The sequence below is a fragment of the Heterocephalus glaber genome, unplaced genomic scaffold (genome assembly GCF_053883595.1).
Source record: "Heterocephalus glaber isolate CG9 unplaced genomic scaffold, H.glaber_assembly_v1.0 deba00000896, whole genome shotgun sequence".
NCBI classification, from domain to species: domain Eukaryota; kingdom Metazoa; phylum Chordata; class Mammalia; order Rodentia; family Bathyergidae; genus Heterocephalus; species Heterocephalus glaber.
In genome coordinates, this window is record NW_028258170.1 from 8,889,805 (window position 1) to 9,033,983 (window position 144,179).

Here is a 144,179-nt window from a genome sequence, read left to right on the forward strand (position 1 = left end):
CCATTGTTGTTGAATAGGACCTCTTTAATCTTACCAGCGTGCACTCCAATTTATAATCTTTCTTTCTAAGCCTCCTGGGTGGCTTGGATGACAGACATGTGAAGCCGTGCCGAGTTCAATGTTCCTTAAAAATTTCATGGACCACTTGTAAACATAATAGGAATGAAAGTAATGAGGAACTTTTCATGAATGCCATTATATTTGCTTATTTGGCAACTTATTTGAGCCTCTAAGATTCCCCTTTTTCTTGTAACAAATTTAAAATGTCCATATCAAACGGTAGTTTTTATACTTTTTCCTTCTTCTAAAATACCCTTGATCAGCCTGGTATAGTGGTTTGCATCAGAAATCCCACCAGCCAGGAAGCAGTTGCAATGGATCCTCAGTTCATGACCAGCTCAGGCAAAATAGAAAGACCCTCCATCCAAAAATAAGTGGTCATGGTCTTTAGAGTTATTGAACAGTCTTCATTTAGGGTTTCACTATCTTTACTTTCTACTTGTTGGTCCCTATCTGTTCATCCTTCCCAAGAGTGTGATTACTATTGCATTAATGATTGACTATTTTTCTTGATGAAGTTTTCCTAAATGGATTTACTTAAAACTGAATATTGAACTCAATAGTTTTATTAAAAATTTGACACTTGATACTTACATTATCATCTAAGTATATACATTGGTACCCTTATTTAATGATGTGACTTTGATACACATACTTCGTTAATAATATATTTTGCATGTAAACACATGGAGAAGGTCAGGGAATGATCCTCACTGGTAGAGTGCATGCTTCATAGGAATGACTTCCTGGAATCCATCTCCTGCACCGACCACATAAAAGAAAATACTAGATTTGTGACATTGTCCCTTCTGGGAAATTTCCAAAATTTCTCTGTTACAACCTATATAATATTTATACTCAAGAACTGAAGGAAGATCTCTTGTTGCATTAGTTTATTTTGTAAACATTAGCTGTGTTGAAATAAGCATTTATTCTGTTTTGTAAGCATTCTAAGTGTCTGAATACCAAGGCCACAAGAAACGAATAATTTGTAAATTGTGTTTCAGAACCCTGCATTATTATTTCCAACTCCAACACTGTTCTGTTCTTCACCTTCTCTCCTCTAACTCACCCTCTCTCTTGCCTTTATTCCTTGCCTGATTGTAGCTCGTTATGCTGATAATGGCTATCTATATTTCTGAGGATTCTCCTGAGTTAGGTGTTTTCTTCCAGCCCAATTTAGTAAGGTGCAATTAACTTTACCTTGCTGTTTACTTATTTAGAAATATACATAAAATATCTGCACTCAATTTAGAAAACTTTCATTCCCTCCTAAAAGAATTGTTTTCTTTAACCTGTGCTTCACTTTTGGGAAGCTTGGTATAGCACTAATAAACTGTTCATCAGTGTAGAAACTGCCCACCACTGAACATTTTTCAATTTTTGCCATTTCATGAGGTGAGTAATTCAACTCTTGCCTCTGTTCCTGTTTTTTAAGCATATTTCCAGGATTTTTCCTTGAATTAATTATCATTTCTTTTGACGATTGTCTAAAATGCTATCCCACAGGTACCTTAAATTAGCCATTCAGCAATTGATGGACATTTGAGTTGGTACTACTTGTTAGCTTTGATGAACAATAAGCTATAAACCTTCATGTGCAAACTTAGTATTCAATTATTTCTCCATATATTTTGTACAAATAGGAGAAGAATTGATGGGTATCATGTGAGTTTTTATGGATTGTACATGAAATGTACCATTTGAAACACATGTTGAAATCTAATCCCCAGGAAGATACTAAAGGGGTGGAAATTATCTGTGCATAGCTGGTGCATTTAAGAGATCATTAGAAGTAGATATGTTAGATTGATAAGCTTCTATGTTATTGACTACTCAAAAAGAAAAAAGCAGGACCACAATGCACAAGACCACACACACTCTCTCTCCCCCTTAATATGCGATGCTGTGTATGATCTCAGAACTGCATAGCAAGAAGGCTGTCACTACATAAAATTTTTCTCCCCTGCTATAAAAAGGACCCAAAGTACACCTCTTGTCTTTCTGCCTTATTGAGTGTGAAGTACTGTGTTCAGACTTAGGAATGAACTGACTGTAACTGTGTTTTTTATTTTTCCAGAAATTGGCAGAGTTTTCCAAAATGACTTGCTTTTTCACATTTGCAATAAGAGTTCGTGAGTGTTCTCCATAGCCTCACCAAAACTTATTACTTATCCTGTCTCTGTCCCTAAATGTAGTCTTACTTCTTTCTTTCTTTCTTTCTTTCTTTCTTTCTTTCTTTCTTTCTTTGGTATGGGGGATTGAACTCAGGTCCTTGCACTTACACAGCAGGCAGCCAAACCACTGAGCTAAATCCTCGGCCTTACTTGTTTCTTATTCTCACCTGATGTCTACTAATAGATATGGTCCTAAGAGCTTCAAACACATGAGTTCTTACTTCCCAAGGATCTCAGAGATATTAGCCTGATTTGAAAGATAAGGGAACAAACATGAGATACATATGATGTAGATTCATTAACTGCCCTCCTCTTAAAGGAAATGGGTACAAATTAACTTATAATTAATTAGAGCTTAGGGAATCAGAAGCTGTGTTTCTAACTCTGATGGGTTGGAGATGCCAGGCCAGACCATTCCATAAACAGGGGGCTTCATAGGTGGGAATATGGGTCAAATTTGAATGAGCATAAATATCACGTGCTTCGAGGTAGAAATAGAGTGTTTATAGATCATGAGGAAGAAAGACCAGTGACAAGGAAATGAGAGATCTCGTGAGTTTGGCCTGTCATGACTCTAGGTCAGGCTTTATTATGAGAATGAACATAATAAAGACTGCAGTATTCTTTGGGGGAGGGGTAATCGGGGATTTAACTTGAATTTACCAGGCAGGTGTGGTGCCACTGAGTGAAATCTCCAGCCCAAGACTGCAGTATTCTAATATTATGGTTTCTGCCTAGAAAATTTTGAGGCCTAGCACTGCAGCTTAGCTGCAGAAAACTTTCCAAATATATGCAAGCACCTGGATTAGATGCCATTGCCAGAAAGAAAGAAAAAGAAAGAAAGAAAGAAAGAAAGAAAGAAAGAAAGAAAGAAAGAAAGAAAGAGCAGCCAGATGTGGTGATGCATACCTCTACTCCCAGCACACAAGAGGCTGAGGCAAGAGAATCACCATGGGTTTAAGGACCATCTGGGCTACATAGAGAGTTCAAAGTCAGCCTTAACTACAAAGTGAGACCATGTCTCTAAGAACCAAAAGAAAAAAGAAAGACTATAAAAAGAAAAGAAAAATAATTGTGCTGAACTTAAATTGCATTATCTAAAATTGGAAGTACAGAATTGTGTGGCAGAGGAAAGCTGACCCTCTTCACAAGCAGGAAACAGTAACAAAAGCAGGGTTATGAATGGTACCTACTGTGTTAGAGTACAACCCGAGTGGCCTCCTTCCTCCAGCATTTCTGTGAATTACTAGACTGAGGAGGTCAGAAAGTGCATGGCAATGTTAAACTCACAACAACCAAACAGCTTGAAACCAAGTCTTTAATACATGACCTTTAGAAGATATTTTATATTCAAATTGATATCGGAGAAATACAACTCCTGCCCTGATACTTGTCAAACGCACCAAGTTTGTGGGCTCACAACATTGAGGAATGAAGTTTCAAACCAAAGGCAGAAGTTAGAAGAGTTTCACTGGAAATATGGAGAGAGTAGCTCTCAGACTTTCAGGCCCCCAGTGAGGTGGCCATGGAGTCCCATTGTCAGGGGTGATTTATACAGCAAAGTCACAACGTGGGTACAACGTGGGTCAAACTACAATCAACCTATAGCAGCTTAGCTAATATTGGTCCAACAGGGAAACAAGTCATGTAGTAAGGGTACAGAACACAGACATTTTGCAGAAGGAGCCGGTCTAGTTGCTCTGGTCACCCACCAGAGCTCCCAATTTCTTCATTTACAGAAAAATCATGTTCCATTTGGGGGCATGCATTCATTTTATTGCCTGAAAATGAATAGATGGAGAGAGGTTGTGTGAAAACCTTGACAATGAAGCGTGGTGCCTCATTCCCAAATACTGACTTCTCAAATAGCCTGCTGTCCCTCTATTTCATTGTGGCCTGGCCTGGCCTGGACTCAGGATGTTTTCTGACATCAGGGATTGATTCTTCCCTAGCATATTGGCCCCGGAACCTTCTGAACACATTTGTGACCCATTTTCGGGAAGAGTGCACGGAGTCTTTTGTCGTTTTTTTGTTTTTGTTTTTGTTTTGTACTGGGGATAGAACTCCGGACCTCGAGAGGCAGGCGAGGTCCCACTGAGACAAATCCCCGGCCCTTCCACCGAGTCTTAAGAAAACAGGAGCAGCACTGAAAAACCTGGGGTAGAGCCCTTAAACCCAAGTATCTTTCAGGTGAGGTGAGATCAACAGCCTGGAAGACAGCCTGGCCCTGAAGTCTCCGAGCTGCAACCTTTCATTTGGGATCCACTCTTGCAGACAAGGATTCCTTTTTCTCCTCATTTTTGGCTCAGAGGGAAGACAATAGAGCAGGAGCCAATCAGTGATGAAAGGGCGGGCTGTGTGAACTGTCCAATCAAGTGGGCCAAGGTAGGAGGGTTCTTCCGGAATCGTGGCGCCAAAGTGCAGTTTCTGAGCACTAGTCCGCTGGCGGAGTGCTTCCGCACCGCCTTCTGTGGCCTCTACTGGCCGCGGCCCGGCATAGGCGTGACCCTGGGAGACCCAGAAGCTACGCAATGGTAACGCTGGGGGATCGGAGCCCTGTAGTTGGGTGGAATTGGAATGAAATCTGGTTACAGTGGTCAGAACCAGCTCTGGTGGCTAGAGCCTCCGTGCTAAGCGTCAAGCTCTGAGGTCCTCCTGGGCTGGCAACGAGGATCATCCTCTGTCCCTCTTGACACTTGCTGGGGCGAGGCTAGTTCCGGGTCCCCGGAACCTTGTCCCCACTGGGACACCGCCAGCGCACAGTGGCATCTTGGGAAACCCCCTGCTGCCCTCGCATCTCCACTAGTCTGGGGGAAGGAAGGGGCTTGGGGAGACCCTGACTCAGAGGTGGGTTGAACCTGGGTGCAGCTGTGGTGAGCTAGGCCCTAGTCTCATTCCTGCCAGCGGCAGATCTGGAGGATCTGAAGTTTATAAATGTCTGTGATGCAGGGTCTCATAGCCACAACTCCTCTCCTCAAATATATATACTGAATTTCCAATACGTCCTCACATTTCCAAACTCAGTTGTAGGTAGTGACAAAGGTCCTGAGAATTCAAAGAAGTGTGGTGAGGTGCCTCAGTGGTGGAACACCTGCCAAACACCCGGTGCACTCCTGGGTTCCATAAAGAGCAATGCAAAAGAAATTTGTACTCTTATTTATTTAGGTGACACCCCTACTCGCAGTCAGACTGTTTAAGGGAGGACTGCCGTATGCCATAGAGTTTAGGATTTTGAGAAAAATGGAAGGGATGTAAAAGTATTAGCAAGGCCAAAGGAATGTGTACCTGCTGAGGTCGATTTCCAGCAGGGGCTGCCTGTTAAGCCCATGCTGAGAATCGCCTTGAGTTGGAGCATTTGCATGGACATATATATGTGATGTGTGTGTGAGAGTGGAGAGGGACAGGGGTGTCATCTCTGAACTAATGGCGTTAGAGCTTGGCCTGATTGTAGACACTGTTTAAATACTGAAATGCTTTCTGAGGCAGACTTTAAAAGGAGTACTAGAGTAGAATAGAAGCCCCAAGTAGAAGCTGTTCAGGGATCTCAGTCATTAGGCATAAAGGGTTTTCTGTTTAGGGTGGATCAAAAGTGGAAGAGAATGGCGTGACGAAGGGTGCCAATAGTAGCACCTGCACCATAGATCTTCTCTGAAAGTCACATTGTTCTTAGGGAAAGCATGAAGGAAGAATTGTGTACCATCACCTGCTTTGCAAGTGCAAGGTCCGGAGTTCCATCCCTGGTACCAAAAAAAGAATTGTGTGCTTGCTTGGTCTGTGATTTGGCCAAAAGTCACAGGCTTGAAGAAAGGGGAGGGGGGACTTAATAATAAATAAATTTGTCTTTTGTCACTGATCAGTTCACCTAATCATTTCTGAGGCAAAATGGAAAATTAGGAAACTGCCTGGCCTTGGTGTAGGTTTTAAAATAGTGTGGACACGGTAACTGAAGTAGAATGAAGAGGAGTTTCTCCAGGATACAGAAGATTTCAAATGTGCTTGATATTTTTATTGTACAGGAACTGAACTCTAGAATTTTGCTCTGAGCTACCTACCCCGAATTAAAAAATTTTATTTTTAATTTTTGAGATAAAGTCTTGCTAACTTGCCCAGGGTGCTGTGATCTTTTGATAGTGTTTGATCCTCATTGACTGTTGGGATGACACATATGTGCCCCTGTGCCTGTTTCAGATTGGTGTCCTTTATTTACTATGATTCACCAAGATTTCAGTGCTTGAGTATAGTAAAAATCAGCAAGGCATGGTGGTTCACTTTTACTCTCAGACACTTGGGAAACTGAGACAGGATTATTACAATACTAAGCCTGGCCTGGACAATTGAGCAAGACCTTCTTTCAATATGAAATATAAATTCTGTGATTTATCTCCACTGAACAGTAACTCATTTAACATGCCCTAGGCCCTGTGATAAATCTCCAGTACTAAAATATATAAAAGAAAAATTATTCAGTGGAAATCTTATTTTGAGTTGTTTATTCTTCTTGCATATATGGTATAATACTTGCTCCTGGTGGTGGACAGCAGTAATGAATCACTCCTCTGCCAGCAGCTGGCCACCAAGGGTGAACAAGCAGTGATTTACAGTGCACTGTATTCAATAAAACACACGAGATAATTTAATATTTTATTATGGATTTTGTATTGTGTTACATATATTTCTCCAAACACAGATCAAGCAAGTATGTTGAGCAGGTTTTAAGAATCCAAGGCTTAGCAGTAATGTTTTCTTGACCAGGCATATTCTGTACATTTTCAACACATTTGCTTTTCAACTTCCTTTGGGTTGATCATGGTATTTTTCCTTTCTAACTCAAGTAGTGTGTCTACTTAAACTCTTCAAAAAGTCCTCTGATGAACACGATACTCATCAGATTGTTTTCTTTCTTGAGAGATGTATTAACCAGGTTCCTTAGAGCATCTAAATCAAGAGCAAAATATGAGTAGTTGGAAAAGGGAACACTACTCTGGATTTGGGGGTTTTTTCTTTGCTTTGTTTTGGTTTAGTTGTTTTTATTATTAATATTATAAAGAGGTGCCCCACTCTGATCATACTGTCTGGCTTGCATCACCATAACAAGGGGATAGGATAGAGATTTAGTGATCAGACACAGGCCTGAGAAGTTTGAACACAAGCCACCAAGCATGTGCAAGGCTGAAGAGCTTCCATTCCTAGTTCTAATTTATGCTGATTTTGGAAACCCTTCTAACTGCTTTAACCTTGGGTAACCATCTGCTGTTCTATGCCAGTTTGCAGACTCAATGTAATCCCACTTCCATTTCCATGACATTAAAGAGCTGAAGGCATGTCTGTCCAGGGCTCTTTCCCCTTTGCAGTGATTTGTATGTCTCTGGGAAAAGAAAAGACCATGGGCCTTTGTTATTTGTTCCATAAGTTACAATTGACTGCAATCCCTGAATCCCCCTAGGTTTTCTTGGCTTGCCCACACACTGAGGACAAACTTTCCATGTTGGTATCTTGGAGATGCTAGGGGAATGGCCTATGACATAGCTGAGATAAAGCACAGAGCTCCAATTCAAAGCAACTTTTAGCCTGTCTACATCTCCCTGTGCTGTCATCACAGAGTGAAGCAGTGGATCCTGTTCTGGCTTTTCACACTGGTGACATCTGAAGTGTAGTGCATGTGGTGGGGACAAGGAGAGAGTATGCAAGGACAGAAGGAGTACTTTGCAGAGGGTCACTGAGCGTGGGTTTGTGGTGCAGAGCTAGAAATTTGTCAGGTCTTGGGGTCTTTGCCCATTCTCATACCTTGTCATTCAGGAGCTGATGTGTCCACTGCACCTGTGGTGATTATGTACATCAGAAAACGTGTGAATGTGTCTCGACTTTTTTCATATAATTATGACATAGAGCATAAGGAAGATTTAGTAGCACCTGAAAAATGTCCCATAACGAACAGGATACCTCTTATTAGAAGGAAATCTTGACCCAAAATATCACTAGTGCTGTGCTTGACAAACCTGAACTTTTTGTAAATGTCTACTTTTAAAAAAAGATTTATTTCTTGTTTTATACATAGTATAATTATAGCGAATATCTATTGTGTGAGTATTTTTTTCAGCTTTTATTTTTATTTATTAATTTTGAGGAGGTTTTATACACTAAGAAAACCAGCCAAATGGATTTACAAATAAAAATAATAAATCTATTACAAAATAGTTTTACAAATCTATTTTCCCCAGTTGGTCAATTTTTCTTTTGATTCTGCTTATGGTATTTTTTTTTTTTTTTTGCTTAAATTCTTTTATTGGTACATTTTAGGTATACACTACGTTTACATTTATCATTGTGTGAGTGTTTTTAAGTGCATTAGAATCAACAGAGCAGACGGGAGCATGAAAGTGGGTTGCTGTGAGGCTCGTGAGGTTTTTTATACAGTAAAATTGCATTGTGTGATAGTATTTTATACAGTAAAACAATTTTACAGATTACCTCTGGTCAATCTAAACCAACCTATTGGGTTACAAGTACAGTTGCCTAGTTAATATTGATCTAATGCTGAAACAAGGCATGTGACAAGGATTCATCTGCAGGAATCACTAACTTAAGTTTATCAGTAACTATTACTACAAAAAAGAACAAAGACATTCCTGGAAGGAGTAGGAGTAAGTGTCAGGGTTTTCTGGTCACCCATCTCCTTTTTTGTTCCATTATTTGGGCTTACCTGACCAGATGGTACTAGTTACATACAATATAGCTTTAAACTGTTATTTATCTGTGGTGAGGCCTGTGGGACAAGCCATCATGTCTCCATCTTGTGGCCTGGTGTCTTTCAGCTCAGGCCTCAGCTGCAGACCCAGTTCACCTCATCTTGGAAGTGGCTCTATCTTGGGCTTGGTCTCTTTCTAACTGCCTATCAGTAATTACCCATCTGCACATAAACATTCACGTACAAATTGTTGTGTGGACTTATGTCTTCATAACTTCTTTATATAACAAATACAGTGAGTGATTAATGACCAATATGGAAACAATTATGGTTATACAAGGATTGTTCCCTTCAAAACTGGTGATAAAATCTAATTCCCAGTGGTATGGATGAATGGTGACTAACCAGTGGTATATACTAATAAGTGAAAACATCTGAGTATATATGGACAGTTGGGTTACTTAGGAGGCAGTTAGAAAGTAGATAAATTGAGAAGGAAAATGAGAAGAAGTGAATGTAAACAGGAGTGAAATTAGGGTCAGCATCAATGCAATGACTCAGTGCTGCAAATGTTTTGTTCTTAAAGTATGATGGGAAACACCCGCGTGAGACAGTGGAGGAGAGGCCTGGTGAGTTTGACCTAACTGGCTGTCATGGTTCTGTAAGACAAAGTAAAGGTCTTTTCTTTATAATTTACAGAGTCTGAACACTTGTGCTTAGAAAAAGAAACAGAACGTGCAATCAAGTTTTTGTTAGCAGACAAGACACAAAGAGTGTCTTGTTTTAATATTAAGATGCAGAGGACTGTAGTATTGATCATGCCCAATGCAGGCTGAAGAGTTAACCCCACAATTGGCTTGTTTATAGAAGTGAGTCTGGCTGAAGCCTACATGCCAAGATCAGAGTAACTCACACCCAAATTCCATTCCCACAACTAAAACCTTCAGACTAGAAGGACAGTGTTTCAATTACAGTGATATATTTGGTCTATTCTGTTCCTAAGTTGAGAATGCTTTGTTCTGTCCTTTCTGAGCCTTGTTTACATTAATTTCCATAGAAACCACTCATCACTTTTATCCCAGTGGATTGTCAATAAAAGTCAGTGCCTGGGACTGTCCAGCGCCTTTGTTGGTTGCCCCAGCATTGGTTGTCCTGGCACCCCACTTTCTCACTCTTAGTTCTGTCTCTTAGTGTTTTTTCTCAGGCCTGTGTCACACACTGGGCAGATGGGTACTGGAACCTGACTACAGGGGTCTCTGGAATTAAGATGTTTAGCATCAAAAAAATCGAGCTGAGTGCTGGTGAAGTAATTACTTTGCAGCGTCCTTGCCTAGCATATGTAAGGATCTGAGTTCAGGAACTGAAACTGTACAGAAATGAAATCAGAATCTCAAATAGAGATTCCCATGTGCACTGAAGAATTATTCTCAGTAGACATGGTGTGAGAACAACATACATCCACTTCAATGGATCGCTTAGTGAGTTTTCAATTGCTGTGTAGGCTAGCTGACACACTTTAAAAAGAGGAAAGATTTATTGTGGATTAATTTTGGAGATTGCAGCCCTTGGTCAACCTGTTTCATTGCTCATTAGTCTTGTAGTAAAGCAGAAACATCATTACGGAGGGGCATGGTGAGGAACTCTGGTCATTCTAATTTCACCCACAGAGGAGACAGATAGAGGGTGGGGAGTATGTCAGGAGGAATGGAATGTATCATTCTAGAGCATTCTCCCAGGGATCTTGTCCTTCTAAAACATCAAGAAGTTAAACTCCTGGACAGGTCAAAATTTGCCTGTTACCCAGCAGCCCAAAACAACAAATCGCCTTGTAACAAAGCCTACAAAACATGGCATTTTGAAGATCTTTTAGTCCACAACAGTATGTTAATGCATAAGAATAGTGTGGTTATTATAAAACAATATTATTTAGTCTCAAAAAGGATACACTGCCTTACATAACAACATGAATTACCTAGAGTCTGTTAGGAAAATATTTAGAAGAGTTTCTTCAGCTCTCGAAATTCTGCCTATTTTACCTATTTTTTTCACTTTTGCCAAGTCTATGTACTGTCTACTCTAAAGATTTTGGTATTCTATCCATTTTATGCAAATGGATATTTGAACACTGTTACTAACACTGTTACTATGTCTGTTGTGTTGACGTGGCATTTCTCAATCTGAAAATGTAGCAGTCAAAACCACAATCCTTTTCATGGAGGAAGAATATCCCTTTTCTTGTGCAGCATGTATTTTTAGATATTCATCAATTGATGGACACATGAAATGTTTCTGCCTGAGCATAATCCCAGTAACCTTCCTCCTCCAGTACATCAATAAAGTAATCTACTGAAAAGATGGGAATCTGCACTGTGCACTTAACCTCTAAACAACCAAGCAGCTTGCAGCCAAGACTGCATCATGGCATTTAGAGGACTTTTTCCTTTGAATCCATAACAGTGTTGAAATGCATAGAGATGGTGAGTTTTACTCCCACAACAGAGTATTATTTAGTCTCAACAAGAATTTCCTGCAATTTTTAACAACATGGATTAATTTGGAGTTCATTAAGAAAAATATTCTACACCTAGAAAAGTTACATTGTACTTAGGGTCCAGAATCCTCAACCTAACAGAAGCAGAGAGTTTAATGATATTTGAAATGTGTGGGTATTTAAAAATTGAGAAAAGTTAGTGAAAAGGTACAGTGTTTCTGAGGTATAGTGCAGCCAGCTTCTGGAGATCTAGTCACACAGGAAATGATATAGTATCTCATAGAATACTGACATTGTGAAGGGAGTATTTTCTAGCATACTCACCACATACTCAAAAGGTAACTGTGTTAGGTCATATGCTAACTAGGTAGGATTTGGGAATCATTTTGCAATATACAGACATTTGGACATATTGTATACTTTTATTATTACTACACATTTAGCATACAGGCAGTTTGCAAATCACCTTGTGTAGTGGATACATGTACACAATACAACTTGATTCTTTTTTAATCCCCTTCCCTCCCACATGCCTCTATCCTCCTCTAAATCCCCTTTCCCTGTTTTTATTCATGTTGATATTATTAATCTTATTTCATGTTTATGACAGTGTTTACATTCATTGAAGTTACTAGGTCCTTTTACATGGTATATCTTTGTTCTATTTATTTTATCTTTCCCTCTCCTCTTACCCTTAGTATCCAGGGCCACTTTCCATCTGCAAGAAATCTATCCTCTTGTCTCCTTCTATCCATCCTTTATTGTGCTTTTTATTGTACTTTGCCTGACTCAAATGAGAGATATTATGTGGTATTTAAGCTTGTGTGTCTGATTTATTTCACTCAATTGTGTCACTCTGAGGACTACATATGATGTACATTTTATAATTTCCAATACACTTGTTTATACCTGATACATAATTGTGTGGCATATTATTGTATTTTAACCTAGGGTTGTACTCTGTGGTACAATGTCTTAGTAACCCCATTCGATTTTTGTTTAATTTTCCAGCATATACCATGATGTTATGTGCAAGTCAAGACAATTTTATATGTTCCATCTTAATCTTTACATATTACTTTTTAGTCTTCTCTTTTGTGTTTTTGTGTTTTGGTACCAGGGATTGAACTCAGGACCTTGTACTTGCGAAGCAGGCCATGAGTCTTCTCTTTTGTCTGTATCCACTGACAGACTGTTATGACTTTTGTTCTCTAGATTTTATTTTAATGGATTACATTAATTATTCAATAATTCCTTTTAATCTGTATTATCTATATTCTACATAATGAGCAGTGAAATTTCATATTTGTTGAGTGATTTCCATTTTTATTTTAGGGTTGTTTCTCTAAATTTGTAATATTGTGACCTTTCTTCTTTTCTAATATGTATATTCATTGTTTTTAATTTCTTTTGAAGCACCAGTTTCTGGGTCCCTGAAATGACAATGTGTTGTGTATTCATTTTCATACTTATATAATCCTTAATATTTAATCAAGCCTTGCATATGAAACATATGTCTTAAAAATTCATGATTTAATCTCCAATTCTTAGGAATATTTTAAGTATGTTTCTGCTGTTGGTGTCAAATTTTATTTCAATAGATGTGAGAGCCTGCTTTGCACAATTTCCATTACTTTGAACACGTTGTTTCCTGGTTTTCTTCTTTTTTTGTGTTTTTTTTTTTACTTTTATTGGGATATGTTTACAGTACATAATGACTATATTCATTATAGAGAGTTGGTACATGGCCCCAACATATTTCAATTATTTTCCCCTTAGAAATTAAGTTCTGTGTTGTTGCTCTGAACATGGTTTATTTGGCAAATATTTCTTGTGATTTTGAGGAGACTTTGTACTATGTAGTTATTAAAGCATTATGCAATATCCAGTCAATCCCCATGAAGCATCATGTTGTTAATTTTAACTCTTCTGTTACAGATTTTTCCTCTTTCTTCAACTATCCATTGCTGATGGAGTTGTTTTGATGTCTTCAGACATAGTTGTGAATCATTGATATTTCTCTTCACATACATGTTTTGCCTCATCTAATTTGATGCTCTATTTCATAGACTATGTATCAAGGACTGTTCCTTTTAGAGAACTGCCTTTTATATCATTATCTGATCACTATTCATTATTGATTTTGAGGTACAGTTGAATAATGTCAAATTAAAATAGCTTCTGCAGATTTTGTTGAATCATTGGTAGACTAGCGTTTCTTTTTGCATAGCTTTCTATGTAATTTATCCTCATCAATGTCAACATAACAACCAGTCCTGTCCAGGTGGGCACAGCATTGGGCCCATAACCCAGATATGTAGTCATTGATCAGGTCTGATGTCTGTTCTCTCTTTCTCTGATAGTCTACACTATCCTCCTGATGGGCAATACAGAGTTTGACCACTGCTTGTTGTGGGTCTGGGGCTCTCCTGTTTGCTCCTGTGCTGCTTTGCTTATTGCTGCCCACCCACTGTGTGAAGGATGTCTCATCTTCATATATGAATGCAGACAGATATAAATTAATGTGTACTTGTTTAATGGTAATTTAGAGTTTAAATATTTTGCAATAAATTTTATTTTCAAAATTGTTAGTGAGATTTAATGCTAATAACAATGTAAATATCCTGAGAATATTCAGAAAGTTTCTTCACTGGGCCTTGGGCAGTGGATGGGACCATCCAGGTGATGGATACCCTAGCTGATTCAAACATCTTGCCCCTTGGATGACCACTCTCCCTCACTTGGTGACTTTTCCTTAGTTTACCACATGAGACTTTCTCTGAACCATGTACTTTTAGTTTCCTCCCTTGGAATTTTCAGTAAGTGAGTATTATAGAAATTGCAAAGAGAACTATTTTCTGAGGGTTTTTTTTTCTCTCTTGCTATTGCTCACAACTGCTAATATGTGAATCAAGAGCCAAGTGATTTCTCATCCATTCCATTGGCCATATGATTCAGGGTATTTCAAGTTTACTTGAATCACATCTGTCTCCAGGAAAAATTGCACAGTGTATTCGCTGGACAATGGGGAGAACTTACTTGTCTGTATGTTCTGGTAATTGCTAAAGTAAAGAAAATGAGTGTAGAGTGTAAATTGACTCTCCATTCTTGCAAAAGTCGACATCCGTATTGTGTTCTTACCCGTTTCCATTTTCTTTGGTCATTTTCTCAAAAAAAAGTTTGACTATTGTTATTTATTCAGTGTTTTCTCTTGAGCTAGATATGTTGTAATCATTTTTTTAGATTTATATTTATTAATCTTTACTCCCTATACAAAATCTTTATTCTATGTACATAGCCAGTATTTTCTTGTCTTTTTTGTACCCCAGGATTTTCATGTATTTCAATTTATCCTTCTAATTCTGATGGAAACTTGATTTTCTTCTGAGGAAAACTTTTTTTCTTTCACATTTAAAAAGTTATTTCAGGCCTGGGGATTTAGCTCAGTGGTTCTGCCACCTGCCTTGCAACCGCAAGGACCCGAGTTCAATACCCGGTACCAAAAAAAAAGATATTTCATTATAAATTCTCAAGGCATTCAAGGTTACCTTTCAATTTTAATATGTAACTTAATTATTGCATGTAGAAGAGTATACAATCCAGGTTTCCAAATACACACCTGTTTCTCCCTGAACATAAAGGAAACAGATTGTGATTTCTTCCAGAGCGGTATACCACCAGCTCTATCAAGAATATTCCACATACTTGTGGGCCCACTAAAGTCTATCTTCTGTTCCTGAGATCCATTTGTCATTTTCTCTACTAATGGTACAGTCTCATGAAAGGAGGAATTTGAATGTCTTTCATTATGTACATTATGGAAGCTTCTCGCTTCTTGCTTAGATGGTATTGAATGTTGTTAGAATTTTATCATATTATATAGCTGTAATTTTTTACCAAATTATGTATTTGTATTGTGTTTGTTTTATGCATATGGTGCCATAATAAGTGGCACAATTTTTTGGAAGTTTTCCTTTTTTGTGGAGAATTTGAGGTAGGATCCCACTTTGTATTTCAGACTGGTCTTGAACTTACTATGTAGCTGAAGCTGACCTCAAACTCATGGCAGTCCTCCTTGTCAGCCTCCCAAGTGCTGGGATTACAGGCATGTACCACCACACTTGGCTGAAATTTTCCTTTTTTTAATTGTTTTATTTCTTTTGGTTTTTTGAGACACAGTCTCACTATGTCATTCAGGGTGGCCTTGAATTCACTATGTAACCCAGGCTGGTCTTGGCAATCCAGGCAGTCCTCTTGCCACAGCCTCCCAAGTGCTGGGATTACAGGTGTGCACCACCATGCCCGGCTGTGAAATTTTCTTTTTGTGCCTAATTACTCTGTGCTATATTGGTTTTCAATGCATATGATACATTTTATTCATCTTCCACTCATACTCCCCTAGAATTTCTTCTATCTGAGAGCAAGGTGACCACTTGGTGACACTGAGCTATAATTTGCCAGCCTTTCCCTGTTTTCATTGTTTATAGACTTGTTCCAATAAAACTTTCCATTAACATTTTAATTATTATTCATATACCATATTTGATGTTCAGTTATGCTTTTTTCTCTATGAAACCAAATTCAAGTTTCAAAATGCTGGGCTGGGGCTGTAGCTCAGCAGCGCCATGCCTGCCTGTCAAGTGCAAGGTTGCCTGAGTTTGATTCCTGGTACTGAAAAGAAAAATTTTCTTTCAAAATGCTGCTTACATGCAATCAAAGAAAGAAGGACTCAGTGTCATAAATGAAGAGATACTACCTATGGTCTACCAAAGCCAGTCATTAGATATTCATCTGACCCAGTGTTTTGTGGATGGTGATCTTGTAGGCTCCTCTATGAGCTCTGCTTTTGCAGCAGTGCACAGGTACCCTTGCAGTGACCCAGCTAAAGAACCAGTGCACCTGTTCTGCTGTTGCATTAGCAGTAAGTGGTAATCTAGAATCAGAATTGCTGTCTGAAAAAAATGTGCTTACACATGGAATTGATGACCAAGACTTGGAATTAATATTTGGAGGATTCAGCCTTCATTCAGCTTTTTTGTTTTCTTTTGTTTTATTGATACGAGGTCTAACTATGTAGTTCAGGCTGGCCTTGAACTCACTGTGGAGCCCACACTGTTCTTGAATTCATGACTCCTGAGTGCTAGGATTACTGATCTGCACCACCACACCTGGCTCACAATTTAACTTTTTATGAGAGGAATTGAGATATCTCAGGCTGTGAGTCTCAATCTTCCCTTGAGAAATAATATATGTGGTCATTTAGGAGGCAGTGACCTTTGAGGATGTGGCCATGAACTTCACCATGGAGGAGTGGGCTTTGCTGAATCCATCCCAAAAGAAGCTCTACAGAGATGTGATGGGGGAAACCTTCAGTAACTTGGCTTTTATAGGTAAGGATGACATCTCGTTCTCATTTATACAATCAGAGAATATTGTTTGTTGCTCATCAGTGCTGTTTCATTAAAAAGAATGTGAAAACATTTTGAAGAATATCTCAGGCCTGGTTACATTATACCATGAATCTAATTGGAATCTATTAATATTTATGTAATAATATAGTGTCTTCTTAAATTTGTATGCCTACAATTCAGGAAAAGCCTGGGATAACCAGGAAGTTGAAGAAGAATACAAAAATTACTGGAGAAATCTAAGGTAATTTGCACTCACAAGGAAAATGAATGTTCCTCAAGAGTCAGGGTGTGAGCAGAAACATGACAGTCAGGGAAATGAGGCCAAGTTCAATTTAATGTCACAAATATTCGCCAAAGATGTATACAGTTTGAGTATGTATAATCTGACAATTGAATTATGAAAATATGTGAAGTTGCATTTAGGTATTGTAGATAGGTGTATATACTTTGTCAAAACTTTGAGTTTTCTTCAGGATATGTTTTGGTATATATATATGAATATAAGACATTCAGTATCTAAAAATTGCTAACCTGGAAGCAGTATTCATAGTAGAAATCAATGCTAGTGTTGTAATAGGTGTTTTCAAGTCATTCTCCAGAGAATTGAGTCCATTCATCATTTAAAATTCTTACAAGACACCCTCCAACATTACTGGTGGAATGTTAAGGACAGCCACTATGATAATCAGATCACAGATGTCTCGAAAAGTAAAAATAGAAGTTCTATTTAACCAGGCATATTTCTAATGAGTATATTCTCAAAAGGGTTAATATTATACAATATATGCATACCCACACTCAAAGCCAGTCAGTGTATAACAGCTAAGCCCTGGAATCAGCGTACATGTCTATCACTGGATGCACAGATAAAGAAAATTGTTGATAGGCTCAGCATGATGTGCATTCTTGTAAACCCAGCACCCTGGGAAGCAGATTCTGCAGGATGGCAAGTGAAAGCTCAGACGGAGCAACTTAATCCTCAATGAGAGTCTCTCAAAATAAGAAATAAAAAGACTGGAGGTTTTGTGCTAATACCTGGGTTTAGTTCCCAGCATTGAGAAGAAAAAGAAAATGTGCTGTGTAATCAGTCAAAAAGATGAGTAATATCATGTCATTTGCCAAAAGAAATAAGTGGGTCTTCATCACATAATATTAAGTGAAATAGCTCAGGCATAAAATATGAAATGCCACATGGTTTCTCTTATATGAGAAACTAAAAAATATAAAGTAAGCAGTGAAATAAAGGAGAGGTGATGGAAAAAGGAAAAACTGACATTTGGAGATGGGAAAGACAAACGGTAAAGAGAGAAGGGGAGAGTGATGGGGAAAAGGTATCAAAATGATCAGTATGTGATACACATAAGTAAGTCAAATATTATGTATTGCAAAATAAACCAACTTAAAAATTCCTGAATGAATACCACCCCTTTGGGAACGACTGTTTTGAAGGTATCCTCTAAGGCATTCAGGTAATTCATTGTCAAAATTTCTTAGCAGGCATCAAAACAGAACTTGTTCTGGTAAATCAATAATTTGGAGACCCATTTTATTGTGACTTGTTTTCTTTACAGAAATAAAGAGGTAGTGAAATCCTATCAATATAAAGCTTGGAATCAACATGAAGAAATATTCCTTGGCACTCCAGATGCTAATGTGGATGTGAAGCAAGGTGGTTTAATGGCTGAAAGCCTTGCTTGTAGGAAGGCTCTGATTGGACATTTCTCACCAACTGTGCCTATCATAGCTTACACTGCACTGAAGCCATGTAAATATTTGGGATCTAAAGAGAAGGTGTATAAATATAATCAACATGGAAGAAACTCCAGTGATTTCCAGTCCTTTCAGAAGCATGCAAGGTCAAAGGATGGAGAGAAACCCTGTGAATGTGATCAATGTGGGAAATCCTACTCTGATCTTAGTGAAAGAACTCAAGTTAGAGAGAAGGGCTTTGTATGTAAGAAAAATTTGAAACCCTCTAGCACACCCAGTGACGTTCAGATCCATGAAAGAATTTACAATGGGGAGAAACCCTATGTATGTAAGCAATGTGGGAAAGCTTTTAGCACATGTGGTGCTTGTCAAAAACATGAAAGAATTCACAGTGGGGAGAAACCCTATGTATGTAAGCAATGTGGGAAAGCTTTTAGGACACGTGGTGTTTGTCGAAGACATGAAAGAATTCACACTGGGGAGAAACCCTATGTATGTAAGCAATGTGGGAAAGCATTCAGTACACACAGTTATTGTAGAATACATGAAAGAATTCACACTGGGGAGAAACCCTATGTATGTAAGCAATGTGGGAAAGCTTTCAGCACACCTGGTGCTCGTCAAAGCCATGAAAGAATTCACAGTGGGGAGAAACCCTTTGTATGTAAGCAATGTGGGAAAGCTTTTAGCAAACACGGTGCTTGTCAAAGCCATGAAAGAATTCACACTGGGGAGAAACCCTATGTATGTAACCAATGTGGGAAAGCTTTCAGCACACACAGTGCTTGTCAAAGCCATGAAAGAATTCACACTGGGGAGAAACCCTATGTATGTAACCAATGTGGGAAAGCTTTTAGCACATATGGTGCTTGTCAAAGACATGAAAGAATTCACACTGGGGAGAAACCCTATGTATGTAAGCAATGTGGGAAAGCTTTTAGCACATGTGGTGCTTGTCAAAAACATGAAAGAATTCACAGTGGGGAGAAACCCTATGTATGTAAGCAATGTGGGAAAGCTTTTAGGACACGTGGTGTTTGTCGAAGACATGAAAGAATTCACACTGGGGAGAAACCCTATGTATGTAAGCAATGTGGGAAAGCATTCAGGACACACAGTTATTATAGAATACATGAAAGAATTCACACTGGGGAGAAACCCTATTTATGTAAGCAATGTGGGAAAGCTTTCAGCACACCTGGTGCTCGTCAAAGCCATGAAAGAATTCACACTGGGGAGAAACCCTATGTATGTAAGCAATGTGGGAAAGCTTTTAGCACACGTGGTGCTTGTCAAAGACATGAAAGAATTCACACTGGGGAGAAACCCTATGTATGTAAGCAATGTGGGAAAGCTTTTAGCACACATGGTGCTTGTCAAAGACATGAAAGAATTCACACTGGGGAGAAACCCTATGTATGTAAGCAATGTGGGAAAGCTTTTAGCACACGTGGTGCTTGTCAAAAACATGAAAGAATTCACAGTGGGGAGAAACCCTTTGTATGTAAGCAATGTGCAAAAGCTTTTAGCACACATGGTGCTTGTCAAAGACATGAAAGAATTCACACTGGGGAGAAACCCTATGTTTGTAAGCAATGTGGGAAAACTTTCAGCAGAAGCAGTCATTGTCGAAGTCATGAAAGGACTCACAATGGCAAGAAACCCTATTTATGTAAGCAATGTGGGAAAGCTTTCAGCACACCTGGTGCTCGTCAAAGCCATGAAAGAATTCACAGTGGGAAGAAACCCTATGTATGTAAGCAATGTGGGAAGGCATTCAGTATACACAGCTATTGTAAAATACATGAAAGAGTTCACACTGGGGAGAAACCCTATGTGTGTAAGCAATGTGGAACAGCTTTTGCCACACATGGATCTTGTCAAAGACATGAAAGGACTCATCCTAGTTGAGGAACCCTGGTGCTTGTCAGATACATGAAAGAATTCTCACAGAGAAATTCTATGCAAGCAAGGTGGGAATGGTTACATAGCAAACATTGTCAAAGATGAAAAATGTCACATTGGGGAGAAACCCTATGTATATAAGCAATATGGAAAGCTTTCATTATGTGAATACTGTCAAATACATGAAAGCTAACACAGGAGAAATCCTATGTAAGCAATGTGGGACAGCTTTCAGCATGCACAGTGAATGCAAAATACATGAAAGAGCTCACGGTATTAATCCTGTGTATGTAAACTGTGTAAAACAGCACAGATGATTGTCACGTATATGAAAGAACTCACAAGGTAGAAACATATGTGTAAGTAATGCAGAAAAGATGTCAGTCCATACACATTTTTAAATACATGAAAGATATCTCATTGGTGAGAAACTTTATTTATGTAAGCCTAGTTTGAAAATCCTGTGAAAATTTGTCATGTATGGAGACCTGTAGAAATAATTAATACATTAAGTTTGATGTTGATATTTCTTCACAAGTTTTCCAGAAAATACAAATCCCAAGTGGAGATGTCCAAATGGACATACATTTTGTGGTTTTCAGTAAATCATTTATACATATCTAGACTATGTAATGTTTAATGTAAAAATACTGAGTTGACATAATTTTGTTTTCTTTGTGCCTAATCTATAGTGTCTTAATTAAACATGGTGAATTGAAATATACTTTTTACTTTCAAGTAGGGTTAGTGTCTATATACTTGTCTTGTCTTTAAAATTGGGAGGTATAGGGTACTAAAGTTAATTTTTTAAATTGGTCTTGTTAATGGGGATTTTGTTACTACATTTGTTTTACATTTTTGGTGCATATGCTCCATTTTCTGTGTAACAAAAGATGTTTTTTAATTTGATGATATAGTTTATATAATATAGTTTATATTAAGTTTATAGTTTATATGATATAGTTTATATTAAGATATATTTTTTCAGAGACTTGGGAGCATATGTTTTTTACAAAGTTGAGTTGTTTTCACACAACTTGTAGAGAACCAAATGTTATGTTTTTATGTCATGACAAGATACCTGCTTATATTCCAACATCATTATATATCATGTATATAATTTTGCTTATTTTTCTTTCATATTATCATATACATTTTTTCTTACCATCAAAATTTTCTTTTCATGTTTATATTGCAATGACTTTGAATTTGGTGTTAATTTTTCCACCACATGTACCAAAAATAAACCATACTGCTGTGAGTTTCTGGTTGCCACAGACCAGCAGCACCATGATTTATCTCCAGAAGGGAATCATGAATTATGGTAATGTCTCCAGAAAGTGTAAATGATGGTCAGATTGACCAGTAGCAACACTTTCAAAGGAATTTTTGTCAGCTGTGGAGGAGCTGTTTGGGGGAGAGTGGTTGCTATTGAATGTCCCAGTCAAATGCCTGTATTCTGTTCCCTGATGCTATCTTTGGTAATCGTTGCTTTTACCTAATAAGCTGAAATAATGACTTGAAGGAAATCTTAACTCATGTGAGGTATCAGTCAGTTTAGTAAAAAATGAATTTACTAAATTGTAATTCAGATTGTGTTCTGTTTTACCAAGTTTTGAGATAAATTGATACAATGCCATCTGTCATTGTTCATAAGGACCACTGTCTGATGTTTGCGGTATGTGATGATTGCCTTCAAACACACTGGGGCAAGGTGTATGCATAAGTCCCAGTTGGTCTCCTTTGACCTGTATTTTTACTATCTTTTTAATGTATATATAATTTGTAAAATGTTTTACACAATGTTCTCAAATTCAAAAGCCAATCATAGGTTTCTGATACAAACCTGTGGTATCTTGATAACATAAGTGAGCATTGCATTAAATATCCATAGTGCAGTGAGTTTAGCTTGCCTTAGCCTTAATTATGCTTAGACACGTAAATTACCAGTGGTATAATACCATCTCAAATTACATCTATTTTGTATCTGAAATATCTGATATCATTCATGGAATATAATACACTGCAGAGTACAATGTCAGTCTTTCCACCCTACAACATGTTGCCAGCTTCACTGCACCATATTTTTGCCTCTTACCATCACCAGGAAGACATGCAGTATGTATTGCTACCCAGCTAGTGATAGAATATTGAAACTACAAGGCATTTTATCCTGAGCACATTTACTTTCGCATTAGTTTACTATGAAAAAAATCTTGCTGGCCCTGCTGATGCATGCTTATAATCCTAGCAACTCGGGAGACAGAAATGGGAGGAAAAAAGGTGAGTCCAGCCTGCTCAAGTTAGTGAGTTCTGCAGATGTAGCCCAGTGCTTTAGTACTCCTAGGTTTACCCCCCGTATCAAAATTTTTTTAATACTAACAATTATACATCAATGTTTGTCCTTTCCTCATGGCCACTTAATCGTTTTCCCTGAACATCACTTGGACAGTGCATTTGTTTATGCACTGACTATCCTGACCATCGCTCAGCCAGGTTTCATTTTAACTAGCTGATTCTTTGTATTGAATAAATTTGACAAAATCATTTTTTATTTCCTGTTATAAAAATGAACTAATACGCAATTTTTCTTCATCTTGAACTTAAACAATTGGACTGGGAAGTGGTTCATGTATAAAGGTCTGAGCCAAATGTGATTACTTCAGTCCCAGCATGAAGAGAGGTTGAGATAGGATGATCATGGGTTTGAAGCTAACTTTGGGAAACACTTAACTAGCCTTAGCAAACTATGAAATACTTGTCTTTATGCCTACATTTGAAGTTTAAGGAAAGAAACAAATTTAGGTCAAGAATATAAATATAGGATAGAGTAAAAAAAAAAAATCACTATTGCAAATCATGATTTTGTTGCTCAGGAAATATTCTTTTCATGGAAATATTTGCACAGCAATCATATATGTCTGTATCAGAGTAAAACATAAACAATGAAACATAAATGAGCCAGGCATTCCATGTTCTGAATATAGAGACAAAGTTTGTTTTCTCAATGATGTTGTTGGTATTTTGGGTAGGAAATAAGGTAGGATGACACAACAAACAAAAAGGATTATATAAAGTTTTAAGACTTCTGCACAGACGTGGAAGAGAAAAAAAAAAGCATGAAGAAATAACCTACTGAGTGGGAAAAATTTTGCTTGAAACTCCTCAGAGAACTAATATCTGAATAAAGACAGGCAAGTGAAATGAATACACATTTCTTAGAATAAGTACCAATTGCCAGTAAATCCCTGAAAAAATGTTAAGCATTTTTTCCCAATAGAGAGATGCAAATTTGAACATCATCTCATTCCAGAAAGATCACATCACCAAGAACTCAAAAAAAAATGTTCATGGGGCTGCAGGAGAAAAATAAGCAACATCATTGGTGGCAATGTAATAGTGCAAGCACTATGGAAGTTGGTGTACAAAGTATTCAAAAAACTGAAAATAGCAGTTCTGTTCAGTGTAGTGCTTCCTTTTGTGGAAGGAAAATGAGTGAAGACATGATATTTCAGTGATCCATGGGTACTCCTGTGCAGGGGACCATAACATCGATCATGCCCAAGGCAGGCTGTAAAGAGTTAACCCCACAATTAGCTTGTTTATAAAAGTGAGTCTGGCCTAAGCCTACATGCCAAGGTCAGAGTAACTCACACCCAAATTCCATTCCCACAACTAAAACCTTCAGACTAGAAGGACAATGTTCTAATTACAATCATATATTTGGTCGATTCTGTTCCTAATTTGAGAATGGTTTGTCTTGTCCTTTCTGAGCCTTGTTTACATTAATTTCCATAGAAACCACACGTTACCTTTATCCCAATGGATTGCCAGTAAAAGTTAGTGCCTGGGACTGTCCAGCACCTTTGTTGGTTGCCCCAGCATTGGTTGTCCTGGCACCCCACTTTCTCTCTCTTAGTTCTGTCTCTTGGTGTATTTTTTTCTCAGGCCTATGTCGTATAGCGGGCAGGTGGGGAGTGGAACCTGACTACAGGGGTCTCCGGCACTTCTGCTTACAGTAGCAACACTCACTTTTTCTGTTGTGCAGCAGCAGTGAGCCCTGGTCTGTCAGCAACCAGATAACAAGGGTCAGCATGTACCGTTCAATGTACTCCATTTAATAAATTGTATGTGATTTTTTATATTTCATTATGAGATAGGCTTAATATTAGATTATTCTTCCTGACTACAGGTCAATATAAGCATGATAAGCATGTTAATATAGCAAGGGCATCACTATTATGTTCATTAGATTTGGTATATTAAATGTGTATTCAGTATATTTATTTCAGCCTTTCGGGTTGCTCAAATATTTCCACTTTGTACCTCAAGGAACCTCTGTAATCACTTCACCTTTATTGAGGCAGTGATGCACATAACACCAAGCTCATTACATTCTTTCCTGGGTTCATTGCTGTTAGTGTACTGCAGCGAGCCATGTATACACATGTATATGAACTTCTTTTTCTCCTTTTCTCATGGAAGATTTTTTAAATGTCTGTGTAATCAGAGGCTGAATACTCCTACAGTGGGTGCCTAAGAGGTTAAACCTGGGGAACTACTGCTGCTCAAATGAAGTTAGAAGCTTAAGAACAAGAAGAAACAATAAAGCAACCACAGCCATGGGGGAAGGCATTGAAGCCCCACAAGGAACCTCTAATGAAGGTCTGTGTTCTGAGGCTGAGCACTGGAGCCTGATGTTCTTGGATGATGACAGCACCAAACATCACACCTGTTTAAGACAGTTCAAGTATGCAGAAGCTTCTCTTCCACTTTTTTTTTTTTTTTTTGGTCCACCGATTCCCAGTTCTCTTAGGTGACACCCATTTTTTTCATGACATTTACTTCCTACTCAGATCAATGACCCACATATAAATTATTTTATCTAGAAGACACACACAGACACAGGTTTTATGGCATGTCCCCATCAAGTCATGCTGATGACATGACTAACAGTCCAAAAGCAAAAAATCTTAAAATTTCTAATGTGTCTGTAGTGTATAATTTTTACATTTGTTGTCAGAAAGTTGCACGTGTATACAGCACATTTGAACTCTTTGTTTTACCTTCCCATCCCCTTTTTTCCTCTTCCAACATTTCTTCATTCTGTTTTCATTTGTAAAATATCTTTCATTTTCCAGACACTGATCTTTTAATTTTTCTTATAAAAGTAAAATTTAAACAATATTAGTAAAGTCAATAGTAAAGTCAGTCACCTATAAATAGCAGACTCCTGAATATACAAGTGTATAAGGAGTTCATCATCTTTCCTATGTTTCTAAAGAAAATCTACAGAATTCGATTCCAGTAAAGAGAATCCCAAGTGATGCATATGAGGCCACACTGGGACCCCAGAAATGGAGAGCCAGAAGTGTGCAGCACAAGCCTGTGATGATCACAAGCACGTGAGTTCAATAGATGCAAAGTGAAGCATCAGATTCATCTACCTAAAACTTTGATACAGAGCTGCCTGGGTTTGGGGGCACAAGCTTTACACCTGTATGTCCAATAGGTGTGTCCAGGGGTGGGGCAGCAGCTAAGGTAATCGTAGTCCCACTTTACCTACAATTCAGTAGGGCCTAATAATACTCATAATACTAAAATTTTTGAAAATTAAAAATGACAAGGTTCAAATCATGCCATTCTCAGTAGCATGATTAAATCTCATGCCACTATGATCCATCATTTATCTCAATTTAACTCATCATATAGCTATTGTGTGATGTCATACCATAACAAGAAGGGTGAGTACAATAACAGGCAACAATCAGAAAAAGCACATTCACAAGGCACTGGTTACACCATGGTTTTAAATAACCATTTCAGTATTAAACAATATGCATCTAATTTATCAATTACAATTTTTCATAGGTGTATGTGAATATAAAATGCTAAATGTATGTACGTACGTGCATCTTTTATTACTATCTATGGTTGGAAACATGTTGGACACATTGAATCAATTCTCCATCAGATAAGAGGGCTCTACTCTAGTTCTTATTTCAATAGAGAGGTACACAACACCTATCAGTCTGGCTTGTCACAACAGGTAAAAAGACTAGACAGAAGTTGTCTGGAAGAGACACATGACTGATTAACTTGACAAATGACAGACAGCATGCACATTGCCCAAAAACAACCACTCTGCCACTCCCATGTCTAAATCACAGCCTCTTGAAAACTTTCTATCTTTTGCCCCAGGGCAGTACCTTGGTTTCACATGGGATGTGATTGAACCTCAGAAGGAATAAACCTGGAGCAGGTATAAATTTGTGGAAGGAAAATGCATTTGTAGGAAGTTTAGGATTTACTCTAGAAAAGACTGGGTGAGCAGTAGTGGAGGTGAGACAGAGGGACAGTTTCAAATGGCAAAGAGAACACAAACATCCCCAGGCAGACAGCACCAGGAGACATCACCTGGGACCTTGAGAGAACAAACTACTGAGGCTGAAGGAATGGGAGAGTTTGTGTTTGATAAGTTGTATCCAAACCAGTTTGATTACATATAAGTATTTGTTGGTAGACTTCTTTGTATTCTCAAAGGTATTTCTATTTTTCCATTTTTAAAGCCACTTAAAGTATCTCCGGATTTCCTTTTTCTGCTTTATCAGGTAACATAATATGAATCGTGAACTGTCACAAAGTGATGTTCAAAGACTTGGATTCAACATTCTTTTATCTATAAATGTTGTTGTGATGTAGATGAATCATAACTTCAAGATGAGACCAAACTTGAGCCTGCAGAGAAAGAGCAATGAATTTCCCTCGGTGCCTTCTGGGCAGCAGTCTTCCCTATAGGTGGCCTCCAGCTGGAGAGAACCCCAGCAGAACAAGTGTGCCGACTGAAAAGCTACAAAGTGGTGGAAGGGTAGAGATTCACACGCAGAAGCCACAGCCATTGAGTGCTTATCTCCTTTCTGAGGTTTTGACCCTATATTCCTTGGGAATTTCTACACACAGTTTTGATTTTTGCATGCATAGATTTAATGGCATCAATCTGTAATTTGTATATATAAAAATTTTTGGTCAGGCTCAGAGATAGATTCCTTTAGGTAGCTTCTAGGAGGAAAGGGTGATAGATTTGACACTTTCAATGAGAATCTTAAAGTGATTCCAGGTAAAGGTGCTCCTCTAGTAAATATTAGGGTGGAGAAAGTTGAATTTTCAGACTGAGAAAAGGGAACAGCAGGCTGTGGTCAGCTCCCAGAGTTAATATTTTTATTTGGTGCTGCCTCAACACCAGGATCTGATTCACTGTGGTGCCACACCATTTCAGCAGTCAGCCTCACCCTGAACATTGAAAAGATATTTAACTGTCTGAATGTGGGTTTTCCCTTTGACCATGGGTGAAACAGGTGGCTTTTCTTCACTCTTGATTGTACTATAGAATCTGGCTGCCAAATAAGTGTAGAACATGTGTTACTTAATAATTCTACTCCCTCGTTTTCATGTTTTCCTTTCCTCTTAGTAAAATGGGTCAAAGCCGGGTTTGATTGTACACTCCTATAATCTCAGCACTCTGGGAAGCTGACACCAGTGAATTGCAAGTGTACAAGTTTCAGGCCATGCTGGGAAACTTAGCAATATACCAAAATACTGTCTCAAAGAAGCTGGGGATGTGGCTAAGTACAAATGCCCTGGATCCAGGCCCAATCCTGAAAAAGTGAAAAATCCCTAGTTGACTAAAAAAGTGTGAGAAAGTCTTGGCAATTAATCCAACTCCCTCATCCACACTGCTTGAGGGTGACATCCCACACTCTGTCCTCTGCTAGAAGACCTGATCTGCTCTAGGCAGCCCTCCCGTGACTTCTGTTGTCTCCACAGGACACACTCTAGAAACCTGAGCACATTTATTGCTCTATTTCCAGGAGCGAGAAACAGGAAAGGCCACTAAATATACTTAGAAAGCAGGTGCCTGCTCTGAAAAGCCAAGAGCAAGTTCATCTTAAAAGCAATCATCCTCAGGTGGACCATTTCTGCACCCCAGGAGGGCGCTGGGCACAGAAGGGTCTTGGATGGAATCTGTCACTTTGCTCATCACAGCCAGATATGGGATCGTCTCTTGTCCTTCAGATCTCAGAGGGTGATTTTTTATTTTTTTATTTTTTTGGTACCAGGGATTGAACTCAGGTCCTTGCACCTGCACAGCAGGTGGTGAATCCATTGAGCTAAATCTCTGGCATCAGAGGGTGAATTTTTGAGCACCAGCCATTGAGAGATGCAGGTTGGCTCTATGAGCTATGCATAGGAGAGAAAGAGAGGGAGATCAGGCTGATTCATAATGTGGAGTCTTCCTTTATTTTCTGTTGCCATGCTTTAAACCCAGTATCACCTGCTGAGAAATGGCACAAGAGTCCCAGACTCCCTTGCTATGTGACTTCCTTGAGATACAGGAATTGTGTAGACACAGAAACACCCTAGAAACCAGAAATGTAAGTGTGGGGCTGGATGCTTTGAGGTGGATACAGATGGATTAGTTTCGATCTGCTGAACCCAGGGCCTCCCATGAAATCTTTGAGGTCTGTGACCTGCCTTTTCAATTTCTCTACCCTCATGCTCCTCTGGGCTGTGGCATGGGCCTAAGCCTGCAGTGGGGACCCCAGCATCCTGTCCCATTTCTGCTTCAACTTCAGTCTCATACAAAGCTCTACCTTGGCAGTGATACACCTGCAGCTCTGTGTCTTCCTACCCTCTGTGGTGATTTCAGGAGGTCATGGAGAATCCCCAGGCTCATGCAGGGTTTGTGCATGGGAAAAGATACAGTTCCTGTGTCCCCAATCCCTCCTTTGTCTCAAGGGAAGTCCTGAGTGCCCTGAATTTTTTAGATATTTGGGAAGCAGAATGTCAAGTCCATGACCTGTGTTCAGATCCAAGGGCTTCTGAAGGCCAGCACCATGTCCCTGTTTTCCAGGTCATGGCCACATTACTGAAGCCCTTGCAAAGGGGCATACACAAGTAAATGTGGCTGGGGTTCCAGAAGGGGTGATCTGCTGCTGTCTCTGGTGTGATAGTTATCATCTTTGGACTGTTTGTTGACATTGCTTTAAAAATTTGATGCTTATTGAGCTAGGACATGAATTTACTTGAAAGGAATATTGAAATAGGGGGAAAGCCCCAAGTGTAAGTTCTGCAAACATCTCAATTATTACACACAAAAAGGGAGAAGAGTAGAAGCTGAGATACAGGAGATGATGAAAGGTGGCAAATTCGGCTCCTGGACCAGGAACGGTCTTCCCATCAGGCCTGCCTGGTCTTAGAATGACAATAAGGTAGGGATCATGAGCTGACTCATGTAGTGGGCACCTCTGCCCAGTCTACTAGCAGCCTATAAGTGGCACAGGTTTCTTGCTTCCCCATAATTCATCTGTATTATATTAGGAGTCTGAATGAAGCCTATGTGTCTCATATGGGCATGTCAGATGGCCGTGGTGGGCAAGCATAGCTCCCCTGCCAATGGCTGCAGTAGAGGGCTAAGTCCTGTTCTGTGACACTGCAGGGCCTTGTTGAGATAACTTCCAGCCAAAGTTGTAATGACTCCAACTAAATTCCTTTCCCTGAATTATGGCCTCCCTCACTGACCTGATGGGTTTGCTAGTTAATTATGACCCAGTCCTGATCTTCACTTGTTCCTGCCCCCTTTTTATGGCCCTGCTTGTGATAACCGCTATCACCAGATACCTCACACTCTATTGCCAGATGTCTCACATCTACCCTGCCTTATTTCTTCTCATGCTTGCAAGCAATGGATACTGGAGGTCTTTGGTGCCTTTTGTCTTTTTTGTCCAGAGAAGCTCAGGGCATCCCAGATCCTGCTTTCTATTCAAATCTTGTTTCTGTGTCTTTTGTTCTCTTTTTCACCTACATCATATTGCCATGTAGGAAATTGGGATAGACTCAGGGTGGGAGTGGCCCAAAGACCACAGTCCTGGAGGAAGAAGAGAAACTTATGGGCACTTTGTTAATCACTGTTTTGATCTGGTAATCACTTTTTCTAACCATGTTGAAGCCACATAATGAAAATTTGGGGAGTGAGTGTGTGTGTGTCTGTGTTGATAGAATATTTGGGTGTGTATGTTCATCTAAGTCTAATGGGAAAATTTTTGTTTGCCTTGTGTTATTTTTCCAGACCAAAAAGTGACTGGCTGTGCAGTTCTGTAGTCCTCGCTGTGTAGACTATTGAATGACAATATTAAGCTAATTGACAGTTATTTTTCTATGTATATCATTTCTAAATATTTTTATTGGTTCACATATGTTTTACAAAAACTAAGTTTCATTTTGGCATGTTGAAACACACAAATAATATACTTTGTTTATATACATTATCCTTGCCTTTCACTCTCGTTTTCCCCAGTCTTCTTTCTTTTCTCAAACAGACTTGTTGCTAGACTGAGTCTGAGAAGAACTTAACCAATCTTAAACATGGATTGGAGTTTCTCTGACTCCCTCTACACAGAAAGAATTTTCAGGATACATCAGTAAGAGGCACAGAAAAGGCTAGCTATAAAGTTATTAGTACATAATCAAGAGTGAAGCGTAGGCTCTCAGGAGAGAAAGATATGCTACACTTCGAAACTGGGAATTGTTATATATTTTTAGCAGTGAAAAATCTGTGAAATTTGACAATTTATAGTGTCCTTTTCTTTTGGTAGGTGGGGGAGCATGGCACACCCATACATGATAATGGTCTATTCAAAGCATAATGGCTGATTTACAGGTTTAAAAATGTGGTTTATTCTCAGGTAAAAGGGAATTGTCCAGAATTATTGTGTTTCTCAAGAAGAGAAAATAATTTAAACAGGGCTTGTGTCACGAAGCTGCATTTTTCATTTTTAAAATTATATTTTTTACTTGTCTCCTTTTAACATGTCTTTATTTCTTCTACCATATCCCCCAAAGACTTTGATTCCTTATTTTTAGATGGTGTAGAAGGCCAGCTGATCTGTCTTCCATAACTGCTTCAGGCTGAGGAAGGACATTTATCCTGTCTAGCCAGTGTTCAAAATTCTCAACCTGAGGGATGTAATGAGACCAAGATGGATTTTGTTTGATGAACCATGCTTCTTTGCTAGTCTGGCAATGGCCCAAGAATATTAGCAAGTTATCGACACTTAAGCTTTGTTTATTAACCATGTTTAATAGCAGGAGTCAGAAATTATAATTAGGATATCAATGAACAATGGTTCTAAAAACATGATAGAAGTTAGTAGCATTTGCCATTTATCTCTATTTTGGTATGTTTATCCACACAGAACAGCTGAAGTTTAAGTGCATATATAGACTTTTTCCTGTTTTGTTTATAAGAAACTTAAAGTCCTCATATTTTAATCATAACAGTGGCAATAAATAGCTATCTCTTTTTTTATAACCACTGGGTCTTTCCAGACCATATGGTTTTCCTTGGAATCATGGCAGTTGTTTCTCACTTTAGTGAACCTCCTTTTAGTGCATTGTAAAATATTTGAATTCTGCCCTCCGGGGTCCAACAATCCCTGTTCAGGAGGTTGGGTGATTCATTAGAGTAGAGTAGTAGAATACTTGGGGGGGAGGGGGGCTATCATGTCCTGGGTCCTGGCTGAACTTGGAGTGCAAGGGTCAAAATGTTGGCTGTCCTGTTAGCCCAGTTACTTTGGGATGTTCTAAGTATTGTATTTTAGAGAAATTTTATATTTGGGTAACATAAATGTATTTATTTAATATGCCAAAAAGTTAGCAATAATAAGCATTACAAGTATATAGAAATCTTTTTCATAGAGTAACTTAGATTTTACTCTCACAGTGAAATTGATATTCTTTAAACAGGTGTACACAGTATAACCTCACTGACAATAATCATAGGATATCTTAGAGGTTTAAGAAATAGTGTTAATTACCACAAATAAAATTATTACCCAATATACAAATGTATCTCATATAATAAAACACTTGTTTAGTGAAATACAATAGAAGTACTTTGTTTTAAATGGCAGGACCAAATTTAAAGAAATGCCAAAAAATATGATCATTTTGTATGTCTAATGTCTAGATGTAATGTATGTTATGTAAAAGAGAACACTTATTACTTACTTTGAATATAAAGTTAACTTTAAAGCTTGTACCACAACATATTTTTTTCCTCAAATGTATATGCACATGTCCTAGATATACAATATGTCATAAACTAGATAATACTTGTACATTTCACCAGTCATAACTGATTATTAAAATATTTTACCATCAATGATTAAATAATCTTTAACACTTAACCATAATGTTAGGTGAAATAAATCAGACTCTCAAGTGTAAATATCACATGGTTTCTCATTTATGAGAAGCCCAAAATATAAATAAAGTGAAAAATAAAAGATAAACTAATAAATAGCAAGACAGATCTTTAGGATATGGGAAGAAAACCAAGAGATGAAGGGATCAGGAGGAAGAGTAGGGGGAAAAGATAAAAAAGAAATAAAGAAGAGTCATGTACATGTTACAACTTCTCATGATGAATATAATCTTTATGTACTATAAACATGCTCAAAATTTTAAAATTTAACTCTTAAAATTCAGTATTTTTAAAGTAACCAAAAAGCTGGAAAACAGAGGAAATTATCCTAGTAAAATATAAAACATTTTTATCTAAATTTTGTAAATTTAACCAAGACTATGTTAATATATTAAGAAAACCTTATTGCTTTGGACATAGAACCCTTAACCTTTCATTATTGCCAACACATGCACATATAAATATGTGTAATTTCTAATACATATTATTTGTATAATTTTTAATAACATGTTGGGTGGTGCTCAATTAGACTCGGGTAAAATATGAGAAGGCACTCATCAGTGAAGAAAACTGAAGCAAGTTAGTTTAGGCAGCTGCTTTTATAGCCATGGGGTGGGGGGTTCAGTAATTTATCAGGCCCAATTGCTTCCACTGAGGGCAAAAAATATTTAATTACTTTTTTTTTTGGTACTGGGGATCGAACTCAGATCCTTGGGCTTGTGAGGCAGGTGGTGGAAACACTGAGCTAAATTCCAGGCATAATTACTTTAATGTAAAATTTAAGGTGAAAAATTAGACTCATCCAAGTTAAGGAAGCAATCTTAAAACATATTAATAATTTATAACTACACATATGTATTAAGCCAAATATATTACCTATTTTATGTCTTAAAAAGCCAAGAATACTTGAATTTATGTTTAGTAATGGATGATTTAAATGTTGTAATGCACAATATATAAACATTAGACGTTTATATATTTTCTCATTTAATCATTTTAACAATTACTTGAGATGACTCATGAGAATCAAAGTATAGCATTATACTCATATATATCATATCATAATTATATACATAAAATCATTAACCAAGGAAAAATATATAGTTATTGTCCACTGAAAACAATGGATGTTACATTCACGTAAATAATTTTTAAGACAAATATTATCTTGTTTGACTAACAACCTGGATGGAAAAATGAAACCCTCTTTAAAAACAATTTTGCTCATACCAATCAATTAAAATTAGGTCACTGTTAAGCTATGTGATTAAAAAAATTGGGATTAGACAAGAGGAGGCTTCTGGGTTGCCTTAACACCTTCACCAACACACAGGAAGTGAGCTGCTCCCAGCGCACAAGAGGAGGCTTCTGGGCCACCGTACCACACCCACCAGCACACAGGAGGTGAGCCACTCCCAGCACACAAGAGGAGGCTTCCAGGCCACTGTATCAACCCCGCCAGCACACAGTAGGTGAGCCATGTGGGTGTCAGCAGGACTTCCCCGACAGAAATGAGAAGACACATAAACAAGTCTCAAAACCAGACTTCCAGATCACCTAAAGCAACCCCAAAGGGAAACAAGATGGAACACTTTGATACTCAACCGCCTGGACTCCCTGAACTGGAAACAAAAGATCTGGGAAAAAATGAAATCAGAAATAATTTCTCAGGTAACAGCAGAGATTGTAGTCATAGTGCAAGACATGATTAATAAATCTAGAGAGGAGCTGAGGAACATGATGGAATCCCAACATAGGAAACAAATGGAATCCATAAAACACGCAAATAGATTTCCAGGAGATTAAAAACTCCATTGAAAGTCTACACAGCAGAATGAGCCAATGTGAGGACAGAATTTCAGCTATAGAAGATGAGATTGCAATTAGTGGCCAGGAAAAGAAAAATTGCTTTAAAATTGTAAGGGAACATGAGAAATCAATCCAGCAGCTGCTAGATGATGCAAAGAAGAATAACAAGACTAATTAGAGACAATGAAGAAACAGGAGAGAGTGCAGATGACACACAAAAAAAACTGTTCACAGAAGTGATGGCAGAAAACTTCCCAAGGAGGGGAAAAGAACTTGACATACAGATAAGTGAAGAAGATAGGACTCCAACTAGCCTTGATAAAAAAAAAATTGACACATAGGCATATAATTGTAAAGATTCCAGAAACCCAACAGAAGAACAAAGTTCTACAAACAGTTAGAGAAAAGAAACAAATCACATACAAAGGAAAGCCCATCAGATTCACAGCAGACTTCTCAATGCAAACCCTCAAGGCAAGAAGAGCTTGGAGTGAGATATTTCAAGCCCTAAAAGAAAACAAGCCCCAACCCAGATTGATGTACCCTGCAAAACTATCTTTCAAAATTGATGGAAAAATAAGATACTTTCATGATAAAGAGCACCTCAGGAACTTCATGAATACCAAATCTGCACTCCAAAAAATTTTAGACAATGCCCTAGGAAAAGACAATGAGGATCACAACCCCAGGAAACCCAGCAGAATGAATCCATTGGGCATGACAAATTAAATGCAAAGGGGAAGAATCCAACAAAAAGAAAAAATCATGACAATGATTAAGTCAATATGTATGAGTTATAACCATCAATGTTAATGCTCTCAACTCACCAATCAAAAGAAATAGACTGGTAGAATGGGTCAAGAAGCAAGATCCAACAATATGCTGCATACAAGAAACACATTTAATCCAAAAAGAAACTCATAGTCTGAACGTTAAAGGGTGGAAAACAATATTCCATGTGACTGGACCCCCCCCCTCAAAAAAAGAGCAGGAGTAGCTATCCTCTTTGCAGATCAAGTGGATTTCACACAAAAATCTGAAACACTCTGGACCCAAGAATTTAAGATAAGGGATACTCAACTTGTATGTACAAATCTATTGTGAACATGTGTTTTCATTCCTCTCAAGTAAAAACTTAAGAACAGGACTGTTGATTCTTAACAGTAATACAAGAAATTTCTATATTGTTTTCCAAAATGGTTTTATCATTTTACATTCACATTAGCAGTATTAGAAAGTTCTACCTGGTTCACACCTAAGCTGACATTTGTTCTTTTAAAACTTTTTAACTTCATCTCCCTAATGAGTATATAATTCAATCTTGTTACCCCAACCCTAAACCTAACACTAAACCCTAACAGAGCAGAAATGGTCTCCTCCTTGAAATGGAACAGCATTCCAATGCCTAAGACTAACCATAACCCTGATCATCATGTTCATACTCAAATAATCAGGTACTTGAATTCCAAAACGATTTTTAACCCTAACCATAAGACTAAACATAATACCCACACTTCAATAGTCAGGTACCTGAATTCCAACACTCTCTGTAACCCCTAAAATAACAGGAACCCAAAAACTACCATTCATACCCACACTCAAAAACTCAGGGACATGAATTTGAATCAAAACCCTCACAATACACCAAGCCCTAACCCTAACTATTCCCATGGACCAATACAGAAGTGCTTGAATTCCTACATGCTCCCTAAACCTAACCCTAAATCTAACCCTAACCCTAACCACGAAAACCACCCTCCAGTTCACTGGTACTTAAATTCCAAGTGTACCACTTACCTCAAACTTAACCTAACCCTAACATTACTCTTCATAACCATACTGAAAAGGTCTCCTCCTTAAAATCCAACAGGATGAGGATGCTGTACCAAGGTTGCAAGTTGCGCGGAGCACGCCGAGTCAGCCTGCTGCAGACAGGCAGGTCTGCAGATGCCATACCAAGGTTGCGAGTCATGTGGAACATGCCGAATCAGCCTGCACCCTGGCAGCAATCCACTGGACAGCCCGCCCCCCCCACTCCTCTGACCTCTTCTCTGTACAGCCACCTGGTTCCACACTACAAAGACGCAGAGGACACCGGACCACCAGACCACTGTACTGGGTAAGTTGCAGTCATCTTCACCTCCCATCAGGACTGGGACTATCTTCAGGGGAAGGGCAGCTGGAATCTGCAATACAACTCTGCAGAGTTCAACCCTACAGGAGAACAGGGAGCTCAACTTGGGACTTGCAGCCAGAAATCTGCCTGAATCTCACAGGTCTGCAACTAGCTTGCTGAGACTCATTGACTTATATCTGCACACTGGTACCCACGTTGTCTATTGTGACAGCAGAGACATACCCTGAAAGAGGCCCTTCATCTTCACTGCTATTTTTTATTCCCCAAATTAGTATTATTAGTTTGTTTTTTTCTCTTTTCTTTTCTTCTCTTTTGCTGCTCTTTTCTTTAATATTTTTTCCTACTCTTTGCAAATATTTGTTCTTCTCTCCTTTTTTTCTTTTCTTTTCTTCTTTCTTTTCTCTTTCCTTTCTCTCTCTCTCTTACACTCGCTTGCTCTCCCACATTGTTCATCTTCCCTTTTTGTCCTGTTTTTGTCCTCATTCAGAGTTCTTTATTTTCCTGTTATTCTCTTTTTCCTTCTTACCTGTGTCCTCTGGCCACACTGCTAACCTTCCCTTATCCTTCTTCCCATCTGTCCCTCCCTCCCCAACCCCATCTAACTCCCCATCCCAAAGGGTAAAGTTGTTATATTGAAGAGTTTATTCACTATATGTTGGGTTGTTCTTTGATTTAATTCACACAGCTAAAGGTGATAGATTAATAACTACCACAAAATGTCTTTTTCTAAGATGTACTTGTTGCAATGGTGTTGCTGATTGTATCACTTGGGCTAAGGTGTTGTTATTGATCTAGTCAATGAACCTTCCTAGTATAAGGAAAATGAGATAGGCTTAGAATCATTAGAGACTCAAAACTTAAAGACCAGCTATATCTGGAAGACACCTCTGAGAAGCAATCATTCCATAAGGGTTCTAATTACAAGGAACAAAGATACCTACAATAACCAATTTCAAACTATCAACCCAGGAGTTAAACCAAGGACAGTACCAAAATCAAAAATGAGAAGACATTTAAGCAAGGCACAAACTCAGACTTCCACTCCACCAAGGGTAAATCCTGGGGGAAATGAGATGGAAAAGTCCCATAACCAACCACCTGGATACCCTGAACTGATAGCACAGGAAGTAACAAAACAGATGAATGAAGCTCTAGAAAAATTCCAAGCAGAAACAATCTCCCAGATATCTACAGAGATGGTGAGTAGAGTGAAAGACATGATTAGAGGATCTAGAACAGAAACAGATAAAAAAATAGATGAGCTCAGAAACATGCTGGAATCCATGAATACCCAGCATAAGAAAGAAATGGAAACCATGATTGCCCAACATAAGAAAGAAATGGAATCCATGAAACAGATTCAAACAGATATTCAGGAGATCAAAAACTCCAATGAAAGTATCCACAGCAGATTAAGGGAATGTGAAGATAGAATATCAGATAGAAGACAGGATCGTGGTTAGAGACCATGAAAATAGAGATTTCTTAAAAATATCAAGGGACCATGAAAAATCAATCCAATAACTGCTAGACGATGCAAAGAAGAATAACTTAAGACTGATAGGAGTCCATGAAAAAACAGGAGAAAGCACAATTGACATAAAAAAAATGTTCACAGAAATAATAGTGGAAAACTTCCCAGATAGAGGTAGAGAATTGGACATACAGATAAGTGAAGCATATAGAAGTCCAACCAGCCGTGATTTTAAAAATCTACATCTAGACATATAATAGTCAAGATCCCAGAAACCCAACAGAAAAACAAAATCCTACAAGCAGTTAGAGAAAAGAAACAAATCACTCACAAAGGAAAGCCCATCAGAATCACAGCAGACTTCTCAACACAAACCCTCAAATCAAGGAGAGCCTGGAGTGAAGTATTTCAAGCCCTAAAAGAAAATAACTTCCAACCTAGACTGTTGTATCCTGCAAAATTATCTTTCAAAATTGATGGGGAAATTAGATACTTCCACAACAAAGAACACCTGAGAAATTTCAGGAACACCAAACCAGCACTACAAGCAATCCTAAACAATATCCTAGAAAAAAGGAATGAAGACCACAAGTCCATGAGGCCCAGCAGAGGGAAGCCACCGGGCAAGGTAAGACACTAAAGGGAAAGGAGGAAAAATAAGAAATAAAAGAGCCAACAAAAGTAAAATATCATGACATGCCACAGACCAGCTGCAGTCGATATAGGGTAGGAAGGGGAGATGTCCTGGGACGGCGATGAGAAAGAACCTCCACAAGCAATGTCCAGGTTCCCTCTGAGAAGCCTCAGGGTCTACTTTATTTTTACATCTTTAAGCAATAGCTGGGAGGCATTGGTTGGAACATGTTTACATTTTAAGCTGCATTAGCAATTTCTATTGAAGTAAAGATTATTTTTTGCTAGACAAAGTACAATTCCTCTAAGCTGTTTCATTTCATTGAACATCATGAATACATACTTAAAAATTACAATTGTCCCCTTATTTACCCACACCTAAATAGAACAGAAAGTAACTTAATCAAAATCTTTATATCAGCGGGGGTTCAAGTGAGATTTAATCAACTAAGTGTCAAACTTGTGGTCGCCAGCTGGCCCTTGAGAAACTGCACAATGGTTAATATAGTTGCTATTAGCTCTCTATTTTTCTTTACCTCTATTCATCTTAACTAAATGTCATTTGGGTTCCTAGTCCATGAGCAGCAGATATTTACAGCACTTTGAGAAATATTGAGTAACTTGTCTCCTTAATGCATTTACCTGTCTTAACTTTCTTTCTTTTTCCCATTTTCCACTATTTCTTTCATCCAAAGTCTGTCCTTCCAATCTTTTCGTAAGACCCCTTTAGTAAATAGAATGTCAACAATAAGAGGGGGAGTTATAGTAGTGGGGAAACAGAGGGGGTTTTAGGAGAGGTTTCTTTAGAAGTGGATGTGGCAATAGAACTAAGAGTAACTGGAATTTGGGGCTTGTGAGCCAGATCAGATTTCAATATATCATTTCCAATTTGTCTCATGGAGAGTTTGTTGTTAGTCACAAACACAGTGACTCCTGTGATCAGAGTAACAATTATAAACATTATGGCTGGAAAAAATAAAACATGAGGGTACGGTGCATTCCACCCTTTCTTTCCTCCAGCTGGAACTTTTACAAGCAGCAATGGAGGTCTGTTGGGCTTCACCAATGACAAGGATAAATCAATATGTATCAATTATAACCATCAGTGTTAATGGCCTCAATTCACCAATCAAAAGAAATAGACTGGCAGAATGGATTAAAAAGGAAAATGCAACAATATGCTGTATACAAGAAACACACCTAACTCAAAAAGAAATTCATAGACTGAAAGTAAAAGGATGGAAAACAGTTCTCCATGCCACAGGAACCCAGAAGAAAGCAAGGGTAGCAATCTTATTCGCAGACAAAGTAGATTTCAAACCAAAACTGATTAAGAGAGACGAAGATGGTCACTACATCCTTGTGAAGGGAACAATTCAAGAGGAAGAGATGACAATCCTAAATATATACCCACCAAATAAGAATGCTCCCAACTATACAAAACAAATATTAATGGACATGAGAAACCAAATAAACACTAACACAATTGTAGTGGGAGACCTCAATACCCCACTATCACAAATAGATAGATCATCTAAACAAAAAGTAAACAAAGAAATTCTATAACTGAACCAAGCTATTGAACAAATGGACTTAATAGATATTTACAGAGGGTTCCTCCCCACAAAATCAGAATACACATTCTTTTCAGCTGCACATGGGTTATTCTCCAGCATAGACCACATGATAGCTCATAGGACATGTCTAAGTAAATGTAAAAGAATAGAAGTTACCCCCTGTATATTATCAGACCATAGTGCAATAAAATTGAAGATCAATAACATAAGAAACACAAAACCCCAACAAACACATGGAAACTGAATAACACCCTCTTGAACAATCAATGGGTCACAAAAGTAATTAAAGAAGAAATTAAACAGTTTCTACAAGTAAATGAAAATGCCAGTACAAGATACAGGAATCTATGGGACACAGTGAAAGCAGTTCTACATGGGAAATTCATAGCAGTGAATGCCTATATTAGGAAAACAGAGAGAACTCAGATAAATAACCTAATGCAGAACCTCAAGCTCCTAGAAAAAGAAGAGCATGATGAATCCAAAGCTTGTACAAGAGAGGAAATTATGAAGATCAGGGCAGAAATCAATGCAATGGAGACTAAGAGAACAATACAAAAAAATCAATGAATTAAAGAGTTGATTTTTAAAAGAATAAATAAAATCAATAAACCTTTAGCCAACCTTATCAAAAAAAGGAAATAAAAGGCACAAATACAGGCAATTAAGAATGAAAAAGGGGAAGTCACAACAGATCCAACAGAAATCCAGAGGATCATCAATACCTACATCGAGAAACTCTACTCCAAAAAAATGGAAAACACAGAAGAAATGAACAGATTCCTAGATACACATGAATTGCCCAAGTTAAATGAAGAAGATATAGAAATTCTAAACACCCCAATTACAATGAGGGAGATTGGAAATGCAATAAAATATTTACCAACAAAGAAAAGCCCAGGTCCAGAAGGCTTCACTGCTGAATTTTACAAGACATTTAAAGAAGAACTAACACCATTACTCTTTAAACTCATCAAGGAAATTGAAAGGGAAGCAATACTTCCAAATTCATTCCTGGAAGGAAGTGTTACTTTGATTCCAAAACCAGGGAAAGACCCAATCCAAAAAGAAAACTACAGGCCAATCTCCCTAATGAACATAGATGCAAAAATCCTTAACAATGGCAAACAGAATATAGAGTGTCATCGAGAAGATCATACACCCTGGCCAAGTTGGATTTATCCCAGGGATACAAGGATTGTTCAACATTCATAAATCAATAAATGTTTTTAAGGATTTTTGCATCTATGTTCATTAGTGAAATTGGCCTATAGTTCTCCTTTTTGGTTGGGTTTTTCTCTGCTTTGGGGATCAAAGTGATGCTTGCTTCCAGGAATGAACTTAGGAGTATTGCTTCTCTTTCAATTTCATTGAAGAGTTTAAACAGTAGTGGCAGTAGTTCCTCTCTAAATGTCTTGTAGAATTCAGCAGTGAAGCCATCAGGGCCCGGGCTTTTCTTAGTTGATAAGTTTTTAATTACATTTTCAATTTCATTGGTTGATATTGGGTTGTTCAGAATTTTAAGGTCTTCTTTGTTCAACTTTGGTAATTCACATGTATCTAGGAATCTGTCCATTTCTTCTGTGTTGTCCATCTTATTGGCGTATAGGTTCTGGAAGTAGGTATTGATGATCCTCTGGATTTCTGCTGGGTCTGTTGTCATTTCACCCTTTTCATTCCTAATTGCATGGATTTGGGCCTTTCCTTTCCTTTTTCTGATAAGGTTGGCTAAGGGTTTGTCAATTTTGTTGATTCTTTCAAAGAACCAGCTCTCGGCTTCATTGATTTTTTTGTAACGTTCTCTTAGTCTCCATTGCATTGATTTCTCCTCTGATCCATAAATCAATAAATGTAATACACCATATTAACAGAGTCAAGGACAAAAACCATATGATCATCTCAATAGATGCAGAAAAAGCATGTGACAAAATGCAGCACCCATTCATGATAAAAACCCTACAGAAAACTGGAATAGAAGGTCTTTACCTTTACCTGATTAAGGCTATCTGTGAAAAACCAACAGCCAACATCATACTAAATGGTCAAAAACTGAAAACTTTCATGCTAAAATCAGGAACAAGACAAGGATGCCCACTATCACCACTCCTGTTCACTGTAGTTCTGGAAACATTAGCCACAGCAATTAGAAAAGAGAAAGAAATAAAAGGAATAAAGGTAGGAAAAGAAGAAATTAAACTGTCATTATTTGCTGATGATATGATACTTTGCATAGAAGACCCAAAAAACTCCACCAGAAGACCTCTAGACTTAATTGACAGATTCAGTAGAGTAGCTGGATACAAGGTCAACACTCAAAAAACAACAGCCTTCTTGTACACAGATAACAGACTCCCTGAGAGAAATTAGGGAATCAATTCCTTTTATAATAGCATCCAAAAAAATGAAATATCTAGGAATCAATCTAACAAAGGAAGCAAAAGACCTCTACACTGAAAACTACAGCACTCTGAAAACAGAGATCGAAGAGGATACAAGAAAATTGAAAGACATCCCTTGCTCCTGGGTAGGAAGAATCAATATAGTGAAAATGGCCATACTTCCAAAACTACTATATAGATTCAATGCAATGCCAATTGAAATTCCAACAATATACTTCACATAAATAGAGAAAGCAATCCAAAAATTCATTTGGAGCCAGAAGAGACCTAGAATAGCTAAAGCAATTCTAAGCAACAGAGACATGGCTGGGGGTATCACAATCCCCAACTTGAAACTATACTACAAAGCTACTGTGATAAAATCAGCATGGTACTAGTAAAGGAACAGACCTGAGGATCAGTGGAATAGATTAGAAGATGCAGAAACACCTCCAGACATGCTCAGCCACCTCATCTTTGACAAAGGAGCCAATGACCCTCACTGGAGGAAAGATAGTCTCTTTAATAAATGGTGTTGGAAAAACCGGATTTCAACCTGCCAAAGATTAAAACTAGACCCACACCTATCACCATGCACTAAACTAAGATCGAAGTGGATTAAAGATATAAATATTAAGAGAGGAACACTAAACTTGCCGAAAGATAAGTTAGGTAGAACTCTTGATGACATTGGCATAGGAAAAGACTTAATGAACAAAACCTCAGCAGCACGGGAACTAGCAGAAAGAATCAACAATTGAGATCTCATCTTATTAAAAAGCTTCTGCACTGCAAAAGAAACCACCAACAGAGCTAACAGACAACCTACAATATGGGAAAAAGTTTTTAGCAGCTGTACCTCAGACAAAGTACTACTATCTACAATATATAAAGAATTGAAAAAAATCAGATCCCCCAAATTCAAAGACCCAATTCAAAAATGGGCATCTGAAATGATTAGACATTTCTCAGACAAAGAAGTAAAAGCAGCAAACAAATATATGAAAAGATGTTCAACATCACTGGTCATTCGAGAGATGCAGATGAAAACAACACTGAGATTCCACATCGCCCCATAAAGAATGGCTGCTATCAAGAAATCGACAAATAGGGCCAGGGATTTAGCTCAGTCATTTCGCCTCCTGCTGCTCAAGGGCAAAGGCCTGAGTTCGATCCCCGGTACCAAAAGAAATCAACAAATAACAAATGCTGGTGGGGGTGTGGGGAGAAAGGAACCCTTCTCCCTTGTTGGTGGGAGTGCAGACTGGTGCAACCACTGTGGAAGTCAGTATAGAGATACCTCAAAGAACTAGGACTAGAGGTCCCATTTGATCCAGCTATTCCCCTGTTGGGTATCTTCCCCAAAGAATTAAAAGAATCATACCACAGTGATATATGTGTACCCATGTTCATAGTGGCACAGTTTGTAATAGCTAAAGCTTGGAAGCAGCCCAAGTGCCCATCAACTGGAAACTGGATAAAGAACATTTTTTTTTTATAAAATGGAGTACTATTCAGCCATAAAGAATGAAAAACTAGAGTCATTTATAGCTAAATGGATGCATATGGAGGCCATACTCTTAAGTGAAATAAATAGGATACACATGTGTAAATACCAAATAGTTTCTCTAGTGTGAGAAACTGATAGTGTAAGCAAAGGTTAGAATGAATAATTGATAATTTGAAATAGGAAAAATGGTCCAAAGATGAAGGAGTGAAGGGAGGGGAAGGGGAAAGGAAAAGAGGGAAAGGAAAAACTATGAGAGAAATAAATGGAAATGAAATCTATGTAAATAGGGAAGGGCTGAGGGGGTGAAGGGCGCACAGGTAATGGGGAAAAAAATAAGAACCAAGATATATCATATACAGGTATGAACACCTAATGATAAATGTACACGAATTGTATACCTAAAATGTACCAATAAAAGAGCTAGAACAAAAAAATCCAAGAGGATGCCAATGCCCAACACTAATCCTAACCATGACCATCATGTCCAAACTCAATCAGGCACTTGAATTCCAGCACTATACTTAACCCTAACCCTAACATGAACCTCAATTCCAACACTCTCTGTAACCCTTAAAATAACACAAACCCAAAAAGTAAGAGTCTTACCCATATTCCAAAACTCAAGTGCATGAATTTGGAATGAAAAAGCTAACCCTAAAGCTAACCCTAATTCTAATCTTAATACCCACAGTCCCATACAAAGGTACCTGAAATCCTACACAACCCCTAGTGCTAACCCTAAATCTAATCCTCAACTGAACCATCCAACCCATACTCCAATACACAAATACTTAAATTCCAAGCCTATCACTTACTGCAACCCTGACCCTCAACCTAACCCTAACCCTAACACTTCAGGTCATCACCATGCTCAAATCTTCACATACTTGAAATCCAAAAGGATACCAATGCTTAACACTAACACTAACCCTGACCATCATGCTTATGCTGAAATCATCAGGTACTATTCTTAACCCTAACTCTAATACTAAACTTAATACCCACACTACAATATTCAGGTACCTGAATTCCAACACTCTCTTTAACCCTTAAAATAACATGAATCCACTGGGGATTTAGCTCAGTGGTTCTGCTGCCTGCCTTGCAAGTGCAAGGTCCCGAGTTCAATCCCTGATACCAATAAATAAATAAATAAATAAATAAATAAATAACACGAACCCAAAAACTAACACTAATACCCATACTCCAAAACTCAGGTACATGAATTTGAAATGAAAACCTAACAGTAAACCTAACGCTAACCGTAACCATTATAACCAAAGTCCAATAAACAAGTACTTGAAATCCTACACTATCCCTAACATCAAGTCTAAATGTCATCCTAACCCTAACAATCAAACCCACACTCCAATACACTGATACTTAAATTCCAAGCCTATCACTTACCCCAACCCTAACCTTAAACCTAACCATAACCCTTACACTTCAGGTCATGGCCATGCTCAAATGGTGATGTACTTGAAATGCAAAAGGACACCAATGCCTAACACTAACACTAACCCTGACTATCACGCTCACACTCAAATCATCACGTACTTGAATTCCAACACAATTCTTAACCCTAAGCCCAACAGTAACCATAATACCCACACTTCAATAGCCAGGTACCTAAATTCAAAAGCTCTCTATAACTCTTAAAATAACACTAACCCAGAAACTGACATTCATACCCACACCCCAAAACTCAGGTCCATGAATTTCACCTGAAAGTCTAACCATAAATCGAACTCTAACCCTAGCCATTATACCCATGGTCTAACACACACTTAATTGAAATGCCATGTTATTTCTAAGATGAACCCCAAATCTACCCCTGAACCTAACCATCAAACCTATAATCCAATACACAGGAGCTTACACCCAAATCTATCACTTACCCTAACCCTAAACCTAACACTAACCCTAACCATGCAGAAATGGTCTCCTCCTTGAAATGGAACAGCATACCCATGCCTAACACTAACTCTAACCCTGACCATCATTCTCACACTCAAATAATCAGGTACTTGAATTCCAAAACGATTCTTAACCCTAACCTAAGACTAACCGTCATACCCACACTTCAGTAGTCAGGTAAATGAATTCAAACACTCTCTGTAACCCTTAAAATAACAGGAACCCCAAAACTAATACTCAAACCCACACTCAGAAACTCAGGGGCATGAATTTGAACCACAACTCCCACAATACACCAAACCCTAACCCTAACTATTCTACCCAAGGACCAATACAGAAGTGCTTGAATTACTATATGATCCCTAAATCTAACCCTTACCCTAACCACAAAAACCACCCTCCAGTTCACTGGTACTTAAATTCCAAGTGTATCACTTACCCCAAACTTTAACCCTAATACTACCCTTCATAACCATACTGAAATGGTCTCCTCCTTGAAATCCAACAGGTTGCCAATGCCTAACACTAAGCCTAACCATGGCCATCATGTCAAAACTCAATCAGGCCCTTGAATTCCAGCACTATTCTTAACCCTAACCCTATCACTAACCATAACACCAACACAACAATAGTCAGGTACCTGAATTCCAACATTCTCTGTGTCCCTTAAAATAACATGAACCATAAAACTAACATTCATACCCACACTCCAAAACTCAGGTAAATGAATTTTGACTGAAAACCTAAACCTAAACTGAGCCCTAATGCTAACCATTATACCCAAGCCCCAACATGAGTACTTGAAATCCTACACTATTCCTAACATGAACCTTAAATCTAAGCCTAACCCTAACCATCAAACCCATCATGCTCATACTGAAACCCCATCATGCTCACACTGAAATCATCAGGTACTTGGATTCAAACCCTATTCTTAACCCTAACCACAACAATAAATTTAATACCTATGCTCCAATAGTCAGGTACCTGAATTCCAACACTCTCTGTAACCAGTAACATAACATGAACCCAAAAACTAACACTCATACCCACACTCCAAATCTCAGATACATGAATTTGGAATGAAAACCTAACCCTAAATGTAACCCTAATCCTAAACTTTATACCCATGGTCCAATACAAAGGTACCTGAAATCCTACACAATCCCTATCGCTTATCCTAAATCTAACCCTCAACCTAACCATGCAACCCTCACTCCAATGCACAGATACTTAAATTCTAAGCCTATCACTTACCCCAACCCTAACCCTCAACCTAATCCTAACCCCAACTCTTCAGGTCATCACCATGCTCACATGTTCACATACTTGAAATGGAAAAGGATACCAACGCCTAACACTAAAACTGACCATTATGCTCACACTCAAATCATCAGGTACTTGAATTTCAACAAGATCCTTAACCCTAACACTAACACTAAACTTAATACCCACACTCCAATAGTCAGGTACCTGAATTTCAACACTCTCTGTAACACTTAAAATAACATGAACCCAAAAACTAACATTCATCCCCACACTCCAAAACTCAGATACATGAATTTGGACCAAAAACCTAACACTAAAAATAACCCTAACCCTAACCATTATACCCAAAGTCCAATAAACAAGTACTTGTAATCCTAACCCTAACAATCCAACCCACACTCCAATACATGGATGTTTATATTCTAAGCCTATCACTTACCCAAACCCCCACCCTAAAACTAACCCTAACCCTAACACTTCAGGTCATCCCATGCTCAAATGCTCACGTACTTGAAATCCAAAAGGACACCAATGCCTAACACTAACACTAACCCTAACCCTGACCATCATGCTCACACTCAAATAATCAGGTACTTGAATGCTAACCTTATTCTTAACCCTAGTCCTAACACTAACCTTAATACCCACACACCAATAATCAGATACCTAAATTCCAGTGCTATCTGTACCCCTGAAAATGACAAGACCCCAAAATCTAAAATTCATACCCACACTCCAAAGTTCAGGTACATGAATTTGGACAGAAAACCTAGTGCTAACCCTAAACATTATACGCACAGTCCAATACAAAGATACATGAAATACTACATGATCCCTAACCCTAACCATAATACTAACCATCAAACCCACACTCCAATACACAGTTACTTAAATTTCAAACCTATCTCTTACCCCAACTCCCACCCTAACCCTAACACTACCCTTCAAATACCCACTGAAATGGTTGGTGTATGCCTTGAAATACAACAGGATACCAATGCCTAACACTAACACTAACACTAACATTGAATATGATTCTCACCCTCAAGTAATCAGGGAGTTGTATTCCAAAACTGTTCTTAACCCTTACCAAAACACTAACCTTAATATCCACACTCCAGTAGTCAGGTACCTGAATTCCAACACTCTCTGTAAACTTTAAAATAACAGGAACCCAAAAGCTAACATTCATACCCACACTCCAAACTTAGGTATATGAATTTGACCAAAAACCTAACCATAAACCTAACCCTAATGCTAACCATTATACCCACGGCCCAATACACCAATCGTAATATATCCCTATTCTGAACCCTAAATCTAAGCCTAACCCTAACCATCAAACCCACACTCTAATACACAGGTACTGAAATTCCAAGCCTATCACTTACCCCAAAACTAACCCTAAACGTTCCCCTAATGCTAACCTAACATATGTTTCATCTCCACTCTGAAATGCTCATGTACTTCTAATCAAAAAAAATATCAATGCCTAACACTAACACTGACGCTGACCACTATGCTCACACTAAAATAATCAGGCACTTGAATTCCAACACTATTCTTAACCCTAGCCCTAACACTAACCATAATACCCACACTGGAATTGTCAGGAACCTGAATTTCAACACTCTCTGTAACCCTTAAAATAACACAAACCCCAAAACAAACAGTCATACCCACAGTCCAAAACACAGGTATGTGAATTTAAACTGAAAACCTAACCCTAACACTAACCATTATACCAAGGGTCCAATACACATGTACTTTTTTTTTTTAATTCTTTTATTGGTACATTGTAGGTATGCAACACAATTACATTTCTCATTGGGAATTGTACCTTTATATAATGCATCTTGGTTCTTATTTTTTCCCCATTCCTAGCCCTCCCTTCACGCCCTCCACCCTTCCCTATTTACAAAGACTTTATTTCCAATTTTTCCATTTCTCATCATTTTTTCCTTTCCCTTCTTTCCTTTCCCCTGTGCCTCCCACTACCCCTGCCTCTTTGGACATTTTATTCCTATTTTACATTATCGATTATTCATTCTAATCATTGGTACATTTTAGGTATACAATATAATGACATTCATCAGTGGAAATTTGCACCTTTACATAGTCTCTCTTGGTTCTTGTTTTTCACCCATACCCAGCCCTCCCTTCAACCCCTCCAGCCCTCCCTATTTACAAAACTTTTGTTCCTATTTTTCCATTTTCTCATATTAATCCCATTCCCTTCTATCCTTTCCCCTAGCCCTCCCACTTCCTTCCCCTTTGCCCCTTTTCTTCCTATTTCACATGACCTATTATACATTCAGTCCTTATTTACACTTTCAGTTTCTCACACCAGAGAAACTATTTGGTATTTACACATCTGTGTCCTATTTATTTCACTTAAGAGTATTGCCTCAATGTGCATCTACTTATCTATAAGTGTCTCTAATTTCTCATTTTTTATGGCTGAGTAGTACTTCATTTTATTTAAAAAACCACATTTTCTTTATCCAGTCTCCAGTTGATGGGCATTTGGGCTGTTTCCAAGTTTTAGCTATTACAAACTGTGCTGCTATGAACATGGGTGCACATATATCACTGTGGTATGATTCTTTTAATTCTTTGGGGAAGATCCCCAGCAGTGGAATAGCAGGGTCAAATGGGACTTCCAGTCCTAGTTCATTGAGGTATCTCCATACTGATTTCCACGGTGCTTGCACCAGTCTACACTCCCACCAGCAGTGGAGCAGGGTTCCTCTTTCCCCACAGTCCCATCAGCATTTGTTATTGGTTGATTTCATGATAGCAGCCATGCTTTCTGGAGTGAAGTGGAATCTCAGCATTGTTGTCATTTGCCTCTCTCGAATGACCAGTGACATTGAACATTTTTTCATGTACTTATTTGCTATCTCTACTTCTTTGTGTGAGAAATGTCTGTTCATTTCAGATGCCCATTTTTGGATTGGGTCTTTACATTTGGGAGGTCTGACCTTTCAAAATTCTTTATAGATTCGAGATAGTAGACCTTTGACTGAGGAAGAGCAGGTGAAGATTTTTTCCCACATTGTGGATTGTCTCTTCACACTGCTGGTGGTTTCTCTTGCTGTGCAGAAGCTTTTTAATAAGAAGAGATCCCATTTGTTGATTGTGCTAGTTCACGGGCAACTGACGTTTTGTTCATAAAATCTTTTCCTACACCGATGTCTTCAAGGGTTCTACCTAACCTCTGTTCCAACTGGTTCAGAGTTTCTATTTTAATATTTAGGTCTTTAATCCATTTTGATTTTAGTTTAGTGCATGGTGAGAGATACAGGTCTAGTTTTAATCTTTGGCAAGTTGAAGCCCAATGTTTCCAGCGCCATTGATTAAAGAGGCTATCTTTCCTCCAGTGAGGGTGTTTGGCTCCTTTGTCGAAGATGAGATGGCTGAGTGTGTCTGGTGTTGTTTCTGCATCTTCTAATCTGTTCCACTGGTCCTCAAGTCTGTTTCTTTGCCAGTACCATGCTGTTTTTATCACAGTAGTTTTGTAGTATAGTTGCAGGTTGGGGATTGTGATACCCCCTGCCATGTCTCTGTTACCTAGAATTGCTTTTGCTATTCTGGGTCTCTTCTTGCTCCAAATGAATTTTTGGATCTTTTTCTCGAGGTCTATGAAGTATGCTGCTGGGATCTCAACTGGAATTGCATTAAATCTATATAGCAGTTTGGGAAGTATGGCCATTTTCACTATATTAATCCTTCCTACCCAGGAGCATGGGATGTCTGTCCATTTTCTGAAATCATCTTCAATCTCTCTTTTCAGAGTGCCATAGTTTTCAGAGAAGAGGTCTTTGATTTCTTTCGTTAGGATGATTCCTAGGTATTTCAGTTTTTTGGATGCTATTGTGAAAGGAATTATTTGCCCTATTTCTCTCTCAGTGAGTCTGTCATTGGTGTAGAGGAAAGCTATTGAGTTTTGTGTGTTGACCTTGTAACCAGCTACTTGACTGAATTTGGTTATTAAGTCTAGAAGACTTTTGGTGGAGTTCTTGGGGTCTTCTATATAGAGTATCATGTCATCTGCAAATACTGACAATTTGACTTCTTCATTACCTATCTTTATTGCTTTTATTTCTTTCTCTTGTCTAATTGCTGTGGCTAACGTTTCCAGAACTATATTGAACAAGAGTGGTGATAGTGGACATCCTTGTCTTGTTCCTGATTTGAGTGTGAAGGATTTCAGTTTTTGACCATTTGGTATGATATTGGCTGTTGGTTTTTCATAGATGGCTTCTTTTAGTTTGAGGTAGAGACCATCTATTCCAATTTTTTGTAGGGTTTTTATCATGAATGCATGTTGGATTTTTTCAAAAGCTTTTTCTGTGTCTATGGGGATAATCATAAGGTTTTTGTCCTTGGCTCTATTGATATAGTGTATTACACTGATTCATTTTCCTATATTGAACCATCCCTACATCCCTGGGATGAATCCCACTTGGTCAGGGTGTATGATCTTCTTGATGATCTTCTGCATTCTGTTTGCCAGTATCTTACTAAGGATTTTTGCATCTATGTTCATTAATGAGATTGGCCTATAGTTCTCTTTTTCAGTTGGGTCTTTCTCTTCTTTGGGGATCAAGGTGCTGCTTGCTTCCAGGAATGAATTTGGGAGTATTGCTTCCCTTTCAATTTCATTGAAGAGTTTAAACAGTAGTGGCAGCAGTTCCTCTCTAAATGTCTTGTAGAATTCAGCAGTGAAGCCATCAGGGCCCAAGCTTTTCTTAGGTGATAAGTTTTTAATTACGTTTTCAATTTCATTGGTTGATATTGGGTTGTTCAGAGTTTTTAGGTCTTCTTTGTTCAACTTTGGTGATTCATATGTATCTAGGAATCTGTCTATTTCTTCTGTGTTGTCCATCTTATTGGGGTATAGGTTCTGGAAGTAGGTATTGATGATCCTCTGGGTTTCTGCTGGGTCTATTTTAATTTCACCCTTTTCATTCCTAACTGCATGGATTTGGGCCTTCTCTTTCCTTTTTCTGACAAGGGTGACTCAAGGTTTATCAATTTTGTTGATTCTTTCAAAGAACCATCTCTTGACTTCATTGATTTTTTTGGTAACGTTCTCTTAGTTTCCATTGCATTGATTTCTCCTCTGATCTTTATAATTTCCTCGCTTGTATGAGCTTTGGGGTTGTCCTCCTCTTCTTCTGCTAGAAGCTTGAGGTTCAGCATCAGGTTGTTTAATTGGGCTCGTTCTGTTTTCCTAATATGCTTATTCACTGCTATGAATTTCCCTCATAAGACTGCTTTCATTGTGTCCCATACATTCCGATATGTTGTATTGTCATTGTCATTTAATTGAAGGAACTGTCTGATTTCTTCTTTAATTTCCTCTGTGACCCATTGGTTATTCAGAAGTGTGTTGTTCAATTTCCACGTGTTTATGACATTTTTTGAGTTTCTTTTGCTATGGATCTCCAATTTCATCGCACTACGGTCTGATAATATACAGGGAATAACTTCAATTCCTTTGCACTTACTTAAACATGTTCTATGTGTGAGTATGTGGTCTATTTTGGAGAATGACCCATGTGCAGCTGAGAAGAATGTGTATTCTGATTTTGTGGGGTGGAAGACTCTCTAAACATCTGTTAAGTTCATTTGTTCAAGAGCTCGATTGAGTTCTAGTATTTCATTACTTATTTTTAGTCTAGTTGATCTATCTATTTGTGATAGTGGGGTGTTGAGGTCCCCCACTACAATTGTATTAGTGCATATATGACTTTTCATGTCTGTTAGTATTTGTTTTATATAGTTGGGTGCGCTAGTGTTTGGTGCATAGATATTCATGATTGTCATCTCTTCCTCTTGGATTCTTCCCTTTACAAGGATGTAGTGTCCTTCTTCTTCTCTCTTAATGAGTGTTGGTTTGAAATCTAGTTGATCTGCCAAGAGGATAGCTACTCCTGCTTTTTTTCGGGTTCCTGTCACATGCAGTATTGTTTTCCACCCTTTAACTTTCAGTCTATGAGTTTCTTTTTGAATTAAGTGTGTTTCTTGTATGCAGCATATTGTTGGATTTTGCTTCTTGACCCATTCTGCCAGTCTATTTCTTTTGATCGGTGAATTGAGACCATTGACATTGATGGTTATAACTGAAATGTATTGACTTGTCATTGCCATGACTTTTTCTTTTTGTTGGGTTTTCCCCCTTTACATTTAATTTCTTGTCATGCCAGATGGGTTCCTTCTGCTTTGCTTCCTGGGTTTGTGATCCTCAATGTCTGTTCCTAGGCTATTGTGTAAAATTCTTTGGAGTGCTGGTTTGGTATTCACGAAGTTCCTAAGGTGCTCTTTGTCATGAAAGTATCTTATTTCTCCATCCATTTTGAAAGATAGTTTTGCAGGGTACATCAATCTGGGTTGGAGGCTGTTTTCTTTTAGGGCTTGGAATATGTCACTCCAAGCTCTTCTTGCCTTGATGGTTTGTGTTGAGCAGTCTGCTGTGATTCTGATGGGGCTTCCTTTGTATGTGATTTGTTTCTTTTCTCTGACTGCTTGGAGAACTTTGTTCTTTTGTTGTGTTTCTGGAATCTTAACAATTATATGCCTATATGTAGATTTTTTTTTGATCAAGGCTATTTGGAGTCCTATATGCCTCACTTATCTGTATGTCAAGCTCTTTTCCCCTGCTTGGGAAGTTTTCTGCCATTATTTCTGTGAAGAGATTTTTTATGTCATCTGCACTCTCTCCTGTTTCTTCATTGAGCCCAATCAGTCTTATGTTATTCCTTTTTGCATCATCTAGCAGCTGCTGGATTGATTTCTCATGTTCCCTTATAATTTTGAAGCAATTTTTCTTTTCCTGGTCACTAATTGCAATCTTATCTTCTATATCTGAAATTCTGTCCTCACATTGGCTCATTTTGCTGTGTAGACTTTCAATGGAGTTTTTCATGTCCTGGAAATCTATTTGCATCTGTTTTATGGATTCCATTTGTTTCTTATGTTGGGATTCCATCATGTTCCTCAGTTCCTCTCTAGATTTATTAATCATGTCTTGCACTAAGGGCACAATTTGTCCTGTTATCTGAGAAATTATTTCTGATTTCATTTTTTCCAGATCCCCTTTTGTTGCCAGTTCAGTGGGTCCAGGTGGTTGAGTATCAGAGGGTTCCATCTCATTTCCCTTTGGGGTTGCTGTAGGTGATCTGGAGGTCTGGTTTTGAGACTTATTTATGTGTTTTCTGATTTCGACTGGGGCAGGGTGCTGTTAGCACCTGCACGGATTACCTCCTCTGAGCTGGGTGAGGTGGGAGAGGGACCGGGAGCAGCGGTAGGAATGGTGACCCAAAAGCCCTTTCCTGTTGGCTGGGAGCAGCCGGAGGGATGGTGGCCAGGAAACCCCTTCCTCTGGACCAGGAGCAGTGGGATGGTGGCTCAGATGCCCCTCCCTCTGGGCCAGGAGTGGTGGGAGGGATGGTGGCCCAGAAGCCCCTTCCTCTGGGCCAGAAGCTGCAGGACAGAAGGTGTCCCAAAAGCCCTTTCCTGTGGGCTGGGAGCAGCAGAAGGGATGGTGACTTGGAAGCCCTTCCTCTGGACCAGGAGCAGTGGGATGATGGCTCAGAAGCCCCTACCTCTGGGCCGGGAACAGTGGGACTCAGTACCTTGGTCTGGTTGTCTGGTGTCCTCTGCGCCTTGGTAATGTGGAATCAGGTGGCTGCCTGTCTGCAGTGGGGTGATTTGGTGTCTTCTGCGTGACTCAGGACCTTGGTAAGGCATGCACAGACCTGCCTGTCTGCAGCGGGCTGATTCGGCATGTTCCACGGGACTGGGGACCTCGGCAGGGTGTGGGCAGACCTGCCTTTCTGCCAATACACATGTACTTCTAATCTTACACTGTGCCTAACATGAACCCTAAATCTAAACCTATCCCTAACCATCAAACCCGCACTCCAATGCACAGGTACTTAAATTCCAAGAATATCACTGACCCCATCCCTAACACTAACCCTAACACTACCTGTTAAAAGAACTCTGAAATGGTTTTCTCCTTGAAATACAACAGGATACCAATGCCTAACACTAACACTATCCCTGAAAATCATGCTCACAATCAAATTATCAGATACTTGAATTCCAACACTATTCTTTTTTTTTTTTTTTTTTGATACTGGGGATTGAACTTGGGTCCTTGCACTTGCAAGGCAAGCAGTGGAACCACTGAGCTAAATCCCCTGCCCTTCCAAGGCTATTCTTAACCTTAACCCTAATATAATACACATACTCTAATAGTCAGGTGCCTGAATTCCAACCATCTCTGTAACCCTTAAAAGAACATGAACCCAAACACTAACATTCATACCCACACTCCAAAACTCAGGGACATGAATTTGAATCGAAAACCAGCCCTTAACCTAATGCTATCCCTAACCATTATAGCCATGTTCCAATACAGAGGTACTTGAAATCCTATGTTATCCCTAACCCTTACCCTAAATCTAACACTAAACCTAATCATCAAAACCACACTCCAATACACAGGTACTTAAATTCCAAGCCTATCACTTATCCCAACTGTACCCTAACCATAACACTACCAGTAATATCCACTCTCAAATGCTCACGTGCTTGAAATTCAACAGGATACCAATGCTTAACACTAACATAAACCCTGACCATCATGCTCACACTCAAATAATCAGTACTTTAATTCTAACACTATTCTTAACTCTAAACCTAACACTAATCATAATACCCACACTCCTTAGTCAAGAACCTGAATTCCAACACTCTCTGTAACCCTTAAAATAACACAAACCCCAAAACATTCACACCCTCACTCCAAACATCTGGTGCATGAATTTTAACAAAATACCAACCCTAAGCCTGACCCTAATCCTGACCAATATGGCCATAGTCCAATACACAGGTATTTGAAATCCTAAAAGATGCCTAACCCTAACCCTAAATCTAACCCTAACCCTAACCATCAAACCCACAGTCCAATACACAAGTACTTAAATTCCAAGCCTATCACTTCCCCCAACCCTAAAAACCCTAACCTGAACCCTAACACTACCGGTCATAGCCACTCTCAAATGCTCACATACTTGAAATCCAACAGGATACAATGACTAACAAAAAGCCTAACCCTTACCATCATGCTCATGCTCTAGTAATAAGGTACTTGAACTCCAACACTATTCTTAACTGTTACCCTAACACTAGCCATAATACCCACACTTCTACAGTCAGGTACCTGAATTCTGACATTCTCTGTAACCCTTAAAATAACATGAACCCAGGGCTGGATATTTAGCGCAGTGGTTCTTCTGCCTGTCTCACAAGTGCAAGGTCCTGAGTTTGATCCCCAGTACCAAAAAAACAAAAAACCAAAAAAACCCACACACAAACCCAAAAAGTAACATTCAAATCCACACTCCAAAACTCAGGTGCATGAGGTATCCATAGTGCAATAGACAGTGTATACAGTGAATTTAGCAAACTTAATTTGAACTATATTTCCTCTGAAAAGGAAAGTAATGTGGTCTCAAAGTACGGAAGTACAGAAGTACTGGTACTTGTACACACCCTGAAAATGAGATAAATGCTCTTTATTCAAACACTTTTTATGTTTTTCATGGTTCACAAATTTAGTGTTTATTCTCCTATATAATACCCTTAATTTTAATATGAAGATATGAATTGAGCAATTCAGAGTGTATACAATGGGTTTAGAAACTTAATTTTGAACATTATTTCCTTGTGAAAAGGAAAGTAATGGTGTATGGAAGTACAGAAGTACAGTAGTACCAGCATGTGTACATCCCCTGAAAATAAGATAAGTTCTCTTTATTCAAACACTTTTTATGTTTTTCATGGTTTACAAATTTGCATATTTTTTCTTCCATATAACATTCTTAATTTTAATATGAAGGTATGTATTGACAAATGGAGAGTGCATAGAAAGTGCATGTAATGGGTTTAGCAAACTTAATTTTGAAGTGCATTTCCTTCTGAAAATAAAATTAATGCATTACCAAAGTACAGAAATAGAGAAGTACATAAGCACAGAAATACCGGTATTGTGTATCCCCTGAAAATAAGGTAAATTCTCTTTATTCAGATACTTTTTATGTTTTCCATGGTTCACAAATATAAATATTTGTGCTTCTCAATAACATCCTTAATTTTAATGTAAAGATATAAATTGACAAATAGAGAGTGTACACAAATGTTTTAGCATACTTAATTTTGAACTCTATTTCCTTCTGTATAGGAAAGTAAAGCAGTACCAAAGTACAGAAGTACAGAGTTACAGGTACTTGTACATCCCCTAAAAATCAGACAAATACTTTAATCAAACACATTTTATGGTTTTCAATGTTCACAAATTTAAATATTTGTACTTCTCTATAACATCCTTAATTTTAATATATAGATATAAATTGACAAGTAGAGAGTGTATAGAGAGTGTATACAATGGGTTTAACATACATAACTTTGAACTCTATTTGCTTCTGAAAAGGAAAGTAATGCAGTACCAAAGTATGGAAGTACAGAAATACAAAAGTACAGGTACTTGTACAACCTCTGAAAATAAGATAAATTCTCTTTATTCAAATTGTTTTTATCTTTTTTGTGGTTCACAAATTTAAATATTTGTGCTTCTCTAGAACATCCTTAATTTTAATATAAAGATATAAATTGAAAAATAGAGAGTGTGTAGAAAGGCTTTGCATATTTAATTTTCAACTCTATTTCCTTCTGTGAAGGAAAGTAATGCAGTACCTTAGTACTGAAATATAGAAATACAGAAGTACAGGTACTTGTACCAACCCTGAAAATAAGACAAATTCTCCTTATTCAAACAGTTTTTATGTTTTTTGTGGTTCACAAACTCAAATATTTATTCCTCTATAAAGCTTCCTTAAATTTATTTGAAGGTATGAATGAACAGATAGAGAGTGTATAGAGTGTACACAATGAGTTTAGCAAACTTAATTTTGAACCATATTTCCTTCTGAAAGGAAAGTAGTGCAGTACTGAAGTACAGAAATAGACAAGTACAGAGGTAGACAAGTACAGAAGTACAGAAATACTGGTACTTGTACATCCCTTAAAAATAAATAAATTCTCTTTATTCAAACATTTTTGTGTTTTTGTAGTTCACAAGTTCAAATATTTGTGCTTCCCTATAACATCCTTAATTTTAATATAAAGATATAAATTGACAAGAGTTTATAGAGAGTGTATACAATGGGTTTAGCATCTTAATATTGAACTCTATTTGATTGTGAAAAGGAAAGTAATGCAGTACCAAAGTACAGATGTAGAGATGTTCAGGTACTTGTACATCCCCTGAAAACAAGATAAATTCTCCTATTCAAATACATTTTTGTTTGTTTGTTTCTTTTCTTTTGTTTGTTTTTTGTAGGTTTTTTGGGTCCCCGGGGTCAAACTCAGGTCCTTCCGCTTGGACTGATTGAGCTAAATCCCCGGCCCCTATTCAAATACTTTTTATGTTTTTCATGGCTCACAAATTATATATTTGTGCTTCTCTACAGCATCCTTAATTTTAATATAAAGATATAAATTGACCAACAGAGGGTGTATAGAGAGTTTATACAAAGGGTTTAGCATACTTAATTTTGAATTCTATTTCTTTCTGTAAAGGAAAGTAATGCAGTACCGAAGTACCAAAGTACAGAAGTACAGAAGGACAGGTACTTGTACATACCCTGAAAATAAAATAAATTCTCTTTATTCAAACACTTTTTATGGTTTTCATGGTTCACAATTTTAAATATTTGTGCTTCTGTATAACATCCTTAATTATACTCTAAAGGTATAAATTTACAAACAGAGAGTGTACAGAAAGTATATGCAATGGGTATAGCATACTTAATTTTGAACTTTATTTCCTTCTGAAAAATAAAATAATACAGTCCCAAAGTACAGAAGTTCAGAAGTATAGAAGTCCAGAAGTATGGAAGTGCAGGTACTTGTTCAGCCCCTGAAAGTAAGATAAATTCTCTTTATTAAAACTTTTTATTTTTTCATGCTTTACAAATTTAAATTTGTGTGCTTCTGTATAACATCCTTAATTTTAATATAAGCTTATAGAGTGACTAAAAGGGAATGTATAGAGAGTGTATGCAATGAGTTTTGCATGCTTAATTTTTTTTTTGGCTTAAATTCTTTTATTGGTACATTTTAGGTATACAATACTTTTACATTTATCATTAGGTGCTTGTACCTGTACATGATGTATCTTGGTTCTTATTTTTTCCCCATTACCTGTGCGCCCTTCACCCCTCCAACCTTCCCTATTTACATAGACTTCGTTTCCATTTTTTTTTCTTTGCTCATAATTTTTCCTTTCCATTCTTTCCTTTCCTCATCTCCTCCCACCACCCCTACCCCTTTGGACCTTTTCCTATTTCAAAGTATCAATTATTAATTATTAATCCTTTTAATCCTTATTTACACTCTCAGTTTCTCACACTAGAGAAACTATTTGGTATTTACACATGTGTGTCCTATTTATTTCACTTAAGAGGATGGCCTCGATATGCATCCATTTAGCTATAAATGACTCTAGGTTCTCATTCTTTATGGCTGAGTAGTACTCCGTTTTATAAAAAAAAAACCACATCTTCTTTATCCAGTTTCCAGTTGATGGGAACTTGGGCTGTTTCCAAGCTTTAGCTATTACAAACTGTGCTGCTATAAACATGGGTGCATGTATATCTCTGTGGTATGATTCTTTTAATTCTTTGGGGAAGATACCCAACAGGGGACTAGCTGGGTCAAATGGGACCTCGGGCCCTAGTTCTTTGAGGTATCTCCACCCTGGTTTCCATAGTGTTTGCACCAGTCTCAACTCCCACCAACAGTGGAGAAGGGTTCCTTTCTCTCCACACCCATGCCAGCCTTTGTTATTGGTTGATTTCTTGATAGCAGCCACTCTTTCTGGGGTGAGGTGGACTCTCAGCATTGTTTTCATCTGCATCTCTTGAATGACCAGTGATGGTGAACATTTTTTCATATATTTATTTGCTGCTTATATTTCTTTGTCTGAGAAATGTCTGTTCATTTCAGATGCCCATATTTGATTTGGGTCTTTGAATTTGGGGGGTCTGATTGTTTTCAGCTCTTTATATAGTCTAGATAGTAGCCCTTTGTCTGAGTTACAGCTACTAAAAATTTTTTCTCACATTGCAGGTTGTCTGTTAGCTCTGTTGGTGGTTTCTCTTGTAGTTCAGGAGATTTTTAATAAGATGAAATCCCAGTTGTTGATTCTTTCTGCTAGTTCTCATGCTATTGAGGTTTTGTTTATAAAGTCTTTTCCTATGCCAAGAGTTTTTCCTTCAAGAGTTCTACCTTACTTATCCTCCAACAAGTTTAGTGCTTCTGTCTTAATATTTATATCTTTAATCCACTTCAATCTTAGGTTAGTGCATGGTGATAGATATGGGTCTAGTTTTAACCTTTGGCAGGTTGAAATCCGGTTTTTCCAACACTGTTTATTAAATAGGCTATCTTTCCTCCAGTGAGGGTCGTTGGCTCCTTTGTCAAAGATGAGGTGGCTGAGCATGTCTGGAGGTGTTTCTGCATCTTCTAATCTATTCCACTGATCCTCAGGTCTGTTCCTTTACTAGTACCATGCTGATTTTATCACAGTAGCTTTGTAGTATAGTTTCAAGTTGGGGATTGTGATACCCCCAGCCATTTCTCTGTTGCCCAGAATTGCTTTTACTAGTCTAGGTCTCTTCTGGTTCCAAATGAATTTCTGGATTGTTTTCTCTATTTCTGTGAAGTATATTGTTGGAATTTCAATCGGCATTGCATTAAATCTATATAGTAGTTTTGGAAGTATGGCCATTTTCACTATATTGGTTCTTCCTACCCAGGAGAAAGGGATGTCATTCCATTTTCTTGTATCCGCCTCGATCTCCTTTTTCAGGGTGCTGTAGTTTTCAGTGTAGAGGTCTTTTGCTTCCTTTGTTAGATTGATTCCTAGATATTTCATTTTTGTTTCCCTAATTTCTCTCTCCGTGAATCTGCTATTTGTGTACAAGAAGGCTATTGTTTTTTGAGTGTTGACCTCATATCCAGCTGCTCTACTGAATCTGTCAATTAAATCCAGAAGTCTTTTGGTAGAGTTTTTTGGGTCTTCTATGCAAAGTATCATATCATCAGCAAATAATGACAGTTTAACTTCTTCTTTTCCTACCTTTATTCCTTTTATTTCTTTCTCTTTTCTAATTGCTGTGGCTAATGTTTCCAGAACTATAGTGAACAGGAGTGGTGATAGTGGGCATCCTTGTCTTGTTCCTGATTTTAGCATGAAAGTTTTCAGTTTTTGACCATTTAGTATGATGTTAGCTGTTGGTTTTTCATAGATAGCCTTAAGCAGGTTGAGATAAAGACCTTCTATTCCAATTTTGTGTAGCGTTTTTATCATGAATGGGTGTTGGATTTTGTCAAATGCCTTTTCTGCATCTATTGAGATGATCATATGGTTTTTGTCCTTGACTCTGTTAATATAGTGTTTTACATTTTTTGATTTACAAATGTTGAACCATCCTTGCATCCGTGGGATAATTACAACTTGGTCAAGGTGTATGATCTTCTTGATGACACTCTGTATTCTGTTTGCCGGTGTCTTGTTGAGGATTTTTGCATCTATGTTCATTAGGGAGATTGGTCTGTAGTTCTCTTTTTGGGTTGGGTCTTTCCTTGGTTTTGGAATCAAAGTAACACTTTCTTCCAGGAATGAATTTGGAAGTATTGCTTCCCTTTCAATTTCCTTGATGAGTTTAAAGCGTAATGGCATTAATTCTTCTTTAAATGTCTTGTAGAATTCATCAGTGAAGCCATCCAGACCTGGGCTTTCCTTTGTTGGTAAATATTGTATTACACTTTCAATTTCCCTCATTGTAATTGGGGTGTTTAGAATTTCTATATCTTCATTTAACTTTGATAATTCATATGTATCTAAGAATCTGTCCATTTCTTCTTTGTTTTCCATTTTATTAGAATACAAGTTCTCAAAGTAGGTATTGATGATCCTCTGGATTTCTGCTGGGTCTGTTGTAACTTCCCCTTTTTCATTCTTAATTGCACGTATTTGTGCCTTTTCTTTCCTTTTTTTGATAAGGTTGGCTAAAGGTTTATCAATTTTATTTATTCTTTCAAAAACTCAACTCTTTGATTCATTAATTTTTTGTATTGTTCTCTTAGTCTCCATTGCATTGATTTCTGCTCTGATCTTTATACTTTCCTCTCTTGCATGAGCTTTGGGTTTATTATTCTCTTCTTTTGCTAGGAGTTTGAGGTTCTGCATTAGGTCATTTATCTGAGTTCTCTCTGTTTTTCTAATATGGGCATTCACTGCTATGAATTTCCCGTGTATAACTGCTTTCATTGTGTCCCATAGATTCCTGTATGTTGTACTGGCATTATCATTTACTTGTAGAAACTGTCTAATTTCTTCTTTAATTTCCTCTGTGACTCATTGGTTGTTCAGGAGGGTGTTATTCAATTTCCAGGTGTTTGTGGGAGTTTTGCAGTTTCTCATGTTATTGATCTCCAATTTTATTGCACTATGGTCTGATAATATACAGAGGGTAATTTCAATTCTTTTACATTTCCTTAGACATGTTGTATGAGCTAGCATGTGGTCTATTCTGGAGAATGACCCGTGTGCAGCTGAAAAGAATGTGTATTCTGATTTTGTGGGGAGGAACACTCTGTAAATATCTATTAAGTCCATTTGTTCAATAGCTTGGTTCAGTTCTTGAATATTGTTGTTAATTTTTTTGTCTAGATGATCTGGCTATTTGTGATAGTAGGGTATCGAGGTCGCCCACTACAATTGTATTAGTGCTTATTTGGTTTTTCATGTCCATTAATATTTGTTTTGTATAGTTGGGGGCACTCATATTTGGTGCATATATATTTAGGATTGTCATCTCTTCCTCTTGGATTGTTCCCTTCACAAGGATGTAGTGACCATCTTTGTCTCTCTTAATTAGTTTGGGTTTGAAATCTACTTTGTCTGCAAATAAGATTGCTATGCCTGCTTTTTTCTGGGTTCCTGTCATGTGTAGATCTGTTTTCCATCCTTTTACTTTCAGTCTATGAATTTCTTTTTGAGTTAGGTGTGTTTCTTTTATACAGCATATTGCTGGATTTTGCTTCTTAATCCATTCTGTCAGTCTATTTCTTTTGATTGGGGAATTGAGGCCATTAACATTGAGGGTTATAATTGATAGATATTGACTCATCCTTGTCATGATATTTTACTGTTGTTGGCTCTTATTTCTTTTTCCCCCTTTCCCTTTAGTGTCTTACTTTGCCTGGTGGCTTCCCTCTGTTGAGCCTCATGGAGTTGTGACCTTCATTGCCTTTTCTAGGATATTGCTTAGAATTGTTTGGAGTGCTGGTTTGGTGTTCATGAATGCTTGATTTTTAACTTTGTTTCCTTCTGAAAGGAAAGTAATGCAGTTCCAAAGTTCAGAAATAGAGAAGTACAGAGATAGACAAGTACAGAAGTACAGAAATACAGACTCTTGTACACCCCCTGAAAATAAGACAAATTCTCTTTCTTCAAACACTTTTTGTTTTTCATGGTTCACAAATTTACATATTTATTCTTCTATATAACATGCCAAATTTTAATATGCAGACATGAGTAAACAGATGGAGAGTGTATAGAGAGTGTATAAAATGTGTTTAGCAAACTTAATTTTGAACAGTATTTCCTTCTGAAAAGGAAAGTAATGCAGTACTGAAGTGCAGAAGTACAGCAGTACTGATACTTGTACACACCCTGCATATAAGACAAATTCTCTTTATGCAAACACTTTTTATATTTTTCATGGTTCACAAATTCAAATATTTATTCCTCTATATAACATCCTTAAATTTATTTGAAGGTATGAATGAACAGATAGAGTGTGTATAAAGTGTATACAATGGGCTTAGCAAACTTAATTTTGAACTGTATTTCCTTCTGAAAAGAAAGTAATGCAGTACCAAAGTACAGAAACAGAGAAGTACAGAGGTAGACAAATATAGAAGTACAGAAATACCGGTACTTGCACATCCCTTAAAAATAAATAAATTCCCTTTATTCAAATATTTTTGTGTTTTTGTGGTTCACAAATTCAAATATTTGTGCTTCTCTATAACATCCTTAATTTTAATATAAAGGTATAAATTGACAGAGTTTATAGAGAGTGTATACAATGGGTTTAGCATACTTCCTTTTGAACTCTATTTGACTGTGAAGAGGAAAGTAATGCAGTACCAAAGTACAGAAGTACAGATGTTCAGGAATATGTACACCCCCTGAAAACTAGATAAATTCTCCCTATTCAAACACTTCTTATGTTTTTCATGGTTCACAAATTTATATATTTGTGCTTCTCTACAACATCCTTCATGTTAATAGAAAGATATGCAGAGAGTGTATAGAAAGTGTATACAAAGGCTTTAGCATACTTAATTTTGAACTCTATTTCCTTCTGAAAAGCAGAGTAATGCAGTACTGAAGTACAGAAATACAGAAGTACTGGTACTTGTACACCCCCTGAAAATAAGATAAATGCTCTTTATTTAAACACTGCTTATGTTTTTTGTGCTTCACAAATTTAAATATTTGTTCTCCTCTATAACATTCTTAATTTTAATATAAAGATATGCATTGACAAATAGTGTATAGAATGGGTTTAGCATACCTAATTTTTAACTCTATTTCCTTCTTAAAAAGAAAGTAATGCAGTATTTCCTATTTTACTTATATTTTCATAGCTCCTTTGAGAAAATATTACAGCTGATTTTATAATACAAAAAGGGGCAAAGTTCTCTTCAGTGGTTTCAGTTTAATAACCACTTTTTACATAATAAATTGAGAAGGGAGAACAAAAGTTCTGTTATTCGGACACTTGCAGCAGAAAGCTACTGGAAAAAGCCATATGCAATGGTATATAGAAATACAGAAGTACAGAAGTGGAACAGAAATTCTGAAGTACGTACAGGCTCTGTATTCAAACACTTTTTATTTGAAGTTAACAAATTTAAATATGTATTCTTCTCTATAACATCCTTAATTTTAATATAAAGATAGGAATTCACAAATAGAGATTGTATAGAGAGGTTCTAGCATTCTTAATTTTTAACTTTATTTTGTTCTTAAAAAGAAAATAAAGCAATAATGCCTTTTTTACTTCTTATATTTTTGTAGCTACTTTGTGAAAATCTTATGGTTGATTTTTAATAGGAAAATGAACAAATTTCTCTTCAGTGCTTTGAGTATGTTTACCACTTTTTACAAAATTACTTTTAAAGGGAGAGTAAAGGCTATGTTTTTCAGATACATGCAGCAGAAAGCTACTGGGAAAGGCCAAACACACCAATAGATAGTGTAAATCAATCCAAATATAAGCAAGAACTTGGCAATTACACTTTAATTTCATCCTAAATTCAGTAGAAGAACATATTTTAGTAATATAAGTTTAGATTATAATAAATGTAACTCCTTTTCTTCTTTTTCTTCACCATCTCAGTTGCAACAATGTGTTTTAGTTTCTTGTATAAAGGCACTTCATATATATCAGCATAGATTTTTATCAAAATATTTTCTGGTTCTGAAAACCACTGTTTCAACAAAGACCAGTTGTCCAAAAAGCCTATCATTCTCTTTTGTATGAGATTTCTTAAGTTCTGGTACCCGTGCTTATCTTGTTGTTCAGCTGTGCCATGTTGACCAGTAACTCTATGAGAGGTAAGTCTCGTCTGACAGTTCTTCAGCTCTGATATCATTTGTGCTGCTCAGCAAGACAGTTTCTTACACATCTAATGATAGGACAAAATCAGCTGCAGAAGAGTGAGGAGGTACTTCTTTGAACTCATTACATCCACAGCCAAGGTGGATATTTGTGCTTTCTTTGTCTGCATTTCTATGAGGCTGCTCTTGCGGCCAGTGAGAGATTCCACTAGAAGCTGGGCTTGGTTTAATGTCATTGGAAAACCATCAAGGATCCACCCTTGATTCACAGGTATCTCCTGAATAGCATTTATGTCATGAAACCAAGAGAAGCCCTGCACCTGATACCAAGCTTCTGGCATGAGCTGACCTGCCCTTGCTACCTAGGAGCCTTGATCCTGTGTGGCCAGGACAGTACCAGCCACAAAAGGAAGAGGCAGGTCACACTTGCAGAAAAACAGATCTGGTTACCCTGCTTGAGCTCTGCTCCACAGGGTTTTCCTGCACTCCTCCTGGGCTTTTAAGGACCAAGCTCATCCCATTGGGACAAACAGGCTGTGCACTGCATTCTTTGATTAGGAAAGAAGGTGACCTGGTCACTGACATCCTCTTCATAGGGAGGATGGGGGATGGGGGTGGTTTCTGAAAACCTGGAAGTAGATAAAGATGGGGGTTCACAGGGACTTCTTGGGGTGAAGGAGTTAGTGGGAAGGAATGAGTCCCTGCTTCCCACTTACATCCTTTCGCTGCTCTGCATGGTTTTCCAGACTCTGCTTCAGAATCTGGCACCAGAGGCTGTTGGAAAGGAGGGAGCGGCACCATGGAAGTTCAAGCACTATGGCCCCTCACTTGGGAGGCCCTGGGAGGGGACCTAGAGGTGATGTATTTGTAATTTTCCACTTGTTTCTTAGCAAAGTAGAACCGTGGGAGTGTCAGACCTTCCCCAACCTGCATCACCCGATGCAAGATGCCCATCGAGTCTCCACTGTATCCCAGGCCTTTGAACACTCACTTGTGTGACTTTGTGACTTTCCTCCCACCTAGTGGTGCTTTCTGCAGCTTTTGGCATTCCATTTCCCTTTACCTTCAGGCTTCATCTCTAGAGGCTTCCTGTGCTGTCACCCGCTGTGTACTGGGCTGGGCTCTGGACCCTGGGGAACTTTGTCCATGGAAATGTCCCCTGAACTTCAGGGAGGAGACCAGTTAGGCCATGCATCTGCGGAGGGTTAGGTCTCCTTGAGAATGTGTGCTGGCTTCTGGTCAAGGGCGTCTCTGGAGGCAGAGGTGTGAGAAACTCCCAGGCAGGGCCGTGCAGCCCTCAGGGATGGTCTAGAGGGCTGACCTGCAGGGCATTGGTCTCTGATCGCAGGTTCCCTTTGGGGACAGATCTGAAGCTGTAGGTATGTGCTGATGCAAGCAAAGCTGGCAGTGTGTGATGAAAATACTGAAAATGCCTTTGTTGTTACTTAAGCGAGAGCTCCAGGATGGGAAGCCAGCCACACCTCTGGGCTTCTTGGAACTTGACAAGGAGAATTGTGGCCTCTTCCTGGGGGAGGAGAGACTTATCGACCTTGTGAAAAGTGATCCTCCTGCCTCAGCCTCCCATGTGCTGGGATGACAGGCATGCACCACCATGCCTGGCTGTTTTTTGTTTATTTGTTTGGTTTTTGAGGCACTGGAGATTGAAACCAGAGCCTTCATGCTGAGCTAAACTTTTAATTTTAGTTTTTTTTTTTATTTTGAGACAGGGTCTCATTGAGCCATTATTTTGCCAGGCTGGGTCAAACTTGCCATTCTCCTGCCTCAGCCCCGCCTCCCCCAGACTACTGGGATTCCAGGTGTGTGCTACCACACTCAGCTTGCATTCTTTTTTTGAATGAATATTTTGGTGTCCTGTCTTAGGTTTATAGAAGTATAGTTTACATGCAAGGAGATTCGCTCTTGCTAGGATTACAATTCTCTGTGTTTCCACATATTAATACAGTCATGTAGCCGGCATCACAAGCAAGGTACAACACCAAGACAGAGTATACTAGGTAGAGTCAGTCACCATGACACCTTTATCAAAATCAAAGTCTGTTTGTGAACTCTGTCTTACTCCAATAATCTCGTCATGCATTCCTTTCTCAGGTCCACAGTGTTTATTCCATAGCTTGAGAGTAAACCTTGAAGCCCTGAGTAAAATCACCAACTTTGGTCTCCTCCTGATGCTGTTCCATTTCAACTGAACAACATTAGGACTGAAATACTTCATTTCCAAGATGAAAAATCCCAGGCCCAGAGAGGTTGTGGGACTTGAGGCAACGTGGCTGCCAGGCCTGGGCCTGCTTCTCCATCTAAGTGCACTTTGAATCACTACAAATTCAGGTTCAGATGTCCCAGGCTATAAACTCTGAGAAACATACAAGTGCCCAGGCATGGTGGCCCATGCCTGGAATCCAGCACCAGGGAGGCTGAGGATTGCAGTCAGCTGGAGGCCAGCCTAGGCTACATAAAGAGCCTGGATTAGAAAGCAAATCCCTGTCTAAAATTAACATCAATGGGCCAGGGATTTAGCTCAGTGGTTCTGCTGCCTGCCTCGCAAGCGCAAGGTCCTGAGTTTAATCCCTGGTACAAAAAAAAACACCAGTAGAAATAAAAATGACATCAATAAATAAAGAGAACAGCTTTATGGTTCTACTGTAACTACAGCATGTCCCCCTTGAATACTTTTCTTTTTTGTAGTGCTAGGGATCAAAGCCGGCATGCCCTTTCACAGAGCTACATCTCCAGTTCTTTTTATTTTGAGAGAGGGTCTTGTTAAGTTGCCCAGGCTGCCCTCAAACTTACTATCCTCCTGCTTCAGCCTCCTAGAGCACTGGAATTATAGGCATGTGCCACTGCACCTGATGAGAAGAATTTAAAGCAACACAGAGTAGGTAGAAAAATGAAAGCAATGGTTACCCTTATTTCCATTACTGCAAGATCATTGCTGTTAATATTTTGGCATGCTTTTCCAGTCTTTTGGGAAGGAGGATTTTTGAGACACGATCTCACTATGTAGTCCAGGCTGGCTTCAAACTCACAGTAATTCTCCTGCTTCAGCCTCTCGAGTGCTGGGATTATAGACATGTGCCAGCCACCCCACTGGGCTAATCTTTTTTCTATGTAGCAAGAAAACCACCTGACAACTTATAGAATGCATTGCCTTCTAGTTTTGAAACTCAGGCCTGCTGTAACCCTGATTTCCTTGTCTTTAATCCATATTGGCAACCTCAGTTTTATGCATGCCTACTCTTCTGTGTCACCACTGCGTCCTGCTTTCTCTCATTATTTCTCACATTGGAGCGTTCTGGTTGCTTCCTGGACACCCCCCCCCCGTCACCTCCTGTGCATGCTGCTGCCAGGCCGTTGATTGTGTGGGATCATGTGAGCCTTTGGCAGAGCTGGGCACTGTTAGCCAGCTTGCCCTGGTCCAGGTCTGCAATGCCTGGGCAGGTGGCCCCTATCCTGGGCCCTGCAGTGGAACTCTTGCCTGGGCCCTGGCATTTCTCCTAAGGCCACACAGGCCAAGGTTGGGGTTGGGCTGGTTCCACAGAAGGCTGAGGGAGCAGCTTGGGGCATGTGCCCAACTTCTGCCCTGCCGTGCTGGGCTCCCCTGATAAATAAGTAAATGGCCCTTGGAAGCCACTTCCACGCCCTCATGCTCCATCTAGGACTGATGTCCTGAGAGCTCATGGGTTCTATACACATTTTTCATCCTAAAAATGTTGATGCTAACATATTCAGATGGGGGGGGGGACACCTGTAATCCCAGCACTCTAGGAGGCTGAGGCAGGAAGATAACGAGTATAAAACTTAGGGAGACTCTGTCTCAAAATTAAAAATAAAAAGGGGCTCAGGATGTAGCCCAGTGTGAAAGCTCTTCTGTTCAGTGCTGTGTCACAACAAAATAACAACAGACGTATGTGAGGTGTCTCTCTTGGCACCTGGTACACAGAAGTGTTCATTACTTATTATAATTTCTGGCTGCCTCTATCCAGAGAAGATTTGGGGCAGTGTATTAAAGGCAAGTTTCTCAAGGTCTTGGGCTGCATGGGGCCCTTTTTCTCTGCAGGGCTCTGACTGGGGCAGTGCAGAGAACCTGTGTGGGAGTCTTCTTAGTACGGGGACCACAGACAGATGTGTGCCACCACACCCAGCTCTCTCTTTTATATCTTTTTAATGTAACTGGATCTTATGAAGTGAAAGCACTCACAGCAAGACTTCTGTGCTCACCTGGTCACTAGGGTAAAGTAATGATGTTCTCTGCCACACTGTGTCACCCAGGTTCAAGTGGATGCAAGTCTGTGAATCTTGGAAGGTGTTCAGAGCCTCCACGTACACCTCTGGAAAACACACCAGGCCCTTGGTGAGCATCTCTCACACTGGAAGCAAGACAGGAAGTGGAGCAGGTAATGGAGCCCAGAGGAACCTGGCTGATGGCACTTTCTTGGGCAGAAACCCACAATGCTTGAGAGGAGCTGTCTGCCTCCGCTCTTACCAGAGCCCTTCTGTGGCTCAAGTCCTCCCTGTCAGGCATGGCCTACCTCACAAACCAGAGATTTTTTTTGAGGGGGTGAGGTGCTTGGGATTGAACCTGGGGAACACTGAGCTGCATCCCAGCCCTTCTCGTTTATTCTTTTGTTTTGAGACAGGGACTTGCTGAATTTCCCAGGCTGGGCTCGCACTTGCGATCTTCCTGACTCAGCCTTCAGAGTAGCTTGGATTACAGGTGTGCACCACCATGTCTGCCTACAAAATTTGTTGTTGTTATTATTATTGTGAAATACACACAGTGCACACTTTGCCATCTTAACTGTGTTTAAGTGTGTAGCTCAGGGGCATTAAACACACCCATGCTGCTGTGCAGCTGTCACCACTGGCCACATTTCAGGACTTGCCCTCTCCCCAAAGGAAGCTCCGCCCCACTGAACACCAACTCCCCATACCCCTTCCCAGGCCCTGGCAACCAATTCACTTCTGTTCCCTTTGATCCTGACAACTCCAGGGACCCGGTGTGAGCAGAGTCTAATGGCACAGCCCTTGTGCCTGGCTTATGTCACCTAACCATTGTGTCCTCCAGGTTCATCCCTGCTGAGGTAGGCGGCAGCGTCCAGCCCTTTACATGCTTCATCCATTTACGTGGCTGTGTCTTGTTTGGAAGAAATGGGACAGAGACTTGGAGAAGCCCTTCCCAGGCCTACCCTACTCAGTCAGGAAGCAGACGTTAGGATCACAAATGAGGTGGTGTCACTGGAATGTGGATGCCTAGGGACCGGGGTACCCAAGGGTTCTTGAACAAGTGAATCCATGCCACTTTGTGCTCCCAGGTTGGTACTCTTGGAGTTCAACGAAACTATGCATAACACTTCCTGCTGAATGCGTAGGCTTTCCACATGCCATGCATTCTCAGTTCCCTGTGGACACTGCTGTCCTAAACACCAGGAGTCAGTACGGACCCGCAGGTTTGGGACGAAGTCCCACAGGCTTACCACTAGGTTTCCCACACACTGTCCCACCTGGCTACAAAGCGGGATGCCCCTGGCAGGGAGACACTGTCCTTATCTGAACTGTTTCTTCTAAAGGATCCTATGAAGGTGCAGAGGGGCAGGGGCCACATCTCTGAGCTCAGGAGCAGCCATCCCTGTGAGCCCGAGATGTGCTCACCTCCCTGGAAGTTCTCAATGTCCTTGTACAGGTGCCCAGCTGAGCAAATCATCAGCCATGGAGCCCGAGCTCCTGGGACCCCCTCCCTCCTTCTCTGAGGTCTGGCAGGGGACTGATTACATGGCTGCAGGAAACCTCACTGGTGTCCCATCTTGCAGCTGAGCAGGACTCACAGAGAGTCACCTCACTGGCAAGCGGGGTGTGGTGGCACACACCTGTAATCCCAGCACTCTGGGAGGTTGAAGCAGGAGTATCACAAGTTCAAGTCCAATCTGGGCAACTTAGCTACCTAGTGACACCCTGTCTCAAATATATATATATATATATACACAAAGGGCTAGAGATGTAGCTCAGTGTGAAGGCTCTGGGTTCAACACCCAGTGCGTGCGTGCGCACACACACACACACACACACACACACACACAATAAAAATACAAAAAAACCCAGAGGCACTTCACTGGGATGAACGCAGATGTGGCTTGGAGAGGCTTTCTGTGGATACAAAGATGCAGTTTCCGCTCTGACTCAGGAAATCCTAAGGGTTTAGAAGCTCTTATGGTAAGAACCAGGATTGGTTGAAATCCAAATAGATATTTCTTTTTCTATTCCAATATCACAGAAGTCATCCAGTGCCCATTAGAAATACAGAATCTTGGGCAGCAGTGCATACCTGTAATCCCAGCTACCTGGGCTGCTGAAGCTGATCACAAGTTAGTGCCCAGACTGGGCAACATTGTGAGAACTTGTTTCAAAATAAAAAAATGAAAAGGGCTAGGGATGTCACTCAGTTTGAGGCCCTGAGTTCAAGGCACAGATCTGAGAAGGAAACTTGGGCACTGCCCAAGCCCTATGGGATCAGTTGACTCAGATCTGCATATTCATAAGCTCCTTTGGTGACTTGTGCAGATGAGATGTGCTGCGCTAAAGGACGGACTTAGAGACAGAGTGCCACTTGTTTCAGGGTGGCTCAGCACAAGCACCTCCCCAATAGGATTATCAGGTAAACAGCACACCTGCTGTCATACTGTCCATGCCCATGGCAGACATCACTAATTAATGATGAAATTGTTGACCCTCCTTCCCATTGAGAACAGGAGTATAGAATTTTCTTTTCTTTCTGTTTTTGTTTTGCTTTGTTTTGGGGTTTTTAAAAATAAATTCTTTTATTGGTAAATTTTAGGTATACAATTCATTTACATTTATCATTGGGTGCTTGTACCTGTACATGATGTATCTTGGTTCTTATTTTTTCCCCATTACCTGTGCGCCCTTCACCCCCTCCACCCTTCCCTATTTACAAAGATTTCATTTCCATTTTTTTTCTTTTCTCATAATTTTTTCTTTCCCTTCTTTCCTTTCCCTTTCCCCTTCCCCTCCCACCACCCCTACACCTTTGGACCTTTTCCTAAGTTTGGGGGTTTTTTTGAAATAGGATTTTGCTATGTAGTCCAGGCTGGTCTTGAACTCACTATAGAGCCCAGAGTGGCCTCAAACTTGTGGCAATCCTCCTGCCCCAGCCTCCACAGTGGTGGGATTATAGGTGTTTGCCACCACGCCCAGTCTCAAAGTGTGGAATTTTCAAGCTGACACTTCCAGCAGAGTGAACAATGAGTCAATGACACATCCAGGGCAGTGCAATAAGAAATGTGGGTCCAGTTTTGAGTACACAAATTCCTCATTTCCCATACTGCCACTAGCTTTGTTTTGGTAACTGCATCACAGTAATCATGGACCACCCACGCAATGAATGAACGGCTGCACATGGTGTTCTCTATGGGGCATATCCTGCAACAAAGTCAAATTTGGAAGTGCTTCCAGTTAGGAGCAAAGGCACTTTGAACCTGCACCTCCATTCACTTCAATGGGGCCAGAACCCCTTGGGGAAAATCTTTGTGAGCCCAAAGCAGTTCAAACAGTAGAACCACTCTGAAAACGTGGTTTGGCCTCCAACCTGGAGTTGTTCTTAGGGAAATATTTAGATCTCTCTCAGCTTTTGCTCTGCCCCAGAGCTGGCAGTCATTTCTTGGCCCAAGGCCCTTCAGGGTTGGCAGCCTGAGAGTGTGGCTTTACACAAATCCTTTATACAGATATGCAGACACAATGAATGAATGCCTGTACAAAGAGTTCTGTTTGGGGAGTGCGTGAAATAAAGTTAGGCTTGGAACTGCTTCCAGTTAGGAGCCAAGGCACTTTATGTCCTGCACCTCCATTCACTTCAAAGGGGAGAATCCCCCTGGGGAAAAGGCTTTCCTTGCCAAATGCAGTACGAATAGCAGAACCATTCTGAAAAGGCAGGTAGGTTTCCACCTTAAAGTTGTTCTTAGGGAAACATTTAGAAGTCTCTCAGCTCTTTCTGTGCCCAAGACCTGAGCAGTCTTTCTTTGGACCCAAGGCTCTTTGCTGTTGGCAGCCTGAGAGAGACAAGTCCTTAATCCAGATAGGCAGACTCAAGGAATGAACGCCAGCATATGTGCTTCTTTTGGGGGAGTGACCTACACTAAAGTCAGGCTTGGAACTGCTTCCAGATAGGGCAAAGGCACTTTATGTCTTGCACCTTCACTGACTTCAATGAGGAAGAATCTACCTGGGGAATGTCTTTGCTTGCCAAATGCAGTTCACACAGCAAAACCATTCTGAAAAGGCACTTCGGCTTCTTCTGTACAGCTGTTCTTAGGGAAATATTTAGAAGTCTCCCACCTCTTTCTCTGGCCCAGAACTGCCAGTCATTTATGGACCCCAGGGCCCTGCACAGTGGGCAGCCAGAGAAGGGTGGCCTTGGTCAAATCGTTAATACAGATAGGCAGTCTTGAGAAAAGAATGCCTGCACATGGACTTCTGTTTGATGAGTAACCTGCAATAAAGTCAGGCATGGAACTGCTTCTAGTTAAGAGTAAAGGCACTTTATGTCTTGAATTTCCATTGACTTCAATAGGGCAGAATTCACCTGGCAAAAATCTTGCATGCCAAATGCAGTTGAAACACGAGAACCATTCTGAAAAGGGGGTTTGGCTTGTAACCTAGTTTTTCTTAGTCAAACATTTAGAGCTCGCCCAACTCTTTAACTTAGAAGTATGAAGTCATTACTCAGCCTCCTGGCCCATCTCCTTGCCAGTCTGAGAGGATGACTTTGGACAAATCCTTAATACAGATAGGCAGTCCCAAGCAATGAATGCCTGCACACGGGGTTCTATTTGGGGAGTGACCTGTAATAAATTCAGGCTTGGAACTCCTTCCAGTTAGGAGCAAAGGTACTTTATTTCCATAAACCTTTCACTTCAATGAGGCTGAATCCTGCTGCCATAAATTTTTTTTTTTTTTTTGGTACCGGGGATCAAACTCAAGTCCTTGCGCTTGTGCAGCAGGTGATGAAACCACTGAGCTAAATCCCCGGCCCAACCATAAATTTTTGCATATCCCATAAAGTTCAAACATCAGAATGATTCTGTAAAGGCGATTTGGCTTCTAACCTAGAGTTGTTCTTAGGGAAACATTTAGAATTCTCCTAGCTCTTTCTCTGCCTAAGAGCTGTGCTGTCTTTTTCTTACCCCAAAGCCCTTCATGATTGGCAGCCAGAGAAGGGTGGATGTGGACAATTCCTTATACAGATAGAGAGATGCAATGAATGAATGACTGCACGTGGTGTTCTCTATGGGGTGTGTTCTGCAACAAAGTCAGATTTGGAAGTGCTTCCAGTAAGGAGCAAAGCCACTTTTTGTCCTTCACCTTCATTCACTTCAATGGGGCAGTACTGAAGTACAGAAGCACAGGTTCTTCCATACCACCTGAAAAATGAGATACATTCTCCTTATTCAAATAATTTTTATGGGTTTTTTTTTTGTTCACAAATTTAAATATGTGTGCTTCTCTACAACATCCTTAATTTTAATACAAAGATATGAATTGACAAATACAGTGTGTATACAATGGGTTTAGCATACTTAATTTTTTTTTTTTTTCTGGTACTGAGGATCGAACTCGGGTCCTTGCGCTTGCGCAGCAGGCAGCGAAACTACTGAGCTAAATCCCCGGCCCTAGCATACTTAATTTTGAACTTAATTTCCTTCTGAAAAAGAAAGTAATGCAGTACTGAAGTACAGAAGTACAAATGTACAGAAGTACAGGTACTTGTACACCCCATGAAAATAAGATAAATTCTCTTTATTCAAAAACATTTTATGATTTTTGTGATTCACAAATTTAAACATTTGTGCTTCTCTAAAACAACCTTAATTTTAATATAAACATATAAATTGACAAATGGAGAGTGTATATACAGTGTATACAATGGGTTTAATGCACTTTATTTTTTACACTATTTCCTTCTTAAAAAGAAAGTAGTGCAGTATTGTCTATATTACTTCTTTTTTGTAGCTGCTTTATAAAAATATTACAGCTGATTTTATTATATGAAAGGGGGCAAAATTCTCTTAAAAACAGTACATAAGAACATAAGTACAAAAATACAAAAGTAAAGAACAGGTAATTGTACCCCCTTGAATATAAGATAAATTCTATTCATTCAAACACTTTTTATGTTTTTTATGCTTCACAAATTTAAATATTTGCACTTCTCTACAATATCCTTGATTTTAATGTAAAGATATAAATTGACAAATAGTGTACAGAGAGTGTATACAATGGGTTTAGTGTATTTCATTTTTTACTCAATTTTTTGAAAACAAAGTAATGCACAATTGCCTCTTTTACTTCTTAAATTTTTGTATCTCCTTTGTGAAAATATTACAGTTCATTTTATTATAGGAAAAGGGGCAAAGCTCTCTTCAGAACTGTACAGAAGTACGGGTATTCCTACACCCCCTGAAAAGAAGATAAATTCTATTTATTCAAACACTTTTTATGTTTTTTGTGGTTCACAAATTTAAATATTTGTGCTTCTCTATGATATAAATTGACAAATAGAGAGTGTATAGAGAGCGTATGCAATGGGTTTAGGGTACTTTTTATGCTCTAGTTCCTTCTTTAAAAGAAATTAATGCAGTATTGTGTATTTTACTTCTTATATTTTTATAGCTCCTTTGTGAAAATATTACAGCTCATTTTAGTACAGGAAGGGAGGAAAAGTTCCTTCAAAACTTTACTGAAGTACAGAAGTTCAGGTACTTGTAGATGCCGTGAAAATGAGATGAATACTCTTTATTCAAACCCTTTTTATGTTTTTCATGGTTCACAAATTTAAATATTTTTGCTTCTCTATAACGCCCTTAATTTTAATATAAAGATAAATTAAATAGTTTATAGAGAGTGCATACAATGGGTTTAGCGTACTTTATTTCTTACTCTATAACATTCTTAAAAAGTAATTAATGCACTATTCCCTATTTTACTTCTTATATTTTTGTTGCTCCTTTGTGAAAATATTACAGCTGATTTTATTACAGGAAAGGGGCAACATTCTCTTCAGAACTGTACAGAAGTACAGAAGTACAGATACTTGTACATCCCCTGAAAATAGGATAAATTCTATTTATTCAAACACTTTTTATGGATTTCAAGGTTCACAAATTTACATATTTTAACTTCTCCATAACATCCTCAATTTTAATATAAATAAATAAATGAATAAATAGAGTGTACAGAGAGCATACAATGGGTTTGGCATACTATGTTTTACTTCATTTCCTTCTTCAAAAGTAAGGAATGCAGTATTGCGTATTTTACTTCTTAATTCTTGTAGCAGTTTTGTGAATATGTTACAGCTGATTTTATTATATGAAAGAGAGCAAAGTTCTTTTCAGAACTATACAGAAGTACAGAAGTATAGATAGCTGCACACCTCCTGAAAATATGATAAATACTCTTCACTCAAACACTTCTTGTGTTTTTCATGATTCACAAATTTAAATATTTATTCTTCTATATAACATCCTTAATTTTAATATGAAGATATGAATTGACAAAGAAAGTGTATAGAGAGTGTATACAATGGGTTTACCATACTTACTATTGAACTCTATTTCTTTCTGAAAAGGAAAGTAATGCAGTACAGAAGTACAGATGTACAGAAGTACACATACTTGTACACCCCCTGAAAATAAATAAAATTCTCCATATTCAAACATTTTTTATGTTTTCTGTGGTTCATAAATTTAAATATTTGTACTTTTCTGTAACATACTTAATTTTAACATGAACACATGAATTGGCACATAGCGTATAGAGAGTGTATACAATGAGTTTAGCATACTTAATTTTGCACACTATTTCCTTCTGAAAAGGAAAGTTATGCAGTACAGAAGTACAGATGTACAGAAGTACACATACTTGTACACCCCCTGAAAATAAATAAAATTCTCCATATTCAAACATTTTTTATGTTTTCTGTGGTTCATAAATTTAAATATTTGTACTTTTCTGTAACATACTTAATTTTAACATGAACACATGAATTGGCACATAGCATATAGAGAGTGTATACAATGAGTTTAGCATACTTAATTTTGCACACTATTTCCTTCTGAAAAGGAAAGTTATGCAGTACAGAAGTACAGAAGAGAAGTACACAAGTACAGAAGTAGAGAAGTACAGAAGAACAGGTACTTTTATACTCCCTGATAATGAGATAAATTCTCTTTATTCAAACACTTTTTATGTTTTTCATGGTTCACAAATTTAAATATTTATTCTTCTATGTAACATTCTTAATGTTTGTTTGTTTGTTTGTTTTTGTTTTGTTTGGTACTGGGGATTGAGCTCAGGACCTTGTGCTTGTGCGGCAGGCACCAGAACCACTGAGCTAAATCCTAGCTCTAACATCCTTAATTTTAGTATGAAGATATGAATTGACAAATAGTGTACAAAGAGTGTACATAATGGGTTTAACATACTTAATTTTGAATACTATTTCCTTCTGAAAAGGAAAGTAATGTAGTACCTGAAGTGAAGAAGTACAGAAATACAGAAGTACAGAGTGAAGCTCAGCCAGTCCCAGCACCCGGAAGGAAGCTCCCCCACCGCCATCCCAAGCTCCTAGGGCAGAGAAGGTGAGCCACGTGGGCGCCAGAAGCACCCCGCCCCTCCGTGGAAATGAGAAGACACATACACAAGCCTCAAAAACAGACTTCCAGATCACCTACAGCAACCCCAAAGGGAAAGGAGATGGAGCACTCTGATACTCAACCACCTGGACTCTCTGATCTGGCAACAAAAGAGGATCTGGGAAAAATGAAATCAGAAATAATTACTCAGATAACAGCAAAGATTTTGCTCATGCTGCAAGACATGATTAATAAATCTAGAGAGGACACAGATTAAAAAAAAGAGGATCTGAGGAACATGATGGAATCCCAACATAGGTCACAAATGGAATCCATAAAATAGATACAAACAGATTTCCAAGAGATTAAAAACTCCACCAAAAGTCTGTGCAGCAGAATGAACCAATGTGAGGATAGAATTTCACATATAGAAGATAAGATTGCAATTGGTGAGGAGGAAAAGAAAAATTGCTTTAAAATTGTGAGAGAACATGAGAAATCAATCCAGCGGCTGCTAGACGAGGCAAAGAAGAATAACATAAGACTGATTGGAGTCAGTAAGGAAAGAGGAGAGAGTGCAAATGACATAAAAAAATCTCTTCAGAGGTGATGGCAGAAAACTTCCCAAGGAGGGGAAAAGAACCTGACATACAGATAGGTGAGGCATATAGGACTCCACCTAGCCTTAATCAAAAAAAATCTACACATAGGCATATAATAGTTAGGATTCCAGAAATCCAACAGAAGAACAAAATTCTACAAGCAGTGAGAGAAAAGAAACAACTCACATACAAAGGAAAGCCCATCAGAATCACAGCAGACTTCTCAGTGCAAACCCTCAAGGCAAGAAGAGCTTGGAGTGATGTATTTCAAGCCCTAAAGGAAAACAGCCTCCAACGCAGATTAATGTACCCTGCAAAACTATCTTTCAAAATTGATGGAGAAATAAGATACTTTCATGATAAAGAGCACCTCAGGAACTTCATGAATACCAAACTGGCACTCCAAAAAATTTTAGACAATACCCTAGGAAAAGACAAAGAGGATCACAACCCCAGGACACCCAGCAGAATGAATCCATTGGGTGTGACAAATTAAATGCAAACGGGGAGAATCCAACAAAAAGAGAAAGTCATGGCAAGGCTTTTAAAACTTTTGACTTCATCTCCCAATTGAGTGTATAATTCAATCTTATTATTGTACTGATTAGTATTTTTCTGATTCTAGAGTTGCACACCATTCCTTGTGCTATACTGGCTATTTATCATCTTATGTCTACATTTTAATTGGGTTGTCTATTAATGAGCTCTAAGAATTCTTTATATATTCTGCTCATAGGTTATATGCATTGTAAATATGGTCTGTTTAAGGACTACTTTTCATTTTAATGATGTCATTTAAAGTTCTAAATTTTGATGGAATCTCATTTATCAATTTTTTTCTTTTATACATCATGTTTTCTGTATCCTAGGTAGTTCTTGCCTACCCTGAATTCATAAATATTTTCCCTTATAATTTCTTCTTAAAGTTTTGTATTTTTAGGCTTTCTTATTTAGGTTCATAGATCCCTTCAAGTTATTTTCATGTATGGAAAAAAAGGGTTGAGATTAATTTTTTATATACGGATACCAGGTGTTCCAGTGCTATTTGCTGAAGACACTATCTCTTCCTCGGCTCTTCAATTGAGTTTATATTCTATAAAATGCTAATGTTAAATAATCTTTCAAAACTCACTGGACCATATATATGTGGTTCTATTTCTAGATTCTCTGTTTTATTCCAGTGATCTATATGTCTTTCCTTACACCAACACTGCCTTGATTACTGTAGCTTTAGAAGAAGTCTTGAAATTGGATGCTAAACGTCTTCCGACACTGTTTTTGTTTTTGTCTTTGTTTTTGGCTTTTCTGGATCCTTTGTACTCCTACATAACTTTTAAATTTCAATATCCAGTTCTTCATTTATAGCAAGTATACGCAGACCTGAATTTTTATATATGCCTTGTGTTTTCTAATCCTGCTAAATTCAAGTACAAGTTCTAGGGGCTCCTAGAGATTTCTTAGCATTTTCTCTGTAGATGATCATTTCATCTACATATAAAGATTTTGCTTCTGCTGTGCCAATCCTATCCTAGTTGTGTCATTTTATTGCCAGACTATTTTGGTTTAGACCTAGGTTTCAAAGTCTAATGGACAGATGAAGAGTAGGCATATATACCCTTGCTCCCCACTTTAGGGAGAAAGCATTGTATCATCTCCACTCATAGAAGGAGTTTTTGTTGGAAGTATGGAGTACATGTCTTTGATCTGTTAAGGTTCTGTTCTACTTCTAGTCTCCTGATAGCTTTTACCATGAACAGCTGTAGAATTTAGCCCAATACTCTTTCTCCAACTAGTGACAGGATCATATGGCTTTCTCCTTTCTTCTGTTAAAATGATTACTCTTGGGGGTGGATCTTCCAATGCTGAACCAACACTGCCATCCCTTTAATAAAACCACTTTCTACATACTGCCAGATCTGACTTCTAATAGTTTGTTTTCTTAAACCAATTTCTATCTATGTTCATACTTTTTCTTCTATTATTTGTATCCAGTTTTAGGATTAGCACAATGTTCAGTTCCTAAAATGAGGGGAGAAGTGTTCCTTCTTTTTTCTGCTTTAAATGTTTGATATAATTTATCAGTTAAAATGTTTATGAGCCTGCTGTTGTCATATAGGTAGGTTTTCAAACTAGGAATATACTTTCTTTAATAGGTGCTATTCAAATTTTATATTTCCTCCAGAGTTAGTCTCATTAATTTGTCTTCTAAGTTACTTCTTAGAAGTTGTCAAATTTATTTCAAAAAAGATTTCTATATCCTTTTAAATTCTGTAAAATGTGTCTCCTAGATCTTAATATTGTAATTTAAAAAATGTATAACTGATATTGTGTAACCAGAAGAAAAGGTCTAAAAGAGCAGGGGAATTGTGAGGGGTAGGGGAAGGGAAAGGAAAAAATATGAGAAGAGGAAAAAAATGGAAACAAAGTCTTTGCAAATAGGGAAGGGTGGAGGGGGTGAAGGGAGGGCAAGGGAAGGGGGAAAAATAATAAGAACCAAGAGACTCATGTAATGGTACAAGATCCCAGTGATGAATGTAACTGTATTTTATACCTAAAATGTACCAATAAAGTTAATGGGGGGGGGGAGAAGTACACAAGTACAGAAGAAGTACTTGTACACCCCCTGAAAATAATATAAATGTTCTTTATTCAAACACTTCTGTGTTTTTTGTGGTTTCCAAATTGCAATATTTATTCTTCTCTATAACATCCCTAATTTTAATATAAAGATAGAAACCAACAAATGGAGAGTGTATGGGGAGTGTATACAATGGGCTTAGCATACTTTATTTTTTACTCTATTTCCTTCTTTAAAAGAAAGTAATGCCACATTGCCAATTTTACTTCTTTTTTGGAGCTCCTTTGTGAAAATATTACAGCTGATTTTGTTATATGAAAGGGGCAAAATTCTCTTTACAACTGTACAGAAGTACAGAAATAAACAAGTACACAAGTATAGAAGTAGAGGTACTTGCACATGCCCTGAAAATAATATAAATTCTCTTTATTCAAACACTTTTTATATTTTTTCATGGTTCACAAATTTAAATATGTGTGCTTCTCTATAACATCCTTGATTTTATTTTAAAGATATAAATTGAAAAATAGTGTATAAAGAGTGTATACAATGGGTTTAGTTTAATTTTGACTCTATTTCTTCCTTAAAATAAAGTGAAACAAAAAGAAAGGGAGAGATGTTGGGAGCAATGCTACATAATTCTAGGGAAAAATCATTTGAGTAGGCCTAGTTCTCCTGCCTACAGCCCAGCTAGGACATTCCAGACTTGCATTTTGGCCTCTGGTGACAACTGAGACCTCAGTGATCCGCTCCCCCCCCCCATGCTGCAATCTCCAGGACAAGACCACACCTGTGGGAGACCCCAGGGAGGAACCAAATCTTCATCTGCATAGTTCCTCATTGTTCTTAGATTTCCACTGCCCCCCAGCCTTTTGTTACACCTTGTTTATCCCAATGTGAAGTACTGAACTCTATATTTCACTTGTTACTTTTGTTTCCCCAAATACTGAATAAAAGGTGCTGCAAGCTAGGGGGCTTTTGTCTTTGCTGCTCAGAGCAGCACTGATCAGACCCAAAGCTCAGCTTCTTCTCAGTCTCATTTGTCTACCTTTCCTGTCATTTGCCGTGTGCTGCCGTGGCTCACAGGAGACTAGGACTTACTGCAGAGGTTCTGGTAACGTCCCCTTCCCCTGTTCCCTACAATGAGGTATTGCCTATTGTACTTCTTTTTTTTCATAGCTCCTTTATGAAAATATTACAGCTGATTTTATTGTAGAAAAGGGGGCAAAGTTGTCTTCAGAACTGTACAGAAGTACAGAAATACAAAAGTTCAGAAGTACAGAAGTACAAATAGGGAGGGATGGAGGGGTTGAAGGGAGGGCAGGGGAATGGGGAAAAAATAAGAACCGAGTGATTATGTAAAGGTGCAAATTTCCAAAGATGAATGTCATTATATTGTATACCTAAAATGTACCAATAAAATTAATTTTTTAAAAGTACAGGAGTACAGATACTTGTACACACCCTGAAAATTAAACACATTCTCTTTATTCAAACACTCTTTCTGTTTTTTGTGGTTTACAAATTAAAAAATTTATTCTTCTATATAATATCCTTAATTTTAATAGGAAGATATAAATTGATAAATAGAGAGTGTATACTATGGGGATACCATACTTAATTTTGAACTCTATGTCCTTCTGAAAATGCAAGTTTCAGAAAATTACAGAAGTATAGAAGTACAGAAGTACAGCGGAAGTGCTTGTACACACCCTGAAAATAAGGTGACTGCTGTTTATTCAAACAGTTTATATGTTTTATGTAGTTCCCAAATTTAAGTATTTATTCTTCTCTATAACATCCTTAATTTTAATATAAAGAAATTGACAAATAGGGAGTGTATAGAAAGTGTATACAATGGGTTCAGTGTACTTCAATTTTGACTCTATTTCTTTCCTAAAAAGAAAATAATGCAGTAATGCCTATTTTGATTCTTTTTTTGTAGCTCATTTGTAAAATGTATTATAGATGATTTTATTATGGGATGGGGGAAAGTTCTCTTCAGAAATGTACAGAAGTACAGAAATACAGAAGTACAGGTACTTGAGGCTCACCACATATGATGGGTAAGTTCATGCAGATCCCAGTGAGCAGTGGTGTGGACCAGAGAGGTGAGCTGCAGGGTGATCCCACCCAGGGCCCCACCTGGACCCCAGGAGCTTGGGGACCCAAGATCAAGCCAAAGGGCCACCCAGAAAAGAGCTTCACAGGCACAGAAACATCATCCAGAGGCCCACCCCATACCATCAGTAAGTATGCACAGATCCCAGTGTGTGGTAGTATGGACCAGAGAGGTACATCTGCAGGCAGGTCCAGCCAGGGCCTCACCCAAACCCCCCACTGCTTGGGCTAACAGGCTCAAGCCAAGGGCCCACCTGGAATAGAACTGCACAGCTGCACAAGCAACAGCCAGAGGCTCACTTGGATACCATCGGTAAGTGCACAGAGACCCTAGCCAGAATCCTGCTCAGACACCAGAGTCTGGGGTGCATAACCCCCAGCCAAAGGCACTCCCAGACAACAGCTACATAGGGGTGCAGGCCCTAGCCAGAGGCACATTTGGATACCATCCCAAGTGTGTGCAGATCCTAGCCAGAAGCCCACCCACACAACAGGTCAGCTTAGGGATCCAGAGGGCAACTATCCTGAACCCAGGAATTGGTGCACTGGTGAGCAGCAGAGAAAAGGCTGCTCGCTGAGAATTGAAGACCACTGGGGGAGCAAAAATTGCCTCAACAAAGACACAGCAGGCTGCCTCTCTTGAAATGAGAAGACACGTAGACAAGTCTCAAAAGTAGACTTCCAAATCACCTAAAGCAACCCCAAAGGGCAACTAGATGGAACAATCTGACAATCAACCAGAAGGACTCCCTGAACTAGCAAGGAAAGATGATCTGGAAAAAATGAAATCAGAAATAATTTCTCAGACAGCAACAGAGATTGTGCCCATAGTGGAAGACATGATTAATAAGTCTAGAGAGGACACAGATTTAAAAAAGTAGAGGAGCTGAGGAACATGATGGAATCTCAACATAGGAAAAAAATGGAATCCGTAAAACAGATGCAAACAGATTTCCAGGAGATTGAAAACTCCATTGAAAGTTTACACAGCAGAATGAGTCAATCTGAGGACAGAATTTCAAATATAGAAGATAGGATTGCAATTAGTGACCAGGAAAAGAAAAATTTCTTTAAAAATAGTAAGGGATCATGAGAAATCAATCCAGCAGCTGCTAGACAATGCAAAGAAGAATACACCACACTGATCAGAGTCAATGAAGAAACTGGAGAAAGTGCAGACAACATAAAAAAAATGTTCACAGAAGTAATGGCAGAAAACTTCTCAAGTAGGGGAAAATAATTTGACATACCGATAAGTGAGGCATATAGGACTCCAACTATGAAGATCAAAAAACAAATCTACACCTAGGCATTTAATAGTTCAGTTTCCAGAAACCTAACAGAAGAACGAAATTCCACAAGCAGTGAGAGAAAAGAAACAAATCACATACAAAGGAAAGCCCATCAGAATCACAGCAGACTTCTCAACACAAACCCTCAAGGCAAGAAGAGCCTGGAGCGATGTATTTCAAGCCCTAAAGGAAAACAAATTCCAACGCAGATTACTGTACCCTACAAAACTACCTTTCAAAATTGATGGAGAAATAAGGTATTTTCATGACAAAGAGCACTTTAGGAACTTCATGAATACCAAACCAGCACTCCAAAAAATTTTAATCAATATCCTGGGAAAAGAAAATGAGGAACACAATCCCAGGAAACCCAGAAGAATGAATCCATCAGGCACGACAAGAAATTAAATGCAAAGGGGGAAAATGAAACAAAAAGAAAAAGTTATGAGAAAGATAAGTCAATAAATATCAATTATAACCATCAATGTTAATGGTCTCAATTCTCCAATCAAAAGAAAAAAACTGGCAGAATGTGTCAAGAAGCAAGATCCACCAATGTGCTGCCTACAACAAACACACTTACTTCAAAAAGAATCTCATAGACTGAAAGTTAAAGGGTGGAAAACAATACTTCATGCAACAGGACTGCCAAAAAAAGCAGGAGTAGCTATCCTCTTTGCAGATCAAGTGGATTTCAAACCAACACTGATTAAGAGAGACAAAGAAGGACACTACATCCCTGTAAAGGGAACAATCCAAGAGGAAGAGATGAAAATCATAAATATATATGCAACAAACACTAGTACACCCAACTATATAACACAAATACTAACAGACATGGAAAATCAAATAAGCACTAATACAATAGTACAGGGGACCTCAATACCCCACTGTCACAAATGGATCAAGTAGACCAAAAATAAAAAACTAAATACTAGAACTCAAACTCTTGAACAAATGAACTTAACAGATGTTTACTGAGTGCTCTACCCCACAAAATCAGAATACACATTCTTTTCAGCTGCACACAGGTTGTTCTCCAAAATAGACCACATACTCACTCATAGAACATGTTTAAGTAAGCACAAAGGAATTGAAGTTATCCCTTGTATATTATCAGATGAATATGCAATGAAATTGGAGATCAATAGCAAAAGAAACTGCAAGAATTTCATAAACATATGGGAGTTTAATAACATACTTCTGAATAACCAATGGGTCACAGAGGAAATTAAAGAAGAAATAAGATAGTTTCCACAATTAAATGACAATGTCAATACAACATATCAGAACCTATGGGACACAATGAAAGCAGTCTTATGAGGGAAATTCACAGCAGTGAATACTCATATTAGGAAAACAGAGTGAGCCCAATTAAACAACCTGATGCTGAACCTCAAGCTTCTAGAAAAAGAAGAGCAGGACAAACCCGAAGCTCGTACAAGAAAGGAAATTATAAAGATCAGAGCAGAAATCAATGCAATGGAGACTAAGAGAACAATACAAAAAAATCAATGACGCAAAGAGTTGGTTCTTCAAAAGAATAAATAAAATTGGCAAACCCTTAGCCAACCTTATCAAAAAAAAGAAAGAGAAGGCCCAAATCCATGCAATTAGGAATGAACAGGGCAAAATTACTACGAACCCAGCAGAGATTCAGAGGATCATCAATACCTACTTCGACAACCTATATGCCAATAAGATGGGAAACACAGAAGAAATGGACAGATTCCTAGATACATATGAATTACCAAAGTTGAACGAAGAAGACCTAAAAATTCTAAACAACCCAATATCATCAGTGAAATTGAAAATGTAATTAAAAACTTACCAACTAAGAAAAGCCTGGGCCCTGATGGATTCACAGCTGAATTCTACAAGACATTTAGAGATCAACTATTGTCACTACTGTTTAAACTCTTCAAAGAAATTGAAAGGGACGTAAGACTCCCAAATTCATTCCTGGAAGGAAGCATCACCTTGATCTGAAAAGCAGAGAAAGACCCAACCAAAAAGGAGAACTATAGGCCAATCTCACTAATGAACATAGATGCAAAAATCCTTAATAAGATATTGGCAAATAGAATGCAGAAGATCATCAAGATCATACACCCTGACCAAGTGGGACTCATCCCAGGGATGGAGGGATGGTTCAACTTATGCAAATCAATCAATGTAATACACTATATCAATAGAGGCAAGAACAGAAACCATATGATCATCTCAATAGATTCAGAGAAAGCATTTTGACAAAATCTGACACACAGTCATGATATAAACCCTACAAAAATTGGAATAGACATTCTCTATCTCAATCTGATAAAAGCCATCTGTGACAAACCAACAGCCAATATCATACTAAATGTAGGGAACAGGGAAAGGGGACGTTACTAGAACCTCTGCAGTGAGTCCTAGTCTCCTGTGAGCCACGACAGCACAAGACTAATTAATTTATTATACAGGAAAGGTAGAAAAAATGAGACTTGGGGAAGAAACTGAGTTTTGGGCCTGATCAGTTCTGCTCTGGGCAGCAAAAACAAAAGCCCTGGAGCTTGCCACACCTTTTACTCAGTGCATTGGGAGAAACAAATGTAAAAAATGACTGGAGAGCAGTGGAATTCCTAGATCAATGAGGAACTATGCAGATGAAGATTTTGTTCCTCCCAGGATGTCTTCAGCTGCTGTAATCTTTTTTTTTTTTTTTTTTTTTTTGATACCAGGGATTGAACTCGGGTCCTTGCATTTGCACAGCATGAGGCAAAACCACTGAGCTAAATCCCCCAGCCCCAGCTGCTGTAATCTTGTTCTGGAGAATCACAGCATCACCAGATCATTGAGGTCTCAGTTGTGACTGGAGGCCAAAATGAAATTATGTCTCAAAATGCCATAGCTGGCCTATGAAGTACAGAAGTACAGAAGTACAAAAGTACAGGTATACACCCTGAACATTAGATACATTCTCTTTATTTATACACTTTATGTTTTTAATGGTTCTAAAATTTAATTATTTGTGCTTCTCTATAACATCCTTAATTTTAATAAAAAGATATAAATTGACAGAGATTGTAGACTGAATACAATGGGTTTGGCGTACTTTATTTTTTATTCTATCTCCTTAAAAAGAATGCAATGCAATATTGCCTATTTTACTTCTTATATTTTTGTAGCTCCTTTGTGAAAATCTTACAGCTGATTTTATTATAGGAAAGGGGCAAAGTTCTCTTCAGTGCTTTCAGTGTAACAACCACTTTTTACAAAATTAATTGAAAAGGGAGAGAAAAAGCTATGTTATTCAGACACTTGCAACAGAAAGCTACCCGAAAAGGCCAAATACAATGGTATATAGTGTAAATAAATGCTAATATGAGTGAGAACTTCACAATTACACTTTAAATTTTTTTTTTTTTTGGTACCAGGGATCGAACTCGGGTCCTTGAGCTTGCGCAGATTTACACTTTAATTTTGTTCTAAAATCAGAAGAAGTACACTTTTTAGCAATAAAAGTTTAGATTATAATAAATGTAATTACCTTTAAATTTTTTCTCCTTGATCGCAGTTGCAAAAATGTCTTTTAGTTTTTGGCACAAAGGGTCTTCATCTGTTTCAGCATAGATTTTTATCAAATTGTTTTCTGATTCTGAAAACCACTGTTCCAACAAGGGACAGTTGTCCAAGAGGCCTATAATTCTCTTTTGTATATAATCTCTTAAGTTCTGGTGTCCGTGCTTATCTTGATGTTCAGTAGTGCCATGTTGACCAATATCTCTATGAGCCATTTCATGTGAAAATTACTCACTTCTGATATCATTCATGGGACTGAGCAAGACAGTATCTGACACATCGAGTGACAGGATAAAATCAAATGTGGAATCAGGAGGAGGCACTTTATTGGAAGCCATAGCATCCACAGCCAATATGGATATTTGTGTTTTCTTTGTCTCCATTTCTATTAGGTTGCTCTTGTAGCCAGTGAGAGCTTGTGCTCAAAGCTGGGCTTGGTTTAATGTCATTGTAAAACCATCAAGGATCCACCCTTGATTCACAGATATCTCCTGAATAGCATTTACATCATGAGACCAAGCAAAGCCCTGCACCTGGTACCAAGTTTTGGGCATGAGCAATAGGGGGAGCCCTCCAATTGATACTAAGCAAGTTAGACAACGAGAAGGACTGAGAATGAATCAATGATTCACCTCACTGTAGCTGAGTGGAGCTGATGCCTGCCTGGTAAGTAAAAGGTCATTAGTTAGATTCTCTCTCCCTCCCTCTTCCTCTCTGCAGATCTGCCTGGAAGTACAATAGTACAGAAGTGCAGGTACTTGTACTCTCCCAGAAAATAAGGTATATTCTCTTTATTCAAAACTGTTTTATGTTTTTTGTGGTTGGCAAATTTAAACATTTGTTCTTCTCTATCACATCCTTAATTTTAATATAAATATATAAATTGACAAATAATGTATAGAGAGTCTATACAATGGGTTTAGCATACTTAATTTTTAACTCTGTTTCCTTCTTTAAAAGAAAGTAATGCAGTACTGCATCTTTTACTTCTCATATTTTTGTAGCTGTACAGAAGTAAAGAAGTACAGGTACTTTTACACCCCTTGAAAATAAGATAAATTCTGCTCAAGTTTACACACATGCAAATTCCTAAACATGTGTGGTATAAATATTTTACAATGAAAATAACAAGTGCAAATTATCATGGAGAAATTTCCTTATAGGATTGGTACTGGAGTTCATAAGAGATTATTTACAGCAGAGGAAAATCTACATATTTCTGTCCAGGGAGCTATGCAAAAAATTTTGGAGCTCCTGGTGAGCTGACAGGTGAACACACAGGTGCAGCATCACAAAAATGTAATACGAGGTCAAGAAAACCAAAAAGATGTCAAATGTGACCTACAAGAAAGGACAGGAAAACAAAACATACATGGTACCAGTGTAAGTGATACTTGTGTATGGAGCATGCAGTTTTCATATGTTAAAACTGCCTTGGGTGCAACCATTTCTAGGGTACATTTTTGTTTGTTTTTAAATTGTAGTTCACATAGGTTTCAATTTTTTTTATAATATTATTTTATTGGTCCATTTTAGGTATACAATATACTGACATTCATTACTGGCAATTTGCAACTTTACATAATCTCTCTTGGTTCTTATTTTTCCCCCTTCCCCTCCCCTCCCCTCCCTTCAAACCCCTCCATCCCTCCCTATTTACAAAGATTTTCTTTCCATTTTTTCATTTTCTCATATTAATTCCATTCCCTTCTTTCCTTTCCCCTACCTCTTCCACGTCCCTTCCCCTTTGCCCCTTTTTTTCATATTTCACATTGTCTATTACACCTTTTAGTCCTTATTTACACTTTCAGTTTCTCACACTAGAGAAACTATTCAGTATTTACACGTGTGTCTTGTTTATTTCACTTAAGAATATCACCTCAATGTGCATCCATTTAGCTATAAATGTCTCTAATTTCTCATTTTTATGGCTGAGTAGTACTCCATTTAAAAAAAAAGCACATTTTCTTTATCCAGTCTCCAGTTGATGGGCATTTGGGCTGCTTCCAAGTTTTAGCTATTATAAATTGTGCTGCTATGAACATGGGTACACATATATCATTATGGTATGATTCTTTTAAATCTCTGGGGAAGATACCCATCAGGGAAATAGCTGGATCAAATGGAACTTCCAGTCCTAGTTCTCTGAGGTATCTCCGTACTGATTTCCATAGTGGTTGCACCAGTCAACACTCCCACCAGCAATGGAGCAGGGTTCCTCTTTCCCCACAGCCCCGCCAGCATTTGTTATTGGTTGATTTCATAATAGCAGCCATTCTTTCTGGAGTGAGGTGGAATCTCAGTGTTGTTTTCATTTACATCTCTTGAATGACCAGTGATGTTGAACATTTTTTCATATGTTTCTTTGCCATTTCTACTTCTTTGTCTGAGAAATATCTGTTCATTTCAGATGCCTATTTTTGGATTGGGTCTTTAAATTTGGGAGGTCTGATTTTTCTAAGTTCTTTATAGATTCTAGATAGTAGACCTTTGTCTGAGGAACAGCAGGTGAAGATTTTTTTCCCACATTGTGGGTAGTCTCTTCACACTGTTGGTGGTTTCTCTGCTTTTTAATAAGAAGAGGTCCCACTTGTTGATTGTTTTTGCTAGTTCCTGGGCAACTGAGGTTTTGATCATAAAACCTTTTTCTACACCAATGTCTTCAAGAGCTATACCTTTAAGAGTTCTGTTCCAGCTGATTCAGTGTTTCTATTTTAATATTTAGATCTTTAATCCATTTTTATTTTAGTTTAGTGCATGGTGAGAGATACAGGCCTAGTTTTAATCTTTGGCAAGTTGAAACCCAATTTTACAGCACCATTTATTAAAGAGGCTATCTTTCCTCCAGTGAGGGTGTTTGGCTCCTTTATCAAGGATGAGATAGCTGAATGTATCTGGCGTTGTTTCTGCATCTTCTAATCTGTTCCACTGGTCCTCAGGTCTGTTTCTTTGCCAGTACCATGCTGTTTTTATCACAGTCATAGTTTTTTATTTCTGATGTTATCTTTCAGGTTTTGTAAGCAAGTAAACAGCTGATGTGAAATGTTGGGGTCTATTCTAAGTACTCACTGCCTATTTGATATTTTATGTTATGGATATCTTATTTTCCTGCTAAGTCCATGTTATACAGTATAGCAAGAAGCTCCTGACAAAACAGGAAGAGAGGTGACAAGAATGGCCTGCCACATAGGGAAGGAGAGTTAAGCATATGTACTGTCAGTATGTAAGATGGAACATGCAGTTGTAATGTGTGAAGTCTGACTTGGGTGTGACAATTGGAGTAAAATATTATTTTTGTTGTAGAATTCTGTTGGTATTTTCATTGTAGGTCATATAGGAATTTGTTTCTGATGTTATCTTTTAGGTTTTTGTAAGCAAGTACACAGCTGATGTGAAAATGTTGATGTTTATTCTAAATGCACAGTACATATTAAAAATTTAATATTTTATTTTATGGATATTTTATGTTCCCGTTAACTACACATTATATAATATAATAAGATCCTCCTGACAAAAAAGCAAGACCAATGAGATGTCAATTATGTTCTACAAAAAGGACAGGAAAGCAAAACACATGTGCTATCAGTGTAAGTGATATGTATATATGGAACATGCTGCTGTCATGTGTGAAGACTGCCAAGTAAGGATTTCTTGTAGAGTGCTATTGGCATTTTCATTGTAGTTCATATATGAATTCATTTCTGTTGTTCTTTTTTTAGACTTTGTACACCAAAAAACATGTTTCAACATGATGTTGAAAATTTTGATGCTTTTTTGTACTCAATAAATATTAAAAATTCAATATTTTTTGATACTTTTTAATGTTAGGTACTCATTGTTTTATATGATAAAACTCATAAAATTAAAATTAATATTACATCAACAGGAATATTCTAAAGAATAAATGTGGGTATTATACACCCACATTCATCTGCCTTTATGACAAAATTGGCATTATGCCCTTTGGGGTTAGATAAAAAAGTCTTTTCTATTTCACCAAGATAATCTTCCCTCTTTTCCATCATGAGGTTTTTTTGATTACTTAAAAAGTACTGACTTTTAAGAGTTAAGGTTTTGAAAGAAACTGATACCTGTTTATAATTCATAATGATTCCATTTAATCTTCTGACCCTCTCATCCTTCCCCTTCCCTTCATCTCTTGGTTATCTTCCCATATGCTATGGGGTCTGTCTTCTTATTTCATATGGCTTATCTTTTTTTTTTTTTTTTTGTACCAGGGATCGAACTCAGGACCTTGTGCTTGCAAGGCAAGCAGCGTCACCACTGAGCTAAATCCCTGGCCCAGGCTTATCTTTTATTTTGCACTTTATTTATGTTATGGGCTTCTCATATAAGAAAAACCATGTGACATTTAAGCTTTTGTGTCTGATTTATTTCACTTAACATTATGATTAAGTATTAAAGATTATTTAAAGTTTTATGGCAAAATATTTTCAATACTGTTTATGATTGGTTAAATGTATAACTACTATCTAGTTTATACCCCATATTGGGGACTAAAGATACATATACATCTACATCTGAGGGCAAAATATGTTGTGAGTATAAGCTTTAAAGCTAAGTTTAACACATGGAAAGTAATAATAAGTGCTCCCTTTTAAACTTTATATCATATCTAGACCTTGGAAGTAAAAAACGATCAAATTTCTTAGCATCTCTTTAAATTTGATCCTGCCACTTAAACTACTTCTATTGGCTTTAAACAAGCATTTTCTTATTATATGAGATACACTTGTACACTGGGTAATAATTCTATTTGTGGTAGGGTGTAAGAATATAGAAAACAAAAAAGGCTCCTCAGATGGCCTGAAAAATAACTCAAGGAGCCTTAACTGACCTGGAAATATATTATATATATTTATATATATATAATTTATATATTATATGTACATATATATATATACACATATACATATATATACATATATATATATATATATATATATATATATATGGAGTGGGGGTTTGATTAACAATGGTATTACTTTGACTTGTTCTTAAACACCCAACAGGAAAGTATGACTATAAAAGAATATGTAGAGCTACACTAGACATAAAAGTGTTCCAATTTGCCAGTCTCTACTGGCACTCTCCAACAGCATCTGTAACATTTTAGACAAAAGCCCTAAGAAAACATGATTAACCAATCCTACTAGACCTCCTAAAATGTTTAGATTCTTAATATGTTTTCATTATGTTATTATAATACCCTTTCTTAATATGTTTGGATTTTTTTTTAAATTAAATTCTTTAATTGGTGCATTGTAGGTATACAACACAATTACGTTTCTCACTGGGAATTGTACCTTTACATAATGCATCTTGGTTCTTATTTTTTTCCCATTCCTAGCCCTCCCTTCACACCCTCCACCCTTCCCTATTTACAAAGACTTTATTTCCATTTTTTCCATTTCTCATCATTTTTCTTTTCCCTTCTTTCCTTTCCCCTGCCCCTCCCACTACCCCTACCCCTTTGGACCTTTTCTTCCTATTTTACATTTTCGATTATTCATTCTAATCATTGGTACATTTTAGGTATACAATATAATGACATACATCATTGGAAATTTGCACCTTTACATAGTCTCTCTTGGTTCTTATTTTTCACCCTTGCCCAGCCCTCCCTTCAACCCCTCCATTCCTCCCTATTTACAAAGATTTTCTTCCTATTTTTCCATTTTCTCATATTAATTCCATTCCCTTCTATCCTTTCCTCTAGCTCTCCCACTTCCTTCCCCTTTGCGCCTTTTCTTCCTATTTCACATTACCTATTATACATTTAGTCCTTATTTACACTTTCAGTTTCTCACACCAGAGAAACTATTCGGAATTTATTCACGTGTGTCCTATTTATTTTACTAAAGAGTATCGCCTCAATGTGCATCCACTTAGCTATAAATGTCTCTAATTTTTCATTTTTTATGGCTGAGTAGTACTCCATTTTCTAAAAAAAACCCCACATTTTCTTTATCCAGTCTCCAGTTGATGAGCATTTGGGCTGTTTCCAAGTTTTAGCTATTACAAACTGTGCTGCTATGAACATGGGCACACATATATCACTGTGGTATGATTCTTTTAATTCTTTGGGGAAGATCCCCAGCACTGGAATAGTGGGGTCAAATGGAACTTCCAGTCCTAGTTCTTTGAGGTATCTCCATACTGATTTCCACAGTGCTTGCACCAGTCTACACTCTCACCGGCAGTGGAGCAGGGTTCCTCTTTCCCCACAGCCCCACCAGCTTTGGTTATTGGTTGATTTCATGACAGCAGCCATTCTTTCTGGAGTGAAGTGAAATCTCAGTGTTGTTTTCATTTGCATCTCTCGAATGACCAGTGATGTGGAACATTTTTTCATGTATTTATTTGCTATTTCTACTTCTTTGTCTGAGAAATGTCTGTTCATTTCAGATGCCCATTTTTTGATTGGGTCTTTAAATTTGGGAGGTCTGATCTTTTTAAGTTCTTTATAGATTCGAGATAGTAGACCTTTGACTGAGGAAGAGCAGGTGAAGATTTTTTCCCACATTGTGGGTTGTCTCTTCACACTGCTGGTGGTTTCTCTTGCTGTGCAGAAGCCTTTTAATAACAAGAGATCCCACTTGTTCATTGTTTGTGGTAGTTCATGAGGAACTGAAGTTTTGTTCATAAAATCTTTTCCTACACTGATGTCTTCAAGGGTTCTACCTAACCTCTGTTCCAACTGGTTCAGAGTTTCTATTTTAATATTTAGATCTTTAATCCATTTTGATTTTAGTTTAGTGCATGGTGAGAGATACAGGTCTAGTTTTAATCTTTGGCAAGTTGAAGCCCATTTTTTCCAGCACCATTTATTAAAGAGGCTCTCTTTCCTCCAGTGAGGGTGTTTGGCTCCTTTATCGAAGATGAGATGGCTGAGTGTGTCTGGCATTGTTTCTGCATCTTCTAATCTGTTCCACTGGTCCTCAAGTCTGTTTCTTTGCCAGTACCATGCTGTTTTTATCACAGTAGTTTTGTAGTATAGTTGCAGGTTGGGGATTGTGATACCCCCTGCCATGTCTCTGTTACCTAGAATTGCTTTTGCTATTCTGGGTCTCTTCTTGCTCCAAATGAATTTTTGGATTTTTTTCTCGAGGTCTATGAAGTATGCTGCTGGGATCTCAACTGGAATTGCATTAAATCTATATAGCAGTTTGGGAAGTATGGCCATTTTCACTATATTAATCCTTCCTACCCAGGAGCACGGGATGTCTGTCCATTTTCTGAAATCATCTTCAATCTCTCTTTTCAGAGTGCCATAGTTTTCAGAGAAGAGGTCTTTGATTTCTTTCGTTAGGATGATTCCTAGGTATTTCAGTTTTTTGGATGCTATTGTGAAAGGAATTATTTGCCCTATTTCTCTCTCAGTGAGTCTGTCATTGATGTAGAGGAAAGCTATTGATTTTTGTGTGTTAACCTTGTAACCAGCTACTTGACTGAATTTGGTTATTGTGTCTAGAAGACTTTTGGTGGAGTTCTTGGGGTCTTCTATATAGAGTATCATGTCGTCTGCAAATAATGACCATTTGACTTCTTCATTACCTATCTTTATTGCTTTTATTTCTTTCTCTTGTCTAATTGCTGTGGCTAATGTTTCCAGAACTATATTGAACAAGAGTGGTGATAGTGGCCATCCTTGTCTTGTTCCTGATTTGAGTGTGAAGGATTTCAGTTTTTGACCATTTGGTATGATATTGGCTGTTGGTTTTTCATAGATGGCTTCTATCAGTTTGAGGTAGAGACCATCTATTCCATTTTTTTGTAGGGTTTTTATCATAAATGCATGTTGGATTTTGTCAAATGCTTTTTCTGCGTCTATGGAGATGATCATATGGTTTTTGTCCTTGGCTCTATTGATATAGTGTATTACATTGATTCATTTTCATATATTGAACCATCCCTGCATCCCTGGGATGAATCCCACTTGATCAGGGTGTATGATCTTCTTGATGATCTTCTGCATTCTGTTTGCCAGTATCTTACTAAGGATTTTTGCATCTATGTTCATTGGTGAAATTGGCCTATAGTTCTCTTTTTCAGTTGGGTCTTTCTCTTCTTTGGGGATCAAGGTGCTGCTTGCTTCCAGGAATGAATTTGGGAGTATTGCTTCCCTTTCAATTTCATTGAAGAGTTTAAACAATACTGGCCGCAGTTCCTCTCTAAATGTCTTGTAGAATTCAGCAGTGAAGGCATCAGGGCCCGGGCTTTTCTTAGTTGATAAGTTTTTAATTACATTTTCAATTTCATTGGTTGATATTGGGTTGTTCAGAGTTTTTAGGTCTTCTTTGTTCAACTTTGGTGATTCATATGTATCTAGGAATCTGTCCATTTCTTCTGTGTTGTCCATCTTATTGGCGTATAGGTTCTGGAAGTAGGTATTGATGATCCTCTGGATTTCTGCTGGGTCTGTTGTAATTTCACCCTTTTCATTCCTAATTGCATGGATTTGGGCCTTTTCTTTCCTTTTTCTGACAAGGTTGGCTAAAGGTTTGTCAATTTTGTTGATTCTTTCGAAGAACCAACTCTTGACTTCATTGATTTTTTTGGTAACGTTCTCTTAGTTTCCATTGCATTGATTTCTCCTCTGATCTTTATAATTTCCTCGCTTGTATGAGCTTTGGGGTTGTCCTCCTCTTCTTCTGCTAGAAGCTTGAGGTTCAGCATCAGGTTGTTTAATTGGGCTCGTTCTGTTTTCCTAATATGCTTATTCACTGCTATGAATTTCCCTCATAAGACTGCTTTCATTGTGTCCCATACATTCCGATATGTTGTATTGTCATTGTCATTTAATTGAAGGAACTGTCTGATTTCTTCTTTAATTTCCTCTGTGACCCATTGGTTATTCAGAAGTGTGTTGTTCAATTTCCACGTGTTTATGACATTTTTTGAGTTTCTTTTGCTATGGATCTCCAATTTCATCGCACTACGGTCTGATAATATACAGGGAATAACTTCAATTCCTTTGCACTTACTTAAACATGTTCTATGTGTGAGTATGTGGTCTATTTTGGAGAATGACCCATGTGCAGCTGAGAAGAATGTGTATTCTGATTTTGTGGGGTGGAAGACTCTCTAAACATCTGTTAAGTTCATTTGTTCAAGAGCTCGATTGAGTTCTAGTATTTCATTACTTATTTTTAGTCTAGTTGATCTATCTATTTGTGATAGTGGGGTGTTGAGGTCCCCCACTACAATTGTATTAGTGCATATATGACTTTTCATGTCTGTTAGTATTTGTTTTATATAGTTGGGTGCGCTAGTGTTTGGTGCATAGATATTCATGATTGTCATCTCTTCCTCTTGGATTCTTCCCTTTACAAGGATGTAGTGTCCTTCTTCATCTCTCTTAATCAGTGTTGGTTTGAAATCTAGTTGATCTGCCAAGAGGATAGCTACTCCTGCTTTTTTTCGGGTTCCTGTCACATGCAGTATTGTTTTCCACCCTTTAACTTTCAGTCTATGAGTTTCCTTTTGAATGAAGTGTGCTTCTTGTATGCAACATATTGTTGGATTTTGCTTCTTGACCCATTCTGCCAGTCTATTTCTTTTGATCGGTGAATGGAGGCCATTGACATTGATGGTTATAATTGAAACGTATTGACTTGTCATTGCCATGACTTTTTCTTTTTGTTGGGTTTTCCCCCTTTACATTTAATTTCTTGTCATGCCAGGTGGGTTCATTCTGCTTTGCTTCCTGGGGTTGTGATCCTCCATGTCTGTTCCTAGGCTATTGTGTAAAATTCTTTGGAGTGCTGGTTTGGTATTCACGAAGTTCCTAAGGTGCTCTTTGTCATGAAAGTATCTTATTTCTCCATCCATTTTGAAAGATAGTTTTGCAGGGTACATCAATCTGGGTTGGAGGCTGTTTTCTTTTAGGGCTTGGAATATGTCACTCCAAGCTCTTCTTGCCTTGATGGTTTGTGTTGAGCAGTCTGCTGTGATTCTGATGGGCCTTCCTTTGTATGTGATTTGTTTCTTTTCTCTGACTGCTTGGAGAACTTTGTTCTTCTGTTGGATTTCTGGAATCTTAACAATTATATGCTATGTGTAGAGTTTTCTTTGACCAAGGCTATTTGGAGTCCTATATGCCTCACTTATCTGTATGTCAAGCTCTTTTCCCCTGCTTGGGAAGTTTTCTGCCATTATTCCTGTGAAGAGATTTTTTATGTCATCTGCACTCTCTCCTGTTTCTTCATTGAGCCCAATCAGTCTTACGTTATTCTTTTTTGCATCATCTAGCAGCTGCTGGATTGATTTCTCATGTTCCCTTATACTTTTGAAGCAATTTTTCTTTTCCTGGTCACTAAATGCAATCTCATCTCCTATATCTGAAATTCTGTCCTCACACTGGCTCATTCTGCTGTGTAGGCTTTCACTGGAGTTTTTCATGTCCTGGAAATCTATTTGCTTCTGTTTTGTGGATTCCATTTGTTTCTTATGTTGGGATTCCATCATGTTCCTGAAGTCCTCTCTAGATTTATTAATCATGTCTTGCACTAGGGGCACAACTTCTCCTGTTATCTGAGAAATTATTTCTGATTTCATTTTTTCCAGATCCCCTTTTGTTGCCAGTTCAGTGGGTCCAGGTGGTTGAGTATCAGAGGGTTCCATCTCATTTCCCTTTGGGGTTGCTGTAGGTGATCTGGAAGTCTGGTTTTGAGACTTATTTATGTTTTCTCATTTTGACTGGGGTGGGGGGTTGTTAGTGCTTGCAAGGATTCCCTTCTCTGAGCTGGGAGAGGTGGGACAGGGGCTGGGACAGCGGTATGGATGGTGACCCCAAAGCCCTTTCCTGTGGGCTGGGAGCAGCGGGAGGGATGGTGGCCAGCAAGCCCCTTCCTCTGGACCAGGAGCAGTGGGACGGCAGCTCAGAAGCCCCTCCCTCTGGGCCAGGAGCAGCGGGACAGAAGGTGTCCCAAAAGCCCTCTCTTCTGGGCTGGGAGCAGTGGGAGGGATGGTGACCAGGAAGCCCCTTCCTCTGGACCAGGAGCAGTGCAACGATGGCTCAGAAGCCCCTACCTCTGGGCCGGGAACAGTGGGACTCAGTACCTTGGTCTGGTGGTCTGGTGTCCTCTGCGCCTTGGTAATGTGGAATCAGGTGTCTGCTTGTCTGCAGTGGGGTGATTCGGTGTCTTCCGCCTGAGTCAGGACCTCGGTAGGGCCTGAACAGACCTGCCTGTCTGCAGCAGGCTGATTCGGCGTGTGTTCCGTGTGACTGGGGACCTCGGCAGGGTGTGGGCAGACCTGCCCGTCTGCAGCGGGCTGATTCGGCTTCTTCCACGGGACCGAGAACCTGTATTCTAATAAAATGGAAAACAAAGAAGAAATGGACAGATTCTTAGATACATACGAATTACCAAAGTTAAATGAAGAAGATATAGAAATTCTAAACACCCCTATTACAATGAGGGAAATTGAAAGTGTAATAAAATATTTACCAACAAAGGAAAGCCCAGGTCCTGATGGCTTCACTGCTGATTCCTGCAAGACATTCAAAGAAGAACTAATGCCATTACTTTTTTAACTCATCAAGGAAATTGAAAGGGAAGCAATACTTCCAAATTCATTCTTGGAAGCAAGTGTTACTTTGATTCCAAAACCAAGGAAAAACCCAACCCAAAAAGAGAACTACAGAACAATCTCCCTAATGAACATAGATGCAAAAATCCTTGACAATGGCAAACAGAATACAGAGGGTCATCAAGAAGATCATACACCCTGACCAAGTTTATCCCAGGGATGCAAGGTTGGATCAACATTCATAAATCAATAAATGTAATACACTATATAAACAGGGTCAATGACAAAAACCATATGATCATCTCAATAGATGCAGAAAAGGCATTTGACAAAATCCAACACCATTCATGATAACAACCCTGCAGAAAATTGGAATAGAAGGTCTTTATCTCAACCTGATTAAGGCTATCTATGAAAAACCAACAGCTAACATTATACTAAATGGTCAAAAACTGAAAACTTTCATGCTAAAATCAGGAACAAGACAAGGATGCCCACTATCACCACTCCTGTTCACTATAGTTCTGGAAACATTAGCCACAGCAATTAGAAAAGAGAAAGAAATAACATGAATAAAGATAGGAAAGGAAGAAGTTAAATTGTCATTATTTGCTGATGATATGATACTTTACATAGAAGACCCAAAAAACTCTACCAAAAGACTTCTAGACTTAATTGACAGATTCAGTAGAGTAGCTGGATACAAGGTAAACACTCAAAAAACAATTGCCTTCTTGTATACATATAACAGACTCACTGAGAGAGAAATTAGGGAATCAATTCCTTTTATAATAGCATCCAAAAAAATGAAATATCTAGGAAGCAATCTAACAAAGGAATCAAGAGACCTCTACAGTGAAAACTACAGCACTCTGAAAAAGGAGATTGTGGAGGATATAAGAAAATGGAAAGACATCCCTTGTTCCTGGGTAGGAAGAACCAATTTAGTGAAAATGGTCATACTTCCAAAACTACTATATAGATTCAATCCAATGCCAATTGAAATTCCAACAATATACTTCACATAAATAGAGAAAGCAATCCAAAAATTCATTTGGAGCCAGAAGAGACCTAGAATAGCTAAAGCAATTCTAAGCAACAGAGACATGGCTGGGGGTATCACAATCCCCAACTTGAAACTATACTACAAAGCTACTGTGATAAAATCAGCATGGTACTAGTAAAGGAACAGACCTGAGGATCAGTGGAATAGATTAGAAGATGCAGAAACACCTCCAGACATGCTCAGCCACCTCATCTTTGACAAAGGAGCCAATGACCCTCACTGGAGGAAAGATAGTCTCTTTAATAAATGGTGTTGGAAAAACCGGATTTCAACCTGCCAAAGATTAAAACTAGACCCACACCTATCACCATGCACTAAACTAAGATCGAAGTGGATTAAAGATATAAATATTAAGAGAGGAACACTAAACTTGCCGAAAGATAAGTTAGGTAGAACTCTTGATGACATTGGCATAGGAAAAGACTTAATGAACAAAACCTCAGCAGCACGGGAACTAGCAGAAAGAATCAACAATTGAGATCTCATCTTATTAAAAAGCTTCTGCACTGCAAAAGAAACCACCAACAGAGCTAACAGACAATCTACAATATGGGAAAAAATTTTTAGCAGCTGTACCTCAGACAAAGTACTACTATCTACAATATATAAAGAATTGAAAAAGATCAGACCCCCCAAATTCAAAGACCCAGTTCAAAAATGGGCATCTGAAATGAACAGACATTTCTCAGACAAAGAAATATAAGCAGCAAATAAATATATGAAAAAATGTTCAACATCACTGGTCATTCGAGAGATGCAGAAGAAAACAACACTGAGATTCCACCTCACCCCAGAAAGAATGGCTGCTATCAAGAAATCAACCAATGAGAAATGCTGGCCGGGGTGTGGAGAGAAAAGAATCCTTCTCCATTGTTGGTGGGAGTTCAGACTGATGCAACCAACCACTGTTTAAATCAGTATGGAGATGCCTCAAAGAACTAGGGCTAGAGATCCCATTTGACCCCCCTATTCCCCTGCTGGGTATCTTCCCCAAAGAATTAAAAGAATCATACCACAGAGATATATGTGTACCTATGTTTATAGCGGCACAGTATGTAATAGCCAAAGCTTGGAAATAGCCCAAGAGCCCATCAACTGGAAACTGGATAAAGAAGATGTGGTTTTTTAATAAAATGGAGTGCTACTCAGCCATAAAGAATGAGAAACTAGAGTCATTTATAGCTAAATGGATGCATATTGAGCCCACACGCTTAAGTGAAATAAATAGGACACACATATGTAAATACCAAATAGTTTCTCTAGTGTGAGAAACTGAAAGTGTAAATAAGGATTAAAATTAATAATTCACAATTTGAAATAGGAAAATGTCCAATGGTGTAGGGGTGGTGGGAGGGGTAGTGGAAAGGAAAGAAGGAAAGGAAAACTTATGAGAAAAGAAAAAACCTGGAAACAAAATCTATGTAAATGGGAAGGGTGGAGGAGGTGAAGGGCACACAGGTAATGGGGAAAAAAATAAGAACTAAGATACATCATGTACAGGTACAAGCACCCAATGATAAATGTAAATGTATTGTATACCTAAAATGTACCAATAAAAGAAAAAATAAAAATAAAAAAATAAAGCTTATGTGTCAATAACTTACTAATGTAAACATGTTCATATGTTTACAGTGCCATTTCGGCAAGGTAAGGGCATTTACTGTTTGGGGCCATTTTAGACCTATTGCAAGACAGTTTGGGCCATTGACTGGTCATCAGTGGTATTTTTGGTAAGACAAGTACCTTCACCATTTGTAGCTATTTGGACATATAGCAGGCAGTACTGATTCATGTGAGTTGAAATTCAGATATAGAAAAATTCCCACTCAGGTTGGTTTTCTTTGGTGTGCTTTCATTTCTTTCTGTTTCTTTTATCTTTCTCTTCTTATACTCACATTTATTCTAGGATCGCCAGCATAGTTTCAGTACCATCCAGAGTTCTGTAAGCCATTTGGGGCTTCAAGTTGCACTGATGATTTTTTTTAACATTGTGTCACTATGTGGTTCAGGCTAGCCTTGAAATCACTATGTAGTCCAGGAAATTCTTCTGCCTCAGCATCCTGAGTGCTGGAATTACAGGTATATGCCATCACACCTGGCTGCCCCAGTTAAGACATTTTTCATTGTGTTAAAATTTAATCATGGCTGGTAAGAAGTTTTCACATCTTGTCCTAGCTCTATTAATCAAGGCCTCTAGGATAAGAAAGAAAGAAAGAAAGAAAGAAAAAAGAAAGAAAGAGGAAGGAAGGAAGAAATAAAGAAAGAGGAAGGAAGGAAGAAAGGAAGGAAGGAAGAAAGAAAGAGGAAGGAAGGAAGGAAGAAAGGAAGGAAGAAAGAGGAAGAACCAAGAAAAAAAAACAACCCATCTATATTCAAATTTCTCAATTTTTTTCTAATTAAGGAAAAGAGGTAGCAGAAAGTGCCAATCAATTTTCAGCAAACAAGACTTGACAAACATTTTGAAACACAAACACTTAAAAGTGAATCAAGGACTGTTAGCTAAAATGAAGGAAAATTTTAAAAAATCAAACCCCAATAACAAACTCCACAAAATTGCCCAAGTAGCTGCTATTAAAAGTGGCATAGAAGCCTCTTCCTTGTGCTTGCCACTAAATCAGAAAAGACTGAAGAAAAAGCAGGTATGGATGTTATCCTGGCCAAGGTCACTCCCAGGAATCTTCTTAGAATAGTTCCATGAAGTCATAAGGCCCTTTTAGTTAGGCAGGCCATGTTGCACCACAACAAAATCACTTTGTTCTAAGTCAAATGTAATCAAAACACTCTAAAAAGCCACAAACGGTCACTGTTTTCACTCTTCTTGGTGGCTTGACTTTGTGCTGTAGAGTGCACTTCTTTTCATACTCTTACTTGGCCCAAAGACACTCTGCACACCCTGGGTCTTTTCCTATGCTTTTTTTTGTACTGGAGATTGAACTCAGGACCTTTTGCTTGTGAGGCAGGCAGCAGCACCACTAAGCTAAATCTCCAGCCCTTTCCCTACCTTTTAAAAAACTTTGCTACCATTAAAAAAAAAAGCTGGAAACTATCACAGACAGTTTTATTCCTCAGATTATAAGACAACTCCTCAAACATATGACTAGTGCTGTCTGCTTCAAATCTTTTAACTCAGACTCAGTGTGGGGTGTATGCCTGTAATCCCAGAACATAGGAGGCAGAGGCAGGAGGACTACCATGAGTTTGAGGCCAGCATGGGCTATGTAGTGAGTTCAAGACCAGTCTGAACTACAGAGCGAGACTGTGTCTCAACACCCCCATGAAAATAAAATAAATTTTCTTTACTCAAACTCTTTTGTTTTTGAAGTTCACAAATTTAAATCTTTATTCTTCTCTATCACATCCTTCATTTTAATATGAAGGTGTGAATTGCAAATAGAGATTGCATATATTCAGTGTATACAATGTTAACATTCTTAATTTTTAACTCTATTTCCTTTTTAAAATGAAAGTAGTGCAATAATGCCTATTTTACTTTTTATATTTTTAGCTACTTTCTGAAGCTTTTACAGTTGAATAGGAAAAAGAATAAAGTTCTCTTCAGTGCTTTCAGTGTGATAACCACTTTCTACAAAATTAATTTAAAAGGGAGAGAAAAAGCTGTGTTATTCAGAACTGTGCAGCATTATTGGGGTTTGATTTTTTAAAATTTTCCTTCATTTTAGCTAACAGTCCTTGATTCACTTTTAAGTGTTTGTGTTTCAAAATGTTTGTCAAGTCTTGTTTGCTGAAAATTGATTGGCACTTTCTGCTACCTCTTTTCCTTAATTAGAAAAAAATTGAGAAATTTGAATATAGATGGGTTGTTTTTTTTTCTTGGTTCTTCCTCTTTCTTCCTTCCTTTCTTCCTTCCTTCCTTCCTTCCTCTTTCTTTCTTCCTTCCTTCCTTTCTTCCTTCCTTCCTCTTTCTTTATTTCTTCCTTCCTTCCTCTTTCTTTCTTTTTTCTTTCTTTCTTTCTTTCTTTCTTTCTTTCTTTCTTATCCTAGAGGCCTTGATTAATAGAGCTAGGACAAGATGTGAAAACTTCTTACCAGCCATGATTAAATTTTAACACAATGAAAAATGTCTTAACTGGGGCAGCCAGGTGTGATGGCATATACCTGTAATTCCAGCACTCAGGATGCTGAGGCAGAAGAATTTCCTGGACTACATAGTGATTTCAAGGCTAGCCTGAACCACATAGTGACACAATGTTAAAAAAAATCATCAGTGCAACTTGAAGCCCCAAATGGCTTACAGAACTCTGGATGGTACTGAAACTATGCTGGCGATCCTAGAATAAATGTGAGTATAAGAAGAGAAAGATAAAAGAAACAGAAAGAAATGAAAGCACACCAAAGAAAACCAACCTGAGTGGGAATTTTTCTATATCTGAATTTCAACTCACATGAATCAGTACTGCCTGCTATATGTCCAAATAGCTACAAATGGTGAAGGTACTTGTCTTACCAAAAATACCACTGATGACCAGTCAATGGCCCAAACTGTCTTGCAATAGGTCTAAAATGGCCCCAAACAGTAAATGCCCTTACCTTGCCGAAATGGCACTGTAAACATATGAACATGTTTACATTAGTAAGTTATTGACACATAAGCTTTATTTTTTTATTTTTATTTTTTCTTTTATTGGTACATTTTAGGTATACAATACATTTACATTTATCATTGGGTGCTTGTACCTGTACATGATGTATCTTAGTTCTTATTTTTTTCCCCATTACCTGTGTGCCCTTCACCTCCTCCACCCTTCCCATTTACATAGATTTTGTTTCCAGGTTTTTTCTTTTCTCATAAGTTTTCCTTTCCTTCTTTCCTTTCCACTACCCCTCCCACCACCCCTACACCATTGGACATTTTCCTATTTCAAATTGTGAATTATTAATTTTAATCCTTATTTACACTTTCAGTTTCTCACACTAGAGAAACTATTTGGTATTTACATATGTGTGTCCTATTTATTTCACTTAAGCGTGTGGGCTCAATATGCATCCATTTAGCTATAAATGACTCTAGTTTCTCATTCTTTATGGCTGAGTAGCACTCCATTTTATTAAAAAACCACATCTTCTTTATCCAGTTTCCAGTTGATGGGCTCTTGGGCTATTTCCAAGCTTTGGCTATTACATACTGTGCCGCTATAAACATAGGTACACATATATCTCTGTGGTATGATTCTTTTAATTCTTTGGGGAAGATACCCAGCAGGGGAATAGGGGGGTCAAATGGGATCTCTAGCCCTAGTTCTTTGAGGCATCTCCATACTGATTTAAACAGTGGTTGGTTGCATCAGTCTGAACTCCCACCAACAATGGAGAAGGATTCTTTTCTCTCCACACCCCGGCCAGCATTTCTCATTGGTTGATTTCTTGATAGCAGCCATTCTTTCTGGGGTGAGGTGGAATCTCAGTGTTGTTTTCTTCTGCATCTCTCGAATGACCAGTGATGTTGAACATTTTTTCATATATTTATTTGCTGCTTATATTTCTTTGTCTGAGAAATGTCTGTTCATTTCAGATGCCCATTTTTGAACTGGGTCTTTGAATTTGGGGGGTCTGATCTTTTTCAATTCTTTATATATTGTAGATAGTAGTACTTTGTCTGAGGTACAGCTGCTAAAAATTTTTTCCCATATTGTAGATTGTCTGTTAGCTCTGTTGGTGGTTTCTTTTGCAGTGCAGAAGCTTTTTAATAAGATGAGATCTCAATTGTTGATTCTTTCTGCTAGTTCCCGTGCTGCTGAGGTTTTGTTCATTAAGTCTTTTCCTATGCCAATGTCATCAAGAGTTCTACCTAACTTATCTTTCGGCAAGTTTAGTGTTCCTCTCTTAATATTTATATCTTTAATCCACTTCGATCTTAGTTTAGTGCATGGTGATAGGTGTGGGTCTAGTTTTAATCTTTGGCAGGTTGAAATCCGGTTTTTCCAACACCATTTATTAAAGAGACTATCTTTCCTCCAGTGAGGGTCATTGGCTCCTTTGTCAAAGATGAGGTGGCTGAGCATGTCTGGAGGTGTTTCTGCATCTTCTAATCTATTCCACTGATCCTCAGGTCTGTTCCTTTACTAGTACCATGCTGATTTTATCACAGTAGCTTTGTAGTATAGTTTCAAGTTGGGGATTGTGATACCCCCAGCCATGTCTCTGTTGCTTAGAATTGCTTTAGCTATTCTAGGTCTCTTCTGGCTCCAAATGAATTTTTGGATTGCTTTCTCTATTTATGTGAAGTATATTGTTGGAATTTCAATTGGCATTGGATTGAATCTATATAGTAGTTTTGGAAGTATGACCATTTTCACTAAATTGGTTCTTCCTACCCAGGAACAAGGGATGTCTTTCCATTTTCTTATATCCTCCACAATCTCCTTTTTCAGAGTGCTGTAGTTTTCACTGTAGAGGTCTCTTGATTCCTTTGTTAGATTGCTTCCTAGATATTTCATTTTTTTGGATGCTATTATAAAAGGAATTGATTCCCTAATTTCTCTCTCAGTGAGTCTGTTATATGTATACAAGAAGGCAATTGTTTTTTGAGTGTTTACCTTGTATCCAGCTACTCTACTGAATCTGTCAATTAAGTCTAGAAGTCTTTTGGTAGAGTTTTTTGGGTCTTCTATGTAAAGTATCATATCATCAGCAAATAATGACAATTTAACTTCTTCCTTTCCTATCTTTATTCATGTTATTTCTTTCTCTTTTCTAATTGCTGTGGCTAATGTTTCCAGAACTATAGTGAACAGGAGTGGTGATAGTGGGCATCCTTGTCTTGTTCCTGATTTTAGCATGAAAGTTTTCAGTTTTTGACCATTTAGTATAATGTTAGCTGTTGGTTTTTCATAGATAGCCTTAATCAGGTTGAGATAAAGACCTTCTATTCCAATTTTCTGCAGGGTTGTTATCATGAATGGTGTTGGATTTTGTCAAATGCCTTTTCTGCATCTATTGAGATGATCATATGGTTTTTGTCATTGACCCTGTTTATATAGTGTATTACATTTATTGATTTATGAATGTTGATCCAACCTTGCATCCCTGGGATAAACTTGGTCAGGGTGTATGATCTTCTTGATGACCCTCTGTATTCTGTTTGCCATTGTCAAGGATTTTTGCATCTATGTTCATTAGGGAGATTGTTCTGTAGTTCTCTTTTTGGGTTGGGTTTTTCCTTGGTTTTGGAATCAAAGTAACACTTGCTTCCAAGAATGAATTTGGAAGTATTGCTTCCCTTTCAATTTCCTTGATGAGTTAAAAAAGTAATGGCATTAGTTCTTCTTTGAATGTCTTGCAGAAATCAGCAGTGAAGCCATCAGGACCTGGGCTTTCCTTTGTTGGTAAATATTTTATTACACTTTCAATTTCCCTCATTGTAATAGGGGTGTTTAGAATTTCTATATCTTCTTCATTTAACTTTGGTAATTCGTATGTATCTAAGAATCTGTCCATTTCTTCTTTGTTTTCCATTTTATTAGAATACAGGTTCTCGGTCCCGTGGAAGAAGCCGAATCAGCCCGCTGCAGATGGGCAGGTCTGCCCACACCCTGCCGAGGTCCCCAGTCACACGGAACACACGCCGAATCAGCCTGCTGCAGACAGGCAGGTCTGTTCAGGCCCTACCGAGGTCCTGACTCAGGCGGAAGACACCGAATCACCCCACTGCAGACAAGCAGACACCTGATTCCACATTACCAAGGCGCAGAGGACACCAGACCACCAGACCAAGGTACTGAGTCCCACTGTTCCCGGCCCAGAGGTAGGGGCTTCTGAGCCATCGTTGCACTGCTCCTGGTCCAGAGGAAGGGGCTTCCTGGTCACCATCCCTCCCACTGCTCCCAGCCCAGAAGAGAGGGCTTTTGGGACACCTTCTGTCCCGCTGCTCCTGGCCCAGAGGGAGGGGCTTCTGAGCTGCCGTCCCACTGCTCCTGGTCCAGAGGAAGGGGCTTGCTGGCCACCATCCCTCCCGCTGCTCCCAGCCCACAGGAAAGGGCTTTGGGGTCACCATCCATACCGCTGTCCCAGCCCCTGTCCCACCTCTCCCAGCTCAGAGAAGGGAATCCTTGCAAGCACTAACAACCCCCCACCCCAGTCAAAATGAGAAAACATAAATAAGTCTCAAAACCAGACTTCCAGATCACCTACAGCAACCCCAAAGGGAAATGAGATGGAACCCTCTGATACTCAACCACCTGGACCCACTGAACTGGCAACAAAAGGGGATCTGGAAAAAATGAAATCAGAAATAATTTCTCAGATAACAGGAGAAGTTGTGCCCCTAGTGCAAGACATGATTAATAAATCTAGAGAGGACTTCAGGAACATGATGGAATCCCAACATAAGAAACAAATGGAATCCACAAAACAGAAGCAAATAGATTTCCAGGACATGAAAAACTCCAGTGAAAGCCTACACAGCAGAATGAGCCAGTGTGAGGACAGAATTTCAGATATAGGAGATGAGATTGCATTTAGTGACCAGGAAAAGAAAAATTGCTTCAAAAGTATAAGGGAACATGAGAAATCAATCCAGCAGCTGCTAGATGATGCAAAAAAGAATAACGTAAGACTGATTGGGCTCAATGAAGAAACAGGAGAGAGTGCAGATGACATAAAAAATCTCTTCACAGGAATAATGGCAGAAAACTTCCCAAGCAGGGGAAAAGAGCTTGACATACAGATAAGTGAGGCATATAGGACTCCAAATAGCCTTGGTCAAAGAAAAATCTACACATAGCATATAATTGTTAAGATTCCAGAAATCCAACAGAAGAACAAAGTTCTCCAAGCAGTCAGAGAAAAGAAACAAATCACATACAAAGGAAGGCCCATCAGAATCACAGCAGACTGCTCAACACAAACCATCAAGGCAAGAAGAGCTTGGAGTGACATATTCCAAGCCCTAAAAGAAAACAGCCTCCAACCCAGATTGATGTACCCTGCAAAACTATCTTTCAAAGTGGATGGAGAAATAAGATACTTTCATGACAAAGAGCACCTTAGGAACTTCGTGAATACCAAACCAGCACTCCAAAGAATTTTACACAATAGCCTAGGAACAGACATGGAGGATCACAACCCCAGGAAGCAAAGCAGAATGAACCCACCTGGCATGACAAGAAATTAAATGTAAAGGGGGAAAACCCAACAAAAAGAAAAAGTCATGGCAATGACAAGTCAATACGTTTCAATTATAACCATCAATGTTAATGGCCTCCATTCACCGATCAAAAGAAATAGACTGGCAGAATGGGTCAAGAAGCAAAATCCAACAATATGTTGCATACAAGAAGCACACTTCATTCAAAAGGAAACTCATAGACTGAAAGTTAAAGGGTGGAAAACAATACTGCATGTGACAGGAACCCGAAAAAAAGCAGGAGTAGCTATCCTCTTGGCAGATCAACTAGATTTCAAACCAACACTGATTAAGAGAGATGAAGAAGGACACTACATCCTTGTAAAGGGAAGAATCCAAGAGGAAGAGATGACAATCATGAATATCTATGCACCAAACACTAGCGCACCCAACTATATAAAACAAATACTAACAGACATGAAAAGTCATATATGCACTAATACAATTGTAGTGGGGGACCTCAACACCCCACTATCACAAATAGATAGATCAACTAGACTAAAAATAAGTAATGAAATACTAGAACTCAATCGAGCTCTTGAACAAATGAACTTAACAGATGTTTAGAGAGTCTTCCACCCCACAAAATCAGAATACACATTCTTCTCAGCTGCACATGGGTCATTCTCCAAAATAGACCACATACTCACACATAGAACATGTTTAAGTAAGTGCAAAGGAATTGAAGTTATTCCCTGTATATTATCAGACCGTAGTGCGATGAAATTGGAGATCCATAGCAAAAGAAACTCAAAAAATGTCATAAACACGTGGAAATTGAACAACACACTTCTGAATAACCAATGGGTCACAGAGGAAATTAAAGAAGAAATCAGACAGTTCCTTCAATTAAATGACAATGACAATACAACATATCGGAATGTATGGGACACAATGAAAGCAGTCTTATGAGGGAAATTCATAGCAGTGAATAAGCATATTAGGAAAACAGAACGAGCCCAATTAAACAACCTGATGCTGAACCTCAAGCTTCTAGCAGAAGAAGAGGAGGACAACCCCAAAGCTCATACAAGCGAGGAAATTATAAAGATCAGAGGAGAAATCAATGCAATGGAAACTAAGAGAACGTTACCAAAAAAATCAATGAAGTCAAGAGTTGGTTCTTCGAAAGAATCAACAAAATTGACAAACCTTTAGCCAACCTTGTCAGAAAAAGGAAAGAAAAGGCCCAAATCCATGCAATTAGGAATGAAAAGGGTGAAATTACAACAGACCCAGCAGAAATCCAGAGGATCATCAATACCTACTTCCAGAACCTATACGCCAATAAGATGGACAACACAGAAGAAATGGACAGATTCCTAGATACATATGAATCACCAAAGTTGAACAAAGAAGACCTAAAAACTCTGAACAACCCAATATCAACCAATGAAATTGAAAATGTAATTAAAAACTTATCAACTAAGAAAAGCCCGGGCCCTGATGCCTTCACTGCTGAATTCTACAAGACATTTAGAGAGGAACTACTGCCACTACTGTTTAAACTCTTCAATGAAATTGAAAGGGAAGCAATACTCCCAAATTCATTCCTGGAAGCAAGCAGCACCTTGATCCCCAAAGAAGAGAAAGACCCAACTGAAAAAGAGAACTATAGGCCAATTTCACCAATGAACATAGATGCAAAAATCCTTAGTAAGATACTGGCAAACAGAATGCAGAAGATCATCAAGAAGATCATACACCCTGATCAAGTGGGATTCATCCCAGGGATGCAGGGATGGTTCAATATATGAAAATGAATCAATGTAATACACTATATCAATAGAGCCAAGGACAAAAACCATATGATCATCTCCATAGACGCAGAAAAAGCATTTGACAAAATCCAACATGCATTTATGATAAAAACCCTACAAAAAAATGGAATAGATGGTCTCTACCTCAAACTGATAGAAGCCATCTATGAAAAACCAACAGCCAATATCATACCAAATGGTCAAAAACTGAAATCCTTCACACTCAAATCAGGAATAAGACAAGGATGGCCACTATCACCACTCTTGTTCAATATAGTTCTGGAAACATTAGCCACAGCAATTAGACAAGAGAAAGAAATAAAAGCAATAAAGATAGGTAATGAAGAAGTCAAATGGTCATTATTTGCAGACGACATGATACTCTATATAGAAGACCCCAAGAACTCCACCAAAAGTCTTCTAGACACAATAACCAAATTCAGTCAAGTAGCTGGTTACAAGGTTAACACACAAAAATCAATAGCTTTCCTCTACATCAATGACAGACTCACTGAGAGAGAAATAGGGCAAATAATTCCTTTCACAATAGCATCCAAAAAACTGAAATACCTAGGAATCATCCTAACGAAAGAAATCAAAGACCTCTTCTCTGAAAACTATGGCACTCTGAAAAGAGAGATTGAAGATGATTTCAGAAAATGGACAGACATCCCGTGCTCCTGGGTAGGAAGGATTAATATAGTGAAAATGGCCATACTTCCCAAACTGCTATATAGATTTAATGCAATTCCAGTTGAGATCCCAGCAGCATACTTCATAGACCTCGAGAAAAAAATCCAAAAATTCATTTGGAGCAAGAAGAGACCCAGAATAGCAAAAGCAATTCTAGGTAACAGAGACATGGCAGGGGGTATCACAATCCCCAACCTGCAACTATACTACAAAACTACTGTGATAAAAACAGCATGGTACTGGCAAAGAAACAGACTTGAGGACCAGTGGAACAGATTAGAAGATGCAGAAACAATGCCAGACACACTCAGCCATCTCATCTTCGATAAAGGAGCCAAACACCCTCACTGGAGGAAAGAGAGCCTCTTTAATAAATGGTGCTGGAAAAAATGGGCTTCAACTTGCCAAAGATTAAAACTAGACCTGTATCTCTCACCATGCACTAAACTAAAATCAAAATGGATTAAAGATCTAAATATTAAAATAGAAACTCTGAACCAGTTGGAACAGAGGTTAGGTAGAACCCTTGAAGACATCAGTGTAGGAAAAGATTTTATGAACAAAACTTCAGTTCCTCATGAACTACCACAAACAATGAACAAGTGGGATCTCTTGTTATTAAAAGGCTTCTGCACAGCAAGAGAAACCACCAGCAGTGTGAAGAGACAACCCACAATGTGGGAAAAAATCTTCACCTGCTCTTCCTCAGTCAAAGGTCTACTATCTCGAATCTATAAAGAACTTAAAAAGATCAGACCTCCCAAATTTAAAGACCCAATCAAAAAATGGGCATCTGAAATGAACAGACATTTCTCAGACAAAGAAGTAGAAATAGCAAATAAATACATGAAAAAATGTTCCACATCACTGGTCATTCGAGAGATGCAAATGAAAACAACACTGAGATTTCACTTCACTCCAGAAAGAATGGCTGCTGTCATGAAATCAACCAATAACCAAAGCTGGTGGGGCTGTGGGGAAAGAGGAACCCTGCTCCACTGCCGGTGAGAGTGTAGACTGGTGCAAGCACTGTGGAAATCAGTATGGAGATACCTCAAAGAACTAGGACTGGAAGTTCCATTTGACCCCACTATTCCAGTGCTGGGGATCTTCCCCAAAGAATTAAAAGAATCATACCACAGTGATATATGTGTGCCCATGTTCATAGCAGCACAGTTTGTAATAGCTAAAACTTGGAAACAGCCCAAATGCTCATCAACTGGAGACTGGATAAAGAAAATGTGGGGTTTTTTTTAGAAAATGGAGTACTACTCAGCCATAAAAAATGAAAAATTAGAGACATTTATAGCTAAGTGGATGCACATTGAGGCGATACTCTTTAGTAAAATAAATAGGACACACGTGAATAAATTCCGAATAGTTTCTCTGGTGTGAGAAACTGAAAGTGTAAATAAGGACTAAATGTATAATAGGTAATGTGAAATAGGAAGAAAAGGCGCAAAGGGGAAGGAAGTGGGAGAGCTAGAGGAAAGGATAGAAGGGAATGGAATTAATATGAGAAAATGGAAAAATAGGAAGAAAATCTTTGTAAATAGGGAGGAATGGAGGGGTTGAAGGGAGGGCTGGGCAAGGGTGAAAAATAAGAACCAAGAGAGACTATGTAAAGGTGCAAATTTCCAATGATGTATGTCATTATATTGTATACCTAAAATGTACCAATGATTAGAATGAATAATCGAAAATGTAAAATAGGAAGAAAAGGTCCAAAGGGGTAGGGGTAGTGGGAGGGGCAGGGGAAAGGAAAGAAGGGAAAAGAAAAATGATGAGAAATGGAAAAAATGGAAATAAAGTCTTTGTAAATAGGGAAGGGTGGAGGGTGTGAAGGGAGGGCTAGGAATGGGAAAAAAATAAGAACCAAGATGCATTATGTAAAGGTACAATTCCCAGTGAGAAACGTAATTGTGTTGTATACCTACAATGCACCAATTAAAGAATTTAATTTAAAAAAAAATCCAAACATATTAAGAAAGGGTATTATAATAACATAATGAAAACATATTAAGAATCTAAACATTTTAGGAGGTCTAGTAGGATTGGTTAATCATGTTTTCTTAGGGCTTTTGTCTAAAATGTTACAGATGCTGTTGGAGAGTGCCAGTAGAGACTGGCAAATTGGAACACTTTTATGTCTAGTGTAGCTCTACATATTCTTTTATAGTCATACTTTCCTGTTGGGTGTTTAAGAACAAGTCAAAGTAATACCATTGTTAATCAAACCCCCACTCCATATATATATATATATATATATATATATATATATATATATGTATATATATGTATATGTGTATATATATATATGTACATATAATATATAAATTATATATATATATAAATATATATAATATATTTCCAGGTCAGTTAAGGCTCCTTGAGTTATTTTTCAGGCCATCTGAGGAGCCTTTTTTGTTTTCTATATTCTTACACCCTACCACAAATAGAATTATTACCCAGTGTACAAGTGTATCTCATATAATAAGAAAATGCTTGTTTAAAGCCAATAGAAGTAGTTTAAGTGGCAGGATCAAATTTAAAGAGATGCTAAGAAATTTGATCGTTTTTTACTTCCAAGGTCTAGATATGATATAAAGTTTAAAAGGGAGCACTTATTATTACTTTCCATGTGTTAAACTTAGCTTTAAAGCTTATACTCACAACATATTTTGCCCTCAGATGTAGATGTATATGTATCTTTAGTCCCCAATATGGGGTATAAACTAGATAGTAGTTATACATTTAACCAATCATAAACAGTATTGAAAATATTTTGCCATAAAACTTTAAATAATCTTTAATACTTAATCATAATGTTAAGTGAAATAAATCAGACACAAAAGCTTAAATGTCACATGGTTTTTCTTATATGAGAAGCCCATAACATAAATAAAGTGCAAAATAAAAGATAAGCCTGGGCCAGGGATTTAGCTCAGTGGTGACGCTGCTTGCCTTGCAAGCACAAGGTCCTGAGTTCGATCCCTGGTACAAAAAAAAAAAAAAAAAGATAAGCCATATGAAATAAGAAGACAGACCCCATAGCATATGGGAAGATAACCAAGAGATGAAGGGAAGGGGAAGGATGAGAGGGTCAGAAGATTAAATGGAATCATTATGAATTATAAACAGGTATCAGTTTCTTTCAAAACCTTAACTCTTAAAAGTCAGTACTTTTTAAGTAATCAAAAAAACCTCATGATGGAAAAGAGGGAAGATTATCTTGGTGAAATAGAAAAGACTTTTTTATCTAACCCCAAAGGGCATAATGCCAATTTTGTCATAAAGGCAGATGAATGTGGGTGTATAATACCCACATTTATTCTTTAGAATATTCCTGTTGATGTAATATTAATTTTAATTTTATGAGTTTTATCATATAAAACAATGAGTACCTAACATTAAAAAGTATCAAAAAATATTGAATTTTTAATATTTATTGAGTACAAAAAAGCATCAAAATTTTCAACATCATGTTGAAACATGTTTTTTGGTGTACAAAGTCTAAAAAAAGAACAACAGAAATGAATTCATATATGAACTACAATGAAAATGCCAATAGCACTCTACAAGAAATCCTTACTTGGCAGTCTTCACACATGACAGCAGCATGTTCCATATATACATATCACTTACACTGATAGCACATGTGTTTTGCTTTCCTGTCCTTTTTGTAGAACATAATTGACATCTCATTGGTCTTGCTTTTTTGTCAGGAGGATCTTATTATATTATATAATGTGTAGTTAACGGGAACATAAAATATCCATAAAATAAAATATTAAATTTTTAATATGTACTGTGCATTTAGAATAAACATCAACATTTTCACATCAGCTGTGTACTTGCTTACAAAAACCTAAAAGATAACATCAGAAACAAATTCCTATATGACCTACAATGAAAATACCAACAGAATTCTACAACAAAAATAATATTTTACTCCAATTGTCACACCCAAGTCAGACTTCACACATTACAACTGCATGTTCCATCTTACATACTGACAGTACATATGCTTAACTCTCCTTCCCTATGTGGCAGGCCATTCTTGTCACCTCTCTTCCTGTTTTGTCAGGAGCTTCTTGCTATACTGTATAACATGGACTTAGCAGGAAAATAAGATATCCATAACATAAAATATCAAATAGGCAGTGAGTACTTAGAATAGACCCCAACATTTCACATCAGCTGTTTACTTGCTTACAAAACCTGAAAGATAACATCAGAAATAAAAAACTATGACTGTGATAAAAACAGCATGGTACTGGCAAAGAAACAGACCTGAGGACCAGTGGAACAGATTAGAAGATGCAGAAACAACGCCAGATACATTCAGCTATCTCATCCTTGATAAAGGAGCCAAACACCCTCACTGGAGGAAAGATAGCCTCTTTAATAAATGGTGCTGTAAAATTGGGTTTCAACTTGCCAAAGATTAAAACTAGGCCTGTATCTCTCACCATGCACTAAACTAAAATAAAAATGGATTAAAGATCTAAATATTAAAATAGAAACACTGAATCAGCTGGAACAGAACTCTTAAAGGTATAGCTCTTGAAGACATTGGTGTAGAAAAAGGTTTTATGATCAAAACCTCAGTTGCCCAGGAACTAGCAAAAACAATCAACAAGTGGGACCTCTTCTTATTAAAAAGCAGAGAAACCACCAACAGTGTGAAGAGACTACCCACAATGTGGGAAAAAAATCTTCACCTGCTGTTCCTCAGACAAAGGTCTACTATCTAGAATCTATAAAGAACTTAGAAAAATCAGACCTCCCAAATTTAAAGACCCAATCCAAAAATAGGCATCTGAAATGAACAGATATTTCTCAGACAAAGAAGTAGAAATGGCAAAGAAACATATGAAAAAATGTTCAACATCACTGGTCATTCAAGAGATGTAAATGAAAACAACACTGAGATTCCACCTCACTCCAGAAAGAATGGCTGCTATTATGAAATCAACCAATAACAAATGCTGGCGGGGCTGTGGGGAAAGAGGAACCCTGCTCCATTGCTGGTGGGAGTGTTGACTGGTGCAACCACTATGGAAATCAGTACGGAGATACCTCAGAGAACTAGGACTGGAAGTTCCATTTGATCCAGCTATTTCCCTGATGGGTATCTTCCCCAGAGATTTAAAAGAATCATACCATAATGATATATGTGTACCCATGTTCATAGCAGCACAATTTATAATAGCTAAAACTTGGAAGCAGCCCAAATGCCCATCAACTGGAGACTGGATAAAGAAAATGTGTTTTTTTTTTAAATGGAGTACTACTCAGCCATAAAAATGAGAAATTAGAGACATTTATAGCTAAATGGATGCACATTGAGGTGATATTCTTAAGTGAAATAAACAAGACACACGTGTAAATACTGAATAGTTTCTCTAGTGTGAGAAACTGAAAGTGTAAATAAGGACTAAAAGGTGTAATAGACAATGTGAAATATGAAAAAAAGGGGCAAAGGGGAAGGGACGTGGAAGAGGTAGGGGAAAGGAAAGAAGGGAATGGAATTAATATGAGAAAATGAAAAAATGGAAAGAAAATCTTTGTAAATAGGGAGGGATGGAGGGGTTTGAAGGGAGGGGAGGGGAGGGGAAGGGGGAAAAATAAGAACCAAGAGAGATTATGTAAAGTTGCAAATTGCCAGTAATGAATGTCAGTATATTGTATACCTAAAATGGACCAATAAAATAATATTATAAAAAAAATTGAAACCTATGTGAACTACAATTTAAAAACAAACAAAAATGTACCCTAGAAATGGTTGCACCCAAGGCAGTTTTAACATATGAAAACTGCATGCTCCATACACAAGTATCACTTACACTGGTACCATGTATGTTTTGTTTTCCTGTCCTTTCTTGTAGGTCACATTTGACATCTTTTTGGTTTTCTTGACCTCGTATTACATTTTTGTGATGCTGCACCTGTGTGTTCACCTGTCAGCTCACCAGGAGCTCCAAAATTTTTTGCATAGCTCCCTGGACAGAAATATGTAGATTTTCCTCTGCTGTAAATAATCTCTTATGAACTCCAGTACCAATCCTATAAGGAAATTTCTCCATGATAATTTGCACTTGTTATTTTCATTGTAAAATATTTATACCACACATGTTTAGGAATTTGCATGTGTGTAAACTTGAGCAGAATTTATCTTATTTTCAAGGGGTGTAAAAGTACCTGTACTTCTTTACTTCTGTACAGCTACAAAAATATGAGAAGTAAAAGATGCAGTACTGCATTACTTTCTTTTAAAGAAGGAAACAGAGTTAAAAATTAAGTATGCTAAACCCATTGTATAGACTCTCTATACATTATTTGTCAATTTATATATTTATATTAAAATTAAGGATGTGATAGAGAAGAACAAATGTTTAAATTTGCCAACCACAAAAAACATAAAACAGTTTTGAATAAAGAGAATATACCTTATTTTCTGGGAGAGTACAAGTACCTGCACTTCTGTACTATTGTACTTCCAGGCAGATCTGCAGAGAGGAAGAGGGAGGGAGAGAGAATCTAACTAATGACCTTTTACTTACCAGGCAGGCATCAGCTCCACTCAGCTACAGTGAGGTGAATCATTGATTCATTCTCAGTCCTTCTCGTTGTCTAACTTGCTTAGTATCAATTGGAGGGCTCCCCCTATTGCTCATGCCCAAAACTTGGTACCAGGTGCAGGGCTTTGCTTGGTCTCATGATGTAAATGCTATTCAGGAGATATCTGTGAATCAAGGGTGGATCCTTGATGGTTTTACAATGACATTAAACCAAGCCCAGCTTTGAGCACAAGCTCTCACTGGCTACAAGAGCAACCTAATAGAAATGGAGACAAAGAAAACACAAATATCCATATTGGCTGTGGATGCTATGGCTTCCAATAAAGTGCCTCCTCCTGATTCCACATTTGATTTTATCCTGTCACTCGATGTGTCAGATACTGTCTTGCTCAGTCCCATGAATGATATCAGAAGTGAGTAATTTTCACATGAAATGGCTCATAGAGATATTGGTCAACATGGCACTACTGAACATCAAGATAAGCACGGACACCAGAACTTAAGAGATTATATACAAAAGAGAATTATAGGCCTCTTGGACAACTGTCCCTTGTTGGAACAGTGGTTTTCAGAATCAGAAAACAATTTGATAAAAATCTATGCTGAAACAGATGAAGACCCTTTGTGCCAAAAACTAAAAGACATTTTTGCAACTGCGATCAAGGAGAAAAAATTTAAAGGTAATTACATTTATTATAATCTAAACTTTTATTGCTAAAAAGTGTACTTCTTCTGATTTTAGAACAAAATTAAAGTGTAAATCTGCGCAAGCTCAAGGACCCGAGTTCGATCCCTGGTACCAAAAAAAAAAAAAATTTAAAGTGTAATTGTGAAGTTCTCACTCATATTAGCATTTATTTACACTATATACCATTGTATTTGGCCTTTTCGGGTAGCTTTCTGTTGCAAGTGTCTGAATAACATAGCTTTTTCTCTCCCTTTTCAATTAATTTTGTAAAAAGTGGTTGTTACACTGAAAGCACTGAAGAGAACTTTGCCCCTTTCCTATAATAAAATCAGCTGTAAGATTTTCACAAAGGAGCTACAAAAATATAAGAAGTAAAATAGGCAATATTGCATTGCATTCTTTTTAAGGAGATAGAATAAAAAATAAAGTACGCCAAACCCATTGTATTCAGTCTACAATCTCTGTCAATTTATATCTTTTTATTAAAATTAAGGATGTTATAGAGAAGCACAAATAATTAAATTTTAGAACCATTAAAAACATAAAGTGTATAAATAAAGAGAATGTATCTAATGTTCAGGGTGTATACCTGTACTTTTGTACTTCTGTACTTCTGTACTTCATAGGCCAGCTATGGCATTTTGAGACATAATTTCATTTTGGCCTCCAGTCACAACTGAGACCTCAATGATCTGGTGATGCTGTGATTCTCCAGAACAAGATTACAGCAGCTGGGGCTGGGGGATTTAGCTCAGTGGTTTTGCCTCATGCTGTGCAAATGCAAGGACCCGAGTTCAATCCCTGGTATCAAAAAAAAAAAAAAAAAAAAAAAGATTACAGCAGCTGAAGACATCCTGGGAGGAACAAAATCTTCATCTGCATAGTTCCTCATTGATCTAGGAATTCCACTGCTCTCCAGTCATTTTTTACATTTGTTTCTCCCAATGCACTGAGTAAAAGGTGTGGCAAGCTCCAGGGCTTTTGTTTTTGCTGCCCAGAGCAGAACTGATCAGGCCCAAAACTCAGTTTCTTCCCCAAGTCTCATTTTTTCTACCTTTCCTGTATAATAAATTAATTAGTCTTGTGCTGTCGTGGCTCACAGGAGACTAGGACTCACTGCAGAGGTTCTAGTAACGTCCCCTTTCCCTGTTCCCTACATTTAGTATGATATTGGCTGTTGGTTTGTCACAGATGGCTTTTATCAGATTGAGATAGAGAATGTCTATTCCAATTTTTGTAGGGTTTATATCATGACTGTGTGTCAGATTTTGTCAAAATGCTTTCTCTGAATCTATTGAGATGATCATATGGTTTCTGTTCTTGCCTCTATTGATATAGTGTATTACATTGATTGATTTGCATAAGTTGAACCATCCCTCCATCCCTGGGATGAGTCCCACTTGGTCAGGGTGTATGATCTTGATGATCTTCTGCATTCTATTTGCCAATATCTTATTAAGGATTTTTGCATCTATGTTCATTAGTGAGATTGGCCTATAGTTCTCCTTTTTGGTTGGGTCTTTCTCTGCTTTTCAGATCAAGGTGATGCTTCCTTCCAGGAATGAATTTGGGAGTCTTACGTCCCTTTCAATTTCTTTGAAGAGTTTAAACAGTAGTGACAATAGTTGATCTCTAAATGTCTTGTAGAATTCAGCTGTGAATCCATCAGGGCCCAGGCTTTTCTTAGTTGGTAAGTTTTTAATTACATTTTCAATTTCACTGATGATATTGGGTTGTTTAGAATTTTTAGGTCTTCTTCGTTCAACTTTGGTAATTCATATGTATCTAGGAATCTGTCCATTTCTTCTGTGTTTCCCATCTTATTGGCATATAGGTTGTCGAAGTAGGTATTGATGATCCTCTGAATCTCTGCTGGGTTCGTAGTAATTTTGCCCTGTTCATTCCTAATTGCATGGATTTGGGCCTTCTCTTTCTTTTTTTTGATAAGGTTGGCTAAGGGTTTGCCAATTTTATTTATTCTTTTGAAGAACCAACTCTTTGCGTCATTGATTTTTTTGTATTGTTCTCTTAGTCTCCATTGCATTGATTTCTGCTCTGATCTTTATAATTTCCTTTCTTGTACGAGCTTCGGGTTTGTCCTGCTCTTCTTTTTCTAGAAGCTTGAGGTTCAGCATCAGGTTGTTTAATTGGGCTCACTCTGTTTTCCTAATATGAGTATTCACTGCTGTGAATTTCCCTCATAAGACTGCTTTCATTGTGTCCCATAGGTTCTGATATGTTGTATTGACATTGTCATTTAATTGTGGAAACTATCTTATTTCTTCTTTAATTTCCTCTGTGACCCATTGGTTATTCAGAAGTATGTTATTAAACTCCCATATGTTTATGAAATTCTTGCAGTTTCTTTTGCTATTGATCTCCAATTTCATTGCATATTCATCTGATAATATACAAGGGATAACTTCAATTCCTTTGTGCTTACTTAAACATGTTCTATGAGTGAGTATGTGGTCTATTTTGGAGAACAACCTGTGTGCAGCTGAAAAGAATGTGTATTCTGATTTTGTGGGGTAGAGCACTCAGTAAACATCTGTTAAGTTCATTTGTTCAAGAGTTTGAGTTCTAGTATTTAGTTTTTTATTTTTGGTCTACTTGATCCATTTGTGACAGTGGGGTATTGAGGTCCCCTGTACTATTGTATTAGTGCTTATTTGATTTTCCATGTCTGTTAGTATTTGTGTTATATAGTTGGGTGTACTAGTGTTTGTTGCATATATATTTATGATTTTCATCTCTTCCTCTTGGATTGTTCCCTTTACAGGGATGTAGTGTCCTTCTTTGTCTCTCTTAATCAGTGTTGGTTTGAAATCCACTTGATCTGCAAAGAGGATAGCTACTCCTGCTTTTTTTGGCAGTCCTGTTGCATGAAGTATTGTTTTCCACCCTTTAACTTTCAGTCTATGAGATTCTTTTTGAAGTAAGTGTGTTTGTTGTAGGCAGCACATTGGTGGATCTTGCTTCTTGACACATTCTGCCAGTTTTTTTCTTTTGATTGGAGAATTGAGACCATTAACATTGATGGTTATAATTGATATTTATTGACTTATCTTTCTCATAACTTTTTCTTTTTGTTTCATTTTCCCCCTTTGCATTTAATTTCTTGTCGTGCCTGATGGATTCATTCTTCTGGGTTTCCTGGGATTGTGTTCCTCATTTTCTTTTCCCAGGATATTGATTAAAATTTTTTGGAGTGCTGGTTTGGTATTCATGAAGTTCCTAAAGTGCTCTTTGTCATGAAAATACCTTATTTCTCCATCAATTTTGAAAGGTAGTTTTGTAGGGTACAGTAATCTGCGTTGGAATTTGTTTTCCTTTAGGGCTTGAAATACATCGCTCCAGGCTCTTCTTGCCTTGAGGGTTTGTGTTGAGAAGTCTGCTGTGATTCTGATGGGCTTTCCTTTGTATGTGATTTGTTTCTTTTCTCTCACTGCTTGTGGAATTTCGTTCTTCTGTTAGGTTTCTGGAAACTGAACTATTAAATGCCTAGGTGTAGATTTGTTTTTTGATCTTCATAGTTGGAGTCCTATATGCCTCACTTATCGGTATGTCAAATTATTTTCCCCTACTTGAGAAGTTTTCTGCCATTACTTCTGTGAACATTTTTTTTATGTTGTCTGCACTTTCTCCAGTTTCTTCATTGACTCTGATCAGTGTGGTGTATTCTTCTTTGCATTGTCTAGCAGCTGCTGGATTGATTTCTCATGATCCCTTACTATTTTTAAAGAAATTTTTCTTTTCCTGGTCACTAATTGCAATCCTATCTTCTATATTTGAAATTCTGTCCTCAGATTGACTCATTCTGCTGTGTAAACTTTCAATGGAGTTTTCAATCTCCTGGAAATCTGTTTGCATCTGTTTTACGGATTCCATTTTTTTCCTATGTTGAGATTCCATCATGTTCCTCAGCTCCTCTACTTTTTTAAATCTGTGTCCTCTCTAGACTTATTAATCATGTCTTCCACTATGGGCACAATCTCTGTTGCTGTCTGAGAAATTATTTCTGATTTCATTTTTTCCAGATCATCTTTCCTTGCTAGTTCAGGGAGTCCTTCTGGTTGATTGTCAGATTGTTCCATCTAGTTGCCCTTTGGGGTTGCTTTAGGTGATTTGGAAGTCTACTTTTGAGACTTGTCTACGTGTCTTCTCATTTCAAGAGAGGCAGCCTGCTGTGTCTTTGTTGAGGCAATTTTTGCTCCCCCAGTGGTCTTCAATTCTCAGCGAGCAGCCTTTTCTCTGCTGCTCACCAGTGCACCAATTCCTGGGTTCAGGATAGTTGCCCTCTGGATCCCTAAGCTGACCTGTTGTGTGGGTGGGCTTCTGGCTAGGATCTGCACACACTTGGGATGGTATCCAAATGTGCCTCTGGCTAGGGCCTGCACCCCTATGTAGCTGTTGTCTGGGAGTGCCTTTGGCTGGGGGTTATGCACCCCAGACTCTGGTGTCTGAGCAGGATTCTGGCTAGGGTCTCTGTGCACTTACCGATGGTATCCAAGTGAGCCTCTGGCTGTTGCTTGTGCAGCTGTGCAGTTCTATTCCAGGTGGGCCCTTGGCTTGAGCCTGTTAGCCCAAGCAGTGGGGGGTTTGGGTGAGGCCCTGGCTGGACCTGCCTGCAGATGTACCTCTCTGGTCCATACTACCACACACTGGGATCTGTGCATACTTACTGATGGTATGGGGTGGGCCTCTGGATGATGTTTCTGTGCCTGTGAAGCTCTTTTCTGGGTGGCCCTTTGGCTTGATCTTGGGTCCCCAAGCTCCTGGGGTCCAGGTGGGGCCCTGGGTGGGATCACCCTGCAGCTCACCTCTCTGGTCCACACCACTGCTCACTGGGATCTGCGTGAACTTACCCATCATATGTGGTGAGCCTCAAGTACCTGTACTTCTGTATTTCTGTACTTCTGTACATTTCTGAAGAGAACTTTCCCCCCATCCCATAATAAAATCATCTATAATACATTTTACAAATGAGCTACAAAAAAAGAATCAAAATAGGCATTACTGCATTATTTTCTTTTTAGGAAAGAAATAGAGTCAAAATTGAAGTACACTGAACCCATTGTATACACTTTCTATACACTCCCTATTTGTCAATTTCTTTATATTAAAATTAAGGATGTTATAGAGAAGAATAAATACTTAAATTTGGGAACTACATAAAACATATAAACTGTTTGAATAAACAGCAGTCACCTTATTTTCAGGGTGTGTACAAGCACTTCCGCTGTACTTCTGTACTTCTATACTTCTGTAATTTTCTGAAACTTGCATTTTCAGAAGGACATAGAGTTCAAAATTAAGTATGGTATCCCCATAGTATACACTCTCTATTTATCAATTTATATCTTCCTATTAAAATTAAGGATATTATATAGAAGAATAAATTTTTTAATTTGTAAACCACAAAAAACAGAAAGAGTGTTTGAATAAAGAGAATGTGTTTAATTTTCAGGGTGTGTACAAGTATCTGTACTCCTGTACTTTTAAAAAATTAATTTTATTGGTACATTTTAGGTATACAATATAATGACATTCATCTTTGGAAATTTGCACCTTTACATAATCACTCGGTTCTTATTTTTTCCCCATTCCCCTGCCCTCCCTTCAACCCCTCCATCCCTCCCTATTTGTACTTCTGTACTTCTGAACTTTTGTATTTCTGTACTTCTGTACAGTTCTGAAGACAACTTTGCCCCCTTTTCTACAATAAAATCAGCTGTAATATTTTCATAAAGGAGCTATGAAAAAAAAGAAGTACAATAGGCAATACCTCATTGTAGGGAACAGGGGAAGGGGACGTTACCAGAACCTCTGCAGTAAGTCCTAGTCTCCTGTGAGCCACGGCAGCACACGGCAAATGACAGGAAAGGTAGACAAATGAGACTGAGAAGAAGCTGAGCTTTGGGTCTGATCAGTGCTGCTCTGAGCAGCAAAGACAAAAGCCCCCTAGCTTGCAGCACCTTTTATTCAGTATTTGGGGAAACAAAAGTAACAAGTGAAATATAGAGTTCAGTACTTCACATTGGGATAAACAAGGTGTAACAAAAGGCTGGGGGGCAGTGGAAATCTAAGAACAATGAGGAACTATGCAGATGAAGATTTGGTTCCTCCCTGGGGTCTCCCACAGGTGTGGTCTTGTCCTGGAGATTGCAGCATGGGGGGGGGGAGCGGATCACTGAGGTCTCAGTTGTCACCAGAGGCCAAAATGCAAGTCTGGAATGTCCTAGCTGGGCTGTAGGCAGGAGAACTAGGCCTACTCAAATGATTTTTCCCTAGAATTATGTAGCATTGCTCCCAACATCTCTCCCTTTCTTTTTGTTTCACTTTATTTTAAGGAAGAAATAGAGTCAAAATTAAACTAAACCCATTGTATACACTCTTTATACACTATTTTTCAATTTATATCTTTAAAATAAAATCAAGGATGTTATAGAGAAGCACACATATTTAAATTTGTGAACCATGAAAAAATATAAAAAGTGTTTGAATAAAGAGAATTTATATTATTTTCAGGGCATGTGCAAGTACCTCTACTTCTATACTTGTGTACTTGTTTATTTCTGTACTTCTGTACAGTTGTAAAGAGAATTTTGCCCCTTTCATATAACAAAATCAGCTGTAATATTTTCACAAAGGAGCTCCAAAAAAGAAGTAAAATTGGCAATGTGGCATTACTTTCTTTTAAAGAAGGAAATAGAGTAAAAAATAAAGTATGCTAAGCCCATTGTATACACTCCCCATACACTCTCCATTTGTTGGTTTCTATCTTTATATTAAAATTAGGGATGTTATAGAGAAGAATAAATATTGCAATTTGGAAACCACAAAAAACACAGAAGTGTTTGAATAAAGAACATTTATATTATTTTCAGGGGGTGTACAAGTACTTCTTCTGTACTTGTGTACTTCTCCCCCCCCCCATTAACTTTATTGGTACATTTTAGGTATAAAATACAGTTACATTCATCACTGGGATCTTGTACCATTACATGAGTCTCTTGGTTCTTATTATTTTTCCCCCTTCCCTTGCCCTCCCTTCACCCCCTCCACCCTTCCCTATTTGCAAAGACTTTGTTTCCATTTTTTTCCTCTTCTCATATTTTTTCCTTTCCCTTCCCCTACCCCTCACAATTCCCCTGCTCTTTTAGACCTTTTCTTCTGGTTACACAATATCAGTTATACATTTTTTAAATTACAATATTAAGATCTAGGAGACACATTTTACAGAATTTAAAAGGATATAGAAATCTTTTTTGAAATAAATTTGACAACTTCTAAGAAGTAACTTAGAAGACAAATTAATGAGACTAACTCTGGAGGAAATATAAAATTTGAATAGCACCTATTAAAGAAAGTATATTCCTAGTTTGAAAACCTACCTATATGACAACAGCAGGCTCATAAACATTTTAACTGATAAATTATATCAAACATTTAAAGCAGAAAAAAGAAGGAACACTTCTCCCCTCATTTTAGGAACTGAACATTGTGCTAATCCTAAAACTGGATACAAATAATAGAAGAAAAAGTATGAACATAGATAGAAATTGGTTTAAGAAAACAAACTATTAGAAGTCAGATCTGGCAGTATGTAGAAAGTGGTTTTATTAAAGGGATGGCAGTGTTGGTTCAGCATTGGAAGATCCACCCCCAAGAGTAATCATTTTAACAGAAGAAAGGAGAAAGCCATATGATCCTGTCACTAGTTGGAGAAAGAGTATTGGGCTAAATTCTACAGCTGTTCATGGTAAAAGCTATCAGGAGACTAGAAGTAGAACAGAACCTTAACAGATCAAAGACATGTACTCCATACTTCCAACAAAAACTCCTTCTATGAGTGGAGATGATACAATGCTTTCTCCCTAAAGTGGGGAGCAAGGGTATATATGCCTACTCTTCATCTGTCCATTAGACTTTGAAACCTAGGTCTAAACCAAAATAGTCTGGCAATAAAATGACACAACTAGGATAGGATTGGCACAGCAGAAGCAAAATCTTTATATGTAGATGAAATGATCATCTACAGAGAAAATGCTAAGAAATCTCTAGGAGCCCCTAGAACTTGTACTTGAATTTAGCAGGATTAGAAAACACAAGGCATATATAAAAATTCAGGTCTGCGTATACTTGCTATAAATGAAGAACTGGATATTGAAATTTAAAAGTTATGTAGGAGTACAAAGGATCCAGAAAAGCCAAAAACAAAGACAAAAACAAAAACAGTGTCGGAAGACGTTTAGCATCCAATTTCAAGACTTCTTCTAAAGCTACAGTAATCAAGGCAGTGTTGGTGTAAGGAAAGACATATAGATCACTGGAATAAAACAGAGAATCTAGAAATAGAACCACATATATATGGTCCAGTGAGTTTTGAAAGATTATTTAACATTAGCATTTTATAGAATATAAACTCAATTGAAGAGCCGAGGAAGAGATAGTGTCTTCAGCAAATAGCACTGGAACACCTGGTATCCGTATATAAAAAATTAATCTCAACCCTTTTTTTCCATACATGAAAATAACTTGAAGGGATCTATGAACCTAAATAAGAAAGCCTAAAAATACAAAACTTTAAGAAGAAATTATAAGGGAAAATATTTATGAATTCAGGGTAGGCAAGAACTACCTAGGATACAGAAAACATGATGTATAAAAGAAAAAAATTGATAAATGAGATTCCATCAAAATTTAGAACTTTAAATGACATCATTAAAATGAAAAGTAGTCCTTAAACAGACCATATTTACAATGCATATAACCTATGAGCAGAATATATAAAGAATTCTTAGAGCTCATTAATAGACAACCCAATTAAAATGTAGACATAAGATGATAAATAGCCAGTATAGCACAAGGAATGGTGTGCAACTCTAGAATCAGAAAAATACTAATCAGTACAATAATAAGATTGAATTATACACTCAATTGGGAGATGAAGTCAAAAGTTTTAAAAGCCTTGCCATGACTTTCTCTTTTTGTTGGATTCTCCCCGTTTGCATTTAATTTGTCACACCCAATGGATTCATTCTGCTGGGTGTCCTGGGGTTGTGATCCTCTTTGTCTTTTCCTAGGGTATTGTCTAAAATTTTTTGGAGTGCCAGTTTGGTATTCATGAAGTTCCTGAGGTGCTCTTTATCATGAAAGTATCTTATTTCTCCATCAATTTTGAAAGATAGTTTTGCAGGGTACATTAATCTGCGTTGGAGGCTGTTTTCCTTTAGGGCTTGAAATACATCACTCCAAGCTCTTCTTGCCTTGAGGGTTTGCACTGAGAAGTCTGCTGTGATTCTGATGGGCTTTCCTTTGTATGTGAGTTGTTTCTTTTCTCTCACTGCTTGTAGAATTTTGTTCTTCTGTTGGATTTCTGGAATCCTAACTATTATATGCCTATGTGTAGATTTTTTTTGATTAAGGCTAGGTGGAGTCCTATATGCCTCACCTATCTGTATGTCAGGTTCTTTTCCCCTCCTTGGGAAGTTTTCTGCCATCACCTCTGAAGAGATTTTTTTATGTCATTTGCACTCTCTCCTCTTTCCTTACTGACTCCAATCAGTCTTATGTTATTCTTCTTTGCCTCGTCTAGCAGCCGCTGGATTGATTTCTCATGTTCTCTCACAATTTTAAAGCAATTTTTCTTTTCCTCCTCACCAATTGCAATCTTATCTTCTATATGTGAAATTCTATCCTCACATTGGTTCATTCTGCTGCACAGACTTTTGGTGGAGTTTTTAATCTCTTGGAAATCTGTTTGTATCTATTTTATGGATTCCATTTGTGACCTATGTTGGGATTCCATCATGTTCCTCAGATCCTCTTTTTTTTAATCTGTGTCCTCTCTAGATTTATTAATCATGTCTTGCAGCATGAGCAAAATCTTTGCTGTTATCTGAGTAATTATTTCTGATTTCATTTTTCCCAGATCCTCTTTTGTTGCCAGATCAGAGAGTCCAGGTGGTTGAGTATCAGAGTGCTCCATCTCCTTTCCCTTTGGGGTTGCTGTAGGTGATCTGGAAGTCTGTTTTTGAGGCTTGTGTATGTGTCTTCTCATTTCCACGGAGGGGCGGGGTGCTTCTGGCGCCCACGTGGCTCACCTTCTCTGCCCTAGGAGCTTGGGATGGCGGTGGGGGAGCTTCCTTCCGGGTGCTGGGACTGGCTGAGCTTCACTCTGTACTTCTGTATTTCTGTACTTCTTCACTTCAGGTACTACATTACTTTCCTTTTCAGAAGGAAATAGTATTCAAAATTAAGTATGTTAAACCCATTATGTACACTCTTTGTACACTATTTGTCAATTCATATCTTCATACTAAAATTAAGGATGTTAGAGCTAGGATTTAGCTCAGTGGTTCTGGTGCCTGCCGCACAAGCACAAGGTCCTGAGCTCAATCCCCAGTACCAAACAAAACAAAAACAAACAAACAAACAAACATTAAGAATGTTACATAGAAGAATAAATATTTAAATTTGTGAACCATGAAAAACATAAAAAGTGTTTGAATAAAGAGAATTTATCTCATTATCAGGGAGTATAAAAGTACCTGTTCTTCTGTACTTCTCTACTTCTGTACTTGTGTACTTCTCTTCTGTACTTCTGTACTGCATAACTTTCCTTTTCAGAAGGAAATAGTGTGCAAAATTAAGTATGCTAAACTCATTGTATACACTCTCTATATGCTATGTGCCAATTCATGTGTTCATGTTAAAATTAAGTATGTTACAGAAAAGTACAAATATTTAAATTTATGAACCACAGAAAACATAAAAAATGTTTGAATATGGAGAATTTTATTTATTTTCAGGGGGTGTACAAGTATGTGTACTTCTGTACATCTGTACTTCTGTACTGCATAACTTTCCTTTTCAGAAGGAAATAGTGTGCAAAATTAAGTATGCTAAACTCATTGTATACACTCTCTATACGCTATGTGCCAATTCATGTGTTCATGTTAAAATTAAGTATGTTACAGAAAAGTACAAATATTTAAATTTATGAACCACAGAAAACATAAAAAATGTTTGAATATGGAGAATTTTATTTATTTTCAGGGGGTGTACAAGTATGTGTACTTCTGTACATCTGTACTTCTGTACTGCATTACTTTCCTTTTCAGAAAGAAATAGAGTTCAATAGTAAGTATGGTAAACCCATTGTATACACTCTCTATACACTTTCTTTGTCAATTCATATCTTCATATTAAAATTAAGGATGTTATATAGAAGAATAAATATTTAAATTTGTGAATCATGAAAAACACAAGAAGTGTTTGAGTGAAGAGTATTTATCATATTTTCAGGAGGTGTGCAGCTATCTATACTTCTGTACTTCTGTATAGTTCTGAAAAGAACTTTGCTCTCTTTCATATAATAAAATCAGCTGTAACATATTCACAAAACTGCTACAAGAATTAAGAAGTAAAATACGCAATACTGCATTCCTTACTTTTGAAGAAGGAAATGAAGTAAAACATAGTATGCCAAACCCATTGTATGCTCTCTGTACACTCTATTTATTCATTTATTTATTTATATTAAAATTGAGGATGTTATGGAGAAGTTAAAATATGTAAATTTGTGAACCTTGAAATCCATAAAAAGTGTTTGAATAAATAGAATTTATCCTATTTTCAGGGGATGTACAAGTATCTGTACTTCTGTACTTCTGTACAGTTCTGAAGAGAATGTTGCCCCTTTCCTGTAATAAAATCAGCTGTAATATTTTCACAAAGGAGCAACAAAAATATAAGAAGTAAAATAGGGAATAGTGCATTAATTACTTTTTAAGAATGTTATAGAGTAAGAAATAAAGTACGCTAAACCCATTGTATGCACTCTCTATAAACTATTTAATTTATCTTTATATTAAAATTAAGGGCGTTATAGAGAAGCAAAAATATTTAAATTTGTGAACCATGAAAAACATAAAAAGGGTTTGAATAAAGAGTATTCATCTCATTTTCACGGCATCTACAAGTACCTGAACTTCTGTACTTCAGTAAAGTTTTGAAGGAACTTTTCCTCCCTTCCTGTACTAAAATGAGCTGTAATATTTTCACAAAGGAGCTATAAAAATATAAGAAGTAAAATACACAATACTGCATTAATTTCTTTTAAAGAAGGAACTAGAGCATAAAAAGTACCCTAAACCCATTGCATACGCTCTCTATACACTCTCTATTTGTCAATTTATATCATAGAGAAGCACAAATATTTAAATTTGTGAACCACAAAAAACATAAAAAGTGTTTGAATAAATAGAATTTATCTTCTTTTCAGGGGGTGTAGGAATACCCGTACTTCTGTACAGTTCTGAAGAGAGCTTTGCCCCTTTTCCTATAATAAAATGAACTGTAATATTTTCACAAAGGAGATACAAAAATTTAAGAAGTAAAAGAGGCAATTGTGCATTACTTTGTTTTCAAAAAATTGAGTAAAAAATGAAATACACTAAACCCATTGTATACACTCTCTGTACACTATTTGTCAATTTATATCTTTACATTAAAATCAAGGATATTGTAGAGAAGTGCAAATATTTAAATTTGTGAAGCATAAAAAACATAAAAAGTGTTTGAATGAATAGAATTTATCTTATATTCAAGGGGGTACAATTACCTGTTCTTTACTTTTGTATTTTTGTACTTATGTTCTTATGTACTGTTTTTAAGAGAATTTTGCCCCCTTTCATATAATAAAATCAGCTGTAATATTTTTATAAAGCAGCTACAAAAAAGAAGTAATATAGACAATACTGCACTACTTTCTTTTTAAGAAGGAAATAGTGTAAAAAATAAAGTGCATTAAACCCATTGTATACACTGTATATACACTCTCCATTTGTCAATTTATATGTTTATATTAAAATTAAGGTTGTTTTAGAGAAGCACAAATGTTTAAATTTGTGAATCACAAAAATCATAAAATGTTTTTGAATAAAGAGAATTTATCTTATTTTCATGGGGTGTACAAGTACCTGTACTTCTGTACATTTGTACTTCTGTACTTCAGTACTGCATTACTTTCTTTTTCAGAAGGAAATTAAGTTCAAAATTAAGTATGCTAGGGCCGGGGATTTAGCTCAGTAGTTTCACTGCCTGCTGCGCAAGCGCAAGGACCCGAGTTCGATCCTCAGTACCAGAAAAAAAAAAAAAAATTAAGTATGCTAAACCCATTGTATACACACTGTATTTGTCAATTCATATCTTTGTATTAAAATTAAGGATGTTGTAGAGAAGCACACATATTTAAATTTGTGAACAAAAAAAAAAACCCATAAAAATTATTTGAATAAGGAGAATGTATCTCATTTTTCAGGTGGTATGGAAGAACCTGTGCTTCTGTACTTCAGTACTGCCCCATTGAAGTGAATGAAGGTGAAGGACAAAAAGTGGCTTTGCTCCTTACTGGAAGCACTTCCAAATCTGACTTTGTTGCAGAACACACCCCATAGAGAACACCACGTGCAGTCATTCATTCATTGCATCTCTCTATCTGTATAAGGAATTGTCCACATCCACCCTTCTCTGGCTGCCAATCATGAAGGGCTTTGGGGTAAGAAAAAGACAGCACAGCTCTTAGGCAGAGAAAGAGCTAGGAGAATTCTAAATGTTTCCCTAAGAACAACTCTAGGTTAGAAGCCAAATCGCCTTTACAGAATCATTCTGATGTTTGAACTTTATGGGATATGCAAAAATTTATGGTTGGGCCGGGGATTTAGCTCAGTGGTTTCATCACCTGCTGCACAAGCGCAAGGACTTGAGTTTGATCCCCGGTACCAAAAAAAAAAAAAAAATTTATGGCAGCAGGATTCAGCCTCATTGAAGTGAAAGGTTTATGGAAATAAAGTACCTTTGCTCCTAACTGGAAGGAGTTCCAAGCCTGAATTTATTACAGGTCACTCCCCAAATAGAACCCCGTGTGCAGGCATTCATTGCTTGGGACTGCCTATCTGTATTAAGGATTTGTCCAAAGTCATCCTCTCAGACTGGCAAGGAGATGGGCCAGGAGGCTGAGTAATGACTTCATACTTCTAAGTTAAAGAGTTGGGCGAGCTCTAAATGTTTGACTAAGAAAAACTAGGTTACAAGCCAAACCCCCTTTTCAGAATGGTTCTCGTGTTTCAACTGCATTTGGCATGCAAGATTTTTGCCAGGTGAATTCTGCCCTATTGAAGTCAATGGAAATTCAAGACATAAAGTGCCTTTACTCTTAACTAGAAGCAGTTCCATGCCTGACTTTATTGCAGGTTACTCATCAAACAGAAGTCCATGTGCAGGCATTCTTTTCTCAAGACTGCCTATCTGTATTAACGATTTGACCAAGGCCACCCTTCTCTGGCTGCCCACTGTGCAGGGCCCTGGGGTCCATAAATGACTGGCAGTTCTGGGCCAGAGAAAGAGGTGGGAGACTTCTAAATATTTCCCTAAGAACAGCTGTACAGAAGAAGCCGAAGTGCCTTTTCAGAATGGTTTTGCTGTGTGAACTGCATTTGGCAAGCAAAGACATTCCCCAGGTAGATTCTTCCTCATTGAAGTCAGTGAAGGTGCAAGACATAAAGTGCCTTTGCCCTATCTGGAAGCAGTTCCAAGCCTGACTTTAGTGTAGGTCACTCCCCCAAAAGAAGCACATATGCTGGCGTTCATTCCTTGAGTCTGCCTATCTGGATTAAGGACTTGTCTCTCTCAGGCTGCCAACAGCAAAGAGCCTTGGGTCCAAAGAAAGACTGCTCAGGTCTTGGGCACAGAAAGAGCTGAGAGACTTCTAAATGTTTCCCTAAGAACAACTTTAAGGTGGAAACCTACCTGCCTTTTCAGAATGGTTCTGCTATTCGTACTGCATTTGGCAAGGAAAGCCTTTTCCCCAGGGGGATTCTCCCCTTTGAAGTGAATGGAGGTGCAGGACATAAAGTGCCTTGGCTCCTAACTGGAAGCAGTTCCAAGCCTAACTTTATTTCACGCACTCCCCAAACAGAACTCTTTGTACAGGCATTCATTCATTGTGTCTGCATATCTGTATAAAGGATTTGTGTAAAGCCACACTCTCAGGCTGCCAACCCTGAAGGGCCTTGGGCCAAGAAATGACTGCCAGCTCTGGGGCAGAGCAAAAGCTGAGAGAGATCTAAATATTTCCCTAAGAACAACTCCAGGTTGGAGGCCAAACCACGTTTTCAGAGTGGTTCTACTGTTTGAACTGCTTTGGGCTCACAAAGATTTTCCCCAAGGGGTTCTGGCCCCATTGAAGTGAATGGAGGTGCAGGTTCAAAGTGCCTTTGCTCCTAACTGGAAGCACTTCCAAATTTGACTTTGTTGCAGGATATGCCCCATAGAGAACACCATGTGCAGCCGTTCATTCATTGCGTGGGTGGTCCATGATTACTGTGATGCAGTTACCAAAACAAAGCTAGTGGCAGTATGGGAAATGAGGAATTTGTGTACTCAAAACTGGACCCACATTTCTTATTGCACTGCCCTGGATGTGTCATTGACTCATTGTTCACTCTGCTGGAAGTGTCAGCTTGAAAATTCCACACTTTGAGACTGGGCGTGGTGGCAAACACCTATAATCCCACCACTGTGGAGGCTGGGGCAGGAGGATTGCCACAAGTTTGAGGCCACTCTGGGCTCTATAGTGAGTTCAAGACCAGCCTGGACTACATAGCAAAATCCTATTTCAAAAAAACCCCCAAACTTAGGAAAAGGTCCAAAGGTGTAGGGGTGGTGGGAGGGGAAGGGGAAAGGGAAAGGAAAGAAGGGAAAGAAAAAATTATGAGAAAAGAAAAAAAATGGAAATGAAATCTTTGTAAATAGGGAAGGGTGGAGGGGGTGAAGGGCGCACAGGTAATGGGGAAAAAATAAGAACCAAGATACATCATGTACAGGTACAAGCACCCAATGATAAATGTAAATGAATTGTATACCTAAAATTTACCAATAAAAGAATTTATTTTTAAAAACCCCAAAACAAAGCAAAACAAAAACAGAAAGAAAAGAAAATTCTATACTCCTGTTCTCAATGGGAAGGAGGGTCAACAATTTCATCATTAATTAGTGATGTCTGCCATGGGCATGGACAGTATGACAGCAGGTGTGCTGTTTACCTGATAATCCTATTGGGGAGGTGCTTGTGCTGAGCCACCCTGAAACAAGTGGCACTCTGTCTCTAAGTCCGTCCTTTAGCGCAGCACATCTCATCTGCACAAGTCACCAAAGGAGCTTATGAATATGCAGATCTGAGTCAACTGATCCCATAGGGCTTGGGCAGTGCCCAAGTTTCCTTCTCAGATCTGTGCCTTGAACTCAGGGCCTCAAACTGAGTGACATCCCTAGCCCTTTTCATTTTTTTATTTTGAAACAAGTTCTCACAATGTTGCCCAGTCTGGGCACTAACTTGTGATCAGCTTCAGCAGCCCAGGTAGCTGGGATTACAGGTATGCACTGCTGCCCAAGATTCTGTATTTCTAATGGGCACTGGATGACTTCTGTGATATTGGAATAGAAAAAGAAATATCTATTTGGATTTCAACCAATCCTGGTTCTTACCATAAGAGCTTCTAAACCCTTAGGATTTCCTGAGTCAGAGCGGAAACTGCATCTTTGTATCCACAGAAAGCCTCTCCAAGCCACATCTGCGTTCATCCCAGTGAAGTGCCTCTGGGTTTTTTTGTATTTTTATTGTGTGTGTGTGTGTGTGTGTGTGTGCGCACGCGCGCACTGGGTGTTGAACCCAGAGCCTTCACACTGAGCTACATCTCTAGCCCTTTGTGTATATATATATATATATATTTGAGACAGGGTGTCACTAGGTAGCTAAGTTGCCCAGATTGGACTTGAACTTGTGATACTCCTGCTTCAACCTCCCAGAGTGCTGGGATTACAGGTGTGTGCCACCACACCCCGCTTGCCAGTGAGGTGACTCTCTGTGAGTCCTGCTCAGCTGCAAGATGGGACACCAGTGAGGTTTCCTGCAGCCATGTAATCAGTCCCCTGCCAGACCTCAGAGAAGGAGGGAGGGGGTCCCAGGAGCTCGGGCTCCATGGCTGATGATTTGCTCAGCTGGGCACCTGTACAAGGACATTGAGAACTTCCAGGGAGGTGAGCACATCTCGGGCTCACAGGGATGGCTGCTCCTGAGCTCAGAGATGTGGCCCCTGCCCCTCTGCACCTTCATAGGATCCTTTAGAAGAAACAGTTCAGATAAGGACAGTGTCTCCCTGCCAGGGGCATCCCGCTTTGTAGCCAGGTGGGACAGTGTGTGGGAAACCTAGTGGTAAGCCTGTGGGACTTCGTCCCAAACCTGCGGGTCCGTACTGACTCCTGGTGTTTAGGACAGCAGTGTCCACAGGGAACTGAGAATGCATGGCATGTGGAAAGCCTACGCATTCAGCAGGAAGTGTTATGCATAGTTTCGTTGAACTCCAAGAGTACCAACCTGGGAGCACAAAGTGGCATGGATTCACTTGTTCAAGAACCCTTGGGTACCCCGGTCCCTAGGCATCCACATTCCAGTGACACCACCTCATTTGTGATCCTAACGTCTGCTTCCTGACTGAGTAGGGTAGGCCTGGGAAGGGCTTCTCCAAGTCTCTGTCCCATTTCTTCCAAACAAGACACAGCCACGTAAATGGATGAAGCATGTAAAGGGCTGGACGCTGCCGCCTACCTCAGCAGGGATGAACCTGGAGGACACAATGGTTAGGTGACATAAGCCAGGCACAAGGGCTGTGCCATTAGACTCTGCTCACACCGGGTCCCTGGAGTTGTCAGGATCAAAGGGAACAGAAGTGAATTGGTTGCCAGGGCCTGGGAAGGGGTATGGGGAGTTGGTGTTCAGTGGGGCGGAGCTTCCTTTGGGGAGAGGGCAAGTCCTGAAATGTGGCCAGTGGTGACAGCTGCACAGCAGCATGGGTGTGTTTAATGCCCCTGAGCTACACACTTAAACACAGTTAAGATGGCAAAGTGTGCACTGTGTGTATTTCACAATAATAATAACAACAACAAATTTTGTAGGCAGACATGGTGGTGCACACCTGTAATCCAAGCTACTCTGAAGGCTGAGTCAGGAAGATCGCAAGTGCGAGCCCAGCCTGGGAAATTCAGCAAGTCCCTGTCTCAAAACAAAAGAATAAACGAGAAGGGCTGGGATGCAGCTCAGTGTTCCCCAGGTTCAATCCCAAGCACCTCACCCCCTCAAAAAAAATCTCTGGTTTGTGAGGTAGGCCATGCCTGACAGGGAGGACTTGAGCCACAGAAGGGCTCTGGTAAGAGCGGAGGCAGACAGCTCCTCTCAAGCATTGTGGGTTTCTGCCCAAGAAAGTGCCATCAGCCAGGTTCCTCTGGGCTCCATTACCTGCTCCACTTCCTGTCTTGCTTCCAGTGTGAGAGATGCTCACCAAGGGCCTGGTGTGTTTTCCAGAGGTGTACGTGGAGGCTCTGAACACCTTCCAAGATTCACAGACTTGCATCCACTTGAACCTGGGTGACACAGTGTGGCAGAGAACATCATTACTTTACCCTAGTGACCAGGTGAGCACAGAAGTCTTGCTGTGAGTGCTTTCACTTCATAAGATCCAGTTACATTAAAAAGATATAAAAGAGAGAGCTGGGTGTGGTGGCACACATCTGTCTGTGGTCCCCGTACTAAGAAGACTCCCACACAGGTTCTCTGCACTGCCCCAGTCAGAGCCCTGCAGAGAAAAAGGGCCCCATGCAGCCCAAGACCTTGAGAAACTTGCCTTTAATACACTGCCCCAAATCTTCTCTGGATAGAGGCAGCCAGAAATTATAATAAGTAATGAACACTTCTGTGTACCAGGTGCCAAGAGAGACACCTCACATACGTCTGTTGTTATTTTGTTGTGACACAGCACTGAACAGAAGAGCTTTCACACTGGGCTACATCCTGAGCCCCTTTTTATTTTTAATTTTGAGACAGAGTCTCCCTAAGTTTTATACTCGTTATCTTCCTGCCTCAGCCTCCTAGAGTGCTGGGATTACAGGTGTCCCCCCCCCCATCTGAATATGTTAGCATCAACATTTTTAGGATGAAAAATGTGTATAGAACCCATGAGCTCTCAGGACATCAGTCCTAGATGGAGCATGAGGGCGTGGAAGTGGCTTCCAAGGGCCATTTACTTATTTATCAGGGGAGCCCAGCACGGCAGGGCAGAAGTTGGGCACATGCCCCAAGCTGCTCCCTCAGCCTTCTGTGGAACCAGCCCAACCCCAACCTTGGCCTGTGTGGCCTTAGGAGAAATGCCAGGGCCCAGGCAAGAGTTCCACTGCAGGGCCCAGGATAGGGGCCACCTGCCCAGGCATTGCAGACCTGGACCAGGGCAAGCTGGCTAACAGTGCCCAGCTCTGCCAAAGGCTCACATGATCCCACACAATCAACGGCCTGGCAGCAGCATGCACAGGAGGTGACGGGGGGGGGGTGTCCAGGAAGCAACCAGAACGCTCCAATGTGAGAAATAATGAGAGAAAGCAGGACGCAGTGGTGACACAGAAGAGTAGGCATGCATAAAACTGAGGTTGCCAATATGGATTAAAGACAAGGAAATCAGGGTTACAGCAGGCCTGAGTTTCAAAACTAGAAGGCAATGCATTCTATAAGTTGTCAGGTGGTTTTCTTGCTACATAGAAAAAAGATTAGCCCAGTGGGGTGGCTGGCACATGTCTATAATCCCAGCACTCGAGAGGCTGAAGCAGGAGAATTACTGTGAGTTTGAAGCCAGCCTGGACTACATAGTGAGATCGTGTCTCAAAAATCCTCCTTCCCAAAAGACTGGAAAAGCATGCCAAAATATTAACAGCAATGATCTTGCAGTAATGGAAATAAGGGTAACCATTGCTTTCATTTTTCTACCTACTCTGTGTTGCTTTAAATTCTTCTCATCAGGTGCAGTGGCACATGCCTATAATTCCAGTGCTCTAGGAGGCTGAAGCAGGAGGATAGTAAGTTTGAGGGCAGCCTGGGCAACTTAACAAGACCCTCTCTCAAAATAAAAAGAACTGGAGATGTAGCTCTGTGAAAGGGCATGCCGGCTTTGATCCCTAGCACTACAAAAAAGAAAAGTATTCAAGGGGGACATGCTGTAGTTACAGTAGAACCATAAAGCTGTTCTCTTTATTTATTGATGTCATTTTTATTTCTACTGGTGTTTTTTTTTGTACCAGGGATTAAACTCAGGACCTTGCGCTTGCGAGGCAGGCAGCAGAACCACTGAGCTAAATCCCTGGCCCATTGATGTTAATTTTAGACAGGGATTTGCTTTCTAATCCAGGCTCTTTATGTAGCCTAGGCTGGCCTCCAGCTGACTGCAATCCTCAGCCTCCCTGGTGCTGGATTCCAGGCATGGGCCACCATGCCTGGGCACTTGTATGTTTCTCAGAGTTTATAGCCTGGGACATCTGAACCTGAATTTGTAGTGATTCAAAGTGCACTTAGATGGAGAAGCAGGCCCAGGCCTGGCAGCCACGTTGCCTCAAGTCCCACAACCTCTCTGGGCCTGGGATTTTTCATCTTGGAAATGAAGTATTTCAGTCCTAATGTTGTTCAGTTGAAATGGAACAGCATCAGGAGGAGACCAAAGTTGGTGATTTTACTCAGGGCTTCAAGGTTTACTCTCAAGCTATGGAATAAACACTGTGGACCTGAGAAAGGAATGCATGACGAGATTATTGGAGTAAGACAGAGTTCACAAACAGACTTTGATTTTGATAAAGGTGTCATGGTGACTGACTCTACCTAGTATACTCTGTCTTGGTGTTGTACCTTGCTTGTGATGCCGGCTACATGACTGTATTAATATGTGGAAACACAGAGAATTGTAATCCTAGCAAGAGCGAATCTCCTTGCATGTAAACTATACTTCTATAAACCTAAGACAGGACACCAAAATATTCATTCAAAAAAAGAATGCAAGCTGAGTGTGGTAGCACACACCTGGAATCCCAGTAGTCTGGGGGAGGCGGGGCTGAGGCAGGAGAATGGCAAGTTTGACCCAGCCTGGCAAAATAATGGCTCAATGAGACCCTGTCTCAAAATAAAAAAAAAAACTAAAATTAAAAGTTTAGCTCAGCATGAAGGCTCTGGTTTCAATCTCCAGTGCCTCAAAAACCAAACAAATAAACAAAAAACAGCCAGGCATGGTGGTGCATGCCTGTCATCCCAGCACATGGGAGGCTGAGGCAGGAGGATCACTTTTCACAAGGTCGATAAGTCTCTCCTCCCCCAGGAAGAGGCCACAATTCTCCTTGTCAAGTTCCAAGAAGCCCAGAGGTGTGGCTGGCTTCCCATCCTGGAGCTCTCGCTTAAGTAACAACAAAGGCATTTTCAGTATTTTCATCACACACTGCCAGCTTTGCTTGCATCAGCACATACCTACAGCTTCAGATCTGTCCCCAAAGGGAACCTGCGATCAGAGACCAATGCCCTGCAGGTCAGCCCTCTAGACCATCCCTGAGGGCTGCACGGCCCTGCCTGGGAGTTTCTCACACCTCTGCCTCCAGAGACGCCCTTGACCAGAAGCCAGCACACATTCTCAAGGAGACCTAACCCTCCGCAGATGCATGGCCTAACTGGTCTCCTCCCTGAAGTTCAGGGGACATTTCCATGGACAAAGTTCCCCAGGGTCCAGAGCCCAGCCCAGTACACAGCGGGTGACAGCACAGGAAGCCTCTAGAGATGAAGCCTGAAGGTAAAGGGAAATGGAATGCCAAAAGCTGCAGAAAGCACCACTAGGTGGGAGGAAAGTCACAAAGTCACACAAGTGAGTGTTCAAAGGCCTGGGATACAGTGGAGACTCGATGGGCATCTTGCATCGGGTGATGCAGGTTGGGGAAGGTCTGACACTCCCACGGTTCTACTTTGCTAAGAAACAAGTGGAAAATTACAAATACATCACCTCTAGGTCCCCTCCCAGGGCCTCCCAAGTGAGGGGCCATAGTGCTTGAACTTCCATGGTGCCGCTCCCTCCTTTCCAACAGCCTCTGGTGCCAGATTCTGAAGCAGAGTCTGGAAAACCATGCAGAGCAGCGAAAGGATGTAAGTGGGAAGCAGGGACTCATTCCTTCCCACTAACTCCTTCACCCCAAGAAGTCCCTGTGAACCCCCATCTTTATCTACTTCCAGGTTTTCAGAAACCACCCCCATCCCCCATCCTCCCTATGAAGAGGATGTCAGTGACCAGGTCACCTTCTTTCCTAATCAAAGAATGCAGTGCACAGCCTGTTTGTCCCAATGGGATGAGCTTGGTCCTTAAAAGCCCAGGAGGAGTGCAGGAAAACCCTGTGGAGCAGAGCTCAAGCAGGGTAACCAGATCTGTTTTTCTGCAAGTGTGACCTGCCTCTTCCTTTTGTGGCTGGTACTGTCCTGGCCACACAGGATCAAGGCTCCTAGGTAGCAAGGGCAGGTCAGCTCATGCCAGAAGCTTGGTATCAGGTGCAGGGCTTCTCTTGGTTTCATGACATAAATGCTATTCAGGAGATACCTGTGAATCAAGGGTGGATCCTTGATGGTTTTCCAATGACATTAAACCAAGCCCAGCTTCTAGTGGAATCTCTCACTGGCCGCAAGAGCAGCCTCATAGAAATGCAGACAAAGAAAGCACAAATATCCACCTTGGCTGTGGATGTAATGAGTTCAAAGAAGTACCTCCTCACTCTTCTGCAGCTGATTTTGTCCTATCATTAGATGTGTAAGAAACTGTCTTGCTGAGCAGCACAAATGATATCAGAGCTGAAGAACTGTCAGACGAGACTTACCTCTCATAGAGTTACTGGTCAACATGGCACAGCTGAACAACAAGATAAGCACGGGTACCAGAACTTAAGAAATCTCATACAAAAGAGAATGATAGGCTTTTTGGACAACTGGTCTTTGTTGAAACAGTGGTTTTCAGAACCAGAAAATATTTTGATAAAAATCTATGCTGATATATATGAAGTGCCTTTATACAAGAAACTAAAACACATTGTTGCAACTGAGATGGTGAAGAAAAAGAAGAAAAGGAGTTACATTTATTATAATCTAAACTTATATTACTAAAATATGTTCTTCTACTGAATTTAGGATGAAATTAAAGTGTAATTGCCAAGTTCTTGCTTATATTTGGATTGATTTACACTATCTATTGGTGTGTTTGGCCTTTCCCAGTAGCTTTCTGCTGCATGTATCTGAAAAACATAGCCTTTACTCTCCCTTTAAAAGTAATTTTGTAAAAAGTGGTAAACATACTCAAAGCACTGAAGAGAAATTTGTTCATTTTCCTATTAAAAATCAACCATAAGATTTTCACAAAGTAGCTACAAAAATATAAGAAGTAAAAAAGGCATTATTGCTTTATTTTCTTTTTAAGAACAAAATAAAGTTAAAAATTAAGAATGCTAGAACCTCTCTATACAATCTCTATTTGTGAATTCCTATCTTTATATTAAAATTAAGGATGTTATAGAGAAGAATACATATTTAAATTTGTTAACTTCAAATAAAAAGTGTTTGAATACAGAGCCTGTACGTACTTCAGAATTTCTGTTCCACTTCTGTACTTCTGTATTTCTATATACCATTGCATATGGCTTTTTCCAGTAGCTTTCTGCTGCAAGTGTCCGAATAACAGAACTTTTGTTCTCCCTTCTCAATTTATTATGTAAAAAGTGGTTATTAAACTGAAACCACTG

General features: G+C 38.5%; 2 protein-coding genes and 1 long non-coding RNA gene across 7 annotated transcripts in view; 2 read left to right on the top strand and 1 right to left on the bottom strand.

Annotated features, from left to right (window-relative positions):
• Window positions 1–4,621: 4,621 nt before the first annotated feature.
• LOC147828906 (uncharacterized) lies at window positions 4,622–20,738 on the top strand. Its single transcript, XM_087207957.1, is given in 5 exon segments — window positions 4,622–4,771; window positions 16,677–16,803; window positions 17,005–17,065; window positions 18,396–19,944; window positions 19,946–20,738. Coding segments are annotated over 5 exon segments (2,268 nt in total). The 5' UTR covers window positions 4,622–4,768; the 3' UTR covers window positions 20,474–20,738.
• A 4,248-nt stretch (window positions 20,739–24,986) lies between these two features.
• LOC147828907 (uncharacterized) lies at window positions 24,987–83,521 on the top strand. Of its 4 annotated transcripts, XR_015450026.1 has the most exons (5): window positions 24,987–25,844; window positions 36,381–36,629; window positions 66,930–67,039; window positions 70,471–70,595; window positions 78,727–83,521. XR_015450026.1 is itself a non-coding variant. In XM_087207961.1 (4 exons), the coding sequence occupies exons 1-4, from the start codon at window positions 25,831–25,833 to the stop codon at window positions 78,732–78,734; spliced, it is 396 nt and encodes a 131-aa protein (XP_087064087.1). In that variant the 5' UTR covers window positions 24,987–25,830; the 3' UTR covers window positions 78,735–83,521. The 4 variants fall into 4 exon arrangements, 3 of the variants coding, with proteins under 3 accessions (XP_087064087.1, XP_087064084.1, XP_087064085.1); XM_087207961.1 differs by lacking the exon at window positions 66,930–67,039; XM_087207958.1 differs by lacking the exons at window positions 66,930–67,039; window positions 78,727–83,521 and adding an exon at window positions 71,267–77,932.
• A 42,406-nt stretch (window positions 83,522–125,927) lies between these two features.
• LOC147828908 (uncharacterized) overlaps window positions 125,928–144,179 on the bottom strand; it is a 23,460-nt gene continuing 5,208 nt past the window's right edge. Inside the window, exons 1-3 of one of the 2 annotated variants that reach the window (XR_015450028.1) lie at window positions 142,406–144,179; window positions 138,850–138,974; window positions 125,928–130,722 (exon numbers count right to left, since the gene is read on the bottom strand). The exon at window positions 142,406–144,179 is cut by the window's right edge and continues 5,190 nt beyond it. This is a non-coding gene — a long non-coding RNA (uncharacterized LOC147828908). Of the gene's footprint in view, window positions 130,723–138,849 lie in introns of both variants that reach the window. The other variant, XR_015450027.1, reaches the window with a different exon arrangement.

Excerpts from the sequence above, each read along its gene's own strand:
- LOC147828907 (XM_087207958.1), top strand. Across the intron at positions 36,630-70,470 it reads CCACCAGACCACTGTACTGG|GTTCAAGTGGATGCAAGTCT; the intron begins GTAAGTTGCAGT and ends TGTGTCACCCAG. Across the intron at positions 70,596-71,266 it reads CAAGACAGGAAGTGGAGCAG|GTTCATCCCTGCTGAGGTAG; the intron begins GTAATGGAGCCC and ends TGTGTCCTCCAG.